Here is a 144179-nt window from a genome sequence, read left to right on the forward strand (position 1 = left end):
AAGGGATTTTAGCTTGGGGATGCTTAATTAGAACTGTATTTTAAATGTCAATCTGGCTATTATGGAGATAATGAATCAGATGGGGACAAAAGTATAAGCAGAGAAGTTAGAAAATCAGTGCATAGAACAGGTGGGAAGTAAAGTGACTTTGACTCGGGTGTAGCCATGAAATTGATGGATTCAAGAGGTACAAAGGAGGTGTTATCAAAGAACTTTCTTCAGGAAGGAAGACAGATCCCACATGAGTAACACATGATATTCCTCCTGATCATGCAACACTGAGTAGAGGGTTTCTGGTACAGCTTCTTGGCTTCGTAAAGGAGGAAACTATCAACACAAGGGTGATCTGAGCTACCTAAGATTACCCAGTCAGAAAAAGAACCTAGGTCTCCAAACCCCTGCCCAGAGCCTCTCCTCCATGGCTGTTTCACATTCTTTATCCAAAACTATCTTTAACACAGCCCATTCACCAGCAATCCTTTTGGACACAGCTTCTCTGGCTAATTCAATAAGCCCCTGTATTCATTTCCTATTTCTGCTGTAACAAATTACCACAACCTTAGTGGCTTAAAACAACACGTATTTATTCTCTTATAGTTCTAGAGGTCAGATATCCAAAATAAGTTTCACTGGGGTAAAGTCATGGTGTAAGGAAGACTGGCTCCTTCTGGAGGCTCTAGGGAAGAATCCTTCCCTTGTCTTTTTCTCCTTCTAGAGTCCACCTATTTTCCTTGGCTCATGATCCCTTCCTCCATCTTCAAAGTCCACAGAAGCATCTTCCTTTCATTGTCACATTGCTTTCTTCTGCCTCCCTCTTACAAGGACACTTTGATTACATTTAGGACCCAACCCAGATAATACAGGGTAAGTCCCATCTCAAGATCTTTAACTTATTCACATCTGCAAAGTCTCTTTTGCAATATAAGGTAACATTCAGAGGTTCCAGGGAGTAGCACTCAGGAACCAGAGAACAAAACACCTGAAAGCCTACACACAAAAGAACAAATAGAGAAAAGAATAGAAAAATATTAGCAACATCTCTGGGAACTGAATGACAACACGAAATGCAGGAGTGTAAGTATCATGGATGTTCCAGAAGGAGAAGAAAAAGGAAAAGAGGCAGAAGCAATAATAGAGGAAACAATCAATGGAAATTTCCCATCTCTTATGAAAGACATAAAATTACAGATCCAAGAAGCACAGCGTACCCCAAACAGAATAGATCTGAATAGGCCTACACCAAGACACTTAATAATCAGATTATCAAGTGTCAAAGATAAGGAGAGAATCCTGAAAGCAGCAAAAGAAAAGTGATCCATAACATACAAAGGAAGTTTGATAAGACTATATGTGCATTTCTCAGTAGAAACCAAGGAGGCAAGAAGGAAGTGGTGTGATATATTTAAGATACTGAAAGAGAAAAACCACCAACCCAGAGTCCTATATCCAGCAAAACTGTCCTTCACATATGAGGGAGAACTTAAAATATTCTCTGACAAACAGACAATGAAAGGGTTTGTGAACAAGATACCTGCTCTACAGGAAACACTAAAGGGAGCACTACAGACAGAAAGGAAAAGACAGGAGTGAGAGGTTTGGAACACAGTTTTGGGAAATAGTAGCACAGCAATGTAAGTACACTGAACAAAGATGACTGTGAGTATGGTTGAAAGAGGAAGGTTAGGAGCATATAGGACACCAGAAGGAAAGAGGAAAGATAAAGACTGGGACTGTATAACTCAGGGAAACCTAGGGTGCTCAACGATTGTGATAAAAGGTACAAATATGTTTTTACATGAGAGAGAACAAATGAATGTCAGCATTGCAAGGTGTTAAAAATAGGCTGGGACTGGGGGGAAAATACAATCAATGCAAACTAGAGACTATAATTAACAGAAACATTATATTATGCTTCCTTTAAGGTAACAAAGGCAATATACCAAAGCTAAATGCATATGGGGAGGGGGGCACAGGGGAGGGGTATGGGACTCTTGGCATTGGTGATGTTTCTGACTCTTTATTCTACTTTAGTTTAATGCTATCTTTCCTTTTGTTGCTTCCTAGCTGTCAGGTTTTATTCTTCTCTTTCTTTTTTCTTTGTCTTTTGTCTCTCTACCTTCTTTGACTCTTCCTCCTTCTTTGTGGAAGAAATGGAGATGCCCTTATATAGATAGTGGTGATGGTGGTGAATACATAAATATGTGACTATACAGGGAACCACTGATTGTTTACTTAAGATGGAAAGTATGGTAGGTGAATAAAGCCATCTTTAAAAAAAAATGGATTGATGAAGAAACCTTGAGGGCATTGCATTGAGTGATATGTCAGACACATAAGGACAAATATTGCATGGTCTCACTGATATGAACTAATTAGAATATGTAAACTCATAGACATGAAATATAAGTTACCAGGATATAGAATGAGGCTAAAGAATGGGGAGTGGTTGCTTATTAAGAGCAGAATGTTCAACTAGGGTGAACGTAAGCATTTGGAAATGGACAGAGGTGATGGTAACATGTTGTGAGAATAACTAACAGTGTTGAATGGTCTGTGAATTGGTGGAAAGGGTAAACTCAGAGTCATGTATGTCACCAGAAGGAAAGTTGGATGTTAAAAGATGGGAATGTATAAAACAGTGAATTCTGTGGTGGACAATGTCCGTGATTAACTGTACAAATACTAGAAATCTCCCTTATGAAGCAGAACAAATGTATGACATTATAACTAGAAGTTAATAATAGGGGGGCATATAGGAAAAATATATATACCCACTGCAAACTATATACTGTAGTTAGTAGTATTTTAACCTTCTTTCATCAACCATAACAAATGTACTATAACAAAACTATGAATCAATAATGGAGGGGGGTTTGTTAGGCATCTGGAAGTATTTGAGTTTCCTTTTTTTGTCTTTATTTCTTTTCTGGAGTAATGAAAATGTTCTAAAAATTGAAAAAAAATTAATTGTGGTGATGGATGCACAGCTGTACGGTGGTACATGGGCAACTGATTGTACATTTTGGATCTTTGGATAATTGTATGGTATGTGAACAATCTCAATTTAGAAAAAATAAAGGTAGTCCAGCCACAACCTTGGCTTTCTCTCTAGAGCACACTTTCATGATCATGAATCTCATAATTTTAGTGTCTTTTGCAATGTGAATAGACTGAGAATTTTCCAAATCACCAAGTCCGGATTCCCTTGTACTAACAGTTTTTCCATTGATGTAACTCTTTCCTCTCACATTGTTCTATATAAGAAGAAATCAGGCTACACCTTCAACATTTTGCTTGTAAATCTTCTCAACAATGATACAAGCTCATTGCTTACAACTTCTGCTTTCCAATGACTGTAGGATGTAATTCAGCTAAACTTTCTTCCACCGTATAACAAGGTTCCCCTTTTCTTTAGTTTGTAATAACATGTTCCTCATTTTCTTGTGAGATCGCACCAGCAGCCCCTCTAACATTCATATTTCTGTTTATTCTCTGAGTTAACACAGGCTTTCTCGACTGTGCTCCTCACTTCCTCCCGAGCCCTCACCAGCAGTGTCTTTAACATTTACATTTCTACCAACAGTCTGTTATGATGAGTTAGGCTTTCTCTATCATGCTTCCAGCCTCTACCCACTACCCAATTCCAAACGCACTTCGACATTTTTAGGTATTTGTTTCAGCAGCACCTCACCCCAGACAAATAAAAATGGCTGAACACTCTAAAGACAGACACAGACAACTCAAGAGAAAAAATGGGCAAAGGCTTACACAAGTAGTTCACTAAAGAGGATAATATAGCTCCATGTCATTAGTCACTCAAAGTAAAGCCATGAGATAACATGACACACCCTCTACAATGGTTTAAGTGAAAAAGACAGAAAATATCAAGTGTTGGTTAAGATCTGGAACAACTGGAACTCTCACATATCCTTGTGGGGAGGGGGGAGGCAAGGCGTAAATTAGTACATTCTCTGTGGAAAACTGATGACAGTATCAACTAAGGTTGAATATATGTGTGCTCTGTGACCCAGCAATTAAAACAAAAACATTTACCAAAACACATGTATTTTAAAAAGTATTCACAACACCACCATTTGTAATAGCCCAAAAGCAGAAACTATGTAAACATCCATCAGTAATAGAATCGATAAATGAATCAGGGGATAGTCACACTGTGGAATATCATATAGCAACAAGAGTAAAATATCTACAACCAATAACAACATGGATGAATCTCATAAACATAATGTGGAGCACAAAAAGCCAGATACAAAAGAATATTGACTTATTATTTCATTTATATAAAATACAAAAGCTGGCAGATTTAATTTATGCTTCTAGAAATCAGGATAGGTGTTACTCTTGGAGGAGGGAAGCAGTGACAGGAAAGGGGTATGGCAAGAGGGGCTTCAGAGAAGTTGGTGATGTTCTGAGTGCTGGTTTAATGAGTGTTCAATTAGAAAAATTCATCTAATTGGATATTTATAATACGTGCACTTTTCTAGATATATATTATACTTGAATAAAAAGTTTATTTTCAAAATAAATATTCTATAGATATAAAGGATGGGAAACACTATTTCACTGCAAGAATCATTATCGAAGCCTTCAGGTCTGGCAAAGTGTTTCACTCATTATCACCCGACCTGTCACAAAGCTCAGCCAATCAGAATTCAGCAATACCCAGAGAGTGGCAATGGCCTGTGTGGAATGGTTGGCCAGCTACAACTCGCTTATAAAGTTCCCAGCAATGTCTACCACAGTTCATGTTCTGAGTTCATAAATAAGATACAAACAAATCATTATCCATGCATTATCATGATCAGTGTCTAATAATAAAATAATAATATACTTGTTGCTAATACGTCTATGACTGGGAGACAGCATGACAAGCGCAGAAATTAAATCAGGATATGCAATAAGTTAATCCTGGGAGACTCTGGGAGGATGAAACTTGCTCGTTTATGACTGTCACAGGAGACATGCTAGTAGCTCCAAAGCATCTCTGGCTGCAGAAGCTTCCAGGAAAGATCCCTTTCAACCTGTTTCCCCACCTTGTACTGCTTTACACAAGTCTAACTCTCCTTTGCTTCCCTCAGACCTTTCAGATTATTCCATCTAACACTTCTGAACATACTCCCTTGCCAAACACTGTGATGAACACATTCTGAACCATCTCATTTGAATCCACATAACCAATTGTAAAAAAGGTATGATTATTACCCTCATTTTTCTTGTCCACCATAGTAAGTAAGTGGCAAATGTGGGATAAAAAATCTGCTTTCAGAAATGGGCAAAAGACATGAATAGATCTTTTTCCGAAGAAGAAATACAGATGGCTAAAAAGCATATGAAAAGATGCCCAGCTTTACTAGCTATTAGGGAGATGTCAATCAAAACCACAATGAGATATCATCTCACACTGGCCATTATTAAACAAACAGGAAACTACAAATGTTGGAGACAATGTGGAGAAAATGGAACTCTTATTCATTGCTGGTGGGAATGTAAAATGATACAGCCGCTGTGAAGGTCGGTTTGGCAGTTCCTTAGGAAGCTAAGTATAGAGTTGCCTTATGACCCGGCAATCCCTCTACTCGGGATACACCCAGAAGATCTGAAAGCGGGGACACGAACGGACATCTGCACACTGATGTTCATAGCAGCATTATTCACAATAGCCGAAAGATGGAACCAACCCAAGTGCCCATCAACAGATGAATGGATAAACAAAATGTGGTATATACGTACAATGGAATACTATGCAGCAGTAAGAAGGAGCAAAGTCGTGAAATATATGACAGCATAGATGAACCTTAAGGACATTATGTTAAGTGAAATAAGTCAGACACAAAAGGACAAATACTGTATGATCTCACTGATACGAACTTATTATAATATGTAAACTCACAGACATAAAATAAAGAATATAGGTTACCAGGATATAGAATGAGGCTAAAGAATAGGGAGGGGTTGCTTATTATGTGCAGAATGTTTAACTAGTTTGAACTTAAATGTTTGGAAATGGACAGAGATGACAGGAGCATGTTACTGTGAGAATAATTAACGGTGTTGAACGGTGCACGAATGTGGGGGAAGGGGAAGTTCCTTCTGTCAACAGAAGGAAAGCTGGAGGTTAAAACATGGGACTGTATAACACAGTGACTCTTGTGGTGGACAATGTCTGCGATTAACTGTACAAATATAAAAAAGTTCTATCATGAACTAGAACAAATGCATGATACTATTAGAAGGAGCTAATTATAGAGAGGTTTATGGGGGAGAAATGTACCTATTGCAAACTATATAGACTACAGTTAACAGTAATATTGTAATACTCTTTCATCAACAGTAACAAATGTACAACACCAATACTATGGCTCAATAACAGGGGGAGATAAGGGGTATGGGAGGATTCGGGTATTCTTCTTTATTTTTATTTCTTTTCTGGAGCAAAGAAAATGCTCTAAAATTCATTATGGAGATGTATGCACACCTATGTGATGATACTGTGAGTCAGTGATTGTATACTTTGGATGGTTTGAATGGTGTGTGAATATATCTCAAGAAAACTACATTGGAAAAAAAAAACTTTAAAATAAGTCTGCTTTCAGCCTATCTTCTTAAACACTATCCCATAGTGCCTGAGTCTCCTGATCTGTGTCCCCTCCCACAAAGAACTGGGGACATTTCTAAGGAACTAAGCCCTAAAGAGACACAGGATGTGGTGTGGTCCTGATGACGCCCTGAGCCCCCGGCACCCACACATCCTGCCATCCTGCTACCCTGCTGCTCCGTGATTGCTGGTGCACCTGTCCGTCTTACTCACGGGGTTAGCCAGGGTTCTCCAGAGAAACAGGACTAACAGGAGTGTGCTCTCTCTCTTCTCTCTCTCTCTCTCTCTTTCTCTGTGTGTGTATGTCTGTGCATGTGTGTGAATATTAAGAGATTTATTACATGAATTGACTCACATGACTGTGGGAAATTGCAAATCTGAATTCCATAGGGCAGGGTGCAGGTTGGAAACTCCAATAAAGGTGAAGGTGAATTCCCCAGGAGAAGATGGCTCGCTGAAGTAGAGGCAGGAATTCTTTCTGACTTCTGAAATCCTTGGTTCTAGCTTTAAGACCTCCAACTGATTAGATGAGGAGACTCCCCTCATTGCTGAGGGCAAACTCCTTTGTTGATTGTAGATGCAATCAGCCATAGATGCAATCAGCCATAGATGCAATCAAACTGACTATAGATGCAAACCTATCTACAAAAGACCCTCGCAGTAACATTCAGGCCAGTGCTTGTTTGATCAAACATCTGGACAACATAAGTCAGCCAAGTTGATACATGAAATTAACCATCAAACTCACTAAGGAGGGACTATTTCCTATTTATCTTGGAATCCTCAGCACCAAGAACCAGGCCTGCCATAGCCAGTGCTTAATAAATGTTTGTTGACTAAAAGGGAAGAGAGAAAGGGAGGGAGGGAAAGAAAAGTGATTTCCTTGGAAGGAAACCATAGAATAGTCTAGAAGTCATTGCCATCCTACTCTCTGAACTCAGCAGACTGGAGAATCAAAGTCAGTCTCCTCCACCTAAAAATGGGAGGCTGAGTTTAGGGGATGACTTGGTGAATCTCAGTCCCTGCCTTTATTTAAAATTTTGATATTCTATTCATCACGGGTTTTTTGCATTAATTTTTATTATTCTAAATATTGCATTAAAATATCATTTATCTTGGTTCCTGAGTTTTCTGGCACCTTACATTTGTCCCCAAAGTGAGTACCCCACTCACCTCACCCTAATCCTGGCCCTGCACTATTTTCACATTTTAAGCAAAAGTCACACTTAGGACACAACAATCTTGTGAGTGCACACAGGGTGCCATCAGCTTGCAACTCCAGAGTTCATACCTGGAACATTCCAGCCCTGACATTCCCATGAAGTAGAAATGCTTTTCTTGGCAACTCCTCACCATACTTGAACAATGTCTCAGTGTTTAACTAAATTCCAAGAACACCTGCTTCAGCTTATAAATTCCAATTGAATTTCAAGAGGCTTTTCTTTGGCATGCAAAGTTTTTATTTTCTAGGCTGTAACCACAGCAACATGTTTTCCTTGAATATCCATCCTTTGCTCCTGCCACACACACCACTCTCCTTTCCCCTGCCTTTCCCAGGCAGAAAGCTCTCCACCATGGCTTTGCAAACATCCCCATTCAGCAGCACTCTGGCTGTAAAAACAGCAGTGCAATAGCATTGTGTGCTGTTGCTTTACTTTTCTTGATGGTTCACCTAGAGTTTGGACATTTGTACAAGAAAACACTGCTATAACCTGAATTTCCTTCACTACCTAAAACCTAATAACTATAATAGCTGCCCTTTTTTTCAAGTATTTCTAGGACACATGTGAGGCCCTGTGCTGGAAGTTTCACAGACATTTGCTCTCCCTGTGAGCTTCAATTCCCCACTCCGTGAAACGGAGGTAATGACATCCACCCCAGAGCTTTTGTAAGGATTAAACAATTATCCCTGAAGTCACACCTCTAGGAAACGATAGAGTAGGTATTGGAATCCAACCCTCTCAGACTCCAAAATCTGCCCACCTTGCCTTCTGTTTCTAGGCCACCAAAATGACTCTATTAAGGGAGCCAACAATTAACAGTGATTAGAATGAAAAAATTAAACAACACCATCACCTGCATGAAGTTTTGATTTCAGGGGGGAGAGAAGGTGTTTGTTAAACAGTCCCCACCTAAACTAAGAGTAAGCCCAGAACATATATTGATATAACTACTCAGGGTCGGGGGTCATACACACTCCACACTGTCCTAAGTTCTCTGGGATTCAGTTTCCTCATTTGGATAATGATGAATACAGTTTTTGTCTCACAGCCATGATGTGAGAGTTAGAAGAATTAATTAATGTAAAATATTTAGACCAGGGCCTGATATATAATAAGGACTCAGTAAATGTTATTATTATTACATATAATATACAATAATCTATATGATGTATTGTCATATACTTTACATATTTAAAGTGCTTTTGCTACACCATCCCCAATAACTTCCCACTATCTTCAAGGTAAATGTCAAACACTTGGGCGTTGGACAGTCAGACCAACCGTGTACTTGGCTCATCAGCTTGCCTTGGCTCACGCTTTCAGGTTCCCTGGTGTGCCCTCTCCTAACCTGGATTTAAGGCCGTTTTGGAGCCTGTCTCCTCTGTCAAGCCTTCCCAGACAACCTCAGTCCTCAGTGACCTTCCTTTCTTCGGAACTCCCCCCAATACCTGCTGTCCCATCATGACATAGCTGAAGGCAATGGTGCACTGATTGTCCCTCTGGACATGGCCTGTACTCAGTGCCCAGTTCAGTCCTACCCCACTCTCAGTGCCCATTCATTCACTCCTTCCCCAAATATCTGCCACGTGCTTTATGCTAGACCCTGGGGATACAGCAATGAACAAAGCAGATGTGGAACTTGTTCTCATGGAACTTAGAGTCCAACAAAGGAGATGATGATTAACAGGTTATTAGAGAAATAACCATGTAATTATAAATGGGTGATAATTGCAGTGAAGAATAACAAGAGTAGAAGAACTATCTGGGGATGGATAAGTATCCATTCCATCAACATTAATTTAAAACTGACATCCACAATTCTGCTCCTAGATACATACCCCAAAGAATTGAAAGCAGGGACTCAAATAAGTATTTGTACATGCAAGTTCACAGCAGCACCTTCACAACTGCCTAAAGGTGGAAACCTCCCAAATGTCCATCAATAGATCAATCAATAGAAAAATTGTAGTACATACATACGATGAAATATTATTCAGCCGTAAAAAGGAATGAAGGATACAAGCTACAATTTGGATGTACCTCAAAACCATTAAGCTAAGTTAAAGAAGCCATACATAGAAGATCATATACATATGATAACATTTGCATGAAATATCCAGAATAGATAAGCCCTTAGAGACAGCAAGCAAATTGGTGGTTCTGGGTATGGGATTCTACTCTGGAGTGATGGAAATGTTTCGGAACTAGATAGAGGTGGTGGTTGCATGACATTGTGGAAGTACTAAATGCCACTGCATTGTTCACTTCAAAGTGATTGATTTTATTTTATCGGAATGTCACCTCAGTAAGTTACTTTAAAAAAAAAGTTCACGGAACGTAAAGCTTCCCGTCATTGACATCAATAAAAACCATCTCATTTTCTCAAACAAAAAAGTAACATGTATTCATTGTCAAAAAGAAATGTGACAAATTTGGAAAACAAAACATTCTAAATTTTTAAAAAATGAAAAAGAAAAAGAAATAATGCTTCCTAATGCAGTCCCTCTTTCTAATGACATTCTTTGGCACATCATAACCCACTCTCACTAAACACAAAATCCTCCTTTACATCAGGGAAGGAAAAGACCAAATGGCCATCCACTGTTTTCTTTTCCTCAGCTACTGGATCCTTGTTCTGCCGCCTCCAGGCTCTGAGACACTACCGGTTTGGCTCTTACCTCCAGTTCCTGCTGAGCCTCCGGGAGGGAGCAGCTCATTTAGAATTCCTGCTAGGCCTCCAAGAGAGAGGAGCATTCAGATTCTCTTCAACTAATTTCTTTCCAAACGAAAACAGTGACTGGGTTTTAAAAACCACCAAACTAAGACAGTGGTGAAAAACAAGCTACTATAAGCAGAAAACGGCAGCTAAAGTCTGTGCCTGAGCTCAGAGCTATGTGAACATCCACGGAATTGTGAGTTCTCAATCCCAGTGGAGTTTTCCAGGTGCTTTCGGAGGACCGTGAGATTTTTTCTATTCCAATCAGAACACTCTCTGAAGGGTTTTTTATATAAGCCTGGCAATTTCCTCTTTCTTTCCTGGAATGGAAGGCAGCCTACTTCCTCTTACCTTGCCTCTAAGTCTAACTCTTCTAGGACTGCAATTACCATGTGGAGGCCATGGCTGACCTTCCCCAAAAGGTAAGCCCTCCCGATTTGGGGGAGGGCTCATTTCCCCAAAAGCCTGTCTGCCCTGCAGTGATTCCTGCTGGGGTCAAGATTTAGCCGCAGGCCAGGCCGCTGACCTCCCTCCCTTGAACGCCCTGGGCCCAAAGCCAGCACTCACCTTCAGCTTTACCTGCTTCCTAGGGCTGGCCTTGTTCACTCTTCTGACCCGCAGGACTCCAGAAATGTTTTCCCAGATCTACTATACTTGCCGCTTCCCCACCTTAGCCAACTTGTTTGGACTTCACTTCACTGTTCCTATTTGTAGAACGCTGTACACCCTGCCAGGCAAGTCAAACTCCTGGCTGTAGGATGTGGTGGAGAAGCCTGGACTTTGAGATCAGACAGGCTTGGGCTCCAATCCCCAGCAATTCCATCCAACCAACCAGCTGAGCTTCACTTTATTCATCTGAAAAATACAGGGTTCCGTAAAGTTAGAAATCAGTAGAAAAATACTTTATGACTTTACATATTGAAGGTGTCCTTAATGGCACTATATATTGGATCTCCAGACTTTATGGTTATGTGATAATAATATCAGGATTAGTGATATGGACTTTATGGATTAGTGATAATACCAATCCCATAGGATTATCCCAAGGATTAAATGGATAAATATATTAACCTGAATCCCTACCTGACCCTTAGGGGTTCAATAAATATTTAGTCCCCTCCCTCTCTAGCCCAAACTGGTGCTTTTCCCACTGACGCCACTACATCACATTATATCATTATACCACAACTGCCTGTTTGATGCCTTCTAGCCCCTGTGCTGGACTGTCTTGATTAGAGCATTCACTGCCTTTTTTTTTTTTTTTTTATCTTCATTTTATTGAGATATATTCACATACCACGCAGTCATACAAAACAAATCATACTTTCGATTGTTTACAGTACCATTACATAGTTGTACATTCATCACCTAAATCAATCCCTGACACCTTCATTAGCACACACAGAAAAATAACAAGAATAATAATTAGAGCATTCACTGCCTTTTAATGCAATAGGCAATCAGAAACAACCTTTCTTGGCAGGGAGTGGGGGGTGCACAAGGGAGGGTAGCAACCAGAACTGGCTTTTGTCATTTTCTCCTTCCCTTTTGCATTACCATGAAGCATATGAGTTTTACTAAAGCATATCTTGGCAGTCGCAACTGTATGATGCTAAAATTAAGAAATCAAGATGCCTATTTTGCTGAAGTCCAAATTTCTAGCAACAACCTGTTCCTTGCCTATTAGGAGAAAGGGACAGAGCTATATATGATTCGGAGACTCTGCAGAGGCTTGATTCAGATTGTTGTCAATTCTGCTAGAAGGTACATTTTCCAAACCCAAGAATTTATCAACATTACCTACATCTGCAAACCTGTTATTTATGTATGCTGTACATTACTGTGAGAAAAATAACTCTTCTTTGTAACTAGAATTTTCCTTTTGCTTGATTGTGGGCTGTGAGCTGAATTAATGTGACAAAGGGGTTGCTGGAGAAAGCCTATTCTAAAGGTGTGGTTATAATTGCTTTTCAGAGGAAGTAACTAAACACATTCCAATCTTGTTAAAGAGAACATGAAATATACATGTGGTTTCAATGGCAGAACAGCTCAAACTTGCTTAGATTTTTAAACAACAAATACAATTTAGCTCAGCCACTCCCCCTCCTGTAAGACAAAGCTCATAAACTATTTCAGCATCTTTTATCCCAAAGACAAGATGCATAAACATCTGTGTATAAGTCCATCTATGTGCTTGCACTACCCACACTATTCCATTTTAAACCCTGACTTCTCTCTGCTTGAGAACAAGGCAAACCGCCAGGTGATGGCTCCTAGGTATAGAGCTGTGAATAAGGTACTTACTTCACTTACACCACCAGGTTCCTAGGAAGGCACCTTGCAGGTGAGGCCCAGAAGCACTTTCACCGTCTCTCAGTCTAAGCTTCTCAGGCTCAAGTGAGACACAGCAAAACAGCAAAGGCCACACAGTTCCAGTCCCAGCACCCCCACCAAGCAAGACCTATAGCAAGCTTCCACCAGGGGCAACAGCATACATACAGTATTTCCCAAATGGATTCATCCCAGAACCCTTTTTGTTGGATCATTTCACAGGACTGGTACTTTGTGGATACAGGTTGGGTATCATTGCTTTGAGGGCATCTTGGCTAAAAGGACAATTTAAAAGAGAAAAAGGAGTGGCTATCAATATTCTTACCTCTCATTTGGCAACCCCGATTAAATCCAGATTTTTTATTTGAGGGTAGACACATGGAGATCTTAGAGGGTTTTAAGAAGCTCCCCTAGGGAATTCAAATTCTCTAGAAAATAACTCCAGGACACAGAGGTATAGACTGAAACAAACCCTCCTTTTGGGTCCCCATAACTAGGACACACTGGTAGACAACCATAGATGCCCAAGCATGTGTTGGATTCTTTCCGTGTAGATAACTCAGTTACAAGAGAGGAAACCCATCAGTCATGTTTCCCCCCAACAGGGCTCTCACAGGCACTCATCTCCAGGCAGGGAGTGTAAGTGATAACATCCTTTTCATTGCCCAAATGTGATGTGGTGTAGGCCAAGGGAATTTCTAGCCTGTGCTCCTGGTCATTCCCGGAGTCTTGGCACTGGGAGAACCTTATCACAGGCTGCCTGTGACAGAAATCCAGCACCCTTCTGTCCTTGGAGAATGAAATGTTAATGTACCAGAGAAGAATTCCTCAGGATTCTCCCAGACCAGCTGCTCTGTGCCCCAACTCCTCTGTCATTCACACCAATTCTCAGGTTTTTTGATTCCACGCATTTACGGACCTGGAACTCTGGAAACAATAACTGAAGGTAGGACTTCCCAACACTAATACCAGTTGAATCCATTCAGTCCTTTCTTGGCCCTTCAGGGACAGGATCAGAGCTAAATGTAGAGATTAGGGGACTGTCATTCAATTAGAAGTTGAACTTCTGGCAGCCCAGATGAAACCAGCTGGGTTAACAAAGGCATTCAACAAAAGACAAGTGTGCTGGTTTGAATGTATTACGTCCCCCAGAAAAAGCCATATTCTTTGATGTAATCTTGTGGGGCAGACATATTAGTGGGCATTAAGTTGGAACATTTGGATTAGGTTGTTTGCATGGAAATGTGCCCCACCCAACTGTAGGTGATAATTCCAATGAGATACTTCCGTGGAGACGTGGTCCCACCCACTCAGGGTGGGCCTGGATCAGTGGAGCCATATAAATGAGCTGACAAACAGAAGGAACTCAGTGCAGCTGAGAGTGACATTTTGTAGAGGGGCTACAGCCAAGAGGGACACTTTGAAGAAAGCACAGGAGCTGCAGATGAGAGAGAGTTTGAAGGTGGCCATTAAAAGCAGACTCTTGCTCCGGAGAAGCTGAAAGAGGACAAATACCCCGAGTGCAACTAAGAGTGACATTTTTGAGGAACTGCAGCCTAGAGAGGAACATCCTGGGAAAAAGCCATTTTGAAACCAGAACTTTGAAGCAGACACCAGTCACATGCCTTCCCAGCTAACAGAGGTTTTCTGGATACCATTTGCCATCCTCCAGTGAAGGTACCCAATTGCTGATGTGTTACCTTGGACACTTTATGGCCTTAAAACTGTAACTGTATAACCAAATAAACCCTCTTTTATAAAAGCCAATCCATCTCTGGTGTTTTGCATTCCGGCAGCATTAGCAAACTAGAACAACAAGCTTGTCAAGTTTGAAGCCTAAAAAATGTCACTAAGTTGGTGATAAGATATAAAACAGAAGAAAAAACATCAATCTGGGGAAATAAAAAGGTATTTGTTCCAAGTATATTCATCCTACTGGTATCACAATTTCTCTCTTTCTGTCAGGCTAAGCTAACCCATAACATAACCACTTAAAATTTAAAAACAATGATAAAAAGTTAAATTTGTGAGCACTTTCTTTGGGCAAGGTATTCTGCAAAGCCTTCTGTATAGACTGTATTATTTAATTCTCACAATTCAGTGATCCACATGGTATTTTTATTCAATTATACAGATGGAAAACTGAGGCTTAGGGAGGTAAAGAAACCTGGCCAAGATCACCCAACATCCAATTGGCGAAGCTGGGATTCGAACACAAACATATTTGAATCCAAAGTCAAAGCTCCCAACCAGTATGTTCACTAAGCATAGACTGTAACTTCCTCCTGGAGCTGCTGCATTTAGGAGGGACCAAACCAAAATTTCAGTCCCTTTTTCATGCAGTTAATGATTATTATGGGCCCGCTGTTTGCCAAGCACTATCTCAGGAGTTCTACCTTTATCATCATTGAATGCTTATAGTAGCTCTTCGGTGTGAGACATAGCCCCTGTTTATACATATAAACAAACCTTATATATATAACTTTCTGAAGCTCAGAGAGGTTTAATGCCCCATGTCACCCTGTTAGAAAGAGACAGGGTCAGAACTCAATTCCAAGACATGTCTCACTCCAAAACTGGTAACTTTCACCTCCAGGCTACCAACATGATGATGTCTTTGTTTACAAATTTGGAAAAACTTGAATTCATGGGACTATCAGAGTATACTGAGAATCATGACAAATTTCTCCTTGCAAATTTCCAGAGTAACCTCTTTGTCTCCCCCAAATTTTAAAACCAGTCCAACTCAACCAGCATCAACTCAATGTGCAGTCCACTAGGCTGAAATTCTTCAAGAGAATATCAGTAGCAAAAGTTTCTCATATTCTAAAACTTCCCACTAGTAGTATCATCAAACATTGAAATTTTTATGCAAGTCTGAGTCTCCAGCTGCATAAAATCTTTTTCCTAAGATTCAACCTTGGACACCTTCACTTATGAATTATTAGCTTTAGAGAAGGATTAGGCGAGCCCTGCAAATAGCTGCGATATCAGGTGCCAGTTGTCTCAGCAATAAGCAAATGTGCACCCTCTCCACTCCCTCTCCCTATCATCGAATGCACCCTTCTCTCCAGATCCCAGTTAATAGCATAGGGTAGTTCCAGATCCAAACTTGGGGACCCAGTGGATGCCTTGTAAAGACTTTGGCCAATCTTCTAAGAATTTCTTCTACCTCTTTCCAAGGCTGGCTTCACTTACCTGCTGCAGAAGCATCAGCCCCTCTCACTGAAGCATTCCCAAGGCTTTCATCTTAGAGTACAGCTTCGCGATAAAGAAAACCCAGCCCACTTTCCATCCTGTGCATTTGCCATTATCAAAAATTCGAGTGAAACTAATGAATGCCTTTTACTTCCCTTGAACATAAAGAGCCTTGAAGAAATAAAACCACACAGAGCCTACCAATTTCAGGGAATTAGTTTGGTCTTTAAGAAAATGAGTTTGCCATTCGAACCCCCCAAAATAGTTCTGTTTCTTGTGCCCACCCAAAAGGATAATTATATCTCCACTATTATTACACCAGCAAGAAAAATGTTCCTCTCCCAAGGAGGCAAAGACACATTTTCTGACTGAGCCTAGGAGACAAAATGTTAAAATTTGAATTCATTTTCTTTAAAATATCTGGAATCTGTCCCTGAGGTCTGTGCAGTCAGAAGTTTCCCCAACAAGCTAATTTTTTTTCATACTGACCAGAAACAGAGTTTGATTTTCCCCAGCCCTATTCCTTTCTCCCCTGGAAACTTCCAGAGAAAGGGTCCTGATATATAGTAGAGGAGCTTGGAAGAGATGTACGGAAGGACTGACCACTGAACAGAGCCTAGAGCGGTTTCCTGAGGAGGAAAACACTGGACAGCACATCTCAGTGACTTTACTGCATTTCCTTTTCTAAACTTCCCCAGACAGAACAGGTCCCTGAGAGGACTCTGGGGGGTGGGGGGAGAATTTCAAGCATTTGCTTGAAACGTTTCTTCAGCACCATTTCATAAAAGAAACCAATGTGATGTAGGATGGAGCCACCACACTTTCTGGACTCATAAGTGGGAGAATCTGCTATCAAGGGGAACAGAAAAGGAGCCATAACAAGGCTCTAGTCAAAAGCCCAACCTCTAAAAGTATGAAGTCATTAGAATACTGAAGCAAAAAGATTCTGATAAGATGAGCTGAGCTCTAAAGACAAGAAGAAATCATCTCCAAGCTCCCTTATCAAAGCCCAAACCACTCAGTCCAGAGTGCTAGGGTGCTATCTCTCAGCCACTGGAGAGTTCTGAAAGGACAAGGATGCAGCCTCTTTAAGGATCAGAATATACTCTACCACTCAGCCACATCCCTTAGTCAGCTCTCCTAGCATCAAAGAGCCTGAATAGATTAATGAAGTCTGAAAATGCTCCCAGATAAAAAGGGCAACACTTGCCACAATGGGCCAAGGTTAAGGAGCTGTCCCTGGTGCTGCACCAATGGCTAAGGCAGCACGGGAGCCCAGAGAGTCTTGCCTATTGATCTGCCCATGACTCCTGCCCATGTCCAACTTCTTATAATTGCTTTTCTGGTTACCTAATCCCAATTTATTCTTTTCCAGCCACAACGATTCTTAATCTCTGCATATCCTGCAACACTCCCCAGTGCCAGTGGGCTGAATTCCATCTACTAATTGAGAACCTCTGCCTCCAACCCAGTCCACCAATACTTCAGATAACTGAATGCAATGTGAACACATTTGGGCTTCACCCTGAGAGCAATGTGGGGCTGTTTAAGGGTTTTAAGTAGAGGAGTATTGGCAATAGGTGTGTCCTTTAGAAAGATCATGCAGACCTCAATGTAGAGAATGGAGGAGGACACAGGAAACTAGTTAAAGACTGTTGCATTCACCAAGGCAAAGTATAATAGACTAGATATTACAATGACAGAGGAACTGCAAAGAAAAGAGTAGTTTTGACAAATATGTAGGAACTAGAATAACCAAGATATGGCAGATGAAGATGTGGCTGATGTGGGGGGAAAAGAAGAAATGAAGAAAAGAATGTCAAAGATAACCCCAAGGTTTCTGGTTGACAAAATTGAGTTTGGAATGCTGAGGGAAAAAAGCAGAGTTGAATGAAAAAGATGCCAAATTCAATTATGTATGTATAGAAATTGAGTTTGGAACACCGAGGGAAAAAAGCAGATTTGAATGAAAAAGATGCTAAATTCAATTTTGTATGTATAGACTTTGGGGAATTTGTGCGACATCCATGCGGAAATGTTAGGTGGACAGTTGAATATAGATCTAGAACTCAAGAGATACACCTGAGCTCAAGATAGAGGATTTGGCATTTTCTGATACAGGAGTGATCAAAGGCATGTGGTTGAGCATGAGTATACCAAGTAAGAAGAGATTCAAGGGGAAAAAAACAATGAATCCAATACTTAATAGGAGCCTTCAAAGTGATCAATGAGGAGTGGGGAGATAGACAGGAGGTGCAAACAGAAGTCTGTGTGTTAGGAAAGTCAGATGAAGAGAATGTTTCCCTAAAGAGGGGGCCATGATGCCACATGCCACAGAGACCAGGTAAGATGAGACTTCAAAAGCGTCTACAATATTTAATGACAAACAGATATTAGGCAACCTTCAACCAGCCAGCCTTTCACTTCAGGGGAATGAGTGAGAGTGGAACCAATGTGGAGTGGGTTGAGGAGAGACTAGAAGGTGAGGAATTGGAAGAAAACTCATTCAGAAGTTTAGCTGCGACAAGGAAGAAAATGCCAAAGGAGTGGGTTGTGAAGCTGTAGAGTCATAGGAAAGTCTTATTTTTGTTGTTAACATAAAAAAAAACTTGAGTAAATTTAAATGCTGATTGCATTGAGCCAACTGAGAGGGAGAGGTTAAAGATGAGAGGGGAAATAATTGGAAGAGAAAGATCCCTGGGGGAGGAGAGTGGAAACCAGGTCAGGAGCATCTCTTCCCTGGAAACAGAGATACAGAGGTCAGAATGGATACAGATCTATAGGTAAGTGGATCGACTGTGTGGCTAAAGTTAAGGGAGTTTCTGCCAACCCTACTTCAGACACCAACAATAACCTGCTCTCGCCCCACGACTTTATCAACCAGAAGAAACAGATTTTTTCTATCAAGAAAACTGGAACATATTGGTGGGTGTCAGGAAGAGGCAGATTTTGACTCAAGAAAGGAAGAATTTTTCTAACTATTGGAGCTGTCCAGTAACATAGCAGCTATAGTGAGTTGTAGGTCAGAGGCATTGTTCAAGAAGAGAAAAGAATGTCATAGCCTTCCTAGCCAATCTAAATGAATCTTGCACCAAAAAGAAGTTTGAACTAGATGGGATCTAGTGTCAACTAAACCCCTTCCCCAGAAATCCTGGAAATGGCTACCATTTTGTCCATGAGGAATCTGGTGGTTCTTGGATCATCAGTGCTAAAGCTGCTGTTTGCAGAGATGCCCCCAGGAGGTGTTCAGGAGGAAAACTTGGCTCCTAATAAACAATACCATATGCTGTCATTTCACTGTTGGGACTTTATTTTTGGGGGTCTTGCTTACTCTCCAAAGCCACTAAGAAAATATGAACATACTTAGGTGAGTTTCAACTTTACACTGGCATCAGCCACACCAGGCTGACACCTGAGAGTAGAAGTCCATGAAAATGGGCCATCCATTGTCATGGATGAGTGTCCGGCGCTTCTCCGCCCCGCCTCGAGTCCTCGGTCGGCCGGCGATGGGGACCAGAGAGATAAGGGGAGAGAGGGTGCGGACAACGTCTTACCCGGAGCACTTGTGATCACTCAGGACTCGCGGTGGTAAAGCAGATAAACTTTTAATGGGACTAGGCAATCATCATCTTTACAGGTTCCACCCGGGGCGAGACACCTCGGGGGAGAACAACCTCGATGCGGCCGTCAGGTACGGCTCCTTGTGGGCTGTCTCTCCGAGCTTTGCCCGGGAACTTTCTTATAAACCTTGCGTGTATCCAATGGGCTAACGCCACGCACACAAGCATGATTGGTGAATACAGCGGGTGGTTACATACATCAGAAGCCGGAAGCAGGATGTGGGCGCCATCTTGGCACCACTCGATGGGCGGGGGGGAACTCAAGGGCAGGCTGCAGCTTGTCTACTAGGCCAAATCCGGAAGGTGGCTGCTCACATCTCCCCCTTTTTTGTTTTTTATGCCCCAGTGTCTCCAGTGATGAATGTGCTCCCGTGGACCAAGATGGCCCACAACGTATTTTTTGGTGCTTTGGGGAGTCTGGACTAGGTCCCGGCCATACCAAGGTGGGACCTCTGGCACCGACCAGAATGCTCACTTCATATAGAGACCGGAGAACCCGTGAGCCGGAAACCACGTGGCCCTCCTTGCAGTACTCAGTCTCGCAACTGGGGGACAGGAGGATTAGGAGAAGGTAGCCAGTGCCGAGGGCGTCACTAGGAGCCTCTGTGCAAACGCCAAGGGTCCCGTCTGGCCACAACTAGGACTCTGCGTAAGAGGTCCACCTGAGACAAAAATTAGGGCCACTGGTACCGAATGTTTATATACGAGATTTTTTCATATACTTAGCTGCGAACCTTACCCCCGAATGCCCAGCTTCGAGTGGTTGGGATGGGTGCTGGGCAGAGGGACTATAGTTATCAGGAGGGTTACAGGCAGAGGACATGGCCATCATGGCGGTAACACGTAATTGCTGTTGTCTTTGAAACAAACGCTCCAGCAAACTCTTAACAATGATCAAACCTACTAATAACCCCACAGCAAGAAGAACCCAGTTGGTCAGATTAGGCCAAGAGAACCAGGAGGGAAAAAAGGTCAATATTCCTGGCCCTCTTCCCGGTCTGCTGGGGAGTGGTCGACACCGTCGACATCATTTGACCGCTCATCACGCGAGTTGAGGACTGGATCCAACAGGTCACGTTGGGGGTTTAACGACCCGTCAGGCTGCAGTTCTTTGGTGTTCTCAGGCGACTGCACGGTTCTCACCAATCTCTCCGGTACCCACACTGGTTGGCGTCCTGGTTCCTGGGGAAAGACACAAACAGAGCCTCTGGCCCAGCTGAGCACTGGGTCAGGACCTTTCCATTGCCCCGACAGAACATCCCTCCAACGGACCAGGCCTCTATGCGGAGGACCTGGGGTGGTATGTTGTAGGGCAGGCGTCATGGTTGATGCGTTTTCATTTAAATAATTGTATGTAAATAGGGCGGCAGACAATTGGGCCCTGGGGGACAGACCATGACCTATTCCCTCCTTTTGCTTTTGCAATAGTTCTTTAATGGTGGCCACATCATCAAAAAATCGCTGGAGAGAGCTTCTCTTAACTGAGATACCCCACTGTTTCAAAAGGGTCTTTAAGGGGGTTAGTAGGGGTGAACTCCCGGACTGCCCCATGCTTGCAGCCGGCACTGTCTTGTAATCACTCGGAGAGCTCTTCCGAGTCCCCGGGGCTACCTGAACGCCCACGGGCCCTAGTCCTCGTATGGAAAGGGGGTGCTTACCTTCTCGCGGTGATCAGTCGCGGAGGTCAAACCACGGATCCCGGGAGCACGTCTCCGTCGGGGCGAGGGGAACGCAAATGAGGTTGCGGGTTCGAAGTGCCCCGTACGGGCCACCACTTGTCCGGCGCTTCTCCGCCCCGCCTCGAGTCCTCGGTCGGCCGGCGATGGGGACCAGAGAGATAAGGGGAGAGAGGGTGCGGACAACGTCTTACCCGGAGCACTTGTGATCACTCAGGACTCGCGGTGGTAAAGCAGATAAACTTTTAATGGGACTAGGCAATCATCATCTTTACAGGTTCCACCCGGGGCGAGACACCTCGGGGGAGAACAACCTCGATGCGGCCGTCAGGTACGGCTCCTTGTGGGCTGTCTCTCCGAGCTTTGCCCGGGAACTTTCTTATAAACCTTGCGTGTATCCAATGGGCTAACGCCACGCACACAAGCATGATTGGTGAATACAGCGGGTGGTTACATACATCAGAAGCCGGAAGCAGGATGTGGGCGCCATCTTGGCACCACTCGATGGGCGGGGGGAACTCAAGGGCAGGCTGCAGCTTGTCTACTAGGCCAAATCCGGAAGGTGGCTGCTCACAGATGAGAACTGGATTTTGGCATCCTTCTGTGAGGGTTTGAATCCAGCTCCATCAGTGTTAGTGGGACTGACCATTGGTAAGTTACTTAACATTTCTATGCCTTGGAATCAACCCCCAACAGATTTGTTTCAGAGGATCAAAAATCTAATCCTTAGAAAAGCGCCCAGGCATAGTAAGCACTCAATAAATAGTTGACAAATACACAAATGGAACAGCAGTGCCAGGAATTTAGACAGAGTGCAAAAATGGTTGGTGAGGGGGTGCAAAAGAAATGCCATTTACTTTGTTATCCTTCATCAAACTTTGTAATATATGATTTGCTCAAATCTCAGCCTTTTAGAAGATCTTTCAACATTATAATTATTAGCTGATCAGCAAACACAATTTTGTACCTCCAGTGAAAAAAACAATGTTCTGGGCTGTAAAGATTGACCAGAAAGTAGATTCTGGTTCTCCTTCATTAAGCTCTAGAGAGACCGCTTCAGCACAGCTGAGGATGTTATACTGCTTTCCACCAAACCATATTTGTAATCAACATTTATTTAGTACCTATTGTGACCAGGGCAGCTTAATTGCATATGTTATCTGTAATCCTCACAAAACCCCTGCATGGCAGATGTTTGTCCCATCTTACGGATGAAGAAACTTAGTTTGTGGAAGTTTTAACAGCTTGTCCAAGGTACTTAGCAGAGTAAGGATTCAAACTATGTCTATGTGACCCCCAAGCCCACATTTCCTATTGCTCACCCTTATCTCTCCATTACAGATCCTACTAGATAGTAAGCTTCTAGCAGGCAGGGCAATATTTTTGTGTCCCCCACACTGCCTAACCCAATCCAATCACATAGGAGGGGTTCAGTAAATGGTAGTTAAATTGAACTTCAAGTACACAAAGGGAGCTTGGTACTTTCCAGATTTTCAGTCATTGTTGTTGTGTCCTGTCCCTTACCTAACTTTCAACAAACAATAGTCTTCTAATAAGTTCAAGTCCCAAAGCCTCTTCACTTCTATACCTAAGAAATAATCCCCGTACACCAAAGCCCTAGTGAGGAGGTCATGCCACTACCTGCTCTTTGACCTCATGGAGAATCTACACTTACCATGGTACAGTTAACCCACACTGTAAATTTATTTCATATGAATGAAACCAAGGATAGCCAAGATTGGGGGATGCAGGACAAAAACAAAGTCTCTAATGTAGCTAGGTCAGGAAAGTAATCCTGCACATTTGGCTGAAGACAGCACATTTAAGGCTCTTTGTCACTCAGCCGTTCCCACCCCATGCCTCTACCACTCCCATCAAGATGCTTTCCAACCTGGCCCCTACACACATCCATTTTTTCCAGTGTGGTGTGGTTTGTAACACTTCTTTCATCTGACATGCCTCTTCCCACCATCCTGACAATTCCTACTCAAGCTTTAAGGCTGCTTCCAGGAAGTCTTCCCTGACTCCTCCAGCCCTGCCTAATCTTTGTCTCTCCTGAGATCATTTCTAACCCAAAACACAGCTTAGACATAACTATGTGCAGCCTCTCGTTGATCACAGATGCTTCCTTCCTGTATTCCAAGTCTTTCCAAGTAGACTGAGCACCCTTTGCAAGCAAGAATGATGCTTTCTTTTGTCTCCCACTGCATACACCCAATATCTGAGTCAAAGACATAGACTCTCCTGAAAACAAAGCTTTTCATGATGTGATACTCAGAATGTTCCATCCTGGTAAGAATAGCAAGCGTTATCCTCATCCCAATGGCTTTCCTAAGGCATCTCTAACCAGAGTATCCTCCTCCCACAGAACACAGAATCCTCCAAGGAGGCCCAGATGGACACTGGCCCCAGCTCTTCAGTTAATTTTTCCATCCTCTTCCGATACATATAAGGAATTAGCCTTCCAAAAGCAGTATAGTCCTGGAAAGACATTAGTGGTGACTCATGCAGTGGGGGGAGGGGTTGCTGGAGAGAAGAATGGGAGAAAGAAAAGACAGAGCATACAGGACAGATACGGAGCCACAGAACAAGACACATTAGCCAATTTAGCCAATTACACAGCTGAAGCAATTAAATAACCTCTCAATGGGAGGAAGAAGTGTAAACAGAGCCCACAACACCACCGTGTAGGCCAAGAGAAAAACAGGCTTGGCCACTGTGGTGGAACATCCCTTCCTCCCTTTTTATCTAACAAAAGAACCCCTCCTTCCCAGAGGAAACTAACCCATGAATTTGGGATAGGACTCACATCTGGGCATTGTACCAGGATTAGCCGAGTGTGCTATCCCCAACCTTAGTGGTTGATTCCAGGATGGGCATATGATCCTAGCAGGGCTGATCAGAATCTTGCCTGAGAGTGGAACTATAGATACTGATCTTCATTTTGGATCGGGAACTTTGAAGATATGCCCTTGAGACTGCTGGTGGTCATTTTTCCTTCCAAGTGGAGAACGCCTGCCTGATAATGAAGGCAACATGCCAAGAGGAGCAGAATCAAAAGGTGAGGAGAAACACAGAGCCTTGATGCATCATTTGAGCCTCTGGATCCACCCATGCCTGAAGCCCATAGGCTTACCGCTTACAAAAGACAAAAACCAAAAAAACAACAAACACCTCTCCTTTTTCCTCAAGCTCATTTGATACGGGTTTCAGGTTTTTTGCGTGAGCAAGAGTCCCAACTAATACAGTCATTTAGACTTGGGGCTGATGCTCAGTGAGCAAAAGATGCCGAGCATCAGAGAAATATCTATAAAACAGGATTACTCCAAAATTTTATTGAAGCAGTAATTTGGCAGGGTTTTCAGCCTTTTGCACATTAGAGGCAACCAACGAGCCTGTACTTAAACCAAGAAAAGAGTGCTCAAAAGGAAACCCAGGAAAGCAGCTTAGTCTTCTCCTAAAATCTAATCTAATCTAAGTTTCAGGGTGCCTGGAAGTGCAGCCCTAATTCTACCAGAGATCCACAGCTAGCTTCCCTGCCCTCCAGCCCCGAGCCCAAATATCTTCTGAAAGGCCCTCACTTAAGCCCTGAGATCACCTGAGATGCTGATCACCACATTGGAGAATTCCTGCAACTGCCTTCCGAAAATGAGGGGTAGAAAAGGAGAAGCTAGGCCTCCCTATGGTTGTGCCTAAGAGCCTCCTCCCGAATGCCTCTTTGTTGCTCAGATGTGGCCCTCTCTCTCTGGCTAAGCCAACTTGAAAGGTGAAATCACTGCCCTCCCCCCTACGTGGGATCAGACACCCAGGGGAGTGAATCTCCCTGGCAACGTGGAATATGACTCCCGGGGAGGAATGTAGACCCGGCATCGTGGGACGGAGAACATCTTCTTGACCAAAAGGGGGATGTGAAAGGAAATGAAATAAGCTTCAGTGGCAGAGAGATTCCAAAAGGAGCCGAGAGGTCACTCTGGTGGGCACTCTTACGCACACTTTAGACAACCCTTTTTAGGTTCTAAAGAATTGGGGTAGCTGGTGATGGATATCTGAAACTATCAAACTACAACCCAGAACCCATGAATCTCGAAGACAGTTGTATAAAAATGTAGCTTATGAGGGGTGACAATGGGATTGGGAAAGCCATAAGGACCACACTCCACTTTGTCTAGTTTAGGGATGGATGAGTAGAAAAATAGGGGAAGGAAACAAACAGACAAAGGTACCCAGTGTTCTTTTTTTACTTCAATTGCTCTTTTTCACTCTAATTATTATTCTTGTTATTTTTGTGTGTGTGCTAATGAAGGTGTCAGGGATTGATTTAGGTGATGAATGTACAACTATGTAATGGTACTGTAAACAATCGAAAGTACGATTTGTTTTGTATGACTGCGTGGTATGTGAATATATCTCAATAAAATGAAGATAAAAAAAAAACACAATAGGGAAGATTTTAAATTAGAAAAAAAAAAAGAAAAGAAAATGAGGGGTAGAGAACCAGAGAAGTCGCCAAGACATCAGGAAATACATTGCTTTACTCTTCTCTCGTCTCCCAGGCATGATGCCAATGAAGCATCCGCAGCCCTCTGGAGGGTCGAAAGATGAGCTATTAATCAGAGAGGAAAGATCTATACCTTCAGGGTGATTTATGCAGGGACCTCACTCTTGCTGGGGCAAGCATTCACCCAGACACTGATCTAGCAGAGGTTCTCCAGGCAGACCTGGCATCGGTGCAAAACTGCACCGGCCCACTAAACCACCTCGGGTGCTGGCCATTAAAATCATTGAAGGACTTGAGATAGAACACAATCGTCCCCTGGTGCCACCAATACAGAGTGGCATTACAATGCTGACTGTGAGACTTTGTGGCAGAGTCAGCAGATAAGGATATGGGAAAAAGACAAGCCACTTTCTCTGCCAGCTGGTCCTTTGAGCTCAGCTTAGGACCTTGCACTCTCTTTCACAACCACAAACTAGAGCCAAAACAGGAGTCCTGAACCCTGGCTGCACACTAGAAAATCACCAGAGCAGCTCAAAAAAAAGAACACAAAACATTAGTTTTGAGGAGATCAGATATGCACAAGAAGAGAAAAATAAAATCATAATGCCCAGCAAGATTACAGGTGTATGTAACATACTGGGGTGTAAGGGGTCCCACTGGAAACATCTGCCTGGCCAGGCTGGTCTTGGAGGTCTTCACAAAGAGCTGGGATTTGAGTAGCTGTGTTGATGCATGGCCCAGCCGGCCACGATGCGCCCCCACCACTCTCCACACCACTCCTGGGATGAACTGGTCAAGCCAGAGGAGAAATCACCACCAAAGGACATTCTCCACAGCCTAAAGATTTTTAATGACCATATTCTCACTGAGGGCCCATATTAGTTTCCTAGGGCATCCACAAGAAAGCACCACAAACTAGGTGGCTTAAAACAAGACACTTGTCTTCTCTGAGTCCTGGAGGATAGAAGTCTGAAATCAAGGTGTCAGCAGGGCCATGCTCCCTCCAAAGCCCTTAGGGAAGGATCCGTCCTTGCCTCTTCCAGCTGCCAGTGGCCCTAGGAGTTCCTTGCCTTGTGACAGCATAACTCCCATCTCTGCTTGCTGTCTTTACATGTCTGTCTTTCCTCTACATCTGTCAGTCAGTCCAAACTTCCCTCTTCTTGTAAGGACACCAGCCATATTGGATTTACAGCCCTCTTAATCCACCAGCATGAAATCATCTTAACTAATCATATCTGCAAGGTCACTAAATCCAAATAAGGTCACATTCTGAGGTTCCAGGTCGTCATGGATTTTGGGGGGAATACCCAGTTCAGGGCCCATCAGGCACTACTTTCAGATGAGGACGTTTGGGTTTGCTGCTAAACAGAAACTAGTGTCCTTTCTGCAGTTAGAGGTGGATCAGGCCTGGAGCCAGGCCCACACACCTACCCCAGGGCCACCTGCAGATGGTCCCATAGCTGCTGGCTTCCTGGGGGTCTACTTGGGGCCATGCTCCACCTTGGGACCTTGCTCAACTCTGCTTGGAGAAGGAGCCAAGGGCCAGGGTGCTAATGTCCCAGGTGCAAACCTCAGACAATGAGGGACAGAAGTTCATGATTAATTCCCCCACTTTCTTCTCCCTCCGTGTAAGGAGCAAAGGCAATTCTGTGTTTTCCACACAACTTCTCAGAGCCTCCAGCAGGAGACTTCCTTCCCTCTCCTTCTCCCTCACCTTCCTCACTGTGGTTCCTGAGATCACCTCCCAAATGAACTGCTTCTCCTGGGGCAGTCTGGACCATTTGCTCCCTGCCTGTCTCCTTGGTGGTTTTGAATCATGTTTGTTCCTGTTCTCTGCTAATCAACACCATTTCGAGTGTTGTTCAGTAGGTCTCTGCTCCTGCAAATGAATTAGCAATATTTCCAGGATGATCTTCTAATAAGCGTCTTTATGGGGGTTTTATGCTGCTCACCAGATACACTTGAAACAAATGAGTTGTTGGATATTAGACAAGGGAAGTCAGCTGAATGCCCGTGCAGGCCCCTGCTAGCCCCACTCAGTGATTCAATGGGGTGAAAGTGGAGTCCAAGCTAGACATCTGTGTGGGCTGAATCTTCTTAGAGGTTAAATAAATCAGCAAGTTTCCCTGCTTGGTCCAAGAGCTGGGTGTCAGTAAGGAGTGAGCTGCTAGCCTGACAGCTGCAATAACCCAGCTCCTTAATGAATGGCAGCACCCATGGTCCAGGCTGTGAGGGTGGGAAAGGTCAGGATGTCAGCTCAAGGGAGAGATGGGTGAGAATGCCATGGGGTGGCATGTGATTCCTTCGGCAGGACTCCATCTGATGATTGACTTCCATCCTGATCTGGTAAATACCATTCACCTGTGACGGGAGTCACATGGCCATCAAAAGTAAACTGTGCCTCCTTGATGTGCCCAGGGCTTGATTACCCACATTCAGTGGCAGTATCATTAACCAGAAGTATTTCAGCTCCCAGGACTAGAAAAGAAAAGAACATTGTCAACCTGGGGGTGCTAAGCTCACACTGGTGGTCCAGAGACTCACCATGAGACTGGGTCTGCTTCTTTTCTCCTACTGCCCCCAAGTGTGGGCAGAAGAGGGTTGAAACTAAGAGGACTTGAGGTGGGAAGTAAGGGCACTCTCCAGTCACACAGGTCTGTCCAACTTTGCCACTCTTGAAAAAGCAGTTGGGAAGAAGCAAAGGGAGAGAAGAGAGAGAAGAAAGAATAAGGCAGCTAGAGGAGACAGTAGAAATAAAGCCACCCAAAGGACAGAATCCATTTTGAGCAGATGCTCATCAGAAGTGCCAACACTAATTCCTTCATGCAGCAGCTACTTACTGAGCACCTATTATGTGTCAGTCACTGAGCCAGGTTCTGGGAGCATGTGGCACACATTCTCATAAGTTTCCCAACAAGCAGAAAAAAGAAAACTTCAAAAAATAATGTCAGTGAAGTTAAGGAAGTGTCACCTAAGCAGAACAACAGGGAGATTTGGACAAATGCAAATCATACCATCTAGGAAAGAAGCAAGCTCCCCAGAGTCCTAGAGTGATGCCTAAGCTGAAAGTAAGGAAAGAACAGAAGTCAACCAGAAGAAGGATGGAGACTGGAGGGTGGGGTGGGGGAGTAGGCAGTCTGTGCAAAGTTCTCAAGGCCAGAAAGCATGTTCTTTGAAAGACTGAGGGGCTAAGGAAGGAATGCAAGCAATAGGATAGGTAGGAGAAAGAATGCAAGCAAGAGGATATAACCAGAGAGGCTAAGAAGGACTGGTTATTAGGGGCTTTCTGGCCAGCATCCTGAAGAAAGAGGAAAGCCATGGAGGGGACAATCAGATATGCATTTTTAAAGGATCACCGAAGCAGCAGGTGAGGAATGGATTTGAGGTGACGAATGCAACTGGAGATGGGAAGAATAGTTAGGAAGCTATGCTGGTTTCCAGAAGGGATAGTAATAGGGTTCATAATAAAGTATACTGTGGGAATGGAGACAAGCAGCCAGATTCAGAAGCTGTTTAGGAAGTAGAATGAAGAGGACTTGATGGCTTAAAAAGCCCTACCCTGTGGGATATTATGGAACCTCTTTCCAGCCCACATCAAATGGTCCTCTGGCCACCCAAGGCAGAGCACTGCCTTCTGAGCCAGCCCCAGAAGCTTTCCAGAGGGGCAGATACAGCCACCTCAGTTCCACTAACATGATGGGATAGCTCACTTGGCATAGTGCTGGTGATACAGCGGAGCAGACTGGGAGCAACCCCACTCTGGCCTCAACCTCAGACAACCAGAACCTTGCTGGAGCTACTGATTCTCTGGTCTGATCCTAGTTGGCCCTTTCTCCATCATGACTAAGAACTCATCTCTGAGAGAAGATCCTGCCTGTAGCCCTGCCACTTGGCCAAATCAGAACAGGCTCCCTTCTCCTCACCGCTGTGGCCAGCCCCAATCATTTCCCCTCTATGGCCACTTGTGAGTGACCTCCATGGTTTTATCCATTTTAATGGCCTCCCTGCTCTGCCTTCGTCTTCCACTTGGGGAAAGTCTAATTGCTTCTATACAAGAAGTAGCTTCTTTTTCACCTCTCTTCATTGAAAATGTTCTCCTCCACCCTTGATCATCTAGTTATCCACAATCATACTAACTGGATGTCTTACCCACAGCTACTGTTGAGCTATGAAAACGGACAGCTATGACTAACTCAGCACCAGCCTCCATCTTGCAACAGTGATAATCCCAGACATCATCTAATCCATCCCCCGTGAGTGAGCAAGATTTGACTGGTAGACAGTATTGTGATTAAGCTCTCAGGCTCTGGGGGAGTTAAATAGTCAAGTTCAAACCCTGGCTCTCTAACTTCTAGCTGCATATTTTTGGGAAGTGACTTAAATTACTAAAGCCTCAGTTTTTCCATTTATAAAATGAGGTAAATAAAAATAGCGACATAATAGAGACTTTTACTATATTTATATTATACCTAATAAAATAATGTATGTGAACAATTTAACACAGGATTAATGAAGGTTCGCTATCACTTTATACAAGCCCTTATTTATGTGTATTTTACTTATGGGAATAGAGAGAAGGCACCAAAGAGATGATCCAAGAGAATTCCCCTGGAAACCTTCTATTCCTACAATGCACTGGGGAGAGAAGTTCTACCAGCTCCTTAGGAAAGCCATTGGTTAATATTTTGTCGTGAGTGGTGCTCTGCTAGTTAAGAGGACATGGGCTGAATAAATCAGCAACACTGTTAAATTCCAAAGGTCAGCAAAAGGGGCCTGTGTAGGACATTGTCTAGTGGTTCTCAGCACCATGTCTTCCTTTCTGAACTATGCCCTGTGTCACAGGTGCTAGAAATTAGGAAATTACATTTCCCAAACTTTAGTGTCAGCAGGGTTGTGGTTTAGAGACCACCACCAAGAGGTATTCACCTAAGATTCTGAAGGAAGAGGAAGGGTGTCATGATTCCCTTCCAACAGTGGCAAGAAGACTCAGGGCAATTGGCAGATTTGAGGCTTGCAGTGGCTTCTGAGCAACCTCCCATTAACCGCTTGTTTCGGTGTTACAGACAGCTAGGGTCATCAACAGCAGCATCCTGGGATTCCAGCTTTCCCTGATTTCCTGAAAGCTGGCCATGGTGCTCCCCAGCCCTCACTCACCCAGGCCTTCCAACGGTTTTGTTAGGGGCTAATTCCCTCTACTAAATCCCTTCCTGCTAAAATAACTAGAGTGGTTTCTGTTTTCCTGACTAATAAAGTCCCTTTTCCCTTGAGCTTCAGAGTATCAACCACAAGGGCATGACATATAATGGACACATTTCATAGCCTAATGTGGGCCCAGCTAGCAGGCAGGCTTTATTATACTGACAGCTTGCAAGCCCATATGTCAACAAAGAAGAGAAATTCCTCTGGCTTTCTGTTCTTTTTAAAAAATCTTTGTTTATTTTGTTTCTATTACTCTCTGCTCATGGAACATAGCACAGAAAAAAATCCTGTTATTTATTCTGTTAAGGAAAAGGAAAAGAAGATCTCACCTGAGTACTGACTATTACCTGGTAGAGATACTTTGCATGACTAATCAGATCAAATAATCATACTCACTTTACAGCTCAAGTTTCTCAAGATTGACATATTCTCGTAACTAAAAGAATTTTCTGCCAAGTATACGGAGATGAAACGGGTTAAGAGGGAAACTCGGTGGCAGGGGCTCTGTTCTCTTCTTTTTTCTGCAATGTGGATTCCCTCTTCAACTCTCCTTTCACCTTTTGCTGCTTTCTCCATTTTCCCACTCTACACCTGGCTCTATCCCCCCAAGCCATTTTCTGTCTCTCTCCTCTGTTCACTCATTTTTGCATATTGTACTTGAAGAACATTCTCATTTCTGTCTGGCATCTCCAACCCCAACACTGTGCTAGCGGCTGGGTTTGTGTGCAGCTGAGTGGAGAGGAGGGCAGATAATTCAAAGAGCACAAGTCACAGTCCACCTGTGTAACACATAACACACATCCTCACTAAACTGTTACTTCCTAGAATCCAAGGAGAAAAATAAAAAGAGACCCTAGACTGGCAAATATATAGGCACCAAGTGAAGGCTTCAGATGATTTCCATATTCTAGCTCACTTTGAGACTGAGAGGATAGTTCTAGAAGAACTTAGGGAGGTGGAAGCTCTTAAATTTAAACAAGCCCTCTTAACCTGAGCTACCATATAGGATGGGGACTTATTATTCTTATGATACATTCATCCCGCTGGTGCCTTTAAAGTGCCCTTCAGAGCAAGTCACTAAACCTTTGATGTCGTCACTTCCAATCCCTTGAGATGCAAAGAGAAACCTGAGGCTCAAGACCCAGAGCTTTAAGACTGACCCCAGCCCACCCAGGGATGAGTCCCATAGAAATGTGGTCTGAGATCTTGTTAAAAATTAACTAATTGCTTTTTAGATTAATTTATTAATTTTATTTGATCTTTGATTAATTGATTTAAATTAATAATTAATATTCAAGACCAAGCTGATGCAGAAAGCCCCCTTCCTGCTCCAGACACATAGAAATGATGGGTAGAAAACAACTAACAACATGCTTAAACCCATTGCTGAGCCTGAAAACAAGAAAAGAATATCTCCTAATTCCAAGAACAAAAGGGTGGCTCGAATGTGAAAAACTGAACAGGAGTCAAAGGAGAACATACACAGTACAATTAGTTCTGTATACACACTTCCGGGCCTGGAGTTTTAACTCCCCTAAGCCCTGTGTATAGAAGGAGCTAGAATTGAGCTGCCTTCAAAAAGACAGAATCCTGACAGGGATGCCCTATTTGAAAACAAAGGACAAAAAACTCAGCTCATTTTGCCTAGGTACATGTCACAGAAACAAGCCACCATCTAGGCCATGGATGGAAAAGGCCAACTATGAAAAATCAAAATTCTAGGACTCTTCCATATGAGGTTTAGCATCCCAAACTGAACTACCCATGTGATGGGCTATTAAAAAAAAAAAAGAAAATGATTTTAAAAACAGTTCTAGAATCGTCCATAGGACCCTAGTTGAGGCAAAATAATCCATAGCGACACCTCCACACCTAGAACATTCAAGACTCATATGGAAAACAAAACCCACTGAAGATTGAGTTCAGTATAAAAACTGACATGTCACACAGAGATTAAAAAAAAATCACTATGAGAGAGGATCAGCAGATTCCACAAATGAAGGAATAAATATCCTGCAAACTATTACAAAAATGGATTAAGCAGGATTTCTGTCTTCCACTCAGGGTTGTAGAGAGCTGGCAGAAGAGTCACTCCTGCCCTTTCAATAAAAAAAGATCCAGACTAACTTCTACTTCAAGACTTTTGTCAAATCCATGGGATAACTGAGGTCTCAGAGCAACCAAGCTGATCCAAAGTCTAAGGAGAAACAGACAGGGGCCTGCAGGAAGTGAGGAGATGCGAGTGTGTGACCACCTGAGGTAGCTGTTGTCACTCACTAGTAAGAAGAGTTTGGCTACAGTAATTGAATTGGTGAAGGCCAAATGTGGGCTGATGAGATAGATTGAAGCCCTGAGGTCTGTGGAAATTGGGGGAGTCTGCATCTTGCAAGCTCTTTTTCTATGAAACTCACTGGGCATGCACAAAAAAGATAAAAGAGAACCCTTGGAAAGTGCCATCGTGGTCAAGACCTGGGGGAAGAAAACAGCTACCTTGTGTGGGGGCCCAGACCTTTCTTCCATCTACAAAAGGAACAAACATCTTAATCTGTTGAGGGGAGGGCAACAAATATTGTCACCTTTAGGCCCTGGTAAAAAATCACTGTAGCTGGGGAAAAGAACCCCACTCCTGGGGAAAGGGGTGGGGGGTGGATATAGGCTGGGCCCCAACTGTACCCAGGAAAGGGGAAGGAGAACGGAGAGGGCCACACCTCCGAGACCCAGGATGGGGCCTGCCAATGACTGAGACTCAAACAGAGCAACAGACAATGTCCCTTACCCCACCCTCCATTACCTGGATACTAAGCTTCAACTAGCAAATAACAGAAGAATGCTGCTGGAAGAGGGACAGAAGAGGAACGAACAGCATCTCAGGCATCACGATCCTTGCACCCTGCAGTGCAGCAGAGGCTATAAACAAGCTTGATCTATTAGCTAAATGATAATCACATAGGGCTTAGTGTTTCTCCCTTACTGCCACAGGGAACTATGTGGCAATGCAAGATAATATGAAGCAAATACATGGATGGATGGATGGATGGATGGATGGATGGATGGATGGACGGACCAAAAGACAGCACTAAAGTTAAGTAAAAAGCTATACTTACATGTGCCTTGAGGACAGGATTTTTTGTCCTCATTTATAGCTATATCCCTCACACATTGCCTTATACATAGTAGTTTCTCCATAAATATTTAGTGCATAAAAGATGAATGTAAAGGAAGTGGATGACCAAAGGACTTCAATGCCAAATGCTAAGCTTGTCTTGCTTGTCCACATCCATGTGTAAGTTTGACTCCTGTGTCTCAGCTTCTCCAACAGGCTCTACTAAACCTTGAGGGAAATTCAAAGACCAGCTCCTTTGAGGCTGACTTTTGCACACACAGCTCAATGAGTTGGAAATACTTAGAAGTTCAATAGGCTTTCTAAAGTGCTGGTAAAAGAGCAGGAAATTCTGAAGAGTGCAGAGCAGAGGGTTCAGAAGTTTCCTAAGGGCACCTGAGAAGATCTGCTTGGATACTCTCAACACCACTGCCTTCAGCCACAGGAAGCTGGAGGCAATGGTGTTGAGAAGCACAGCACCCCTTCCACAATCAGAAAATAAAGCATTGCTGACAGCGTCCAAGAGAGACCCTCGCCAGAGGAAGTTGGCCAAGATTCACAAGGAAAGGGAAGTAGCCAACAGTCTGTTCTGGCAGATGTTCTGGGTGTGACCTTATAAAACAGAAACTCCTGTTTTTAATGTGCATCATTTTCCTTTTGTTATGTTGGGTTTGGGGATAGGAAGGGACAGGTTCTCTATTCTACCTTGCAGTGCCATCTTCTATTCAGTAATTGCTCATGCAGGATCATGCTTATTGAGCCAAGAAGAGCAGCACACTGTCCTTGAAATCAGTGTGAATATGCTTGACTTAAAAATAACTAGAGTGTTACTTTGCCCCCTGGGCATTCTCTGAAGAAGAATTACTGCCAAAGAGAAGCTCTGCTCCTCTGGAGCAAGAATTTATAAGAGAAGATTGCATTTCATACATCATAAAATTATTTCTGTAGAACCAAGCTTTTCTCTTTAGAACACATAAGACCACAGTGAATAGCCAAGCCTTGGGTAAAATTCCTCATAGAGACAGCATGTAAACACTGATTCTCAGAATCCAAAAATTTTGATACAGGGCACCCTGCTTGTCATGGTGGAATAGGGCTTTGTTAGCAAAACCCAATTGCAAGGCTTGTCCAAACCCACCAGGCAGACACCCATGAATCATTCAGGCCAACTCTGCAGAGACCACCTGCTGCAGAACGTGGGGCATTTCTTCTACAGAGGTGTCCAGGGGTGTCTCTGTACTGTCATTCATTCTCTCTCCCTCCCTGAGAGGATCCTTTTCTTCCCTGGTTCCTCAGAAAGACAAGCCACACAGCTCTGAGGCTGAGGGAAGACGGGCATGTTCACAAGTACTCAATTCACCACTCTGGTTCACCAGGTACACCAAGATGCTAGGGAAGTCTTCATGCAATATGCCGAGGTCTTGTCCTGTTACCAACCACTGTTCCGGGTGGATATAGTGAGGTTATGCTGGTCGTTCTCTGTTTGCCTCCTCATATCCATTCTCCACCTTTCTCTGCCCTGGGAGGCAACTCCTAGGAACCCATCACCAGGGCTCCTCTGCTGCCTGCCTTCTGCCTACTGGTGGGCTTGCCTAATGAGAGGCTCTGCCAGAAGGTTACAGGGTGGAGGAGACACAGACATCTTTCCCCTATGCCCCAGGGGTCAGGAGTCACCTCCTCCATACTACAGCTTCTGTGAGGTGGTCTGTTCTCCATATCCAGCTTTCACTGGGTTCCAATAACACTCTTCTCTCCCCTTGACTCTTCAAGCCTAGGGATGGTAAAGGCTTCCTGCTCTTGCTGGGCTCTGGGTGCCCCAGCACTCCTTGTTGATTCCCTCGTAGAGGCCCATACCCCTATAAGTCATCCCTTCCTTAAGCCATCCGAGTGGAAATGTGTGTCCTGGCAGGACTGTGGACGGTGAAGAGGTGCAAAGGAAAGGGTATTAGCATTGCATTAAGGGAAGATGAGTTCTAGATGCTGCTCTGCTTCTTCCTAGCAGTGTGACCTTGAGCTAGATACTTTACCTCTCTGGGCCTCAATTACCTCATCACCAAAATGAGGAGGCTGAGTCTGTCCAGGGAAGTCCACGTCACCCTCTCGACCTCCTTCTTGTTCCCATTAACACCAGGGGTCCCTGGGGCATCCCTTCAGAACCCTCAGCCTCTAAAGAGCAGTCTTTGAAAGCAGAACACGTTAGTCATACTTGTCCTGTTAGAGAGTTTGGCATCTGATATTGGATTAGATGACCTTCTCTAGAAAATTTATAAAATAATTGACAGCAACTCACTTAAAAGTGATTTTGAGGGGGATTCACAAGGCATTCTGGAGATGTTAATGAGCTCCTCCTCATAGAGCCAAAGACTTGCAAGGCTTGAGGAAGAGTGGGGAAGCGCCCAACAGAGCAAACTCCAGACTAAGAGATGACTTAAAGGTGAGAAGAGGATGCAGGGGGCCACTGCTTGTGTTCTCCTGGGTTGTCTGAAGGCTGGGAGCCAGAAGTCTTGTGTTAAAGTGGGGTGAGGGTCCACAGAGGCCTGCCAGAGAGGCCTCCGCACAAAGCCCCTCAGTGATTGATTTCCATGCTCAGGTCCAGAAGCCTAAACTCAAGGCAAGGGTGGCATTCAGCATATATAGTCTTCCTGATGGCTCAGACCTTGCCCAATCAGAGCAGACACTAGCCACACATCGGTCCAGAGGCTCCTGGAGAAGGGGAGGGAGCAGAGAGCAGGGAGGGTGGCACTGGAAACATGGAAGTAAGTTCTCAGGACTGTGGCTGTTTACCACCTTATAGAGGTATTCCACCATTTTAACAACCAGTACAACCATACTAGTTGGCCTTGCCACCAGGTGACAATCTGAACCCAAAACAAAACAGCACCCATGGACTGAGTGCCTCTTGTTCACCAGTTGCCTCCTGGCTCCCAGCCCATCCCTCCATTCTCTGCACACTGGGATTCTTCCAGCCCAGTCGGTGCCTCCCCGTGATGCTTTGGCAGCTCCAACCCCAATTCCTTTCTCAGCAGCTGAGAAAGCCAACTCAGGAGAATCCGCAAACACAATTGCCCCAACTCAGAACACCAGGAGCCATTCTCCCTGAGGTCTCTCCACAACTGCCCTGCAGACAGATCTTAAACTGAATCTTCCCTAGTCGAGGCCACACCATCTTGCACGTATAAACAAGCACAAAGAGCCCATTGCCACCACGCAAAACAACCATCATAAATCAGGTTGGGGTCCCTGATGGGGCTTCACTGAGGAAGTGAGAGAAGCAGGAGAGGGCAGGGGGAAAGTGAAGAAGGAATGAGGTCTTAGCTGGAGCCTGAGCCACAGAGTGTTCCAGGCACAAACTGCCCAGCAGACTGGACCCTCCTGAGGCGAGAGGCTGGCCCTTCTCTGTGCCCTCAAGTCAGGGGCCATGCCTGGGGGCTGCCAGAGGTGGGGAGGGAGATCCCCCACAGTGAGACAGCACCCATTCCCATCAGGGCAGGTATCAGGAGAAGGCCTTGCCAGGAGCCCTCACAGATATCTTTGATGATTTTGCTTGACAAGTAATTGACAAGTACATTTGAGGTTACCAGGAATCAAAGAGGTGTTTTCCAAAGTCACAGAGCTAATTTAGGGAGAGCTGGGACCAAAATCCAGGCCATAATTGTCTTCTTCAGAACAACATATTCAATTAATGAAGATGATTAAACTAAATTGCTGGCTTTAAGGAATCTGTATTTGGAATGAGGCCAGTGTTTGCACATTTCCATTCATGATTAAAAGCATGTCCCCTGGCTGTTCTCCACAATGGTCACAGGCTTACCCAGAAATGAAGACAACTCTCTGGGAACCCTGACCTCTTATCTGCACTCTCCCACATGCTTTTGTGAGCGTAATCTCACACAGGTGGGGCCCCCACTCAGAGGGCTAAAGTGTTTCCACCAAGGTCACACTGTTGTTTACCCCCAAGTCTGCCTCAGAGCTCACATCCCCTGATTCTTCATCTCATGCTCTCTCTGCCCCCCTTACAATCCTTCAGTCATTCAACAAACACGTGCCAGGCTTGTGCTAAGGGTTGGGGAAAGGAACAGTGAACAAAGCCCTTTGAGGACTTCAGAATCTGGTGGAAAAACTGATGCACAAACCACAACAGAGACCCAAGGTCACTGCTGAGAGGAAGTTATATGTCCCAGGTATGCTGGGAGCACAGAAGGAGAAGCACCTCAGATATCCTTGGGATGACTGAACAGAGGAAGAGGGTGTTGGCTGAGACTTGAAGGATATGGCAGGCATCTGCAAGGCTAGAACACTGTGAGAGGAAGAATCATTCTAGGGGACAGAAGGAGCTATGTGGGAAAAGGCATGCATGAGCACGACATGCCCAGGTAGCTCACTGTGGCAGAAGCACCAAGTGTGAGGGGCATCCCAGTGAGGAGGTGGGACAGGTCAGTGGGGCCAAGGACCGGAGGGCTGTCCCTAAGTGCACGTGTGGAGCAGTGACTTCCATGGGAAGGGCCCCGAAGGAGTGTGGGCCTCAGAGTTGTTAAAGGATTTCCAAGTGAGTCACAGTACAAGATGTGTGCAATGGCTGCCCCACCTGGAAATATGGTATCTGACGACTTTTAAGAGACTTTCACTAAAATGGATGGAAAACAACAATAAAATAATAACAATACTTATGATCGCAACTGCCAGCTATTGAGGTACAGCATGCCAGGCACCAGAATGAGCCTAACCCAGGGCTATGGACAGAGTTAGAGTTTATCACAACGTCTGCTGGACTTACCTCATTCTGCGAGGTGCAGATGTGAACAGGCTTGAAAACACAGACCCTGCAGGAAGCAGCTCTAAGCCTCCTAGGCTAGGGTGAACTCAGCCCTCCTGGGTCTCCCACACCCACTCTGGACATCCGCCCCTCACCCAGTCTGGAGTTACTGGGCTTTCCTGGGTTCTGAGCCTCACCCCTTGGCTAGCCCAGGACCACATCGGTACCCCTCACACCACCTCAAGCTGCCCTGCACACATGGAGGGTGTTAAGTAAGCAAAGATTTAAAGAGGCAGCTCTGGCCTCCACCCCAGACACAGCTGCAAGGCTCAAGCTGTGCGTGCCCTTCCTGACAGCTTGTCTGTCTGCCGTGTCTCCCCCGGAGGGAGAGCAATTGATTCCCTGGCATCTTACCTTCGCTGTGATCAATGTCTCCTGGCATTTGTCAGACTCGAACACCTCCTCTGCTGCCCTTCAAGGGGCAGGATCTTTTTATGGAAACTGTGAACACAGCCCAGCTGAAGGGAGAGAGTTTCTTTTTTTCTCTCTCTCCACTTTTCAGTGGAGAAAAATCGAAGCAAGGTAGATCAGAGAAAAGGAGGGGCAAATCTACAGCAGAGAACCAAGAACGCAAGATGCAGAGTCTCAAAGGATGTGTATTCTCAGAGGGTCAGGGAGAGTGGCCTTGCAAGGGATCCAAGCTGGTGGCTTCCTACACGGTGACCCGCATCTGATAAGAAGCTGTGACTTTCTACCCTCATCCCAGCAGAGCCCAGAATCCCTATAGGTTAGGGAGCTGTATCTATCAATTCTGAACATTTTTTTAACCTCCAGGAGTCCATTTTCCCTTGCCAACAGTAAAGGAAAGGGTTAAACCTTAAACTCTTTGTACTTGAGATCTTAGAAATAAACTGAGGTAGCAGATTCTGCTGAAATTTGGCCCCATGAAAAGTGGAACCAAGGCATGGCCTATGGGGAGGTCGAGACTCCACTTTCACAGGGCCATATAAGCAAGCCATTCACTTCCCACAGCCTCAGCTTCCTCAGCTGCGAGAAGGGGGTAATGTATGCTTCAACTGAATATTGTAAAAATTAAAAATACATGAAAATCAGTTAACACAGAGTCTGGAAATAAATGTCCTCTATCATTATTTACTTTGTTTGGAAACTTGGCTTATCCCTCTGACTAAGCTGCAAAGTCCCTTGATAAGGCCAAGATGCATATTTAATTTCACATCCGTCTTCCCTCCAGGACCAGGCACAGTGTTGGGAACAGAGCAAGCATTTGATAAATGCTTGAAGAATAAGTATAATGATTTAAAAGTGAATGAGAAGGAGGGAAGAAAGATAGACCAACAAAACCCACTGTGTTAACCTAAGCAATGCCCAATCAGCCAAGAAGCCAGGTAGAAGGGTGACACAGCAAACCCTAAATCCAAGGGCCCCAATTCCCTCTATGACACTTCTACTGTATGTGAGCCCTGACTCAGGCTCCAATGAGGCTGGGGAGGTGGTAGGAGAAGGAGGTTGGAGAAGGATCTGAGAACACAGTGAAAATTAAATGGCTCACTTTGAAAGGCCATCAAGCTAAATTCAAAATATATAGTGGATCACATGGGAATATATATGATTTGTATATTTATATACTTATATTTATATGTTTAATGCCTTTTTTTAAATTTTAGCTTCCTTGGACAGTTTGACAAGTCTCCGGGGACCCGCTTTATGACAGGAAAGCTATTTCCAGAACACATGTTAAGAAACCAAGTCTCTGCTGAGGATTTTGGCGTGCGCCCCTGGTGCTCAGAGGATGGAAGGGACCTGCCCATTGGCCCTGCCGAAGTGATCTGGACACAGCCTCCCTTTTCCTCATTCACAGCGGGGCTGGGATTCTAAGCCAGGAAAAAGTTCCCAGAAATGTGATGGGTCATAAAGCACAAGGGCCAGAAAACTAGAGGAAAGATCAAGTATTTGAAGGAATCTGGGGAATGAAGCACTTTATTTTCACAACAAATTAATTTAGGGAGCACACACATTCATTCTCCCTCAAGCCTGCCTTAAAAAATATCCATATTAGCCTGGGCAAAAAATGATCAGGATTACACTAAAGTGATTCCAATGTTATCGGCATTCCCAGTGCATTCTCCAGTTTGGAGCAAGGCCAAGCAACGGCAAGAAGTAAATCACAACTGAAGGCTTAGAAAGGGAGCAGGAAAAGCCCCCACCTGATCAGAAGGGGCCCTGTCCTGATATGAACTCCCCTAAGGGCTCCTGGAGGATCTCCCTAAACATGAGCCACTGGGTCTCACCATGGGCTCAGCCCCTCCCCAACCCACCGGTGGAGTAGCCCTTCCCTCCTCAGCACCCAGAGCAGTCACTGACAGTAAAAGTCATCTGGGGTATCTGATGGTTTCCCATGTGTGGTGTCTCATAGCTTCCTGAAGGCTCCTGTAACTCAAGAAGTGGGGTACACAGCCAGGCCTTCTGCTCCTGTGGGTTGAAGAGCCCCAAACCATCTTCTTACTCCTCCTCTCTGGCACAGCCCTGTATGCAGGCCCCTCCCATGTCCTGAGCTCCTACTCAAAATCCTGCCAGTGCTTCCCCTCCAAACAAGCTCTTGGATCCTTCTGAAAAAATATACTAATACTTGGTACGGGAAACAAGGGAAGGAGAGAAGAAAAGAAAGGAGAAAGGAATTCAGAGAGTAAGGGAGAGAAAGGAACAAAACATTTCTTGAGCATCTTCCCAACAATCCCATGAAGTGGGCCTTATTATCTCCCATTTTACAGATAAGGAGGCTAAAGCCCTAGAGATTAAAGAACTGTCAAGAGCACACAGCTGATAGGAGCTGAGAGTTTAATCCATGACTGTCTGGCTCCAAAATTTACATCCAATAAATTTTGTTCAAGAGTCAAAAATGAACTCATATATGGAATTGTGAGAAATTAGCAAATTTCCTGGGAATACAAAAATCATCAAACCACATGAGCAATCTCAGAGTCACCACACCTGCTGTCACACTTGCACCTGGTCAGACCCACACCGAGGACGTCTAGCTGACTAATGCCACAGCAGGCAGGCCACGTGCCTCCCTCCCTGCGAGTGACAGGGAAGACATGACTGCTTTTCTCACCACCCTGTCTTTCAGGACATCTGAGAAAGGCCAAGATTCCCAAAGATTAGTTTCTCCTCCCTATTCAGTAATTCCAGAGGAAAGGATGCTGCTACAGGTGGTCTGGGTACCTATCCCAGGACTTGTCTTCACAAAAGTAGCCAAGATCCCAACCCCTCAGTGCCCCATCACAACCCTGGGGCCCCAACTGCCACCCACATGTCATTCTATTATATATGTGTGTATGTGTGTATGCATATATATATGTGTTTGTACGTATATTTATATCTACGTGTGTATATATACATGTGTGTATATACATGCATGTATGAATATGTATATATAATATATATTCATGTGCATTTTGCTTCATTTTGAGATCTACCTATATATATGTACCCACTTAAAATTAAAAAAAAGCACGAGAAATCCCTCAAGCACGTACTTGGTCTGCCTGTGGGCCAAGCCAACACTATACTACCTGAAATTTTCTTCCCACCTCCTTCAACTGGATTCCCAGAAAAATTAATAGAAGAAATGGGGAGATGTGTGGAAGAAAGCTGCTTCGGGCACAGAAGATGGGTGTGGCCTGGAAGAGCTTCTTTGTTTCCCCTTTAAGGCCCTTCTGGGCTCCCAGGAAGTTCTGTTGATATTTAAATCAGGGCAAGGAACTTCTGGTCCCCTCTCAGAAATAAGTTTCTCCTTGCATATTTCTGAGCCCTAGTCATCCAAAGCCTTGATGGAAAAAGCCCAGGTTAATAGATGCCACCAAGAAGGAGGAACCCAAGGTCTCCAATGCCTGAGGCCACCTCCTCCCTCCCCGAGATGAGCTGGGGAACTCATGCACAGCTGCTCCAACTTGCTATGAATTGTTTTCATGACAGAAGAAAAATTGTGTTTCTATATTCCAGGGCCCCTAACTATACACGCTCTGTGTTGTACAGAAATGGCCTCCCTCCCTACAATGAAGACTCATTCCTACATTAAGATTTGGGCATAAACTAAAGAGAAAATCATTAAGACTAGTAAATCAAGGTGACTTTCCTAGACCATTGAGTCAGGGATTTTTCTTCATGGGATGTTGGTTTTTATTTCACTGTATTATTGAGTGTATCTCTTTCTCCATAACAAGAACCCTCCCTCCCCAGCACTCACTCCTCCGGGGTAGATTTGAACCCAGTGAAGTCCGCCTTGGGCGAAGGAACTGCCTTCTTGAAGGCCTCTCTCCCCTTATCTCCCACACCCACAGCACCCTGGTGCCTGTAAGGACATTGTGAAAGATGCCTGGGAGCCGATTTTGCAGACTACAGCATTTAATTCAGGACACCAATGTTTTGCTGCAGCAAAGGAAGCCAGAACAGAAGCAGCTTTAGGGTTCTAGGGATGGCAAAGGGTTTTCATAGACACAGAAAGAAAATTAATTTGTCCGTCTTACAGGGGCAGGTTTAGGGCATGTGGGCTTTATTTTGCATTAAGTCAAAGGTAATGACCTAGGGGCTTGATTGGCTTTTCAAATCAGCTGCCTTGGTGGGATTTCAAATTTCAAAAGATAAAGAGGAAACCCCAGATAGCAATGGTGTTTTTTTTTTATTTTGTTTTTCATTTTGTTTTGCTTGGCTGAGGGGGCCCAGGGCTTTCTGTATATAATATTATCAACATAAACATGTGGAAGTAGCTAGATAAAGGCACCCATGTGAAAAGGCAGGTGTGAGGCAGGTGTATCTCATGGAAAGAGGAAGGAACTCTTTAAGTTGTCCTGGTAAAGAGAACCGGAGAGGAGACAGACGTAGAAGCAGGCTCTCAGCTCAGGCCAGGTGACAGGTGGGGAAGAAAGATTTGAAAACACAACAGGAGTTAGGATGAAGAGAGAAGAGGAACTGAGGAGGAGGTAGAGCCCATGGATCTAAGGCCTGCTAGATTCGGGAGGATGCCGGGTAAGGGAAGACTTTACTGCAGTCTACTGTGGCTCTCCAGGATAGGCAGCAGAGCACTGATCTGCAGAGACAGAAATAAATGGCCCTACATTAACTAAGGCAGGACTGGACTCACAGTGTCTCCGAGTTTAAATATTGCCCACCCTAAACAGTCTCAGCGTGGAGTCAAGCTGAGTTGTACATTAACTGGATTGCGTCCTTATCACTGTTGTGTGATCGGTGCCTACGGGTCCAAACATAACACATGGCCTTAGGGTCAGAGTTCAGTCTCGCTCCCTGTAACCCTCCTGCCAAACGTCTGACTTCCCTGGACTTGACAACTTGCCTGTCCTACCTGGATACAACTGGCAAAGTTCTCCCACAAATCTGGACTCCTTGGTCTAATTTGAAAAAGTGGGGGGTGGTGGGTGGGTTTTCTCTAATGCTAGAGTACAGAAAACAGTGAGACTGCAAAGAGAGGAAGTTCCCAAGAGGAGAAGAGAAGGCAGGGAAAAAGTAGTGGACAATTGTGATGGTGGTGATGGTAGCACAACATTGTGAATATAATTAACAGCAATGAATTATATATTTGAATGTGGTTAAAAGGGAAATTTTAGTATATATGTTACTAAATCAAAATTAAAAGGAAAAAAAAACAAAAACAGTGACCCCCTAACCATAGACTACAGCTAACAGTACAATCATAAAAATGTTCTTTCATGAATATAACAAATATACCACACCAGTGCAACATGTTAATAATAGGGTGGTAAGTGGGAACTCTGTATTTCATGCATGATTTTTCTATATACCTACAACTTCTCTAATGCAAAAAAAAAAAAAAAAAGAAAAGAAAAGAAAAGAAAAGAAAGTAAGTCATAGACAATGTCTTCTGGTGGGAGTAGCTATGGAGATCTGGTGCTGTTGGAAAAGGACACTGTGTCCTCCCTACTTTTTATCCTCAAGCAGAGGCATCTGCATAAGAAAATGAAAACTCTTAGGCAGAGGGCACCAGTCCCTGCTTCTTTGGCTGACTTGAAAACTTCTCAGCACCACGGACCAACCCCTCCCAGATAATGTATACTTCCCACTGAGCTGAATAAGGAGCGAGCTGCAAATGGGCATCTCGCAGGCAACAGCAGGATGCTTTTCTTCTTGAGAGGCTCCCAAGCAGAGGCAGCCTGCATGAAAACAAGACTTGCAATTTTCCAGAACCATGGAAATGGGTGACGGGTGTGAATAATGAGCCATTAGGATGGGTAGGAAAAGCCAGGACAGTCATTCAGCAGAAGAACAGACAAAATAAAGGTGTCTCTTTTAAGGGGACAGGAGCAAGGAATAGCTTCAGGTCCCTGTGAGGATCAGAGATGGGGGTGACATCTTTCTCCAATCTCAACTGTGACTATAAAAGATAAGCTTGGATATTTAGCAGGAACCATGTTGAGCTTCATACCCTTTGCCCAAGGGTTTTACTAAAGGAAATCAGCATATTTAAGTGAAAAAGCATACTATATGGAAAAAGACATTAATACCTAGAGGCCCCAAATTGGAAATAACCTGTGAAACAAAATGGAAGTGAGTTAGTCATAGTGATTCATATTTGCATTATAGACTATTCTCCAGCCATAAAAATGAGTTACAAAGATTACATAGAATTATGAAATAATGTTCATGATATAATTTCAAGTGAAAAACAAAAAACATTGAGGACTTACTATGAGCTTGGCAATGTGCTACACAATTTACTTACATTATTGCTTTTCATCCACAGAGCCCTACAGATGAAAGGATGCTATTACTATCCTCATTGTGTAGATGAGAAAATTGCAACTTAAAGTTGCTTAATAATTTGCCAACGTTCACAAAGTGGAGCCAGGATTCAAACCTAAGTTAACTGATATACCAAAGCCCTTTCTCCTTAAACAACATGCTATAAAATCTTAGACCATTAGAGTAATAAGGAAAGGTAGAAAATAAAACTGACAGTGGACGAATGATGTAAGAGGCTTTATAATAATTGTTGCTTTAGATTGAGAGCTGTGCCACAAGGCATACAATTAGCTGGTGGTAGAACCAGGATTAAACCCAGATTTCCTTTTTCCCAGCCAGTGGACACTTTCCAGCATATTGTACTGGCCTCCGTTGTTTCAAGGGTTGCCCAGTCCTCTTAACAAACTAGCCAGGCCTCGTGGTGACAGAAAACAAATGAACCAGGACAAAAGAAATGAAAATTGTCCAAAACTCTGGACAAATCAACCAACATGGCAGTAGGTTATTTCTTTCCAGATTTACCAAGAACCTTCTTAAAATGGAATCACTCTAAACTGCTTTTAAATTTTTTGAATGTGTGTACATATATTCATTTTTCTGAAGTGGGGCATCCATAGCTTTCTTCAGATTCTCAAAAAAAGTGAAAGGCAATGCCATGTAATCAGTTGATCCTGTAAGTAAATTTGGGGGAAGAAGTCATTTTTTCTTTTTGAAATCAGGGCAGATTTGTGAATGGCTTGTGCATAGTTTAAATACAGATGGGGGAAGGGGTTCCACTTTCATTTAGGATATAGGAAGTCACAAGAGAATATTCCTCCCCCACCTGACAACAACAAAAACAAACACAAGCTGGATAATCTAAAAATAATAACTTTTCAAGCCCACCATAGAGCTGACAGTGCAAGACAATTAAATGAGCTGAATTCCAAAATGTAAGGAGACCCTCCAAAAGGAGAGGTGGGCCACACCAACTGTTCAGCCTCAGGGAGAACACAAGAGGAAGAGGACGAAACCATAAAAGGTGGAATTAAGGAAACAACTGGAAGTTTAACAAAATTTTAAGGGCTAAGTGTGGTCCAGCATGACAGTTTGGGATCCCTGGCAGCCAGGGACACATAGGAAGTCCACATCCACCAACCAGCTCTTTCCCAGAGGCCCCTCCCAAGTGCCAGGAGAATGGCTGAGTGCAGGACAGGAAACCTGAGGCCTCCCACCCCTTTGACCTCCAGGTCCCACACAAAGGTCATCTCCTGATGAGGTAGAAAAGATGCATTGATAATAGGCAAAATCCATTGGCTGCAAAGAGATGGGCAAGAAAGACACTTGGGCCAAGAACCTACACTGATATAAAGCCTCTGGAGTGGGGGAGGAAACTTGCTCATGGACTAGATCCCCCATTAATACAAGGCAGAGTCTGACTGGTACTGGGGGAGGGGAGGTATGCTAAGAAAATCCCACGACAAGGTTCTGGACCATAGGACCTACACAAGACTAAGGCCGATGCAGGATAACTGAGAATACACTTTGTCCCCACTATGCAACTTGCACTGAGCAATGAGCAATAGCAGTATACCACTAAAGGAAGGGAAAGAGCATGAAGACAGACATCCTCTGTGGTGCAGGATGCTGGCTGCTGAGAGCTGTGAGTAGAGCAAGGACACTGAGAAAAACTCCTAGACACTTCAGGCCTCACACTAAGCCCAAGGTAGCATCAATCCAAGAATAGAGTAATTTAAAATGTGTGTTGCCCTGATGGTAACTATAACAATAAAAAGTAGACCCAGTTCAACTCCTGACTAGGTTGACCTGACTCACAACACTAATGGCCTAAGGGCAGAAGATGCCCACCCATTCCTAGGCATAAATAGTATCTACCTCAGGCTATACTAGTCCTTCACACAAAATTCATAGAAAAAAAGTTCAAGATTCACAAAAGAGCATGAAAAATAATCACCCAAAATGATCCATTGTTCAGGGTTAAAGTAGTCAACAGAATCAGTGACAGAGATGGTCCTGATGTTGGAACTATCAAGCAAGGACTTTAAAATAACTATAATTCATGTTAAAGGTGGAGAACATGGACAAGCAAATGGGAAATTTCAAGTGAAAGATGAAACCCATTAAAAAGAGCCTAGGGAGAAACTAAGATGGCGGCTAGGTGAGACAGGGCAAAAAAACCCCTCTGTGAAAAACACTAGATAAAAAACAGAAAGTGACCCAGAATACCGGTTACAGCAATGCACCAACTGGATGAGGTCTCCTAGTTCGACAGGTGCCGTATACTTGGTGAAACCGGGAGTCTGCACTCTGAAACGAGTGAGTAAGCTGGCTGGAAGACCCACAGCCACGTGGCGGTGAGGGGAAGCCAGGGTTTGGCGTTCGGAGACCAACTGGCTCTTTTAAAAAAAAATAAAATAAAATAAAAAGGGAAAAACCCAGGAGCGGCTGCAGTTGCGATAGGGAGAACCATGCAGTAAAACACAGCAAGAGGGGGCTGGGACGGCCTCTTGGTGTCTGGCCTGGAAGATAGCCCGCTGCAGATACCCTCAGGGCTGGGAGAACGGAGGGGAGAGCCGGAAGCAGAAAGAAACCCCACAGCTAGCAGCTGGCTCCCTGGAGGGCTGGATAAACTCCTGCCCAGGGCCGTGCCCACAGCCCAGAGCCCCACCAGTTGTCCCGGAGCTGGGAAGGAGGAACTGTACGAGGAGGGGTGTGGTGAGACACCCCATTCGGCCATCTTTGCATCAGGCTGAAAGCACCTCGGCACACCCTGGCGGCCCAGGGCTTCCCTTGAGGGACAGCACACACTGGTGACATAGCACAGCATTCCCTCGGCAGAGGTCCTGCAGGATCGTGGCTGGGCGGAGGTCCCGCTCGAAGAACCCAGGGACACTATGCCAAGTCCAGTGGTTTGTGGGACAGCGAGAGAGAGGGTCTGGGGCTGAAATGAAATGAAGGCTTAGACTCTTGCAGTGGCCTTGAATCTCCAGGAACCTGGGGGATTTGAATATTAAAGCTGTCCTTCCTCCCTGGCCACCCGTACAGACGCCCCACATTCAGGGTGGACGGCTCCAGCAACACACCCAAACTGAGTTCTCCAACTGAACCCCACAAGAATCATTTCCCACACACTGCGGGGACAATGTGGAGAACTGACTTGAGGGGAATAGGTGACTCACAGACACCATCAGCTGCTTAGTTAGAGAAAGTGTATGCCACCAAACTGTTTCTGAAAAATTAGATAGGTTTTTTTTTTTACAACTTGAAAGAACCTATCAAGCAAAGCAAATGCCAAGAGGCCAAAAACAACAGAAAATCTTAATGCATATGATAAAACCAGACGATATGGAGAATCCAACTCCAAACACACAAATCAAGATATCAGAAGAGACACAGCATCTCGCACAATTAATCAAAGAACTACAATTGAGGAATGAAAACATGGCAAAGGATTTAAACGACATCAAGAAGACCATGGCCCAGGATATAAGCGACATAAAGAAGACCTTAGAAGAGCATAAAGAAGACATTGCAAGAGTAAATAAAAAATTAGAAGATCTTATGGAAATAAAAGAAACTGTTGGCCAAATTAAAAAGACTCTGGATATTCACAATACAAGACTAGAGAAAGCTGAACAATGTCTCAGTGTCCTAGAAGTCCACAGAACAGAAAATGAAAGAACAAAAGAAAGAATGGAGAAAAAAATCGAAAAAATAGAAATGGATCTCAGGGATACGATAGATAAAATAAAATGTCCAAACTTAAGACTCACTGGTGTCCCAGAAGGGGAAGAGAAGGGTAAAGGTGTAGGAAAAGTATTCAAAGAAATTGTTGGGGAAAACTTCCCCAACCTTATACACAATAAAAATACACATAAATGCCCAGCGAACTCCAAATAGAATAAATCCAAATAAACCTACTCCGAGACATATTCTGATCAGACTCTCAAATACTGAAGAGAAGGAGCAAGTTCTGAAAGCAGCAAGAGAAAAGCAATTCACCACATACAAAGGAAACAACATAAGACTAAGTTGTGACTACTAGCGGCCACCATGGAGGTGAGAAGGCAGTGGCATGACATATTTAAAATTCTGAGAGAGAAAATTTCCAACCAAGAATACTTTATCCAGAAAAACTCTCCTTCAAATTCGAGGGAGAGCTTAAATTTTTCACAGACAAACAAATGCTGAGAGACTTTGCCAATAAAAGATGTGCCCTACTTCAGATTCTAAAGGGAGCCCTACCAACAAAGAAACAAAGAAAGGAGAAAGAGATATAGAGAATTTTAACAGACATATATAGTACCTTACATCCCAAATCACCAGGACACTCATTTTTCTCTAGTGATCACAGATCTTTCTCCAGAAGGGACCATAAGCTGGGACATAAAACAAGCCTCAATAAATTAAAAAAAAAAAATTGAATATACTCAAAGCACATTCTCCAACCACAATGGAATACAAATAGAAGTCAATAATTTTTGAACTGTAACTCCACTATTTACTTCCTACACGATATAAAATACACAAACTTTAATGACAAATCAGTGGTTTTGAACTCAATGTAAAATATGTAATTTTAGACAACTATATAAAGGTGGGGGAATGGAGGAGTATAGGCACATAGTTTATGTGTCCTATTGAAGTAAAGGTGGTATAAAAGAAAAACAAGATTGATATGGATTTAAGAGGTTAATTTTAAGCCCCACAGTAAACACAAAGAAATTATCAGAGAATATAACCATAGAGATGAAAAGTAGAGTTTGGGTTAAGAGAAATGGGGGAAGGGGCAATGGGGAGTTAAGAAATGAGTGTAGGGTTGCTGTTTGAGGTGAAGGGAAATTTCTAGTAATGGATGGTGGGAAAGAGCATTAGAACATTCTAAATGTGATTAATCCCACTAATGGAAGGCTAGGGAGGGGGTGGAATGGGAAGATTCAGGCTGTATATATGTTTCCACAACTGAAAAAAAAAAAAAAGACAGTCTAAATAGATGACAATTGAATGCCAAGGATGAACTTGGATGGGATTGGAGGATAGAGGATAGGTGGCTCAAAGGGACACAGTTGAGACATAAGGAAAAGGAAATATAGAATGTAAGCTTTGTATCATTGCTGAATCTCTTGTACTTCTCAGCTGCACTTAATGGGACTGCATAAAAGAATGTTCTTGTTCATGGGAAGTGTATATGTGAATTATAGTGTATGTTCAAGGATGTGTGCAGCTAGCTCTCATGTTCAGAAGACAGAGCAATAAATGTTTGATGATAGATAGGGAGGGAGGGAGGGAAAGAAACAGCGATGTGACAGCATGTTAAAGTCGGTGGATTGAGCTATCGGGGGAGGGGGTCAGGGTATGATGGAATTCTGTGTATGGGGTTAGTACTGTTTTTGCAACTGTTCCTATAACTTTGAATTTATTTCAAAATAAAAAAAAATAAAAATGAAAAAAAAAAAGCCTAAAATGCTAGATATAAAAAACATGGTATCAAATGCGAAGAATTTTTTAAATAGGCTTATCAGAAACTGGACACCACAGAAGAATCAGTGAAATTGAAGATAGGTCAATAGAAAATATGAAAACAGGGAAAAAAAAAAAAGAAGAAGAAGGCAAATAACACAACAGAGTATCCAAAGATTTTGAGACACTTTCAAATGATCTAACAAACAATGTAATTGGAGTTCTGGAGGAAAAGAGAGAGAGAACAGAGCAGAAGTATTTGAAGAGATAAAGGCCAAGGATTTTAAGAAATTAATGATAAACAACAAGCAATAGGTCCAACAAACTCAGTGAAGCCCAAGCATGAAAAATACATTAAATACACACACACACACACACACACACACACACACACACATATACACATATACACACATATAGACATATCTTGGTACATCATAGTCAAACTGCTGTAAGCCAAAGATAAAGAAAAAAGTCTTAAAGGCAGATAGAAACAAAGAAACATTACTTTCAATGGAATAAAGCTAAGAATGACAGCTGACTTTTTGTCTAAAACTATGAAAGCCAAAAGAAACATTTTTAAAGTACTGAAAGAAGGGGGGGGACAGAATACTGTACCCAATAAAAGTGACTTTCAAAACTGAAGACAAAAACCTTTTCTTCAAACAAAAGCTGAAGGAATTCAAAACGCACAGAATTACATTATAAGAAAAGTGATTTAGGTAGATGAAAAAAACAATACCAGAAATTTAATGAAGAAGAAGAAAAAGGAGATGAAGGTAAGACAAAAGAGAAGGAGATGGAGGGGGAGGGAAGGAGAAAGGGAGAGGAGGAGGAGCAGTAGAAGAAAGGTAAGAAAAAAATGGGTAAATATGAACAATATTCTTTATTTTAAATCTCTTGAAAAGATAACTGTCTAAAACAAAAACAACTTATATAGATTTCTTATGGAATTTGTATCAAATGAAGAAGTAAAATATATGAAAACAGTAGCAGAAGGCATGGGATAGAGAAAATGAAATTATATTTTTGTGACAGTCTTACACTATATGTGAAATAGTTTGATTCTTTGAAAGTAGACTGAAAAGTTAAGGATGAAGGATGAATATTATAAACTCTAGAGTAAGCACTAAAATAATAAAACAAAAATGAACAATATTCAACAGCATGGATAAAATGAAATGATAAAAAATGCAATTAATCCAATAGAAGAAAAAGAATAAAAATGGGGGAAAAACATATGCAACAAATAGAAAACAAATAACAAGATGGTAAATTCAAACTGAATCATAATGAGAACATTAAACATAAATGGTCTAAACAATCTAATTAAAAGGCACAAATTTTCAAATTGAATAAAAATAAGTAAGATCTAACTATACACTAAGAAACTGATTTTAAAAATACAAACATACCTAGGTTAAAAGAAAAATAATGGCAAAAAGATAAACTAGGCAAATATGAACCAAAAGAAAACCTGAGTGGTTATACTAATACCAGATAAAATCAACTTCAAAATGAAGAATACTATCAGGGAGAAAGACGGCATTACACACAAAAAAGGGGTCATTTCATTTAAAAAAAAATAGCAATCTGAAATACATACATCTCAAACAACAGGACTGCAAACTACATGATAAAAGTAAGTAATAAAGATAGGAGCAGAAATTGGTAAAATAGACCCAGAAAAACAACAGAAAATAGCAACAAAACCAAGTTGTTTCTTGAAAACACCTAACTAGACTAATCAAAGATAAAAACGAGAAGACACAAATTACCAATATTATGATAAAATAGGGAACATTGTCACAGATATTATAAATTTTAAAAGATAATGAGAGAATTAATAACTTTATTCCAATAAATTCAGTATCTTACATGAAAAGCACAAATTCATAAAAGACATGAAATACCAAAGTTTACTCAAGATAATATAGACAAGATAAATTCAAGAAATTGAATTTGTAGTTAAAAACATTCCCACAAAGAAAACTCCAGGCCCAGATGGCTTTATTGTAAATTCAACCAATCATTTAAGGGACATAGATAAGTGATTCTACACAAACACTTCCGGAAAAGAGAATGAAAAGGAATACTTTCCAAGTCATTTCGTAAAACCAGCATTAACATGATACCAAACCCTAAGAAAGATGGTACAAGAAAAAAAATATTACAGACCAATACCCCTTGTGAACACAGGCACAAAAATCCTTAACAAAATATTAGCAAATCTAATCCAACAAAATATAAAAATGATAATACACCATGACCAAGTGGGCTTTATTTCAGAAATACTAATTTTTGAACTTGAACTTGGTTCAAGTTTTGGAAATCAATTAATATAATTCCCACGTCAACTGACTAAAAGAGAAATATCAACTCAATAGACTAAAAAAAAAAAAAGCATTTAACAAATGTGACATCCATTCATGGTAAATGCGCTCAGTAACTAAGAAAAAAAGGGAATTAACTCAACTTGGTAAGGGGCATCTATGAAAAACCTACAACTAATATTTTACTTATGGTAGAAGACTGAATGCTTTTTACCCAAGATTGTCAACAAGGCAAGAATGCCTTCCCTCAGCAACTCTACTCCAATATTATACTTATGGCCCTATCCAGGGCAGCAAGGCAGGAAAAAGAAATAAAAGGTAAATAGATTAGAAAGAAATAAGCATCACATAATTGTCTATGTAGGAAATACTAAAATATTTATTTAAAAAAGAAAAAAGTTACTAGAATTAAGTAGATTGAGCAGGGTTTCTGGGCACAAGGTCAATATAAAATGACCAAGCATATTTCTATACTAATAGTTGGAAACTGAAATAGCATCAATGAAAACAAAATATTTAGGACTAAATCCAACAAAATGTTTGCAACATCTGTACACTGAGAATACAAATTTTGCTTAGATAAATCTTTAAAGATTTAAATAAATGGAGAGGTAAATCATGTTCATAGTTTAGAAGATTCAATATAATTAAGATGTTAATTTTCAGCAAATTGATCTATAGATTAAATACTATGTAAATCAAAATTTGACCAGACTTTTCGGTAGAAACTGGCAATCTGATTCTAAGATTTATGTGGAAATGTAAAGGTCTTCAAACAGCCAGAACAATTTCGTAAAAGAATTAACAAAATTACAGAACTCACATTAACTGATTTCAAAGCTTACCATAGATTCTGAAATCAAAACATTGAGCTCAATAGAACAAAATAGAGTCCAGAAACAGACTCAAACATATATGTTCAACTGATTTTCAACAAAGAATCCATTGTAATTCAACAAGAAAATGACAGCCTTTTCAACAAATGGTGCTAGAATAATTGGATATCAATAGGCCAAACAAAGAAACAAAAATCCTCAACCCTTACTTCACATGATAGTCACAGATCTAAATGTAAGAGCTAAAATTATAAAACTTCTTAAAAAAAACAAGATAGAATTTTAAGATTTGGAGTTATTCAAATTTTTCACAGACAGGGCACAAAAGCATGAACCATAAAAGAAAAATATATTACAAATTGTACTTCAAAATTTAAAGCTTCTACTCTTCAAAAGAGTGTTATGAAAATTAAAGGTAAAGCAACTCACTGGGTGAAAATGTTTGAAAAACCCCACATTAGACAAAAGACATGAATGCAAAATACATAAAGAACTCTTACAATTCAATAATAAGAAAACAAAAAAACAAAAAGTGAGTAAATTACCTGAGCAGACACTTCACTAAAAATGATCTACAAATATCCAATAAGCACATGAAAAGATGCTCATATCACCCACTTGCATAATCTAAAGTTAAAAGGACTGACAATTCTAAGTAGTGGTGAGGGTGTAGGGAAACTGAACTCTTGTTTTATTGCTGGTGGGGATGCAAAATGGTGCGGTCACTTGGAAACCAATTTGGCATTTTCTTATAGACTTAAACATTTATTTACCATACAATCCAGCAACCCCCCTGCTAGTTATGTACCCAAGAGAAATGAAAACCTACGTCTACACAAAAATCTGTATGCAAATGTTCATAGAAGCTTTATTCAACATAACTTAAAACTGCAAACAACCCAAATGTCCTTCATCTGGTGAACAGATAAATTACAGGAGATCAACACAATGGAATATTACTCAGCATTTAAAAGAAGAACTACTGGTATATGAAACAACATGAATACATCTCAAAAGCATGATGCTAAATGGCAAAAGCCAGACTCAAAAAGCCCCATACTTTATGATTCCTTTTATATCACATTCCACAAAAGGTAAAACTATAGGGACAGAAAACAGATCAGTGGTTGCCAGGGGCTGGGGGAATGGAGAAAGGAATGACTGCAAAGGGACACAGGGAACGTGGGGATGCAAGGGAATCACGGAAATGTTCTATATTTTTATTGTTGTGGTGGCTACATGACTGAATACATTTGTCAAAGCACTTTAAATTATAAACATAAAAAGGGTGAATTTTATTTTAAGTCAATTATGTCTCAATAAACCTGACATTTAAAAATGTGATGAAGTTTGTCAGGTATATAAAGCATAAATAACACTTTACCAAACAGCAAATAAAACAAAAATGTGAAAGGTTTCTTCCTAGCTTGGAATTCTCTTGTACTTCCTAAATCATGAGCCTCTGGGCCAACACTCACACTCGGGGCCCAAGATTCATTAAATTTGGCAAAATAGTTTGTCTGCAGAACCCTCTTTTCTGCCTTCCTTCAAGAGGCTCAGAAGATCCATATTTCTTTAAAGAGCATTTCCTGATCTACCGAGCGATGTGTTAACTGTAAATAAATCACAAGCATATAAACTGAAATGCTCCTTGAAGGACACTGATATTTAAAATAGAAAGAAAGAAAAAATTAAATAGAATCTTGTGTGGCAACTGAACCATGGAATACTAGAGCCAAAGAACAACTAGACTCTTCCACAGACCCCAGCACTTGCCTCTTAACTCACCCTGGCCCAGAGGATGCCTCATAGCAACAGATGTTTCTTGTTGGCGACGATGATGATGGTGGTGATGATGGTGGCAATGATGATGATGATGATGACAACGTCAATGAAGATAATACCAAGAGCAGGAGCAGCACAATGCTAGGTACTCTCTGAGCATTCAGTAAATCTGAACTATGAGTCTGATATATATATTCTTGATATATTCTCTTTCAGACCACAAGACAATCCTGTGAGATAAACACTTTATCCCCCTTCACAAAGGAGTGGAGTGAAGGACAAAGATATTAAGTAACTTGCTCAAGTCACACAGCTCATAAGTAGCAGATCTGGGCTTTGAATCCATGTGTCTCCACAGCAAGAGTTTATCAAGGCTACTCATTCTTAAAAGACAACGTGGCAATGAAAAATCAACTTTTTCCTAAAGGAGAGTGCCTTCTCTAAGCAATAAGCACAGAGATTTTTTTCCAATTTTCTCCCTTAATTATCCACAGCTAATGAAATCCAATCATAAAATGCTTTCATTTTACTTGGCTGGCCTAACTCCCATGTTGGGACCCACAGTTTGTCATCTACTTGTATTAACTTCAAAGTTCTTCCTAAGTTCCAAGTCCTGACAAAATGAGGGTCTCAAGTTTAATGTGAAATTTTTTTCCAAAGCAAACCCATAATAGGGAATCAAATTCTGAGATGAGAAGGCAAGGGGCTGATGGATAAGGGATTAAAGAGCTAGAACAAGATAAAATTATGGGTGAAGTAGAAATCCAACTCCCAAGCAGCCACCTCTAGGCTCTAAGACCTATAATCACATCCACCAACCTCCATCCACACCTTCAATATCTCCATGGGGGCATGTAGAAAATACCCAGAAAATGGATCAGAAAGAAAACCAAGTTTCCCTCCCAGATCTCTGATGCAATAAATGAGAACTATGTAAAACATTCTCAACTCAGTAACATCCTCCAAAGCCTTATCCTCCAGCTAAAGAAAGCTACTCAGCTTTTTAAGGTATAAATCTATTTTTTATGAATATATCTGATCCCTCTAAAGGGTTTTATTTTTGGACTCCCCCATTTCTTGGATTGTATGCATACTATCTACTGGATAATGCTATAACTTCTTCAAGATATCTCAAAAGGGAGGCGGGGCAAGATGGCAGCATAGAGAAGTGTGGAATTCAGTTAGTCCTCTAGAGCAACTAGTAAATAGCCAGGAACACCTAGTAAATAGTCTGGAACAACTGCTGGAGGACAACTGTGACTGTCCACACATCATACACCAGCCTGGAATGGGTGGAATGACTGAGATCGCAGCATAAAAGCTGTAAGTAAGAACTGCAGAACCATACCAGAATCCCCCTTCACCCACAGCAGGCTGAGCTGCAAAACCTCCCTGTGGGAGAAAGCAGCAGTCCCTGCTGGGAGCAAGCAAATATAGCTCAACCCATCAACAACTGGGGCTTTAATTAACAAATGTGGACTGCTGAATACAAGCTACAAACACAGACAAACCCCTAATAAGCAGCAAAGTACCTGAGGTCACTCCCAGTGGAGAGGAGGTAGGGCTGATGGAAAAAAAAATACAGAGGCTTTTGGAGACAGCTGACCTTAGAATACTGGAAAATACCTGTGTCCCAAGTAAAGGAGCACAGAAGACCAGGTACTATCTCTGACTGACAGGCGAGCCTGGGGGACCAGGGACTGGCTCTGAAAAGGGGCTTTCTTTCTCCTTTTTCTCCTCTCTCAATCTGAGTGGCTCAGTGAAGAAAGCCTCAGGTATTTCCAATTCTCAATGCTCTGACCCAGGCAGGGTGGAGTTAATAGAGTCAGAAAGACAAAGGAGTAAATAAAGTACAGAAGATTACTCCCTAGGGGGTATATCTTCCCTAAGAGGACGGAGATGGGGTACAGTTCAAGTGCCTGCCCTCCCTTCAGAACTCAGACACAAGGGCCCTGGGGGAAAACAATCAAACCAGAAACAACTTAAGCTGAGAATTAAAGGGACCACACCACTTTATACCAGTGGGGAGCCACAGGCTGACAGGCTCCACATACTGGGCACGTTAGGAAAAGCACAGTGGCTAGAGGCCTCATAGGAAAGCCTGTAAATCTTCTAAGACACACACTCAGAGAAACCTGATACCAAATATAGTCCCTTCTGAGATCTGAGCCTGTTCTGGTCTGGGAAAATCTGATTGGGGTAATCAAGGATGCTTAATAACAGAAAACTACAAATCACACTAGGAAAAATGAAGATATGGCCCAAAGGAACAAATGTACACTTCAGCTAAGATATAGGAATCAAAACAACTAATTAAAGGTTTTCAAATAAATATCCTAAATCAATTCAATGAGTTTAGGGCAGATATGGCAAAAGAGATGAAGGATATAAAGAAGACGTTGGGTGAACACAAGGAAGAAATTGAAAGTTTGAAAAAACAACAGGCAGAACTTATGGAAATGAAAGGCACAACACAAGAGATGAAAAACACAATGGAGAGTCTAAGATGGTGGCATAGAGAGGAGTGGAAGTTAGTTAGTCCCCCTGGAACAATTAATAAACAACCAGGAACAACTAGTAAATAATCCAGAATAACTGCAGGGGAGGGGGGTGTGTGTGACTATCCACTCATCACACACCAACCTGAATTGGGAGGAATGCCCAAGATCGCAGCATAAAATCTGCAAATAAAAACTGTGGATCCAAGCTGGGATCCCCCTACCCCCACGGCCGAGCTGCAAAGCCTCATGGTGCTAGAGAGAAGCTCTCTCCAACAAGTGAATACAGCTCAGCTGAGCTCCAACTGGGGTTTTAATTAACAAACGTGGACAGCTCGATACAAGCTACAAATCCCCAATAAGCAGACAGAGGCTTTGGGTGACGACTGACCATGGAGAGCCAGAGGGTGGCCACAGACTGGCCCTGAAGGGGGCTTTCTGTCCCTGTTTTGGCTCAGTGGAAAAAGCCTCGGCCATTTTCAGTTCCCAGAACTCTGACCCAGACAAGGGTGGAGATATCACATGCAGAGAGAGACCATTGAAATGTTAATGACCTCTCCCTAGGGGGTCTATCTTCCCTATGAGGTAAGAGATGGGGCCCAGCTCTACTACCTGCCTTCCATTCAGAAACAGACCCCAGAGCCTGAGGGAAAACAGCCACGGGCCACACCTCCTTACACCAATCTGGAGTTACAGGCTGACAGGCACCACCTGCTGGGCAGAAAAGCACAGTGACCTGAGGCCTCACAGGGTGTACCAATTTTCTAAGACACACCCTCAGGGAAACCGGATACTGAATATTTCTTCCTTCTGGGATCTGAGCCTGTTTTGGTCTGGGAAAACCTGATTGGGGTAACCAAGGAAGCCATGCCAAGACAACAGAAAACTACAACCTACACTAAGAAAAATGAAGTTATGGCCCAGTCAAAGGAACAAACTTACACTTTAACTGAGATATAGGAATTTAAACAACTAATACTAAATCAATTCAAAAAGTTTAGGGAAGATATGGCAAAAGAGATGAACCATATAATGAAAACACTGGGCATACATAAGGTAGAAATCAAAAGTTCAAAAAACCAACTAGCAGAATCTATGGAAATGAAAGGCACAACACAAGAGATGAAAGAAACAACAGAAACATACAACAGCAGATCTCAAGAGGCAGAAGAAAACACTCAGGAACTGGAGAACAAGGCACCTGAAAGCCTACACACAAAAGAACAAATAGAGAAAAGAATGGAAAAATACGAGCAATATCTCCAGGAACTTACAGACAAATGAAAAGCAGAAATGTATGTGTCATTGGTGTTCCAGAAAGAGAAGAGAAGAGAAAAGGGGCAGAAGCAGTAATAGAGGAAATAATCAATGAAAATTTCCCATCTCTTATGAAAGACATAAAATTACAGATCCAAGAAACACAGTGTACCCCAAACAGAAGAGATCTGAATAAACCTATACCAAGACACATAATAATCAGATTATCAAACGTCAAAGATAAAGAGAGAATCCTGAAAGCAGCAAGAGAAAATCAATCCATCACATACAAAGAAAGCTTGATAAGACTATATGCAAATTTCTCAATGGAAACCATGGAGGCAAGAGAAAAATTGATCCATCACATACAAAGAAAGCTTGATAACACTATGTGTGAATTTCTCAATAGAAACCACAGAGGCAAAAAGGAAGTGGGGTGATATATTTAAAATACTGAAAGAGAAAAACCACCAACCTAAGAATCCTCTATCCAGCAAAACTGTCCTTCAACTACAAGGGAGAGCTTAAAATATTCTCTGACAAACAGACAATAACATTTTTTGAACAAGATACCTGCTCTACAGGAAACACTAAAGAAAGCACTGCAGACAGAAAGGAAAAGATAGGAGTGAGAGGTTTGGAAAACAATTTTGGGAGATAGTAGCACAACAATGTAAGTAAACCGAACAAAGATGACTGTGAATATGGTTGAAAGAAGAAGGTTAGGGCCGTGTGGGACACCAGAACAAAAGACAAAAGATAAAGACTGGGACTGTGTAACTCAATGAAACCTAGGGTGCTCAATGATTCTAATAAAAGGTACAAATATGTTTTTATATGAAGTAGAACAAATGAATGTCAACATTGCAAGGTGCTAAAAATAGGGTGGGATTGGGGGAGAAATACAATCAATGCAAACTAGAGATTATATTTAACAAACACATTGTATTATGCGTCCTTTAATATAACAAAGGCAATACACCAAAGCTAAATGCATATGGGGGGGTAGGGGAAGGGTATGGGACTCCTGGCATTGGTGATGTTGTCTGACTCTTTATTCTACTTTAGGTTAATACTATCTTTCCTTTTGTCGCTTTCTCGCTGTCATGTTTTGTAGTGTTTTTTTCTCTCTCTCTCTCTCTCTTTTTCTTTTCTTTTTCTTTTGTCTCTCTGCCTTCTTTGACTCTTCCTCCTTCTTTGTGGGAGAAATGGAGATGTCCTTATATAGAGAGTGGTGATGGTGCTGAATACATAACTATACATGACTATACAGGGAACCAACGAGTGTTTACTTAGGACGGAATGTATGTTGTGTGAACAAAACCATCTTTAAAAAAATGGGTTGATGAAGAAAGCTTGAGGGCACTATATTGAATGAAATAAGACAGACACATAAAGACAAATATTGCAGGGTCTCACTGATATGAACTAATTATAATATGAAAATTCATAGACATGAAATATAAGTTACCAGGATATAGAATGAGGCTAAAGAATGGGGGAGCAGTTGTTTATTATGAGCAGAATGTTCAACTAGGGTGAACTTAAACATTTGGAAATGGACAGAGGTGATGGTAGCAGGTTGTGAGAATAGCTAACAGTGCTGAAAGGTGTATGAAGGTGGTGGAAAGGGTAAGCTCAGAGTCATGTATGCCACCAGAAGGAAAGTTGGAGGTTAAAAGATGGGAATGTATAAAACAGTGAATCTTGTGGTGGACAATGTCCATAATTAACTGTACAAATATTAGAAATCTTTCTCACAAGCTAGAACAAATGCATGACATTATAACTAGAAGGTAATAATAGACATACAGGGAAAAAAATACATACCTATTGCAAACTATATACTACAGTTAGTAGTATTTTAACATTATTTCATCAACTGTAACAAATGTACTATACCAAAACTATGAATCAATAATGGAGGGGGTGTGTGGTTAGGGGTATGGGAGGATTTGAGTTTCCTTTTTTGTGTTTATTTCTTTTCTGGAGTAATAAAAATGTTCTAAAAATTGAAAAAAAAAATTAATTGTGGTGATGGATGCACAGCTGTATGATGGTACCATGGGCAACTGACTGAATACTTTGGATCTTTGGATAGTTGTATGGTATGTGAACAATCTCAATTAAAAACATATTTTTAAAAAAAGAGTTAAGCTAAATTAGTAGTAATGTACAGTGGAATGTACATAGGCTCAAGAATCAGACACACTGAATTATAATCCAGACCTGCGGTCGCAGTTGATTCGTCTGGGGGGGGGTGGCGGCCGGTTGCTAAATCCTAGGCTCTCAGGACTGCTCGGAGGGTACCGGCGGCGGGGGCTCTTTCCCGGAGGCGAGGGCGAGGCGGGGGACTTGGCCAGGTCCCCGGCGGTGGCGTGCAAAGTATGGAGGGCGGCGAAAAAGGAACAGGCGGGACACGTTTCTTTTAGGGTGAAGAAGCCAAAAGAGTTTATTAGGGGAGAGTACAAGCTTATATCGGGCGGTTTAGAGGGCGGGGTAGCTGTAGAGGTTAAAGGCTTGGATTGGTTCTGAGAGGGCGCGGAGGTTGTTTGAAAAGGGGCGGGAGTTGCTCCGGTAACGGGGAGTGGGCGGGCAAGGTAAAGGGGGCGGTTTTTTCCGGCAAGCTTCCCCTGACGGTTTTACTTTGGGGTGAGGAAATGGGGCCTGCATTCGGCTCCACTTTCTCAGGCCCGGGGGGCCGTGGAGGGCGCTACCACCCGTGCCCCACTACCTTTCCTAGGGGCTGATCAGTTCCCCTGGCCCAGGCCCGCCAAGTTGGAACTCGATAACAGTGTCCCGCACAGACCCCAACAATTACTCTCTGTGTAAACTGGGAAAGTTGTTTAGCGCTCTCTAAACTGCAGTTTGTTAATCTGCAGTATGAATGAGGAGACAAATTGAGATAAGCATGTATGCAGCAGTGTTTTGCACAGGGCTTGGTTATGTAGTAAATCCTCAAATATTAATTGTTCATTGTTGTTGCTGCTGCTGTTTCATGAGATCAAGCCAACAGGAGGTGGAATCTCAACACTGCAACCTACAAGTTGAGTAATTTGGTCATGTTACTTACCCTTTGTGAGGCTGTTTTTCTCATCTGTAAAATGAAGATAGTATTTCCCACTTTGCAGAGGTTTTAGATGATTCGTGATTTCATTCAGGACACAGCACAGTGCTTGGCACATACGAACCATTTGGTACCAGACAGGTATTTTAAGTATTTCTCCCTCTGCCTCCTTCCCTACATACAATGACATTGTGGTAAAGGGTCTGGGCTCTAGAGCCAGACTCCTGGGTTCAAGTCTAGGGTGTGCCATCTTCTGGCTCTATAACCTTAAGTACTGCCTTAGCCTAATTGTTGCCTGGTTCTTCATTTGTAAAACTGTGTTACTGGGAAAATTAAACAAATTAATTGTAGAGAGACAGTGCCTAGCATATAATAAATGTTGACTATTTTAATACCACTATTAATAGATTTCAGTTTCTCATATTCTACTCTTCACATTTTTGCTGTTTTTCTTTCTCTTTTTGAATGCTATGTGAATAAATTGGAGACATTTGGAATTTAAAAAAAAAAAAAAAACCACAATGGAGACCTACAACAGCAGATTTCAAGAGGCAGAAGAAAACATTCAGGAACTGGAGAACAAGACACTTGAAATCCTGGACACAAAAGAACAGATAGGAAAAAGAATGGAAAAATATGACCAATGTCTCAGGGAATTTAATGACAACATGAAGCACATCAATTTATGTGTCATGGGTGTCCCAGAAGGAGAAGAGAAGGGAAAAGGGGCAGAAGCAATAATGAAGGAAATAATCAATGAAAATTTTCCATCTCTTATGAAAGCCATAAAATTACAGATCCAAGAAGCACAGGGTACCCCAAACAGAATAGATCTGAATAGACCTATGCCAAGACACTTAATAATCAGATTATCAAATGTCAAACATAAAGAGAATCCTGAAAGCAGCAAGAGAAAAGTGATCCATTACATCAAGGGAAGCTTGATGAACATATGTGCGGATTTCTCAGTAGAAACCATGGAGGCAAAAAGGCAGTGGTGTGATATATTTAAGATAGTGAAAGAGAAAAACTGCCAACCAAGAATCCTATGTCCAGTAAAACTGTCCTTCAAATATGAGGGAGAGCTTAAAATATTCTCTGACAAACAGACAATGACAGTTTGTGAATAAGATATCTGCTCTACAGGAAATACTAAAGGGAGCACTACAGACAGATAGGAAAAGACAGGAGTGAGAGGTTTGGCGCACAATTTTGGATGATAGTAGCACAATAATGTAAATACACTGAACAAAGATGACTGTGAGTATGGTTGAAAGAGGAACGTTAGGACCATATGGGACATGAGAAGGAAAAAGGGAAGATAAAAACTGGGACTGTATAACTTAGTGAATTCTAGAGCAGTCAAAAATTGTGATAAAATGTACAAATATGTTTTTACATGAGAGAGAATAAATGAATATCAACCTTGCAAGGTGTTAAAAATGGGGTGGTATTGGGAGAAAAAATACAATCAATGCAAACTAGAGACCATAGTTAACAGAAACATTGTTATATGCTTCCTTTAATGTAACAAAGGCAATATACCAAAGCTAAATGCCTATAAGAGGGGGATATAAGGCAGGGGTATGGTGTTATTGGCATTGGTAATGTTGTCTGACTCTTTTATTGTACTTTATTTTAATTTTATCTTGTCTTTTGTTGCTTTTTAGCTGTCATTTCTTTTTCTTTTTTCTTTTGTCTCTCTACCTTTTTTGACTCTTCCTCTTTCTTTGTGGAAGAAATGGAAATGTCCTTATATAAATAGTGGTGGTGGTGATGAATGCATATCTATGTGATTATACAGGGAACCATTGATTGTTTACTTAGGATGGAATGTATGGTGTGTGAACAAAACCATCTTTTAAAAAATGGATTGATGGATGAAACTTGACATTATATTGAGTGAAATAAGTCAGACACAAAAGGACAAATATTGTATGATTTCACTGATAGGAACTAATTATAATATATAACTTCATAGACATGAAATATAGGTTAGCAGAATATAGAATGAGACTAAAGAATGTGGAGCTGTTGCTTATTATGAGCAGAATGCTTAACTAGGTTGCACTTAAGCATTTGGAAATGGACAGAGGTGATGGTAGCACGTTATTGTGAGAATAACTAACAGTGCTGAATGGTGGGTGAATGTGGTATAAAGGGGAAGTTTAGAGTCGCATATGTCACCAGAAGGGAAGATGGAGGTTAAAATATGGGAATGTATAAAACAGTGAATCTCACAGTGGACAATGTCTGTGATTAAATGTACAAATATTAGAAATTTCTTTCATGAACTAGAACAAATGTATGTCACTACAACTAGAAGTTAATAACATAGGTGTATATAGGGAAAAAATGTACCTATTGCAAACGATGTACTACAGTTACTAATATTTTAACATTCTTTCATCAACAGTAACCAATGTACTATACCAATACTATGAGTCAACAATGGAGGGGTGGGGTTAGGGGTATGGGAGGATTTGAGTTTTCTTCTTTATTTTTATTTCTTTTCTGGAGTAATGAAAATGTTCTAAAATTGTAAAAAAAAAAATTAATTGTGGTGATGAACACACAACTATATAATGGTACCATGAACAATTGATTGTACACTTTGGATATTGTATGGTATGTAAATAATCTCAATAAAATTGAATTTAAAAAAAATAAAAAAAGAGCATTGAACTTGTAGGGTGCTTTACACTTTACACACTTTTTTTTGCATATGTGATCTCATTGTCTCTTTTCTATGAATCTTATGACTAGTTCTGGTCAATGACTTGTGAATGGAAACAAAGTGTCAATTCCAAGCCTACATTATTGTGAAGGATGCTCCAGAGTTACGTTTCTGTCTACTAGGAACACAGCAATATTTGGGATGGTGGTTGCTTCCTCATCCTAAGATTCACAAAAAAGAAAATATGGAGTGCAGCTCCTGGCAGGGATGTGGTGCAGGTTACGAAAACCACTAAGATTTGAGGGTTATTCATTACTGCAGCACAACAGAGTCTGTCCCAAATTTACAGTAGTTAAAATTACTTTCCTGCCTCAATTAGATGAACTATTCCATGTTGACTCTTTTTGAACCCTTCATGTTTTAGGTCTTGATCACATATCTCATCAGATTTGGTATTTCCAGGATGAAGTTGCCTAACATTTAGAGTCCTCCCTTGTGTATTTCTTTTAGCATTATCACTGCTTAGCCCTCTCTCTCTCTCTCTCTCTCTCTCTCTCTCTCTCTCTCTCTCTCTCTCTCTCACACACACACACACACACACACACCACAAACACATGCACTCATACACATATACACACTCACACAAATTTTGCTCCATTTGATGGCTCCAGCTTAGCAAGGACCTGGTGATACAACACCTTCCTTGTAACACTGGTTGAAAGTCAATTAACAAAGTTACAGAATGGGTTTGAAAAGTAACTTCCAGAGAGAATGACATCTTCCATTTTACAAGTTTTGGCTGAGGAAGGGAAAGTACAATAGATAGAACTTAGCTGCAGAATCGGATAAGCCAAGACAAACAGCAGGAAAAGTAAGAAGAGCTCTGAATACAGGGAATAAAACTATGGAGCCTCAAACAAATACCTATTCTGGAAAATCATCAGATAGTCCCAAACCAGGCAATCAGAATGTCCAGTGATGCTGGCTAAGATGCAGATTCCTGGGTCCCCTCCAAGATCTCCTGAATCAGAATCTCCAGGAGAGGAGCAAGGAATATGGATTTTTTTACAAGCCCCCAGGACATTCTGCTGATTAGCCACATTGGTAACCCATTAGATTAGGTGAGTTCTGATTTGAGATCACATGGTCTATAATTAAAGTCAGAACCAAATAAAAGGAATTAGGGTCCCCTGATATTAGACCAGGTGCTAGTTTGTACTCAGGGTAAAACGATGGATGAGAGGCTTTGATAAATGTGAATAGCAAAACCTTTGGAGAAAAGATTAGAAAAATGGCGTCTTTGGTGCCAGGGTCAGACCTGAGGATGAACTTCCTGACAGTGTAGATGGTCTACCAGAAACTAACTTTGGCTACATGTGCTAAATAACCCACATCCCTTTAATTAGTCATATTCTAATATCTGATATGTCCAAGATAGGGCTGGCTTAATGGGTATATAATCCATGCAGTCTATAGGAAAGCACCATGTTTGGTTTAATACTCTGCTGTTACCATCTTGAAATTCTTAATTAATTTTATCTTGGGATGTGTACTTTGTAAGTTGAAGTCTCACGGGTTGGTGGAGCATGTGTATGAGTAGAGGAGACACACTAGACAGCAATGCAGGCTCAGGCCTTCAGGCTCAGCAACCAGGGGAGCAGCATGAATGCCCAGCAGCTGATCTGGTCATACAGCACACAAGCGCCATGGGACCCTAAGGAGGTGGCCAGGGCCAAGAGCTGGGATCAGATGTACAATGGCAATGGTGGTGACAGCATCAAAAGCAGGAGCTGGTGGGGAAAAGCTGACTTTCCCCACCAGTCCTCAGAGACAATCCCAGGGGCATCTGCATAAATATCATTAACTCTCTGGCCTCAGTGCCAGCACAGGAATTGTCAGTTCTAGGAAGCAAACTTTGTCAGTAAATTATTACAAAATAAAAGAGCACACATAGAAATTGCAATAAAGCATATCAAGGAATTATTAAACTTCTTCAACAAATTTAGAATCTTCAGTCTTGAAAACTGCTACAACACTGAAAAGCAAACAACCACAGGCTTAAAAATAGAATTTAAATTTAATGATTCTCACATTCAATGGAAAAGATACATTTTCATGTGACACTTCAGATAAGCCAGTTATTAACAAGGAAGACAATTTTTAAATTAAATTTTCCTTGTAAGTGAAGATACAGCAACAAAATGCATAAAAAGGTATTTTGAATTGTGTAGATTACGTACAAATCACGAAGACTCTTTTAGTTTCTTGTGAGATCATCACAAGTTTCAGAAAATGTCAGCAATATTAAAATGTCATTATATGAATTCACATGTAAAATTAAATTCAGACACAAAACCACTTTGTACAAAGAGTTAAACCTCTTTAGAAAAATCCTTCTGCAAGAATCATCAACTTTAGGCATGCCAAGGTTTATATTTTGAAATAAATTATCAGAAAATTAGTCCAATGCTTTTACAGCCTATAAAATACTCTCAACAGCTCCAACAACAGTTGTATTAACAGGAAGATTCTTCTCAAAATTAAAAATTTACAAAAATTATTTGCAATCTTGCATTTGCAAAGAGCAACTGATGGGACTTTCAATTATATCAACTGAAAATGAAGTTGCTAAAAATTTACATTTGGATGAAGTAATAAATGACTTTGTAGAAAATAGAGCCAGAAAAATCATATGATCAATTATGATATAACATCAATAAAGTATTATTATTTGTTGTATTATATTAAATTATGACCCACCAAAAATATTTTTGCTATTTATAAGTTGTTGTTACTCACATATTATTACTTCATTGCATTTTATAAGTCATAAAATATTTTTAAGGGAAAAGTTTTATATCTTAATACCTTTAACTGCACTTTTTTCCATTTTTTGAACAAGGAGCCCCAATGTTCATTTTGTACTCTGCCCTATATAGTATGTTACCATCTGCTGGAAGGGTAACTACTCTGAGGTTTTCCTTGAAACTTCAGGATGGATCTTAGAGCCCCATCTTGCCAAAGGTTTTGCTAATTTGATCAAGTACAAGAATCCAGTATCTCCTGTAACCCAGAGACCAAGAGCATTATAGCAGCTATATCCTCAGTGTCTATTTTCTCAGAAGTTCCGGGGCATTCCTGACTTTGGGTTCAGCCTTTCTGACCAAGGTCCTCATCCTCTGAAACAGAAGGAGCTGCATGTCAAGACTTCACCCGATGATTCATGAGGACAACACTTTTAAATAAAAACAGAGCAGGGAGGGGGGAGAGAGCATCAGACTTCTTTGACTTTGGTCCAGTGTTTCCAAATGCAAAATGTTCAACAGCTCAATCTCCCCTAGCTTTGTAGATAAACAACAAGATGACCTTTTATGTCTAAAGGAGCAGTGAAAATTCTATTTCCTTGTGGATTGTCGGGTTTGGAACCAAGTTCTTCTGTGTTTCTTCTCAAGATAACAACCCACAAAATGTCCCAATGAATGCAAATTATGGGATTCCTGTGGCCAATGCAGATGTTCAAACAAATGATCTCACCTCTTTTCCAAACAAAATAGTGCTAACACATCCATAGGAAATTTTCTCCCCTTTCCCTGGAATACTGCATCTTCAGTCTCCTGGGAAATGATTCTCTTCTAATATTTGGTCCTGTGAGAGCAGAGCATGGCCCCACTCTCCTTCCAGCCATTTCAGAACTAACTGAGGACATTTCCCTGAATCCTTTCCCAGGGGGAAATCCATCTTCCCACCTTCAGCAAAGAAATGCAACAACTATTGTCCACTTTCTCCAGAATTTTCAATTCAATTTCTCTTCTCTATTCTCAAACTTCCCTAAGAAAAAAACAATCATGTTTCCCAGGCCCCACCAGCCCCACCAGGGTGGCCGTAAGAGTCATGTTCCCACCCTCCTTTAAAATGTCCTCTGCCCCTGCCAACCCTAACATTGAGGGGGATCTGGTAATTATTGTCCTTACAGGGTTGCTTTAAATAACAACTCTTCAGGGTGAATTTAAAATAGAACTTGAGTCACAAAATTTTGGTTTACATGCAACCTTCCAAGAATAGGTCAAGTACATGCAATGAGGTCCACTCAATGATAAGTTTAATCACTCACAAAGTATTTAGTTCAACAATAAAATACTGAGGGAAAAAAAACCTTAAAAAAATTTTGTTGCATTCTGTTTAACTTGCTTTTAAAACAACCATAAACCTAAAAGCTCTTTATCAGAGTAGAAAACATGAGGGAGCTCTCTACCAAACCATTAAACAGAAGAAAAAGAAAGACCTTGACCTTGACCCCAAGAATATTTTTTTTAATGGATAAAAATGGCTTAAGTGTGTATGTTTCTTCCTCTGACTCTACAATGGAATCATAACCCATGACATCCATCCTATCAGCATCATCAACATCAACATTAATTGAAAGCCCACCAGACCAAAGAATTGTCAGTGTTCTACATGTCTGGACATTATACTATTTTGTCCATAACTGGTTCCCCAGGGCCTGAACAGTGCCTAGTCCATAGCAACCACAGAATATATATTCACCTTACTATCTAGCTTAAGATGTTGAAAACATGGACAAATACCACCCAAAATTTGAATGTGAAGAGCAACAAACGTATGATCCACACAACAGCTATACCAGCTCAAGGGAAAGAGAGGGCTTGGAAGAGGCTATAAAGGAGCAGGTGGCTAAGAACTTCACCCAAAGACAATTCCAGACAGAACTTCATTGGTTCTCCTGCTGGACTGAGAGTATGGATGAAGATTACCTATATAGGATAGAAATCATCATCATTTTGTGGGTAACAGAGCTTTCTAGATAGCTCTGCTGAAGGGAATTAACTCTCTGTAGTGTCATAACTCCCTTTTCGTTTTCAGCCCCTATTTTAGTTTCCTCATTGCCAAAGCAAATACCAAGAAATGGGTTAGCTTAAACAATGGGAATTTCTTGGCTCAAGGTTTTGGGGCTTGGAGAAATCCAAAATCAAGGCACCAACAAGGCAATGCATTCTCCCAGAAGACTGTGGTGTTCTGGGGCTGGCTGCCGGTGATCCTTGGTCCTTGGCTTTTCTGTCACATGGCAATGCACTTGCCTGGCTTCTCTTTCTCTTCCAGGTTCTTTTGACTTCCAGCTTCCATCTGCTCCCTGTGGCTTTCTCTCTGTCTGTGGCCTTCCCCATAAGGCCTTCAGTAATAGGATTAAGACCCAGACTGTTTCAGTTGGGCGACACCTTAACTGAAGTAGCCTGATCATAAGGTCTTATTTACAAGGTTTCATACCCATAGGAATGGATTAGGTTTAGGAACTTGTTTTTCTGGGGTACGTACAGTTCCAAGCCTCCACAGTGCCTAAGTGTCGAACTGCTCTGGGAGATAGCCACACTGCCTGAGCCTCCCAAGGTCCAGAAGGCACATCAAAATCACAACCAAACCACTTTCCCAGCAAAGAGCTGGGAAACTACCCAGCATGGGAAACTGTCTTCAGAAATAGCATTTCTATTGAATCACCACTGGTGAAAGGGGAGGCAGAGAGAAAACCTTTCCTCCCCATCTACCGTTGAGGAAAGTAGGATGTCAGCAGAGTCCAAGCTGCACTAGTAGGTATGGTCAGTGATAAGTAGCTAGAGGAGATTCATGAATATGCTAGACATGGAAATTCCAAATTTCTAGCCAGAAAATTACCCTGCTCTTGAATAAAACGTAACTGCTCTCTGACTTTCTTTATTTTTCCTTCCTTTTGCTTTAGGGTAGATAATAAGTCATTTAAAGTGAATAGTTTAAAAAGTCATGTGTGAATAGGAAGTAAGACCTGGTAGGTTTGTATAGTTTAGTGTGAAGTGGTGGCGTATCCCAGAGTAATTTGGGCAGAGAGTAAAAATGTGTGTTCAGGGCCCCCCTGAGGAGCTGGGGGAAGATGCGGCGGTGTTGAGCTTTCTCACCTGAATTGTTGCTGATGTTCTCACAAACATTGAGGACTGGCAGTTTGGTGTGCCGAGCCCTCTATCTCAGGATTTGCCTTTATGAAGCTCGTTACTGCAAAGGAGAGGCTAAACCTGCTTATAATTGTGCCTAAGAATCTCCCCCAAGTGCCTCTCTGTTGCTCAGATGCTGCCCTCTCTCTCTAGCTAACCCAACTTGGCAAGTGAACTCACTGCCGTACGTGGGACCTAACTCCCAGGGGTGTAAATCTCCCTGCCAATGCAGGATATTACTCCCAGGGATGAATCTGAACCAAACATCGTGGGATTGAGAACATCTTCTTGATCAAAAGGGGAATGCAAAATGAAACAAAATAAAGTTTCAGTGGCTAAGAGATTCCAAATGGAGCCGAGAGGTCACTCTGGTGGGTATTCTTATGCACTATATAGATAACCCTTTTTAAGTTTTAATGCATTGGAGTGGCTGGAGGTAAATACCTGAAACTATCAAACTGCAGCCCAGTAGCCTTGACTCTTAAAGACGATGGTATGGCAATGTAGCTTACAAGGGGTGTCAGTGTGAATGTGAAGGCTTTGTGGATCACACTCCCTTTATTCAGTATATGGATGGATGAGTAGAAAAATGGGGAGAAAAACTAAATGAAAAATAAGGTGGTGGGGGATGATTTGGATGTTCTTTTTTACTTTTATTTTTTATTCTTATTTTTACTTTTTCTGGTATAAGGAAAATGTTCAAAAAATGGATTGGGGTGATGAATGCACAACTATATAATGGTACTGTGAACACTTGATTGTACACCATGGATGACTGTATGATATGTGACTGTATCTCAATAAAACTAAATTTTTTAAAAAAAGGCACGTGAAGTCCTCAATCTTGGGGTTGCCCTTACAAAACTTATTCCCACAAAGGAAAAGCTAAGCCTACTTATAATTATACCTAAGAGTCACCCTCAGAGAACCTCTTTTGTTGCTCAAATATGGCCTCTCTCTCTCAAGCCAACTCTGCAAATAAACTAACTACCCTCCACCCTACATGGGACATGACTCCCAGGGGGGTATGTCTCTATGGCAATGTGGGACATGACTCCCAGGGATGAGCCTGGCCCTGGCATCATGGGATTGAGAATGCCTTCTTGACCAAAAGGGGGAAAAGAAATGAAACAAAATAAAGTTTCATTTGCAAAGAGATTTCAAATAGAGGCAAGAGGGCATTCTGGAGGTTATTCTTTTTCATTATATAGATATTCCTTTTTAGTTTCTAGTGTATTAGAATAGCTAGAAGGAAATACCTGAATCTGTCGAACTGCAAACCAGTTGACTCAACTCTTGATGGTGATTGTATAACTATATAGCTTTTATTGTGTGACCATGTGATTGTGAAAACCTTGTGACTGACAGTCTCTTTATCCAGTGCATGGGCAGATGAGTAATAAAATAAAGACAAAAATATAGATAAATAATAGGGGGGATAAGGAGTATGGGATTTTTTGGGTGTTCTTTCTTATTTTTACTTCTTTTCTTTACTTTGGAGTAATGAAAATGTTCTAAAATTGAGTGTGGTGATGAATTCACAACTATAAGATAATACTGTGAGCCATTGATTGTATACTTTGGATGGATTATATGGTATGTGAATACATCTCCATAAAATTGCATTTTTTAAAAATGCATGTGTGTTTGTCATGTTATATACTAATTGGGCATCCAAGCAAACAATCAATTCACTAAAAATATCTCAAGTAGGTGACATGTTTCCTAATGAAGTCCCTGCACTCTGAAATGCACTCCCTATACAAAAACTGGGCCTTGCACAAGATTGTGTAAAATAGTCTTATATCAACAACACCCCACAAAAGAAGATATGATTGATTTTATTCCTTGTTTAACATGTTCATTTATTTATGATAACCAATATTTGTCATCTTTGTGTAAATGGACACAGACTGGGAAGTAAGATGGAGGGTTAATTAGCCTTATATTTCAAAAAAAATTCAATCTCTTCCACTGAGATTTCACCTGCCTGAGAAATAAAAACCAAAGGGTTTTAGAATAAGAAGGACCTCATTATTCACTCCCTTAAAATGACAAGCTCCTTGTGTGCCTTTAAAATGGAATTCAATTACAAAAATTAAATTCACAGACACACATTTCCAGGAATATGCCCGCTGTATATAATGAGGTAGACCTGTAACACTGTTTGACTTATCTTGTGAGAGCTATAATGCAAAAGGACAAAACGCAAAACAAAAGTTATGTGGAATTCTTAACATTAAGAAAAACATAGTGTTATTGCTATAAGCCTGCTCACACCCATGACCTTTGAACTTCCTTTTCCTTCTGCCTGGAACACTGGCACACTTTTTTCCCAGGTATATGAAGGGCTGACTCCTCACTTCATCCAGGTCTCTACTCAAACGTAGCTTCTCAGAGAAAGTTTCCCTGATTTTTCCAGCTAAAGTAGTTCCCTCCTCTCCACCCCACCCTTAATGTGCTTTAATTCTCTTCATAACACTTGTCACCACCTGACTTACCAGATCTCTTTGTTTATTATCAGTTGCCCCCAATTAAAGAGTAAAGTCCATGAAGTCAGGGATTTACTTTTCCGTTTTGCTCACTACTCATATTTCTAGCACCTAGAATAGTGCCTGGCACATGGTAGGCTCAATAAACGGGAGGGGAGGGGAGAAGAGGGGAGGGGGTATTGGGCAAGTTGTTCAATCTCCCTGACCCATATTGTTTTATTTATCAGAGTAAAGGATTAGCCATCTTCCTTCTCTATTTCCTCAGCTATTCAATAAAATAGCCACCACATTCCAGACAATATGGAAGGACAACCAGGGAAGGGGTAAATGGTCTAGTAAGTGCTAGGATGATAGCGAGAGCCAAGGAGGAAAATGACCCAACCCAGAGCTGAATTGTAAAGGATAAGTCCTGGTGACCAGACGAGGATAGGAAAACAGTTGTTCTGGAAGGAGAGAATGAAAGACACAGAGGTGTTAGGACAGCAAAAATGAAGAGTCAGGAAAGAAACCAGCAAAAACGAAGAGTCAGGAAAGAAACCAGCTAAAAGATAAAGTAAAGAGGAAGAACAATAAAATGAAATTTAAGTTTCTTATACTGGTAAGAAACAAATGTGATAAGATGAACACTCATTGTTTTACCTCTCACCACTAACTCCCACTCAGAGTTCCAGAAATGTAAATAATTTATAATAATATGCATGAACTAATACATATGGAAGATGATTAGACCACATAAAACTCCTCATGCTCTCTCACAAGAAAGAATTAGCTTTAAAAAAAAAAACTCATTTGGGTTATGTGCTGGTTTGAAACTGTTAGGTACCTCAGAAAATGCCATGTTCTTTTAATCCATTCCTGTGGGTACAGACCTATTGGGTGGTTTTTGATTAGGCTGTTTCAATTGAGATGTGACCCAGCCTGTTCAAGGTGGGTCTTAATCCTTTACTGGAGTCCTTTATGAGAGGATAAAGGACGGGAAAAAGCCAGAGAGCTCAGAGAGAGAAATACCCAGAGAAGACTGGAGAGAGCAGAGGGAGGGGGGAGCCCCAGGGAAGCTAAGAGAGGACCCACAGAGACTCAGAGAGGAGACCACTGGAAGCAGGAGCTGAAAGCAACAAAACCTGGGAGCAAAGGACCAGCAGACACTGGCCATGTGCCTTCCCACATGTCAGAGGAACTCCAGATGCCACTGACCTTTCTTCGGAGATGGTATCTTCTTCCTGATGCCTTAATTTGGACATTTTCATGGCCTTAGAACTGTAAATTTGTAAACTAATAAATCCCCCTTGTAAAAGCCAACCCATTTCTGGTATATTGCATTCCAGTGGCTTTAGCAAACCAAAACAGGTCATAAAGAGCCAATGCCTTCTTCTTGAAGATTAAAAAAAAAACTGAGACCCAGAAATTTGGACCTAACTGTTCTAGGTTCCATAAGCAGAATATGGTAAAACCAGGAGCAAAATCCAGATCTTCATGGTATGTTTTTGTTTTCCTCACTGCTTAGGTTCTTTGAGAAGGAGGCTGAACAGCCATCTACTCAGTCTAAAAATCTTTCTCCCAGAAACAACTGTGGTGCCTGAAATTCCCACCATCTGAAAAATTCTTATGAAACAAGGCAGGATCACTGTCAAAATGAAAATGCATTGCCAACCACAAATGGGTAGTCTTATCCCACTAGTGCCCACCCATTGTGTTCACAACAATAATCAGACAAGTTAGAGATTACCACGCAGGGTCCTGAAGGAATGAGACAAGGATGTTTTGACAGAACTAGAATCCGGAAAATGAGGGCATGAGAGATGAGGGATATTGATCTAAACAGCAAGGAGGACATGCTGGGGTACATGAAGAAAATAGGGTCACGAGGATGACGCACAGACAGTGAGGGAGGAGCCCATGGGTGGAGACAGGAGGGAGCATGGAGCCATCGGTTCACTCTGGCTCCACCACTTACAATCCTGCAAGCTCCAGCAGCCCCTGAAATCCTGTAGCACCTACTTTGTAGGGTGTTTGCAAGGGTTAAATGAGATGGTGCATACACAGTTCTGAGTGCAAGGGAGGTGCTGTACATGTTGGCACTTAAGAAACAAAAGAAAAAAGAAGGGAGGAAAAGAAAAACAGAGAGAGAAGAATAGAAGTGGGAGTCTGGAGGATACCACCTGCCCAACTTGTCGAGCACCCCAAGGGCCAGTTGTCACAAGGGCTCAGGGTCTGCGGCTGCTGCACACAGCTGTGTGGGCTGATGGCGTACACACATGCACTCATGGGCAACCTGAGAGCACTGCCTGCTGCACAGACAGGGCCCTGCCAGGCTTCCCTTCCCTCTACCCTGCCCGGTTGTGACTGGACAAGGAGCAAGGCAGATTATAGCTACAGCACTTTTTATTTTAACATTTATGCTTTTGAAATTCCTCTTACAACTTTAATTTTTTTAATTGATAAATATACTAACCTGGCCACTGTGCTTACACTGGGTGAAAGAACAGCCTTTTGTAAAGGTCTAGCACCTACTGCCTAAAACCCCCAAAATGGAATGTTCTGCAATAATCCCAATAACATGTGGCAGCCACCAAACACTGTCCCTGTGGCACCTGCTGGCGGCTCTCATGAAAAGGCTGGACAGTTGACTTATCAGGCTGTGTGTAAGGGAAAGAAACTGCTACCTGTGCAGCCAGACCTGAAAACTGTCAGATAAAGATAAAGCTTGCCTGGCAGGGTCACCAGACTCTCATAACCTTGATTTGATGATAACTTTGGTGGAGTTTATCTGCCTGGTTTTATTTTCTGATATGTGAACAAATAGAGGGAAGGAAATGATCCAGAGAGGCATTTGGGGATTCAGGTGCCCCGTAGCTTGCCTCAGGCCTGGACACAGCCATACTTACTTTGATACCTGATTTTATAAAGAAACCCTACAGCCAGCTAGAGAGCACCTATCATGTATCAGACACTCTACCCACTGCTCTGGAGGCTATTATCACTGTTAGACCTGATGGTAACCCTGTGAGGTAGCTATACTCACTCCCCTCCATACAGGTGAGCAAACAGAGGCTCTGGAGAGGTAACGTGACTTTCCCAAGGACGCACAACTATTGCATAAAGAAGCTCAGCCTCTAAGCTAAATATGTCTGACCTACAAAGCCAGTGCTCTCCCTACTTACACCCAGCTGCCTGGACAGCAAGAAACCTGTCCACAGACAGAGGTATTTATCTGACAAAATACAAAGAGTATGACTTGAGAGATTGGATGAAAGCGCACCTGTGATGGAGGACAACATGTTCATCCCAACAGGTGCTCCACAGCCTCCCTGTCCTACTTCCCACAGCCTGTGCCTCCTTCTCACCCTGACTCCCAAAGCCTCATGAAGGTCCCGGGCCTGAATCCACTCCTGGCCCTGTTATTCAGTCAAAATATACCAGCATATCCAATAAAATACTAGGCAACCATATGAGCTTTTAATGAGGAAAATGCTTTTGAAACAAAGTAAGAAAAACAAAGATACAAAATCAGACACCATAGGTCTTAAATACGTAAGAAAGAACAGGTATACCTTGATAAAGCAACTGCAAATGGATATAACCTCCCATTGTAAACAAGTAGAAAGTTGGAAAAAAATATACAAAACAATGGTTTCCAAATATTGAACAACAGTCATTGTAAGACTGTGATCTCTGACAAAGGGGAAAAGGTGAGCCTTCTTTCTGTTCTTGGAGGTCCTTTACAGACCAAAGTAGAGGGAGGGAATCCCCAGCAGAGCATGGCTAGCTGGATTGAGGAGACAGAGGTATGAAGCTGATGGAGGTGAGACGGCTTAACCCTGTGGGGCACAATTCCACAGAGGAAAGAAAGGACTATGCAGAGAAAAAGATTCAGAAAACTCTTTAAGGGTCCCCTTTAGTTTGCTGCCAAATACTAAGGTGTGCACTAGTAGGGTGAAACTCCACAAAGCCAGGCAAAGAATGACTGGGGATTTATAAACTAAAAATTTCCCGCAGCTGAAAGGGCTGGGAGAAATTTAAGTTCTGACCAGCCAGAGTATAGACTCATTGATTATTGGGGGACATGCCATAGTAGTTGGGGCTAAACTATACCTAAAGTAAATGTTACTCCATAAGGGCCCTAACAAAATTTTTTAAAGGCCCCAAAGGGATTAAGCTGATCCCCAAGTAACATAATATCTTCCAGAACTAAGTCTGGCACTTGTTAAAGAAAAGCAAAACAGCAACAATGACAAAAATCAACAATCAGCAATATAAAGTTCAAGATGTCTACCATCCAATTACAAATTAATAGATATGCAAAGAAGCAAAAAAATGAGACCCATAACAAGACAAAACTCAGTCAATAGAAGCAGATCTAGAAATGATAGAAATAGCAGACAAGCATTCTAAAACATCTATTATAAACATAATCAAAGATGAATCATCAATATAATAAGTATAGGTATAAAAGATATGAAAAAAGAACCAATTAGAACTCCTAGATATAAAAAAATACAGCTTCAAAAATGAAAAATATACTGGTATGATTACTAGCATGTTAGGCACTATATTAAAAATTATCAGAAAACTGGAGGACTTAGCAATACAAACTACTTAAACTGAAGTACAAATAGAAAATAAGTTTTAATAGCCAGAATCCCAGTATTCTGTGGGACGGTATCAAGCAGTCTATAATAAATATAATTGGGGTCTTAGAAGATGGCAGTGGGAAGGGGGGGGTGCTGGAAGAAAATATTTGAAGAATAATGGCCAAATTTTTTCCAAATTTTATGAAATCTATAAACCTACAGATCTAAAAAATTCAATGAATCTCATGCAGTATAAACACAAAGAAAACTACACCAAGGCATACAACAAAATTGCTGAAGACAGTGATAAAAAGATTTTCTGAAAAGCAACCAGAGAAAAGATACATTATTTACAGATGAACAAGATAAGAATGACTACAAAATTCTTGTCAGAAACAATGCAAGCCAGAATGACAGTTTTAAAATGCTAAAAGAAAAAAATAAAACTGTCAACATAGAATTATAATTCTATTCAGAAATGAAGGCAAAATAATGACTTTTTCAGCAAACATAAGCTGAGTAACTTTGTCAACAGCAGATCTTAACTAAAACAAAAGTTATAGAAATTTCTTCAGGTAGCAACAAAATGACAATATATGGAAATTTAGATCTAACCCAAAGGAATGAAAGAATGAAGAAATTGTAAATATATAGATAAACATAATTTGTTCTCATTTTAAAAATGTATTTCAAAGATATTTTACTTTTAAAGCAAAATTAATAACAACGTATTATAGTGTCTATAACATATGTTGAAGTAAAATGTATGACCACAATAGGAAAACAGAGGAGATGAAGGTATAGTTAGTAAGTATCTTATATCATACATGAGGTGGTATAATATTACTTGAAGGTGGATTGTGATCATTAAGATAAATCTGTATATCCAAGAGTAATCACTAAAAAAGTAAAGAGATTTAGCAATAATCAATAGAGGGATAAATAGGATACTAAAAAAACACTCAATCCACAAGAAAGTAGGAAAGGAGAGAGAAGGAATGGATAGGACAAATAGAAAATAACTAGCAAGACGGTAGATTTAAATATAACCATATTGATAATTATATTACATGTAAATAAATGGTCTAAATGCTTCAATTAAAACTCAGAGATTGTCAGACTAGTAAAAGAGCAAGACCAACCATATGCTGTTTACAAGAAACCCATTTTTAAAATAGAGTCACACACATGTTAAAAATAAAGTATGGCAGTGTGTGGACAGATGAGTAGAAAAATAGGAACATAAAGTAGATGAATAATAGGGGGATGGGGGCATGGGGTATCCTTGGGGTTCTTCTTCACTTGCATTTTTATTCTTATTTTTATTTTATTTTTTTGGAGTAATGAAATGTTCAAAATTGTTTTTGGTGATGAATGCACAACTATATGATGGTACTGTGAACAACTGATTGTACACTGTGGATGATTGTAGTTTTTGTGACTATATCTCAATAAAACTGAATTTTAAAAATAATAATAATAAAGAATGGAAAAAGATATACCATGCAAATGGGAAAAGATATACCTTGCAAACACTAACAAATGGGAAGGTGGAATGGCTATCTTAATCTCATGCAAAATAAGCTTTAGAACAAGAGACTTAAAAAAAGGAGATATTTCATAATGATAAAGGGATCAATGTATTAAGAAGACATAATCCTAAACATGTTATGTACTCAGCAACAAAGCTTTGAACTACATGAAAACTGAAAGGAAAAATATGGGAATATAAAATTACGGTTAAAAATATCAACACTTCTCTCTGATTAAAGTAGCAATAAAAACTAGTAAAGATACAGAAGATTAGAACAACACTTTGAACCACCTTGACATTTACAGACATGCCACCCAACAACAGCAAAACACACATAGTTTTCAAGTGCCCACGGAAAACTGCTAGGCCATAAAGTAATGTCAATTAAATTTAAATGGATTGAAATCATGCCAAGTATATTTCTTGACCACACTGAAATTAAATTAGAAGTAAATAAAAGAAAATATCTGTAAACTTCTCAAATATTTAGAAACTAAACAAATACACTTCTAAATAACCCATGGGTCAAAAAAGAAGTTATTTTCTATTTTCTAAAAAATAGAAAATATATTGAACTGAATGAAACATAAAAGCTAACATATAAAAACCTGTAGGATACAGCTGAAGCAGTGCCTAAAGGGAAATTTATTACTTTAAATATATATACAAGAAAAGAAGAAATGTCTAAAGCCAATTATCTAAGTTTCTTACTTAAGAAGCTAGGAAAAGAAGACAAAATTAAACCCATAGCAAGAGAAGAAAGGAAGCAATTAACTAAAATCAATGAAATAGAAGTTGGACAAATGATAGAGAAAATCAATGAAACCAAGAGCTCACTCTTTGTAAAGATAAAAAATAAATGACTTTAAAAAAAAAGAAGAGAAGAGAATATCCAAAAATTTTAACAGTTCTTTTGTTCTTTAGCTTGGACAGTTGAATTAATAGTGTTTTATTTTTATTATTCATATTTGATTTTTTCCTGAATATTTTTAATGAACATATGTTATGGTCATAATCAGAAAATCAAAACTGTTTTTAAAATTATGCTCCTGTGTTTACTTTACAAAAGCTGCAAGTGCCTTGCCCTCCAAGGAAAGACAGAGCAGGCTTAAATCTGTTTACCAGGTGAAGTAACTGTTTGAGAGGGAACACCTCCCACCCATATTTCCATTTAAGGGAAGAGATTGCCATTCCTCTCCAGAGGGCTACCAGTACTGAAATTAACTCTCTTGTTTCTGCCCAGAACACCCTTTCACCTCCTGGAGAGTCTGATATCAGACAGGAAAAAAGTAACACTGACTTCCTTTCCTTTCCTGCCCTGTCCCCTTCCTCCCTCCTCCTTACTCTAAGCAAAGTGTACTATCTTGCTCTCCTAGACAGGCTTCTCCCTGCCTTCCACTTACCCTGCCCCACTGCAAAGGAGATATGCTATTCCCTACTCTGCCTGGAACAGCCATTAAGTTTCACTTGAAAGGAGGGTGCTTTGCTGTATTCTGCAATCCATCTTCATCAGTAAGGTGATCCCATGATCTGATTCCCAGCTGGCAAATTGTGTATATTCTCAATTGATCAGAATCTTGAGAAAAGGAGAAGGCCTTGCCTTGCCTAATCTTCTTATTATTATATTATTGGATACATAATCTTCTCCTTCCAGATAACATAAAGCTTTATCCTGATTAAAATCAAGACAAATAAATCTAACTGTATTACAAATGTATGGCACAACCTCACTGAAGGGGATGGGAAAGAAAGAAGCTGATCAAATTAACTCTGGACAGCAGTGTTGTTGCTTACAGTAACTATACTGTAAGGTTAAAGACAAAAAGAACTGTACAGTAACACTCTAGGTGGTAAATTAGTTTTTCACAAGAGTATGGGTTGGCAATTCTGAAAACTACACGTATACTAGGGTTGAACAATAAATAAATATATTGTACATAATGAGAGTCATGTGTTCTACTATCAGAGAAAGAAGCTACAAATAAGCAAAGGGGAGAGTCTAAAATGAGCCCTGCAGTGCTAGATTTGAATTAGAGATATCATTTTTTTATTTTAAAATTATTTTATATGATATGGAAATATCAGTATGAATTCATATTTATTCAAATATACATATAGGTACATACAGACACAATTTATATGTGTCTGTATACATGGAACATTACATATATGTATATGTGTTTACAGTATGTGTGTGTATATATATCTTTTCTCCGCTGAGCTCTGTCCACTGAAAGAGCCTAGAAGCAACAGTGATATCTCAGTTTTGCAATAAGCATACCTAACACCCAGATCTTGGTTTCTAGACACCACTTCTCAATAAAAGAAAATGGCTAATTCTAGGTTTGGGGCCTGAAGAATTTTGTAATGTTAGAAAGGAAGGAAGGAAGGAAGGAAGGAAGGGAGGGAGGGAGGGAGATGAGTGCATGTCAAAAAAAGACAGAAGCCAACCTTAAAGAGTTCCCCATGGCCAAAGCTAATTTGAACAACAAAATAAATAACAATAGTATAGAATTATAACCCAAAGATTAAATATCCATAAGTCCATAATGACTTAAATAAATAAATGAATAAATATGCAAATAGATGGCTATGATTTTTTAAAAATGAAAAATAAATATTGGAGAGGATGTGGAGAAATAGGAACACTTGTTCACTATGGGGGGGATGTAAAATGGTGCAGCTGCTGTGGAAAACAGTTTGTCAGTTCCTCAGAAAGTTAAGTACAGAATTACCATATGACCTGGACTTCTAGGTATGTGCCTGTGATGGTTTGAAACTGTATGTACCCCAGGAAAACACATTCTTAAATTTAATCCATTTCTGTGGATGTGAACATAGTAAGTAGAGCATTTTGATGAGGCTACATCAGTTAAAATCTGACCCACCTCAATTGCAATAGGTCTTAATCCTATTACTGGAGTCCTTCATAAAAGGAATAAATTCAGACACGAGAGAGAGAAAGCCACAGACAGAGCAGCCAGAAGCTGAACATCTGCGGAACTCAGAGAGGCTGCCATGTGCCTTGCCATGTGCCAAACTAAGGACTAAGGATCGCCAGCAGCCAACCCTAATCTTCAGAGAGAAAGCATTGCATTGATGATGCCTTGATTTGGACTTTCTTTTAGCACCCAAACCATAAACTAATAAGTTCCCACTGTTTAAATTGACCCATTTCATGGTATTTACTTGAGCAGCCTAGGAAACAAAAACAATACCCAGAAGAATAGAAAGCAGGGACTTTAACAGATATTTGCACACTGATGTTCATGGTGGCATTCTTCACAAACGCCAAAAGATGGAAGCAACCCAAGTTTCCATCAGTAGATCAATGGATAAACAAAATATGGTCTATACATACAATGGAATATTGTTCAAGTGGGAAAAGAAATGAAGTTCTGAGGCATGTGAGGACATAGGTGAACCGTGAAGACAACATTTTGAGTGAAATAAGCCAGAAACAAAAGGACATATATTGTATGGTTTCTCTGATATGAAATAACTTGAACAAGCAAATTCATAGAGTCAAAAACTAGAATACAGGTTACCAGGGGCCAGGATGGGATAAAGAATGGGAAGTCAATGCTCAATTGGTACAGTATTCCTGTTTGGAGTTATAGAAAAGTTTTGGTGATGGATGGTGGCAATGGTAGCAAAACATTGTTAAAGTAATTAACAGCACTGAATTATATATTTGAATGTGGCCTAAAGAGGAAATTTTAGGTTGTATATATGTTACTAGAATAAAAATTTTTTAAATAAAAGCTATAGGACTATACAGCACAGTGAACCCTACTGTAAACTAAGGGCTATAATTAATTGTACAATTATAACAATATTCTTTCATCAACTATAACAAAGGTGCCACATTAATGCAAGGCGTTAATAATAGGTGTAGAGGGTATATGGGAACTCTATATTTTCTGCATGATTTTTCTGTAAACCTTCAACTTCCCTATTAAAAATTATAAAAATAAATAAATAAACAAATGGGGGAGAAGAGATAGCTCTTTTTATAGAAGAATTTCTATTAAAAATATGGAATGAATGAGGACAATAAAAATTCACTTTGAGAACACTACAGTAATAATTGCTACAGGCAAGGTCCACTGATGAATGTTAAAATCAGTGGACAAAACTTTAAGGAGAAACAGGATATATGCACAGCCTCGAAGTATCTTCCCTACTGTGGAGAGTTTAATATGTCCACAGATTCTTCAATATTCCTCCCTCCAAAGGTGGTGTTTATTTTTCCTCATCTTGAGTGTGGTTGGCCTTAACGACTTACTTCTAATGAACAGAGTGTGGAACGGGTAAAATACTAGCTTTACAGTGGAAAAACAGGGTAGACGTCACCTTGGCCAAGTGATCAAAGTTAGTATCACCAGTAGTAAGTCATGTTGAAACCAGGTAGTCTACAGGATGTAATGAGAAGGACACGTCACCTCTATGGTATTCTTCCCCAATACCTATAACCGCAATTTAATCATGAGAAAATAGCAAGCAATACCAAATTGTGGGAAATTCTACAGAACACCTGACAAGTACTCATCAAAAGTACCATGGTCATGAAAGACAAAGAAAGAACAAGAAACCATCACAGACTACAGGAGACCAAGGAGACATGACAGCCCAATGCAGCGAGGATTAGATTCCCAAACAGAGAAAAGGACATTAGCAGGAAACGTGAGAGGGATGCAAATGCAGTCTGTAGTTCACTTAATAGTATTGTACCAACATTAAATTTTTAGTTTTAACAAATATAGCACGGCTACGTAAGATGTTAACATAGAGGACACAGAGTGAAGAGTATACGGGAACTCTCTGTACTTTCATTGCAATTCTCCTTGTGCATCTAAAATTATTTCAAAGTGAAACTTCTGAAGAAAACAATTCCCAAAGGAAAAAAATACATGTCTTCAATCAACAAAGCCAAAAGTTGGAACTTTGAAAAGATTAATAAAATTGATGAACTCCTAGGAAGACTGACCAATAAGAGAGAAGATGCAATTAGCAGTAAAGCAAATTAACAAAACAGAAGACCTCTTTGTTGAAAACTACAAGACATTATTGAAAGAAATGAAAGAAGACTCAAAGAAGTGGATGGGATGTATACCAGGTTTATGAATTGGAAAAATAAATGTAAAGATGTCAAATTTCAAGTGGATCTACAAATTGTATATAATCCCATTCAAAACCCCAACAGGTTTTCCTTTGGCAATTGACTAGTAATTCTAAAATCTATATGGAATTGCAGAGAGCAAAAGAAATATTCCTGGCAATACTGAAGAATAACAACAAAGGACTTACACTACCTGATATCAAGACCTTTTTAGAAAATCAGTAATTAAGGCAGCATAGTATTGGCCTAAGGACAAACTGACCAATGACACAGTATTTGGTCCAGAAACAAAAACAAACAAAGATGCAGTTATCTGGTATATGACAAAAGTGAACCTGTAGTGTAGTGAGAAAAAGGTGACCTTTTCAATAATGGCCTCTGATTCAATTGGGTATCCATACCGAAAAAAAATTAGTATTGACCCTTTCCTTACATCTTACATAAACATCATATTAACTGTAAATCTAAATGCTAAGGGTAAAACCCATAAAACTTTTAGAAAAGAACACAGGAGAACATTGTTATACCTCAGGGTAAGCAAAGTTTTCTTGAATGGAAAGGGAAAAACAGATAAATTAGACCACATTAAAATTAAGAACTTCTGTTCATCAAAAGACATCACTAAGAAGGTTATTTTTTAAAAAGCTACTGACTGAAAGATGTTTGCAATACATCAATCAATGATATATATCCTCCAAAATATATAAAGAACTCCTATAATCAATAAGTAAAAGATGGACAACTCAATAAAAACAATGGGCAAAACACCTGAATAGGTACTTCACAAAAAAGGATATCCAAATTATCTAGTAAGTAGATGAAAAGGAGCTTGACTTCATTAGGCATTAGGGAACGCAAAGTTAAAACACCACAATCAGAAACCAGTATGCACCCACCCAAATGGTTAATGTGAAAAAGGCAGACAATGCCAAGTGTTAGGGACGATATGAAGTCACTGAAACTCTTGTGTACTGCTGGTAGGAGAGAAAATTAATACAACCACATTGGAAAACTGTTTAGCAGTAGCTACTAAAATTGCGCATATGCATTCTCTATAACCTAGCAATTTTACGCCTAGGAATACACTGAGCAGATATGTGTGCATATACTCATCTAAAGTGTCCACAGCAACATTATTCTTGATAGCCAAAAGTTAAAATAACCAAAATGCCCATCAATAGTAGAATAAATATTCATAGAAATACTATACAGGATGAGAACGATCAAACTATAAATACATGCAACAACACAGTTGAATCTCACAAACATACTGTGGAACCAAAGAAACCACACACACACACACACACACACACACACACACACACACACACACAGCATGACTGTATTTATATATAAAGTTCAGAAACAGACAAAATTGGTCTTAGAAGTCAGGTTAGCAGATATCCCGGGGAGTGAGGGGCAGATTATTGGCTAAAAAGAGCAAGGGCATTCTGTGTCTGGATCTGGGTGCTGATTAGACAGGTGTGTTAGGTTTATGAATATTCATCAGTGGTATACTTATGATTTATGCACTTTTTAAAATGCATGCTATACTCGATAATAAGTTTACTTTCAAAGGGAAAGAAAAAATGAAAAACAAATATGTGGCTCTAAAAGGCCTTAAAGTGGCCTGGTGAGGGCAGGTTAACAGGAGACAGATGTGAGCACCCTCCAAGCCCACTTTTCCAATGAAATGATAGCCCAGAAACTGTGTATGGAGCCAAGGAGTGGAAACAAACTGATCAGAAATAAAAACCTCCACGCAGCATGGATGAAAACCTCTGATTAGGTATGGCTCCTCTTAATCAAGCAGTCCTTGCCACAACTCTCTCATCTTTCCCACATTATTGCCCATTTCTCTCTTTTCTTCCACCTCCGGACTGGAGAGAAACGGCTCGCACTGGGCCCCCTCCCTCCTGGGCTGTGTGTGCTAATCACCTTATCAAGTTGGGATGCCAAGGTCCAACAAGAAGCTCTCTGAAAAAATGCAGCACCAGAAAGACCAACCCTAAAGCCCAGAGAAAACAGAGGCAGGTCACCGATGTGTCCACGGGAGCCCTTCATGGGGTAGAAGAATGTGAGGACACTTGTGGAAACACAAAGTTCTTTTTGTTAGCAAGAAACTTGAAGCTGTGTCCTTCACCCTGCTATCAATCAAAGTATCTCACTGATTTCATCTCTAGATAAATATTCATCCTGGTAACACTTGTGCCTTGCCTCTGGGCCATAAAATTAAGATTTAAGAACGATGTGATGCAGGAAGCTTGGGGGTTAATTAGAAAAGTCTGGAATTCGTCCTTAGATCACCAACTAAGCTCTGATTTAATGCCAACATCTTTTCAAGTGCGGGAACAAACAGTGCCATGTGACTAGTTTATGGAAAACTTGAGTTGACCCCCTGTGCCCCCCTCAGACCATCTGTCTTAAAATGTCCCCTGCACTGTCTGGCCTCCCGTGGCATTTCATGAGTCAGACCGTTCCAGGGACTGAGCTACTTCCTGAGTTACCAGCACACTCAGGGGCATCTTCTCTTCCACACTCTGCCAACCCCTCCCAGCCTCCCCCGTGGCATCTGTGCCCCTTGTATGCACTTTTAGAACTGCAGGGCTCTCCTGATGGTATAATTTGTTGATGTGGCTGCCTCCCTTTCTAGACTCTGACCTCTACAAGGGTGGGGACTTCATCTTAGGCATCACGCTATCTCCAGCTCCCAGCACAGTGCTCAGTATCTTTATTGCTTTTTCTGATAACACATGTAATATAAGGCAGTATAATATTCAAATTTTATAAAATACAAAGAGCAGGCAGTGAAACTTCCCCCCAGATCTCACTGTCACAAGATAAGCATTGTCAGTTTGATGCATATTCTGTCAACAATATATGCATTAAAATGCATAAATTATCAATTTTATAATTTTTCCTAGAGATGAAATCATTATTTGCATGCTGTTCTGCAACTTGCTTTTTATCACTGAGCGGCATAGGAGTACAGCATGCTTGCTTGATGAAAAACATCACTTTGCCGTGTTCTTTTTAATTGCTGCATAATATTCCATTATAGGGAGGTGCTGTAATTTACTAAACTACTCCTCTACAGATGAACTTTTGGGTTGTATCCATTTTCTTTGTTATACAAACAATACTACCATGGACTTTTTTGTGCATATCTCTTGTGCCCCAGAGGAAGAGTTTCTCTGGATAAGTTCTAGAAATTGATATGCTGCATCCTTACTGCCTTCCTTTCCCTCTGCAGAAAACTAATGCAGTGCCCTAGAAATGATGTGGACTGACCAAACCACAGGAGTAGATAAAAGAAATGACTCTAAAAATACTATTTCTGTTTCTTCCGTAAAGTGGCTTTTAAAGATTTGTGTGGTGCTTATTTCCTTACACAGGATTCACAAAAGAAACTCCTTCTCCCATCTCTCACTTGTGTTTGTTCAATTAGTGAAATATTTTCTGAGCCTATCCTGAGCCAGAAGCTAGAGATGCAGTTTACACTGGTAAACAGTTGGTGGCTCCTGATGCAATAACCTTCTCTTATTAGCTAATTTCTCTTTATGCCTTGGCTGCTAGGAAGCTCAACAGTCAATGTTCTTTGGCCTAGAATTTCTCCTATTCATAGTCACCCTTCTTAGTATCCCATTACATTGCTTTGTGAGATTCTTTTACTCATTTTACAATGGTGCTGTTTATATACATCTTATTGCAAACAAGCTCAAATCCATATTAAGAGTAACAAGAATAATTTCTTTATAAGGAATTTATATTTTTTATATTTATTTTTTATTTTATTTAATCCTTATTTTCAAAAGTTGTAGTGAACGTAGGATGGGATTGTCACTGTCATCTCAAATTTGTGGTAAAGTGAAATGATGATTCAGGAAGATTAACTGATTTACCCAACGCAATAGGAAACTAACTGCGTCTCTGATTTTACAAATAAAAAATAAAGGGAAATAAAATGATCTCATGCACGGAGCCATGTCATCCACATATCTACTCCCTGCTCCCCTGCCCAGCTCAGTATGCTCACCTTCTCTCACCTGGAGACCTGCACGCTCACAGTGAGCAAATAAGATATTCTTGGGAGCAGTGGAGGCAGAACCTTGCCTCAATATCAAGAGTGTAGCAAGGTTACAATTGCTGCCCCCCAAAGTACCCCCCCCCCCACACACACACAAACTACCACCCACATGTCATGGTTTTCAACTCTGATTTCTCACTTTGCACCATGATGCAGTTATTTCTCTAATGTCTCTTATGACTCCTACCTAATTCTCCTGGAAATGTCAAACCACATGACAGAAGGGGTGAAGAAGGGAGGTTTGGTGGGCAAGCAGGGAGAGATACAGACAGAGAGAGCAAAGGAACCAGGGAATGAATGAATGAATGATCATAGGCCTGTTGGATAGATTCAGTCATTGAAAAATTCCCTGCAATGTCCAAACAAAAGCTCTTCCTTTCCTTCCTAGCTTTTCTTTGCTTTTATTTTCTATATGATGGGGGTTGGGAAGACTTTGCTTTTTACAATGTTGCAAAACAAATAGAATTATGAGCTACATTTCATAATCTATGTAGGGATTTCCTGTCATTTTGACAGTTCTGTCTGAGTTTCAAACAGTTTTTTCCTCCCCTGGAGCTTGGGAGGCAAGGAACTGCCATCCTTCCCAGACAACCTATCTGCTTATGGCCGGCACCCTGGGCAATCCCCTGGCTGGAATCTATCAGTTTTCCTGCCAGTCTCTCTGAATGTCTAACTCAGACGTCTCCCTGACTCTGGTCTCTTTGATCTCCTTCCTTGGGGCTTGTGTACTTGATTCTCCAATGCCTTTTGGAAGCCATGCACTGTTTTCTAACCTAGACCTTCAGAGGTGTTGTTCCCATCTGCTCCCCAGCTGGTGGCAAACCCTGGCACCACCGTGCTGGTGATGACTGCCTGCTGCCCCAGCTCTCTGGACACTAGTGTCCTTACCCACCAACAACGGTGTGGAAAGAGAACAATGCAAACATATCTCCACTTTGAATGGGTCTCAGACATCCTTTACTCAAATTCTTGTTGGTGAAGATATTCAGAGTCAAGAAAAAAACTGTGCTAGCAAATGGTGAAAATTCAAAACTGTATCTCTCTGAGACAGACCTATCTTTAGGGTGTCCCCCACCCCCCACCCCCACCCCACATATCACCTGCCTTCTGAACAACTCTGCTTGAGTGATTCCCAGGCAGCTTCAACTTGATAAATACAAAATGGAACTGGTCTTCTCCTCCTCCCCATCCCTCTCCAGTCTCCCATCTTGGAAAACAGCACTTCCATTTACTAAACCACAAATGCTGGAGACATCTTGACACCTTCTTCTTTCTCACCTGCCAATCATTTTACCTCCTGGAGATTTCCTTAATATATTCATTACTCTCCAACTTCCCTACCCCCACCCCTTTAAATCACCATGATCACATGACTAGATCACTTCTGTGGCCTCCTGGGTGGTCTTTCTGCTCCCCACTCTCACATCTCTTCAATCATCTGCAGCTCTAGAGTGATCTTTTAAAAACACAAAAACAATCCAATGGCTTCCCACTGCCTTTAGAAATAAGTACCCAATTTTTAAGTCGACCTACGCAGCCCCCGCATCTCCCCAAACTCACCTGTCACCATTCTACACCACACTGGCCTTCTTCTAGTTGCACAAATGCACCGAGTCCTTCCCTGCCTCAGGATCTTTGCACATGCTGCTCTTCCATATCAGCAAGGAATGCTCAGCCCCTACTCAAATGCACCCCTCCACTCCTCATCCCTTGGGTCTCAGCTTAGCCACCTTCTCAGGGAAGCCTTCCTGACCCTATACTATGAGCTCTCACAGTGTCCTGTATTTTTCTTTTACAGCATTCATGACAACGGTAATTAATTATTTGGGGGATTTATTTGTTGGATGCTTATCTCCTCCCCACCCCAATTCCCAAACTGCAAGCTCAGAGATGCAGAGACTGTACCAGATGCTGCCCTATATTCGGGGTATGCAACAGTGAACAGGATAGACCCAAAGTAAACGCTCAGTAAACACTTATGGAAGGACAGATAGGAAAGGAAAGGGGAAAAAGGGAGAGGAGAACAGTGGGTTGTTCTTTTTTTCAACTGATTTTTTCTTCATATTTGGAACAGAAGAAATAATAGTTTTGTAGAAGACTTAAAGGGCTCTGTTTTTTAAAAAATGTGTGCATATGTATGTATAAATATATGTGTATTTATTTTCCTCATTAAGTTAAGTCCAGAAAACCCAAGCTTAGTTGACACACAAAAGCTGGTAAAAAGTGAACCATTTGAAGAAAAGGTGTGAGTTATAAATAAGGGCTGTGCACAGAAAACTCAGCTCACTATAGCCAATGCCTATTTTCCTGGATTCTAAATAACTGGAATGAGAAAAGAGCTGACACCTTCCCTTAGTGTTTATTTCACTTTTTGTGTATTAATCTTTTTTTTTTAATAATCTTTTTTCCCTCTTTCCAAAAGTTGCACGTGTCCCTTGGAGATATTAAGGATTTCCAAAATCTTTGGCCGAATCAGCCGAGCTTTAGAATCCATTGCTCTGGGACACAACCTAATTTCTCAGCTAAATGGGAAATGTTAAACCCAGCAGCCAAACCCGAAAAGCTCTGCAGTGGATTCCAGCGCAAGCACTCTTATCCTAAACCAACATCTCCTGAGTTCAGGGCAGCTGTAGAGTAAAAAGGCCACTGAGTAAACACCCAAACACATCCTTTGCAACAAACAGTATCCCCTTCAAAGTAGACACCTTGGAAAAGTAAACACATATTCCTAATACAATGCTCTGACCCAAAATGTTTTTGAATTTACCTTTCATATGTCCCCAGTGGGGCAACATTTATAAGGACCTGGGGGTGAAATGGGAGGGGGTGATATGTAAAAACACATAGGGTCAAGCCCGTGTATATGGAGGCTCAAGCTGAGTAATACCACTTTGTGGTTTTCAAAATACCCACTGGATAGTATCACAGATACAGAACATCTCGTACCTCACTTGGCTTTTCTGCAGGCCCTTCCCAAAGAGGATGCCTTGAATTGTCTCGGGCTGTGGCAGCAACGGAAGGAAACTTTTTTATATGTTTCCTGTGATAGCACAGCCCATGGATCTCCTCCACTGGCATCATATGGTAGGGGGAGCTTGTGAAAATGCAGTCGAAGCCCCACCCTGAACCTATAAGGAAATTATCTAAACTCACTAGTGAAAAACAACAAAGGAGGCCACCTCTGGATTCTCTGACAAGACAAAAATGGGAAGAAGAGCTAGACATGGGAGAAGCAGGAGGCAGGGTTCTCTTGGCAGGGCAAATTGAGGCAGGAAGACTCCAACAGGGATGCGGGAGGGGGGGTGGTTAGGGCTTAGGGGGTGCAGTGCATGAGGCAGAGACCAGATGAGAGAGGTGGAAGGGGCAGGCTGGGAGTTGGGAGTCACTGAAGAATTTTAAGCAGGTGAGAACTCTGGGCAATCTGTGTTCTGAAAAGACCACTCTGACCGCTGTGTGAAGACATTTGGAGAGGGAAGAAAAGAAATCAGAAAACCATTCAGGTTTAGACCAGGTTGGTAAAAGAGGGAATAGAGAGACATGTGAGTGAAAGGAACAGGACAGAAATGACAGGGGCCAGCTCAGGGACTGAGGGGCTGGGGAGAAGGAATTTGGGACTTCAGTGAGGGTCACAGCTTCTACAGAGCAGAGGGTGGCGCCATTTGCTCAGACGGGCAAGCCTGGCGAGTAATGAAGGGAATCAAGAAATCCCTTCACACATGTTCAACGTGGTGTGTCTTACCTGGAAAACAAAAATAATTCCAATGCCTGCACAGTGACTGGGATGATGGGGACAACAGATGCAAAGTATTTCACGAAGCATGGTAGGAGCACAAAGAATGGTAGCTATTTTCTTATTACCATTATTATCATTGCAGATAAAACATCAAAATATTTTTTGGTCCACTGAAGATAATTAAGCAGGTATTCCATTTTGTTTTGTTTTGTTTTCCTAAAATGCCACTTCCTGAAGTTGGACTGAAGAACACCCACTGTGCAAGCTCAACCTTAGAGACACGTTGCCTAGAGATCCTCTGCCTCTCCCTAACTTTGACGCACAATTTCTGACATCGCAGCCTTGACCCACTTTGTAACAGGAAACATCCAGATTCATTATGGTCCCAAAGATGATGTGTGGAGGTCATTTGTAAATTCGCAATCTCACCTGTCAATGCTTTTTCCCTGTCTTTGGTCCCACCTTTGCATCTCCAAATGCATGAGCCTTCTCCAGATTCAACAATCATAATTTCACCACCCTTCAAAGGACGATTGATCTCACCCTTCAAATCAGCAAGCCAAAGGAGACAGATCCCGGCCCGTGATGAGAGGAGGTGGGTGTTCAACAGGAAATCAAATCCCATAAGTACATTTTAAATGCATTAATGAGATCAGGAACACAGCCTTGTTTGCACAAGAATTCCAATGGACTCTGAGAAGTTAAGAGATTCCAAAAATGTTTGCTGGGGGAATCTGAAAAGTCATCGAGGAGCAAGCAAAATCTCTCTGAATAACCTGTTGTCTCACATCAAGTGACAGCTCATCCTGAGGCCATTCAGCATGTTTCGGGAGGGTAGGCTTGATATAAAACTCTTTTGCCACCACCCTCTCTCTCTCTAACTGAGCCATCTCAGCAGGTGAACTCACTGCCCTCCCCACTACATGGGACCCGACTCCCAGGGGTGTAAATCTCCCTGGCAACACAGGATATGACTCCCGGGGATCAATCTGGACCCGGCATCGTGGGAATGAGAATATCTTCTTGACCAAAAGGGGGATGCAAATGAGACGAAATCATTTCAGTGGCTGAGAGATTTCAAATGGAGTCGAGAGGTCACTCTGGTGGACATTCTTATGTACTATATAGGTAACACCTCTTAGGTTTTAATGTATTAGAATAGCTAGAAGTAAATACCTGAAACTACCAAACTCCAACCCAACAGTCTGGACTCCTGAAAACGATTGTATAACAATGTAGATCACAAAGGGTGACAGTGTGATTGTGAAGACCTTGTGGATCATACTCCCTTTATCAAGCGTATGGATGGATAAGTACAAAAATGGGGACAAAAACTAAATGAAAAATAGGGTGGGATGGGGGGGATGGTTTGGGTGTTCTTTTTTACTTTTATTTTTTATTCTTATTCTGATTCTTTCTGATGTAAGGAAAATGTTCCGAAATAGATTGTGGTGATGAACACATAACTATACGATCATACTGTGAACAGCTGATTGTACACCATGGATGATTGTATGGTATGTGAATACATCTCAATAAAACTGAATTCTTTAAAAAAAAAGTGCAAGACGAAAAAAAAAAAAAAATACTCTTTTGCCACCAGAATAGCGGGGAAATGATGATTGTGGCTGAAGGGACAAGTATGGCCAGAAAAAGAAAACCATCTATTAACTCCAAAGCAACTAGGAAACAAGATGATCTAGGACAGAGACTGGGAGTTCATCACATCAGCCTCAGCAACAGGCATTTGCAGTGAAGCTTGTCTGAGCCAGGACTACATGTATGGGGTGATGCAGAGCAGAGTAAAATCCTTTTGAACTCTCAGGGACCACTGATCTCAACCCAAGGAAGAGGGCAGTTCTGATCAATACAGCCATCTGCATGTGGTGATAAAAAACATCTGGATGCTGAGGGGAGCCGGAGAAGGGCAGAGGAGGCAGGCTAAGTGGTGCTGAAGCAAACACCCGCCCTCCGCATGGAGCCTGATGAAACCAAACCTCCTCCAGCTCTCCAGGTAGATTGCCTGCACACCCAGCCCCTCTAATCAGAGAGAAGGCAATTGTCAGGCTTGAGAAACTACTAGCATTACTAGGACTGGTACAAAAGCTAGTCTTAAGCTGCACTCACAATATGTCCTGACAGCTCAATGGAATGAGACAATTCCATTGTCCTCTTCTCCAAACTCTCTTGAAAGGACTGGGGTAGGAAATCAGCACCCAGGAGATTCAGAGTAGAAACCAGCCTTTCCATCACACAGCTATTACCAAAGGAACAGAACTCAAGTCTTCTAAAATGGAAGTTTAAAAGGGGCAGAGGTTAGGAAGTTTTACATTTATTTTTCATTTTATTTTTTTAGAAAAAGCAGGAAGCAATCAGCTTGTAAGTTAGAGACATCTGATTCTACCTGAGACCTCCCAGTTTGCGGAACATAGCCCAGAGGGTGTTATAATAAAGCAATAGTATAAAGATATATAAATACACACAAAAAAAAAATTTGAAACAGTGCCACCTCCTTGCCAATAACCCTCTCCCTTCAATCACCGATTCCCAACTACCTAAGAGCACAGCCACTGCTCTCTCACACAACTGAGGACCACCTGCCTGCCTGAAACAAAGCCCCATGGTAATATCACAGGAGCTGGAAGGGCAGAGAGGGGCAACTTCTAGAAAAAAAATCCTTCAAGATGCCCTGACTACAGTCTCCCAATATTGCTGCTGCTATTTGACATTAAGTGCCTAGAGAAAGCATCCAGTCCACCACTCAGCACATTTATTGAGCATCTACTGTGAGCCAGGCCCTTTGCTAGATGCTAAACAGACAAGACATGTCAGACATGGAACTCCCATACTACTGGGAGGGGAGAAGGAATAAACAAAGACATAAATAAACAAGCAAGGTAAATACAGAGAAGGCTAAGGACTATGAGAGAGGTAAGCAAGGTGATGTAAGAGAGAGTTTCTGACTTCTGCTCAAGACCAAAGGAAGAGATGTTTATTTGGTGGAAAATCTAAACTTTCTGTAGCACACTATATAATTTAACATGTACGGTCAGTTTATTCAAACTCCATAATTACATGCAACCTTGAATAGGGAGTGAGATCTGGTTTGTTTGTACAGGTTAGTGTGAAGCCCCAAAACATCCCAGAGTAATTTGGGCAGAAAATAAAAACATATCTGAAAAGTCCCCTTAAGGGACTGGAGGAAAATGTGGAAATATTAAACTTATCCACCTGGGAAATTCCTTATATTCTCACAAGCATTGGGAACTACCAATTTAGTAAGCCGAGCCCTCGATCTTGAGATTTCCCCTTATAAAGCTCGTTACTGCAAAGGAGAGGCTAAGCCTACTTATAATTGTGCCTAAGAGTCACCCCCAGAGAACCTCTTTTGTTGCTCAGATGTGGCTTCTCTCTCTAAGCCCACTCTGAGGTAAACTCACTGCCCTCCCCCCTACATGAGTCATGACTGCCAGGGGTGTGACTCTCCCTGGAAATGTGGGACATGACTCCCAGGGATGAGCCTGTACCCAGCATCATAGGATTGAGAAATCCTTCTTGACAAAAAGGGGGATGAGAAATGAAACAAAATAAAGTTTCAGTGGCTGAGAGATTTCAGATGGAGTCAATAGGTCATTCTGGAGGTTGTTCTTATGCACTATATAGATATCCCTTTTTAGTTTTTAGTGTATTGGAATAGCTAGAAGGAAATAACCTGAAACTGTTGAACTACAATCCAGTAGCCTTGATTCTTGAAGACAATTGTATAACTATGTAGCTTATATGGTGTAACCATGTAGTTAAAAAAATTTGTGGCTTCCATTCCCTTTATCCAGTGTATGGACGGATGAGTAGGAAAATGGGGACAAAAAAGTAAATGAATAATATGGGGGGATGGAGGGTATGGGATGTTTTGGGTGTTCTTTTTTACTTTTATTTTTATTTTTCTTCTTATTTTAATTTTTATTTCTATTTTTTTTTTTGAGTAATGAAAATGTTCAAAAATTGATTGTGGTGATAAACACACAACTGTATGATGATACCGTGAACAACTGATTGTACACTTTGGATGAATGTACGGTATGTGACTATATCTCAATAAAATTGCAGGAAGGAAAGAGAACGAGTTGCTGTAGAATGGACCAATAGTCAAGGGGGGGCCACTCTGAAGATATGACATTTGCGTCAAAACACGGAGGGTATGAAGAAGGCAGCTTCCAGCAATGGTAGCGGAAAATATAGCACCTGCACAGTGTGCACTGAGACGAAGCCATTCCCAGTTGTACAAAATAAAAATAATGGAATGGATGGGGTAATGAACTATGCAGGGGCAGTTCTGCCTTAGGCATGTAGTTGGCAGGTGCGAATGTGTGTGCATTTGTATATTAGATGTCCCACATTCCTTCCACAACCAGGTTGCAAGGTTTTAGTGTTCTGGGTTCTTAGGACAGCCAGAGCTGCCCATCTGGACTTGGCAAGCTCCCAGGCAGATTCCAAGCATGGAAATAAATGGCCAGATTAGCACGTCAGCTGGGTTCACAGACCACGGAAAAGCATTCTGCACTGACATCAGGGCTTCCTTTTCTTCTTCACTCTGAGTGTGGCATCATTCAGCTCCTCCTGTGGGTTCCTAGGGAAGCCATCCATCAGTCACCACAGGGAGCGAGGCACCCATCCCTCCAAACAGCCTGGAGCAGACAGAGCTCCATCACATTTCACAGTGAGCTTGCCCTGCATTTATGCTGGGTCATTGAGCCCCATTAAGGTTGCCATGGTTACACCAGGCCCTTGTTACCTGGACTTTTGATGTGCTGGACACAGGGGCAAGAGCTGCTTTGCTTCTTCAGCAATTTGCCAGGAAAGTGGCTGAGAGGCTCAAAAGGCAGAAATACCAGACAAGACAGAGATTAGAGAGGCGGCAGGTGGGAGGAGCATGCCCAGCACTGAAAAAGTGGGGCTCTTTCCCAACCCACCAGAATGCAAGCCACACTGGGCCAGGGCCCCAGACTGACAAATCTCGGTGTCCTCCAGCACCTAGAACAGGGCCTGGCACATAACAAATGCTCAAGGAGTGTGAGTTGCTCATTTTGTGCCAGAGAAAATAGTACAATAAGGATAAAAACAAAGACTCCACCTTGGGCTCTACTCTCTTTGGAAGTCAAGGGTTAATGAGAAGATTACAAATAAAGTCATGCCCATCTCATTGCAAACTGGAGATGACTGGGAGTGGGATATCTCCAGACATATGTGGGAGGGGAGGCCTGTCAGTATCAAGGTCCCAGAAACACACACCAAACAGGAGTAGCTACGCATGAGATATATTTGGGGAAATACCAGTACAGGACCAAAGAAAGCAGGAAGGGAGAACTCTCAGACCTCAGTGAAGATTTGACATTTATGACAGGAGAAGATGGAAAAAGGAAGATTGGGAAAGAAGAGTCCCAGACTCCAAGGCAGATTCAAGGCATGAGTGATGAAGACTCAAGCATAACAAACAGGCAAGGACATCTCTATAATTATTATGCCAGTCAGAAAAAAACATTCGAAATTAATCCCAGATTATACTGATCAGAGACATGCTTTGATGGATTAAGGAAGATGAAGATGACAAACAGTTTTGGATCCTGCTGTGGTTTTGTCTGAAACAGCAAGAACCAGGTCAGGATATATTTTATCAGACACTAAAGTATATGAGGATGAAATAGAAAGAATGCTTTGCCTCAGTTTAAACACTGACCCTGATGCAAAGGTGGAAAACGAACCCAAAGAAAAATGTGAAGATACAACAAAAGACACAACTAGAAGACCCAGAGCAAGATGAAGAAGAAGAAATGGAGGTAGGAATGGATGAAGAGGAACAAAAAATAACAAATCTACAGCTGAAAAAGATGAAATGAAACTTGAACTCTCATCACGTGGATCCTGCATGGAGAGGGAACGTGAAATTTAAGTCATTTCTTTTGGGAGAGACATGTTTGAGATGCTCCCCCCTGCCCCATTCTCCCTGCACTGCAAAATATTAGAATTGGGGGTCACAAGAAGTAGGGTTTTTAGTTTAATTTTTTTTAACATTCCTCATGAATGTAAATTTGCACAATTTAACTGACTATTCTTGGTGTAAAATCTTGACACGTGTATAAAAATTTAAAAGTTCCTAAATAAGTTCTTCCTTTCTGAGGAAGTCTCGGCCAGGTGGATGGAGAGGCCCTGAGCAAAGGTCACCCATTAGAGGAGGCCCACGTTGAGTAGGAATGGCCAGTTCTGACGTCCCCACTTTGCTCAGTTGCTGGCTGGCTGGGAGGGGCCCCGGGGAGCTGGAACACCACAGATCCAAAGGCGGGCAGCTGAGGTTGTCAGCTGTGCTCCCCCAAGCCAAGGATATCCGAGCCGTGGACCTCCAGGGCCACGATGGGGACTGGGGAGAGAAGGAGAGGAAGATCCCAGGGAGGCTGGAGGCTGGAACCAACGTGGCCGCAGCTGTGGGGAAGAAGCAAGATGATGAAGAGGCCAGAAGAGGACGCCAATCTCTCTGCTGGTTGCCCATCTAATACCTGTCCTCGCCTTCTCGCTTAGGAACAGAGCCTGCCTAGATCCTCTTGCAGCTAGAAGAGGCCATGGGACCCGATCTTGGCCAGTGAGATGCAGGCATGGAATGGGAATCCTGACGGAAAGGGACTGCCTCCGCTGGCACGTGCCTGCTGCCCTTCGCTCTTATTCTCCTTCCTACCTGGAACATAGCCTAGGGCAGGGAGAAGCAGACATTTGGCTATTGTGGATGATGATTAGCAGGAGGAGGAAAACCACATGCTAGAGATGGTGAAGTGCAAAGACAGACAAAGACTGGAAAAGTGATGAAAAAGCCATGGACAGCCCACCTCCAGAATTCTCATTATATGAGAAAAACCCCCATAGGATTGAGTCATGCAGTCAAACTAGTATCCAGGAAGCCAAACCCAAATCCTAAATAATCTGGAGGAGATTCAGGCTGTTTTGTGGTGAGTGATGGGACCCTCCCTCCCCCATCCTTGTACAAGACACTCGGTAACATCACTGTTACTCACCAAGGCTGTTGGAGATCCTTGGCGGAGGGAGGGGATGACAAAGTCTCTTTTGAAAGCCTGCGCAGGGCAAGAGAAAAGGCAATCCAAAAGCACCCAATCACTGTGTTACGAATGAAAGAGTCCCAAACCCTGCTCTCAAGCAGTTTACAATCTACTTGAGGATATAAGGCAGAGAAACTCTACCTTAATCTAAGTGCTAACACATTCTACAGTTGAATTGCCCGTCACCCATGGCAGACATCAGTAGCAGTGCTTCATTCTCTCCGCTTTCAGCCAGAGAGGAACCGGCATCCTCCAGGCAGCCCCTCCCGCTCAACTGAGGCTGCCCTTGAAACAAGACCTATCTGCTTGGCGTGAGGACACCTGCAAACTTCAAGTTTTTCAACCACAAAAAAAGAGAATGGAAATATACTCTTCCTCCATCTCAACAGATGTTAAGACAATTCTCCTGCAAAGATTCTCAGAAAATTATTTGCCTCCCAGACACCAGTGAGCATGAAACAGGCACTCAAACTGCCCGCCATCTCACCCTCGCCAACACTAAAGAGTAAGCCGGCCCTTCCACGGCTCTACCGGTGTGAACTCCTGCCTCCCAAGCTCGGGAGGAGGCTAGCACAGGGCCATTGCCCTGACAAACAACTGGACAATTTGCAGTAATGGAAGAGAGACGTCCAGGCCACGCTTCACCTGTCAGCACATCAATCTCAGGATGTCAGCGGAGGTGCTGACCTACTAGCACTGTTTGGCAGTTCAGGCATCAGAAATCTGATCAGCCCGCTGCATACCACATAGGCGCAGCTCACGGCCCAGAAAATTAATTAAGGCCCCTGTAGGAAACAGAAAATTCTGGCCTTTAGAAAGTGAAGCCAAATCTCCTCCCATTACATCCCCGGGAGACTTTGCACGATGTCAATCTTCTTATTTAGGCACAAGTTCCATATTCTTTTCTAATTGCCTTAACAGAGGACAGTTCCCTGTGGACCTTTCAGTTGTTTCTTCAATCTGGAGCAAATATATTTGATTATTAATCATGTAATTACATTTTCAGTTCAATGACGATTATCATTGGATGGGGTGACCTCGGAACTGCAGTGATGAAGTCCATCAGTTATGCTGACAGTCATGTCTTTGGGAGAAGTGGGGCCATTGAGGTGAGGGCTTTGTGAGAATTGCAGATAGCCTGCAGCTAACTGAGTGTGGTTCAACCCTTTCAGAGATCTATCTAGAAACAAACTCACCTATCCTGTTAGGTAAGACAGGTAAGATTAGGGTGATAGAGGCAAATGAAAACTGAGCTCTTAAAAATATTACTGGGGTGGGGAGGGCAGAAAAGGCTGGCTGCTGTGTTCTGCTTGCCCCACCCACCCCCACTGCTAACCCCCAGAGTGCTAAAATATCCATCACCATGCACAGAACTCCCAGGGCCCCGACTCAGGGCCTGACATGCCAACCAGGGACCCCACCTGCTTAGCACAGGTTCATCCACTCTCCATCACTCACCTCTGTCGCGACAGCCACCATGTCTCTGTGTCACCAGCACTATTATATAATCAGAAATTTTTCTTTCAATACTCTCACTTTCTTTTACTAATATAAGTTAATTTGATACATGAAATTCATACCCCACCCTAAGCAGAGAACTAGCACCATTTGCCATGATGGAAGGAACCCATAAGATTAATACAATAAAAATTAAAATAATGCCATGAAATTCCAGATGGATGCTGTTGCCTGCCAACAGTTCTGAGCAGGAGGCCCATTCTGCTAGTGTTAGAAAGAAGAGAGAGAATTGGTTGGGTGCTGGGATGTGTCTGCATCAAGAACAATGTCTCAGGGAGATGCTAAACAGAAGAGATGACAGAGGACTGAGAAGGGAATGCATTTCTCACCATGTACTCCCTGTTATTTGACAGTATGTCTGTGTACATCCCATCTGAAATCATCGCCCATGTCCAGCACTTCCAAATATACCACTCCCAGGCTATAGGCAAGTGGCCTAGGAGCCCACGGAAGGATTTCCTTCACAGTGATTACTCAGTGTCCTGAACAATTGGCCTTGTACTGCAAGCTTGCTGCAAGTCCCAGTCACAAGGATAGTTGAACAAGCCCACCTGACCCATCGTTACTACACATCCCAAGGAGATAACCCAGTAGAAGGCTTGCTGCTGACATATTAGGGTGGCAAATGTATGCCCCTCTGTCCATAATGGAAGGAGTAGAAGCCATCACACCAAAGCTCTTGGGCTGATTGCTGGGGATCCCATGTAGCAAGGGGTGAGAGACCCAGACTCCAGGAAGCAATATTCCAAAGGACAGGTCCTGGTGGCAGCCCTGCCTCCTAAGGAACATAGGTTCTGTATCTATCTGCTGTACCATGGTTCTTTGGGCCCCATACACCATGTACAGTAACCAGTTTTGCAGCGTGCCCTTCAGAGCTCTTTTCTAATCCCCTGATAGTGCTACTGGATTATTTCCTATTTAATAACTGGCTCCAGGACCAGTAGACCTGTAGGAATCCAAGCCAGTGGAAAGATGTGAAAAGGGCTCCTGGGGCAGGTACTATAATATATTTGGGTAGATAAAATATGGGCCAAATAGTGGAAAGAGTATGGGCTTTGGGATCTAGCAGATGAGGGTTTGAATTCCAGCTCTGGCATTTCCCAGTGGTGAGACTTTGGAGCAAATTACTAAATACCCTGACCCTCAGTCTCCTCATCTGTGAAACGGACCCAATAATAGGACTGTAGTAGGTATCTATTGCATTGTCTTCTTTGAGTTAAAGGGCCCTGATTTTCTTTGAGGAAGCTATCCCCTCTCCACTCTCAGTCCATGTGTCACAGTTGGGGCAGACCTTACTCCATCCCCCAAGCATCTGGGGTACACACAACACCTATCAATCAACTGAGTCCACTTCTCTGGTTCAGGGATGAACATGTGGCAAAATGCAATCCACTGAAAGTGGAGCCACAGGGCAGAGCAAAAAGCAATTTCTTTCTTCTAGGGTTTTTAGGCTGACAGGATATAAGCCAGAGTTACTAGTGGCCATCTTTGCCACCTCAAAGGAGTTTTCTTCTGAGAACAAAGTCAATATAAAGGAAAATAAAGCAATATAAAGAGAGAGATAGACTCTTTATCACATCTTTGAGTACCTGGAGCCAGCCAGGCCTGAAGCTATCAAGATCTATCTCAAGGATTTTTCAGCTCTATCATTCAATAAAACTTGCTTGGGTATTAAAATTGAGTAATATTACTGGCACTTGCCCTAAACAGCTAACTACACCTAGTAAAATGATTAGAAAAGTAAATGAGAATGCCATAAAATCACTGAGCACAGCCTGATGCATTATAAGCTCTCAATTAATGTGAGCTGTTGCTTTCTGAGCCTCAATTGAAATCATGCTCAAACTGGGTTTTATGCTTTGGATGGTTCAAAGCATATGCAAGGTGGTTCGACACAAGAAAATCAACTAAAGTAACACATCACATTAATAAAGCAGAGGAGAAAAACCACATGGTCATCTTGATTGATGCAGAAAAGGCATTTGACAAAATCCAGCATCCTTTCTTGATAAAAACACTTTGAAAGACAGGAATAGAAGGAAACTTCCTCAACATGATAAAGAGTATATATGAAAAGTGCACAGCGAATATCATACTCAATGGTGACAGACTGAAAGCTTCCCCTTTAAGATCTGGAACAAGACAAGGATGTCCACTGTCACCACTGTTATTCATCATCATGCTAGTTCTAGCTAGAGAAGTTAGTCAAGAAAAAAAAATAAAAGGCATCCAAATTGGAAAGGAAGAACTAAAACTTTCACTATTTGCAAATGACATGATCCTATAAACAGAAAGTCCCAAAAAATCAACAACAAAGCTACTAGAGCTAATAAACAAGTTCAGCAAAGTGATGGGATACGAGAACAACACGCAAAAATCAGTAGTGTTTCTGTACACTAGTAATGAGGAGGAAATCAAGAAAAATATTCCATTCACAATAGCAACTAAAAGAATCAAATATCTAGGAATAAATTTAAAGAAGGATGTAAAGGACCTGTACACAAAAAACTACAAAACATTGCTAAAAGAAATCAGAGAATACCTAAATAAATGGAAACACTTTCCATGTTCATGGATTGGAAGACTAAATATCATTAAGATATCAGTTCTACCCAAATTGATTCCCAATCAAAATTCCAATGGCCTACTTCGCAGAAATGGAAAAGTCAATTGTCAAATTTACTTGGAAGGGTAACAGGCCCCAAATAGCCAAAAACATCTTGAAAAAGCATTTGTGAGTTGGAGAACTCACACTTCCTGACCTTTAAGCATATTATAAAGCTACAGTGGGTCAAAACAGCATTGTACTGGTATAAAGACAGACATTGATCAATAGAATTGAACTGAGATTTTTCAGAAATAGACCCACACATTTATGGTCAGTCAATTTTTAACAAGGTTGCCAAGTCCACTCAACTGGGACAGAACAGTATCTTCAAAAAATGGTGCTTAGAGAACTGGATATCCAAATCCAAAAGAATGAAAGAGTACCCCTACCTAACACCTTATACAAAAATTAACTCAAAAGGGATCAAAGACCTAAACAGAAGAGCCAGGACCATAAAACTCCTAGGAGAAAATGTAGGGAAGCATCTTCAAGATCTTGTGGCAGGCAATGGTCTCTTAGACTTGATACCCAGAGTACAAGCAATGAAAGAAAAAATAGATAAATGGGACCTCCTCAAAATTAAATACTTTTGTGCTTCAAAGGACTTTGTCAAGAAAGTGAAAAGGCAGCCTACTCAATAGAAGAAAATATTTGGAAACCACATATCCAATAAAGGTTTAATATCCAGGATATATAAAGAAATTCTACAACTCAACAACAAAAAGACAAACAACCCAATTTAAAAATGAGCAAAAGACTTGAATAGACATTTTTCCAAAAAGGAAACACAAATGGCTAAAAAGCACATGAAAAGACATTCAACATCACTAGCTACTAGGGAAATGCAAATCAAAACCACAATAAGATAACATTTCACACCTAGTAGAATGGACGCTACCAAGAAAAACAGGAAACTACAGGTGTTGGAGAGGATGCATAGAAACAGGAACACTCATTCACTGCTGGTGGAAATGTAAAATGGTGCAGCTTCTGTGGTAGACAGTTGGACAGTTCCTCGAAAAGCTAAGTATAGAATTGCCATATGATCCAGGAATCCTGCTACCAGGTATACACTCAGAAGAACTAAAAACAAGGCTGACAACAGACATTTGCACACCAACGTTCATAGCGGCATTATTCACAATTGCCAAAAGATGGAAGCAACCCAAATGTCCCTCAACTGATGAATGGATAAACAAAAATGTGGTATATATATACAATGGACTATTATTCAGCTGTAAGAAGGAATGAAGTCCTGATGCCTACAACAACATGGGTGAACCTGTAGGACATTACATTGAGTGAAACAAGCCAGACACGAAAGGACAAATGTTATATGATCTAATATGATCTAATTACAATAAGCAAACTCATAGAGTTAAAATTCATAATATAGGTTACCAGGAGATAGGCTGAGGATAGAGAAGGGGGAGCTGATGCTTAATCTGTGCAGAATTTTTAATTAGGTTGTTTGTAAATGTTTGGAGATGAATAGAGATAATTATATTCAGAATAATGTACTACCATTAACAGCACTGAATTATGTGTATGAAAGTGGTTGAAAGGGGGAGTTGATGGTCGTGTATGTCACTAGAAGGAAAGCTAGAGGATAAAATATGAGACTGTATAACACAGTGAACCCTTTAGGGGACAATGAATGTGGTTAATAGTACAAATATAAGAATGTTCTTTCATGAACTAGAATATATGTACATCACTATTACAAGATATTAACAATAGGGTGGTATATGGGGGAAAATGCACCTAATACAAGTTATGGACTATAGTTAATAGTAATATTTTAATATTCTTTCATTGATTGTAACAAAGGTACCACACTAATGCTAAGCATCAAGAATAAGGGGGTATAAGGTGTATGGAATTTTTCTTTTGGAAGTAATGGAAATGTTCTAAAATTGATTGTAGTGATGAATACAAAACTCTGTGAATATACTGTGAGCCATGGATTGTACACTTTGGATAGAGTGTATGGCATATGAATATATCTCAATAAATTTGATTTTTTTTAAAACTGAGATCATGCACCTGAAGAACTAACACAGAGCACGTATTCCATACGTGGAAGCTGTTGCCACCTTGAGCACCAATTCACTCATCCAGCAACCCACCCAGCCAAAAGACGCAAGTGAGCATATCACTAAGGCCCTGAATTCTAAGCTCCGAAGATGAGACATTAATAAACCCCAAAACAACATGTCTTGTAAGTGGCAATGCTCGTTGTAGCAACCACTCAGCTCTGTGTGATTTGGTGGACCTCAGCAGACCCATTTAAATGGAAAAATGAGGGGAAATCACTTGTTACTGGTTAAGTCAGGGCAAGCTCTGAAAAGGAACCACTAGGATGTTGCAGAAGCTGAAATTTTTCACAAGAAAAAAAATTCTTCTTGTTTCTAAAATCCAGATTTAGATGCTGCCAAGAGTTATACATGACACACAACCCCATTACATCTTGATGACAAGAAAGATTTAATAATTACTTTTTTTAAAGGTTGATGTGCGTAACCATTCTTCCAAAAATACCAATGGGGTTGGGGGAAAGTGGGGAGGGAACAGATGGAAAGTGACAAGATGTGTCAATTGCCCACATCATTTCACTACACCAGAAGGCACAAGTAGAAGGGATTGAGCCGCCATCTTTGGATCCAGCCACCACTGACAGATTTCACTTGCACCTGCTACAGACAAGCCCACCCTCTAAAAGACAAAAAACAAATCTATGAGAAAACATTACAGAATAGATGTAGCTGGTAAACTCTTTAAAAATGAAATGTTGAGGTCTCCTGAATTCTTTCAAGGTCTAAGTTATGGACAGGCAACTTATGACACTGGTTTCATCTTGTTGGAGTAAAGGCAGGACAGAGGCAACAAATTGATACTTTTGATGAGCTACCATATAAGTTCTCTCCTCCAATCCTCACCTCCGCCCTATAAAGTAGGTAATTAGTAACCCCTTTCTACAAATCTTGAGCTCCAAATGATTAAGCGACTTAGTTAAGGTCACACTAGAAGTAATGATAGGTCAATCGGACTCCAAGACTTGCATGCTTTCCAGTATTCCATGCCGGACACCACTCCCCACCCTACAAGTCTTTCTTGTCTCTCTTCCTCCCCCACTTCTCTCATTTTATCTCTCCCTTTATTCCCTCTATAACATCTGAAGCTCAGTGAGGAATGAACCAGAAACTGAACTGTTCAAGAAATATTGGAGGGAGGAAGCAGGATAAAAAGGAAGGAAAGTCGGTCCAGCCAGGCCAGGGGCCCCTTGTGGCTTGGCTCTCGGGGGCCCCTGAAGACTGGAAAAGGAGCTCAAACTCAATAAACATTCTAATAACTGCTATTAGAATGGCTTTTCTTGTTTTCTTCTTTCATTCCTTTGGAGACCATGAGCAGTCTCTGCAGATGAGAACTTTCAAATCAAATTAAATCTAAAGAAATAGGAGAAAGTCACAATAATAATCGCTAACACTTTTTGAGCTAAGGCTTACTATCTGCCTGGCACTCTTCTAATCATTTCACATGAATTAACTCAGAGACTCTCCATAGCAATGCTATGGGATAGGGAATTATCATGTCAGTTTTAAAGATGAGAACTAAGGCCACGAGAGGTGAAGTCATGCCACCAAGTGCAGCCAGCTGGTGCCTGGGGTGAACCGAAGCAGCTGCCGCCAGAGCCTCCATGCTCAAACACCATGAGAGTCCTCAGTGGTTAAGCTCTGTGTATCCAAAGCTTCAGGCACATCTGCACAAGGGGGCTTTGCCTGAAAAAACAAGGAGCCCAGGAAAGGTGAAGGGAAGTGGAGTTTTCCAAGCTCCCTTCAAGTCAGTGTCACAGTGAGGATGGAAGGGATTTCTGCATACAGCAGCCCCTCAAACCACCTTCCAGCCCAGCCTTCCAAGACTGCACCTGGGCAAAGAAGGGTAAAATAAAAACTGCTGAAAACTCACATTGCTGGGACACTGGCAGACCCAGCTGTACAGAAGGCAGCACCCTGATGCAGACATCATCCTCCGCTGGGCACAGACGGCAGGAGCAGCCAAGCTCTGGAGGCAGAGCTGCCATCGTTGGCATCCCCTGAGATGAGAAAGCTGGAGATGGAGCGACAGAGACGGCAGATGCCTTGGGTCACCCGGAGGAGAGCAGATGGGTTCACAAGCCCTTCAAGGAGGGCTGGCGTTTCCACAGAATGTATGAGGTGGAGCCAAAGAAATTCTTATCTGTCTCTCTCATCAAGACCCGACTTCCACCCCAGGCTAGTTTAATCTGGAAAATTCAATGATCTTTATCCAGGAAAAATAGGAAGTCAGTCAGACAGATATATATATACACACACATGGGTGTTTGCATATGTGAATGGTAAATATGTATGTGTTTGTGTGTATGTGTATGGACGTTTGCGTACTCACATTTCCCTCATTAATGATTTCAATGAATGGTGTACATTTTCTTCTCTACTGAGTCACTGAGTCATTTGAAACATAGGGAAGACATTCATAACCCTTGCAGTGATCTCTTCAGTTTACCTGAACAGGTAACATGTATAGAAGAGTCCTTCAGAAGAGAACCACTTGGAGCAAATCTCCAGGACTCATAAAACACGTCTTGCCTGTCCTTAAGCTCACACAGCAGCAGCAGCCACACCCTTGCCCCCATTGCTAGAGCCCTCTGCCTGGATGTCACACTTTCTGTTCCTTCAGGTCTCGTGGATAACTGCTTCACCTCCCCAGCCAGCTTGTAAATCCTTTTGGATAGAGATCAATTCACCCATTTCTTTGCCTCCCATTCCAGTGCCCAGCAATAAACCCAGTGGCTACTTCTCAGCATATGGGAGCATGTCAGTTCTCACCTTGAACCCTGGGCCCATCATCTGTAACAACTGCATGAAAGCCAAGGAATTGAGAAGGAGATGCCTCTGGAGTCAGCTCTCTCCTTGCCACCTCCTTGGAGACCACTCCTGTCCTACTGCTTGTGTCACCTCTGTAAGCCACACCTCCAATTCTAGAATGATCTGCAGAGATGGAGTGAGCTGAACACAGAGCTGAGATCAGAGAATCCACGTTGAAAGACATGGTGGCAGTCTCCTGTGCATCCTTCATTCACTCATCCATCTATTCAGTCATTCAGCAAGTGCTTATTGGGAACTTATAGAATGCCAAGCAATTCTCAAACCTTGGCAGAAGGTCGCACAATGAAGTTAGCTTCTTCATTGTTGTCCTCAAGAGTTTTCAGTCTCTTCTCTTTCTGGACAGCTCTAAACTGTTGGAAATTTCATCCATACATTGAAACAAAATCTTCTTCCCCATAACTTATCTCCTTTGATTTGGATGTCTGGATGCCCCACCCCCCAAAAATTTAATGACATGACTGCTCATCCCAGCCTCTGTTATATTTGAGAAAAACTGGGAAAAATAAATGCACAAAATAGGATTTTATAAATAAATTATGGTAAACCTCACAATAAAATATTTTGCAGCAGTTAACAAGAGTGTTGCAGAAAAATATTTAATAACTTTGAAAGTTGTTTCTATATTTAGTTAAATAAAGACCAGATTTAAAAATATGTTCTTTCAAAAATTACATGTATATTTGTGTAGGACAAAAGAGAGAGAGAGACCATAAGGTTATAAACAACAGATTAACAGAAATTCTGATAGTGAGATTAAGGGCAATTTCCACCCCACCCCCACAACTCTCTCTCCATCTTCCTCTCCCTATCTCTCTAAATTTACCCAACTTGTAAATTTCTAATTTTTTTTGCAATGATTATGGGCTTGTTTTCTAATAATAAAATTGTCCACTGTAAGCTAACATTACATTCAGTATTTTAAGCAACTCTGCCACACAAGTAGTCCATGTTAAGCTTTTCATAAAATATGAAGCCCAGGGACATTTTCCCTGGTCTTGCAGGGTTGACTTTTCGAACCTAAAAGGCAGCTTTTGCGGTTACCCCCATAGGATTTCACCATTTTGCTTTGACTCTTGTTCCAGCCTGCTAGGGTCCTTTTGACTCTAGTTTCTGTCTTTGAACGCCTTAGCTTCCCAGCTCTGTATCTTTAGGAAATTAATAAGCATGCATCTGTCCCCTCCTCCACTCTCTGAGGGTACAGAATTTAGGATGGTCCACTGAGAGGGCATTTCCCCTGTATCAGTCCAGCATGGAAGGTGGCCCTGCAGGGATGAGGAGGTACCACAATGTCCACCCTCAGGAGGGGGAGGCAGAGGAGGGGAAGTGGTATCAAAACAGAGGGACTAGATGGAGGAGCCACAGAAAAACATTCTGCCTCCAATCTGATTACAGAGCCAAAGCAATAAAACCTCTGGGGCCAGCTCTCCTAGCCGCCTGCCTCATCCGCAGACCCAGGCACTTGGATGGACCCACTCTGTATCACTCACTTAAATGGCAACGATATCTGACAGACAGAGCATCAAGCCATGGCCCAGTGTGACCCTAATGTGGTTAGAGTTGGAGAAATTATTCATCAGAGAATATACTAAAGCGTTTAGTGTCCCCTGGATGCATTAGGGGCAGGTTCTGTCAGCCTCCGTGAAGACCTCTGTATGTTTATCCTGAAACCCCTGAGCTGGCTGCTGCACTGGTGCCCTCATTAGTCATCCCTAGAGCCATAGCCAGTCCCCGTGACTCACAGCCATGGGGTCACGTGGCAGGGCCTTTGCTCTCTCTTCATCCCTTCCCAGGACTCCCCCAGGCCACTTGCCACCCTCATCCCTAGGAGCCACAATCGCCAGCCAAGATGCAAAATGCTCCCACTTGCAGTCCCCCCATTCTCCCCCACCCCCTGCCTACCCACAACTGTTGCCTGCTCCCCAGATACCTCCATCGTCCACCATCCTGTCATCAGAGCCTGGCTAAGGCCACCTTCCCCTGAAGTCTTCTCAGCTCCCATATGCCAAAATTATGACCTCTCTCTAGTGCTCCCAGGGCACTTTCTTTGTATTTCTCTCTAGCACTTCCCAGGCAAGCTTGGGGTATCAAGGAGAAGGGTGTCAACTCCTAGAGGGAGGCAAGGCCACCACCTCCCACACTTTTGTGCTTTGCACATAGCATAAAACCAAGCACATGCTCTTGCTGTGCATCAGCTTTGGTTTCCTATGAAAAACAAGGGTTTTACCATCATTCCCAAGGACCCTGGTTGTCTAAACACCTACCTACTTAATATCTCAAAGAGTCCGAGGTTAGGAAAATATCTTGATTTTGCAAATGGAACATCGTCATCATCATTATTATAAATCATCTTCGTTTACTATGCAGCTGCTATGTACAAGCTCTGTTCTATGTGCTCTGCGTATATGGCTTCTAATCTTCACAACAATACTACAAAGTCATAAATCCACATGAGAAATAGGTAAATTAAGGCATAGAGAGTTTCAGTGACTTGCCAAATACATAACTGCTAGAAATTCACAGAAACAGGATTTAAGCCTCAGATCTAACTTCAAATCCATGTTCTCGCCACTGTTCAGTGTTTTCTGGTAAACTTTGTGACTCTTCCTGCAGACTGTGAATTGCCAAGCTCTGCTTTGGGTGTCTTTGGGGGAAGAACAGTGCAGGGGTCAGGAGCAGGGTTCTGCAGCCAGGTGGACTGTGTTTAAGTGCTGGCTCCATTTGCCAGCTGGGAGACCTTGTTCAAAGCACTCATCTTCACCGCTGAGTTTTTCTGTGACATGGCAAGGTGGCTTGAAGAAATCCCAACTATTGCAGTACTATATGCCAAAAAAAAAAAGTACTCTCCTTTATGGGAACCACTTACCATTTATGCCCGATTTTATGTACATGCATATTATTAAATATGTGTTGGATTCACTGGACTACAGTCAAAATGCATGCTGAATCTTCACAATTTTTGCTAGTTTGTTAAAGTCAGACAGTTACTACTTTTAAAAATCAAAAGGCATGTTGACTTTTGTTCTTGCTGATATATGTGACCAAGAAAGGAACAACTTAAAAATACATGGGATATATTTCTGTGATGCCGTGATTGGGATGGTTCTCAGTTTCCCCTTAATTCTTCTAAATAGCTGGCAAAGGGGGAAACTTCCCAAGAAAGCCAGCTTAAGTTCCTTTCTAGAGACCTGCATTTGGAAGGATCATGAAGGGACACAAATTTCAATTCACCCTTTGGACTGTCCAAAACCCTGCCAACAGGGTTGGCAAAATGTTGAACTAGGCCATTCTCCTTCCAGAGCCTGGGACTTCCTGACAGGTCCCGGGCTGAAAACAACCCCACCCTCTAGTCCTGTCCTGAATGTCTAAATCTGGTCACCAAAACGACCCCCTGGGGCTCCTCAGTATCTAGTTAGGTAACCAGAACTAATTCAACGAACTGATGTTAAACGCATTTAAAAGCTTAACAGGCTGCCTCTCCCAGAAAGCATATTTACATTTTCACTGAGCTTTCTGGGGACAATAGTTTATTTCAGATGTGCAAACACAAATCCATTCTCTCAACAAACATTTGTTGCTTATGAGACCCACGAGCTACAGAACACTTGACCTTTCAAGGATGCTCAAGTCTCAGGCTCTGATAATAAGGTTTGAGTTAATCTGCCCCACTGCAAAGAAGAGAATGCTCACTGGCCTCAGAGAACCAAGGACATCTCTCTGAGCTTCAGTCTCCTCACTTATAAAAGGAGATTCTTGGGCTAGGTGATTTCTCTTGGGGACTTTTCAATTCTACATTGCATTGTTTCTGCTACACGATGAAATTCGCCAGCTCAGCTCCAGCTACACAAGCCAATCCGGTTACCCACATGAACCACATTCCAGATGGAGCGATTTGTAGGTAAATAACACTGCCTTCCCACCCAGTTAATCCCACAGGTTGTCTGAATAAAGGGTTGTCAACAGGGCTGCTGGGTGAGACTTCTGCAGCTTTCATCCTTAGTGCTCTGTGGTTATTGGATTAACCCCCACAATCCCAGATATATTCCTTTAGCCCAAAGCTCGACCTTTGAAACAGGCTGAAATTCATTCCCAAATGAGCTGGGGCAGGGCCCAAGAAGCATCCTGCTTCTCACTGGCCAAAAGCAGGTGGGAGGAGTACCCACAGTGGCCCTTAATCTAAAGGGCCAAGGGCATCAGAGCTTAGCATCCCTGAAGGAGGCAGAAAAGACCAGGGGCATCTGTAGAAGGAAGAGCCCTAGCAGTCTGTCCCTCCTCCCTCCAGCCCTCTCAGGTAGCTCAGGCTGCCCCACTTCTACAGCAATTAAATTGCAAAGGGGCAAAGGTTCTCTGGAGGAAGAAGGTAAGAAACGATGAATGGGGAACATTGGGCTCAGGACAGGACCCCCACTGCATCCATGGCTGACTGAAGAATCCCACCCAAGAGCATTCTAGAGCACTTGCAATGGGTAAAGCATGTACGATCTGCATTCTGGGAATTATCTCATTTAATTCTCATGTGAAACAGAAACTTTTATCTCCTCTTTATAGGTGACAGAACTGAGAATGAATGAAATTAAATGACTTGCCCACAGTCATAGAGTCAACCCATGAGGACATGGGGTAGGCTGACCATGCAAGAAAGCAAACTGGTAGCTCACCTCAGTTCCAAATCATATTTTAAAGGCTCGATTCATGGAATGCCTCCTACTCACCTGTCCACGAAACAGTCCTCATTTTTCCCCATTAGAGGTGGTTGCCTCTCTGCAGCCCTTCAACCCAGGGTAGCCTCTGCCTTTCAGAGAACTGATGTAGACATATTTGACGGCCCCTCTGGACTTGGGTTCCAGGCTCCTGCCTTGCCCAGCTTCAATCCCAACTGAACGGAGCCCAGTGCTGGAGCCAGTAACCCATGATGACATGCAAGATGACACAGAAGAAACCACAAGAACACAGGATGCTTCACGGGCTGTCGCTTCCCAGTGATGCTGGCAATGAGAAGACCTTAAAACCCTCTACACCCCTCCTCCATGTCAGAGGGACTGCAGGGTAGACCATCACCTGCTGCCTATAGCTAACACCAAGGCCAGAACGTGCATTAAGTACCATGCATTTTCCTATCTAACGGAGTCATTTGCCTTGAAAATACCCAACAGCTGTGCGCTCCACAGTCAATTGTACATTAATCATGCGTCATAGGGGAAAGTGTCATCATCACTTCCAAGTCTTCTGCCAACACACACACAGGCACCCAGCTTTGGAGCTGCAAGGGAATAGAGACAGGTCTCTAAATTCCAGCTGGCCCCTGTCTGCTCACGGTAAAGCCTCAGACATCTGGCTAGAAAGATTGGCAAATGTGCTGTCCCTTGGCTGGGAAGCGTATGATTACACCATTTGACAAAGCCACGCTCACTCCCTCCCACCCTTCCCATCCTGCCACGGTCTGATGGAGCCCACCTTAGCTCACCCCTTTCCCTGCTCTCTCTTTTTCCTTCAGTCTCTGCTCCACTTCTCTCTCTGGCATTGTCTTTCTCAAACACCCACACACATTATTTATTTCAACAGTACAGGGCAATAGGTGTTTAGAAGAAGTAGAATCAAAATATTAATTTTAAAAAGCCAAAAAAGCCAGTAGTTCCTGTTAGCTGAAGGCCTAGTACATGCCAGGGGCTTCGCATGCACTGGTTCCAATCTTCATCAACACTGCAAAGCAGGCAATATTATCCCCCCTTGCAAATGAAGGAAGCAAATGGAAATTAAAGTTACACAGCTGGTAAGTGGCAGAGCCAGGATTCAAACTCCGATCTGGTCTCTTTTCTTTCCCACCATCACCTAGGATCCTCCTGCTATTGCTATTGCCTGGGTCACAATCCTTTAGCCCAGAAATGAAAAATGACTCACCAGAGACACCAGACCAACTCACAGCAGAGCAGGAGCCAGGAAGGAGGGAAAGGGGGAGGAAGGGGAGGAAGGAGGGCTGTCAGAGCAGGAGAAACCTATGAGAAAGGTGATGCAGAAGCAAACTCTTTGTTGTGAAACATTTAATTATTGCACTTGGAGGTAATTTATTATCAGGGAAATTAAGTGATTCCATTAGCCTCCCATTGCTTTCCATAATAAATCTGTCAAGAGTAGGGTGAGAGGAAAAAACGATGTGAGATTTAAAAAGAGATTTTAATTTTTCTGCTGATTGCCAAGTGGAGGTCTAGGCTCCATTTATCTATGGGAAGGGAGTTGGCCACCATCCTGCATGGGCCTCTCTGCTACAGTCAGCCCCTCTGCAGCCAAACTTCCATATCAGAACAAAACAGAGCTCAGCATGGGAAAATGGAGCAAGTGTTCAGCCAACGCAGAAAAAGGCCTGAAACCTGGGAGCTGGAGCCAGCTCTGCCACCAACTGACTGGGGGTCCTTGGGCAGCTCAGTCACCTCTGGAGACGTCAGCTTTCCCAGCTAGTAAATGAGAAGCTTATGGTAAAGCCCCAGCCCCCAATATCCCCTAAGAGCCAGCTGGTTTAAGCTTCCAATAATTGCATCTCTAAGGTGCTTTCAAACAACATTTGGATTGTGATAAGAGCTCAAGAGATGACAGTGACCTCCTACATCCTTGCCACCAGGTCCTTCTGCTCTCTGTCTCTAATAGATGCAGCTCCAAGGAAGCAAATGGTAGAACCAGGACAGGAGCCCAATCTGAGTCCTCAGTCCGTGCTTTAAGCCACAGCCCTGCACTATCATCTGTTCCCACGTGCATGCAGGGAACACCCTACACACATGCACATCCATCATCCACACCACAGCACACAGCACCACATGTGATCCTGCCTCTCTAGACCAGGAGTAATTGAGGACAAGCCACTGCTGTTTTATTCTTTATAACTGACCCAGCCGAGAGCCTCACCAAATGCAAAAATGCTTTATTACTTTTGGTACCACCAAGTACTTGGCACTCAGCAGGTACCCAATATATATTTGTTGAATTAATTGATGACTCTGTGATATGAAAGTTCTCATTTAGCTGAATGGATAACCAGATGTTAACGCAGGGAGACGGGACTGTGCCTTTTTCATTGAAGACCTAAATATCTGGGGAGAGAAGAGCCGAGGACAGTCTGGAGAGGACAGTCTGAGGATGGTGGAGAAAGGCCGAATTATGCCTCTTTGGCCCAAGAGCTCTGATTTCCTCAGCAACTCTGCTGTGGCTGCACAGAGATGAATGGCCCAGCTGATAAGGGTGCACAAGACCGTGGAATCTCTCTCTCCCAGATGTCCAGCCCTGGCCATCTCCCCGGGGAGCTGAAATCTTTCTCTTGGCACAGATTCCTGGTCACTTCCTCATCTACAACATGATAACAGAGCAGCATCACTCAGCCCCTATAGAAGGAGCCAGAAACTATCAAGTACCAGGATCTGTGTTCCTGATACCTGAGATCTGGAGGGTTCAGTACCAGGGAGCCAGGGGCACTTCAAAGTACAAAGAAGGCACCAAGTTCAAAGCCAAAAGGGCCCCATTCTGTCATCCGCAGAGGCACCAAGACATTTGGCTGCCATTATCAAGGCATTATCCCAACTCCCCAGTCACCCTAGGTGTAAGGGGTTGGGGGGCTTCCCCACTGTGGACACTTGTCTAACTCTACCCCTGCCTTTTAGAGGTGTTTACTCAACAGATCCACAGCTGAAAGGAACCCACACCTTGAACACATGGTTTGGGTGGTTTTCTGAGTCAATAAATAGCTTTGGTTACCACAACACTCAAAGTGATTGAAGATGTGCCTGCTGGGTAGGCAATAAACACAGGCTGAGAGGGAGATCCAGGTATCTGACCCAAGGAGTGCACAAACTGTTTCCACTCTCCTGGCAGGGGGCACAGCCCTCTGCATCCCCGAAGGATGGCTGCTGGGTTCCACTATCAATCTCCACTACAAAATAGCTAGATAACACTGAGCAAGTCCCATAAATCAGTGTGTCCCTAACTTTAATGTGCTTGTTCAAATGTAGATTTTAATATAGTGAGACTAGGGAGGAACCCGAGATTCTGTATTTCTAACAAGCTTTCAGATGATGCCAATGTTGCTGGACTGCAGACCACACTTCCTGGGCCTCAGTTTCCTCTTCTGCAAAATGGGGCTCACACTAGCTATCTCACAAGGTTGTTAGAGATTAAATGCAACAACATATGCGAAGCACCCATATGTCTGGCACATAAATGGGCATGTAAGAAACGTAAGTTTCACATTCCCTGCTCTTCCACACCACTCAAGCTGACCCCTGAGCCAGTGGTTCTAGACCTTGTTAGCTAATAGACCTCTATGAGAACCAAATGAAAACAAAGGACTCTTTATGAGCTGGGATGGGCTAGGCTGTGCTGTGTAACAAACAAGTCCAAAATCTTAACACAACCAAAGTTGGCTTCCTTCTCCTTTTACAGGCCCACCATGGGTCAGTGGTCAGTGGGAGCTCTGCCCATTGCAGCCACCCAATGGGCAGAGGCTCTAACACAGTCATCATGGTGGGGGGAAAGGACACTCATCACTTCCACTCACATTCCAAGGGCCAAAGCAAGTCCCAAAGCAATGCCTAATTTCAAAGGTGCTGAGCAACTGCCATCCTACCCCGGGTCTGGAAAATGCAGAACCAGAAGTATTTGGGAATGAACACTAATGATTACTACCACTTCCTGGGAGAAGAATGCAAATACAGAAGATTGCCTATAATTCCAGAGAAACTACAGACCCCTAGCCCAGCCAACCCTTAACAATTTCTAAGCATGGTCATCCATTAATTCAACAAATGTTGGTTGAGTATCTGTTACATCAGACACATTCTAGATGGGGAACAATACAGCCAGGTCCAAGCTCTCACAGGGCTTATATTCTAATGGGGATAAAGACACACTAAATCAGGAAAGTACAGCTGGTGGTAAGTACCCTCAAGGTGATGAACAACAGTGGAAGGAAGACAGAGTAACTGGGAGGTGGGGAAGATGGAGTGGTCTGGGAAAGCCACTCTGAAAGGTGATATTTGAACTCAAAACTGAAGGATGAGAAGGAACCAGCCATGTAGAGAACTGGAAGAAAAGCATTCTTGGCAGAGGAGCAGCAACTGCACAGCAGAGATGCAACGTGTGTGCTGGGAGGACAGACAGACGGCCAGCGTGGCAGGGTTTCATGAGTGAAGCAGGTGGTGGGAGGTGGGAGTCAGTGAGGTCAGCAGGGGCCTGATCACACAGGACCTGGGTATGTGTTTATCCTGCCTGGCCCAGAACCTGGGTGTCCTTCCCACACTGCAAGGGGAGGCTGAGGTATCCTGGAAGACTTGTGCAAGAGTCAGGAGGGCAAATAACATCGGTGGTCAGCCCAGCCACCCAAGGAACAAGACCCTCTATTAACAACTGCCTTTCCAGCCTTCTCCCCGACCCCACCCTTCCAACAGGACCTAACGTGAGAACTCCCTTTCATAACTCAACACGTCTCTCTTTTCTCTTGTACCAAGACCCTTGCTGCCCTCCTCTTCTCCCCTTGGCTGTGCAAGACTGACCTCCTTGTCTCCAGAATAAGTTTCCTGATTTCCTTCTTCCAAGCTATTATGATGTTCCTCCTCCTTAAAATGCTGTTCCATATCCTCCCGAACTACACATGCTCATCTCCTCCTACAGAAAACAGCGTAAATCCCATTTCCTCTTGACATCTCTAAGGACCACCCATATTTGGAACCAGCTGACCTCTCCTGGTCTCTGTTAGCTTTTCCAGCAGCAGTGACTGGGCCTGCTAGCAGTGGTTAGCATGTCACCCACACCTCTCATCTTCCCAAGGAAGCTGTAAGCTCTTTGAAGAAAGAAATGATGAGGTCAGCATGTACCTGTCTTGGGCACACACCAGAGTACCCAGCACAGAGCTGGGACACAGAAAATGGCTTGACTTGTTAAGAAAGCTGCAGCAGCTTGGAAAGCATGTCATTTTTGTCAATTGTCTCTAGGCCTCATGGACTGAAAAATCTTCACAGTTCCTGGCTTGTGAATATCTGGGTCACCAGTCCCCTAACACAGGGCCTGGAGCAGACCCGGGCTCAATGAAAGCTTGTGGAATGAACCACCAGTCTCATCTTAGGCTGGGTGATTTGGGGTAGGTCACTTGACACCCCCAAGCCTCAGTTTCATCTCTACACCAGGGATAATATAAGTTCCTTCCACACAAGGTAGTTGCAAAGATTACACAAAACATGAAAGGGCCGTGTGAACTGAGGAGTCCCCTCATATTATGAGAGGCTGAATGAATTGCTGGTCAACAGAACTTGCCATTCCCCAGTGGGCACCACACCCAACAGAGAAGGATGTGAACCAGAGAGATGGTTGAAGTACATCCTGCTTCCTACCAAAACACCTAAAACTCAAAACAAACAGTAACACCAGGTTCACGTTTCAGGAAAGAGTGTTTGTGCTTTAAAGGACGAGCGTCTTCTTGTCCATCGTTTGATATCACCCCTGCTTGCCCTCCAATTCTTTCTCCTGGCCTTATAGTGAGACAGGTTGGGGAGTCTGGGCAGACAGGTGGGGAGGGAGAGTTTGGACAACCAGCTTAATTATTGTGTGCTTGGTCCCCAGCCTCCTTCCACCTTACTTGCTTTTTAGGGGGCTTGTTCGAGTTGAGGCACCTTCTGGAGATCCACTCTGGCTTTCCACACATTCTTTCCATCAGAGGATTGCCCTGGGCCCTGAGTAGCATCAGGAGAGGTCAGTAAGTCCATCATATGTTCAAGACAGGAGGATCAGCTCCTACCAAGCAGTAAATGATGAAGAACTGGAGACCAACCCCATTCTCAGCACCTACTCACCTAGGAAACATTCCACAGGCAGTCAGGGCTTGTTTGAATCCTGACTCTGAAGTGTAATAACTCTGTGATCTTGGGAAAGCCACTGACCCCTTCAAAAATTGTTTCCTTCTAGTACTTACTTCACAAGGTTGTTGCAAGAATGCACCCAGATGATGCCTGTGGGCCACTTAATGCAACACTTGGCACATGGAAGAGCTCAATATGGTTTAACTATTGTGATTATTATATAATCAGTACAGTCCTGGGGTCTGACAGTTGTCCATTCATAGGGCTGGGAGCTGGGACCTTGGGTGTCTTCTCACACATCCTCCACCATCCTACAGTGCATGCCCCTAAGACACTTAGGGTCTCCTTCATCACTCACTGGATAAAGGTTTCTGAGCCCGTAAACTTCTACTACACAACATATCCTGAACAAACAGGAAAATGTCTACACAAGTTCCCACACCCTAATCGCTCACATAATGGCATACACTGAAACTTCCCTTTTGGTTAGAAAATGAGGGAGGTAGGAGGGACCAAAGGTTGAGATTTAAAATTTCCCTATGTCAAAGTTGAGCCCAGACACACTCAGTGCCCACCATGAATGTCTTTCCTGGTCAGCTGGTGACCCAGGAAGTAATCCTGCCCTCCCCTGTGTGCCCTCCCTCCCCTCCACCCCACAAGTGCAGAAACATGATGTTGTGCTGGTCTCCCATCTGTCTCTCTCATCAGACTCTGAATCTCTCAAACGCAGGGACAAAAATCTATGCTATACCTGACAAACAGCAGACACTCAATAAACGCTTAATTCAATTGGGTTGAGAGACTCCTATCCTCTCCCAGGTGCACAGGGCAACAAGCCCTACCTGGGAGGATTGCTCCTGCGACCCCACCAGCTTTCCTGGGCAGATGCACCCCCGGCCTAGTGGCTAATCTTCCCTGCCCCACGCTGGCATTTCCATCTTGGGCTGTTGGTTACCTGTCCACACCTGCCCTTCTATCTGCACTCGTAAACTTCTGAAGGGCACAGACGCTCTGCGTCCTGGGGCAGACGGGGCACGAGCATCAGTCTGATGTGCTGGCTATTCTCCACTGGCCCCTGCGGATCCTCTCTCCACTTTCTCTGCTCTGTTCTGTCCAAGGAGGTTGAACTCCATGAACTTCATCCTCCCGTTATAAAACCCAGCCCTGAGATTGGGGATGAGACAGTGAAATAATAAAATTATCTGACTGGTGCTTGATCCTCATTCCTACAAAAAGTGCCTCCTGAGGGAAGGGCCTGTGCAGGACAAAGATGAGCCTGACAGCAAAATCAATTAGGATCAAGAAGGAGTTGTAGCCATCAAAATTAATGATTCTAGGTAGCATCAATAAAAGGAAAGGAACCCAAATCCTTTCAGAGAGGCTAAACCACAGCTTTGCAAATTTGAACATGCATATGAAGCACTTAGGGGACATGTTAAAATGCAAATCCTGATTCAGTAGGTCTGGTGGGGGCCTGAGACTCAGCATCTCTAACAAGCCCCCAGGGACTGCCTGTGACGCTAGTCTATGGACCACGCTTGGAGTGACAGCGTGGAGGGGTTAAGAGCACAGGCCCTCGAGTTGGATCCCCAGGTCCAATCCCAGTTCTACCTGTGACATGCATGTATCGAGTAAAGGCGATACTCACCCTTCCTGAATCTCAGTGTCCTCATCTATAAAATAGGGGAAGGGGGCAACAACAGTATCAACTTCAACAGGTCATTGTCATTTAAAAGAGAAAATGAACATGAAGTTTGTGTGACATAGATTTCATGCTCCACAAAAGCTCTTAGCTGCTATCATTATTACCGGCACCAGACTTTTTTTAAGAGAGCACATGTCAGTTGGGATATAAATAAATCTCATACCCAGTAACCAGAATGTTGAAAGGAACTAGACATAAAACCACCAGCACAGTTAATAAATTTGAGAACATTCTCCCTTGAGAAGAACAGATAAAGGAAGGAGGCAGAGGGGGGCTGGAGGAAGGAAAGAGATGATTAAGGGCTCTCAGAACATACTTGAAATAGGGTGTTCCTGGAAATGAAATGAGAATTATCCCATAAAGCCCCATAAAGTTAAACAAGGACCAAGACATGGAGCTTCTTGGGAAGTCAAAATGGGATCAATAAGAGAACCCGGGTGTAAGGGAAGTTGTCCACAGGTGAAGTCGTCTGAGCGGGACTGAGTTCTCCATCCGGCCCCTGAGGCAGGCCGGCAGACTGCACCACCACCCCTGGGGGAAGGCCAAAAGGCTGGTCCCTCAAGTTGATTTGACAAATCCCCCACCCTCAAAGCCCTTCTAGAATTTGGGGCAGCTGAGTCCTTGCCTATCCCTGGGAACGGTCTCCAACGTATGGAGCCCTGGCACTGCAGGCCTGCTGTCCAAGGGCCTCTCCTGGGAAACATTTGGCACATTCCAAGCTTAGTCATGACACATCAAACAATTTATTCAGATTTCTTCAATTCCATTACCAGGCCCTTTGGGAGCCAAATGGGAAAAAGGGTCAGAACACGTGCCGGCCAGGGAGGCAGTAGTGTCCAAAGATTCTGCTCCCCATGGAAACACTGGCCTAGCCTTCCGGCTAACATGTTGCCAGGAGACTCTGACAGTCACGCTTCTTGTTCTTATGTTGAAGACTTTGTAAACCCATTCTGATAGACAGCCACTGCCCCACAGTGCCCAATGGACTGTCCCAGTCCCTCACCAAGGGCCTCCAGAACTCCCCACATTCCAACAACCACGGGGTCAATGCCTGACCCAGTAGGGGCCTGGAATGCCCATCTCACATTGCCAAATGTCCAGTTATGGACTATTCTGAACATCACCCCATGTTTCCTGGACTTGCCCCCATGCCCAGGCCAGCTGCTCATGGCCTCCTGCACCTGGCTGAGCATTCCCTCCATGCTGAGCACAGTGTGTTCACAGTTTCCTCAGAAACTGGCAGGACAAGGCAAATCACTGCTGCTCCAGACACAGCCGGCAGCCAGATCAGTCCCAACAGTCACTAGGCCCATGGCATCCAACAGAACAGCCACAGTCCTCCTGGAAGTGCCCCCTCCTCACCACCATGCCCCCAACCTCACCCACCCCACAGCCTCAACAAGAGGCTTTGCCAGCCCAGAGGTTCAGATGATGGGTGAAGGGCTTAGCTCTGGCTCTGTGAGGCCTTTTACCCCCATCCCCACCCCACCCCCATTCCCCCTGAGAAGAGAAGAAAAAGGGCTGGCAAAGGAACAGGTAAGGAGGGCAGGCACAGGGTGGGGCAGGGAAAACCTGGGCCCCACTGCCAGATGGGGTGTTTGGGCCATCTAGGGAGAGCCTTTTCCTGCCAGAAAAATAGTCACCATTAGCTAAGGGGCTCCCTTTTTAGCCCTAAGCCAGTGTTATAATAACTGAGCCCCAACTCTAGGCCAGGCACTTGACATATTATCTCTAGTCCCCACAGATCGATGAGGAAGGAGACATTACTATCCCCATTTAAGAGATAAGGAAACTGAGGCTTAGAGAGATTAAGTGATTGCCCCAAGGTTACACTTACTAAGTGGTAGAGGCAGGACTTGAACCCAGACCCACAGTCAACAATCAATCCAGACAGCCTCCAATGCCCGTACCTGCCTGCAACTAGAAGCACCTATGTGGCTGTCTCAACCAAGAGTCTCAATCAAGGTGCAGAAAAATTGAGGGAGGAAGCTTCTTCTCCCAGTAGCATCTTCCTCAGGCACTAGAGTGACTTCTGGGTAAAGCAAGGCCTTGCTGAGACCCCACAGGACACATCTGAGTTCAGGCAACCTAGGAAAAGCGAGAGCAGGCCCATTCCTGTCCCCCTGGGAGGCCTACAGCCAGGTCCATGTGGATACAAGAAGCTGAAGGGACAGTCCAGGATGCAGGTCTGAGCCAGGCTCCACCGTCAAAGAAGCACAGAGCAGCCCAGCGTTCAGCATCTCTGCACAGCCATCCAGCCCCAACCACATCTCTCCCAGCGTCCCAGCTCGGACCTTCTGCTCTGACCCACTCCTTCTCTGGCTGTATCAAAGCCATCCTTGCCTCCACCCTCAAAACCATCTCCTTTTCACCTATCCCAATCCAACCCATCCTCCAAGGCCACCCCACACCCCATCCTGACCGTGTCTCCCCTCAGCTCCTTGGGCCTCCTGGGCGGCTGCACCAGACTCACCATCACGTGTCTGCCTGACTCACCCAGCTCACGGCCCAGTGTCCAGCCATCCACTATTCTCACCTCAGCACAGAAAGGAATCACCCTCCTCATCCTCCTATCCCTTGGGTGCTGGGGGCTCATTTGGTCTCCCTGCCAGATTTGGGCCCCCCAAGGGAAAGGACAGACTTGGGGGTCAGGCAGAGACCTGACTTCAAATTCTGGTCCTGCCACTTTCTCACTATTAACGTACTTGGGAGGTAACCAAACCCTCTCAGGGCCTCGCCTTCTTCATCTGTAAAATGGGAATGAGAAAAGGATAATCCCAGCCTTGCAGGGACATCATGATGATAGAAGAGATAAAGTGCATAAAACCCACGTGATCCTGGGCATTCAGCACTTAATAACTGCAGCATTTCACCCCGCACACCTCACTAGAGAAACCCCACCCCCAGCCTGGCACAGAGTAGATTCTTAGTAAATCCTTAACGATGAGAATCAAGCTTGAGGCTACAAGGAATACTCACCGGCTCCCAGGTTCTGTCTTCAAGTGGATCCCAGAGGCAGCCATCTCTCCACACCCACTCACCCCTGTCAGCAGGAGTCAAGGCCAGGGAGACCGAGGGAAACAAGAGTTCCACAGAGTTCCAGGGGCCCCAGGCTCATGCAGCCGAAGCCTCTTCAAAAAGCAGCTTGTTCAGCCCAGTCTGGGGAGAAGCAAGAAACACTTCCCCCTCGCCCCCAGGCCTTGCTCCATCTCCATCAGATCCAGACAGCTTCAGCCTGGATGTTCTGGCTTCGCCCGGCCTGATGCCCTCCTGGGCTCTTTCTCGAAGCGCCTCCTCTGCAGGGGCTTCCTGCAGTGAATTCAGAAGGGAGTTAGGCCCATGCCCACCACATCTGGCCCCCAGGCCAGCTCCACTGACTGCCTGACCAAGGAATGGAGAGAGACCTTGGAGCCTGGCCTGCAGGCAGCTGTGGCCAGCTGTGGCCTTAGACTGTGCCGCCCTAGCCTGGCCTGGCTGCTGCCCTGGCCCTGTCGGGGAGAGCTCAGTTAATAGCCGGGCATCTGTTGTGCGCCAGGCTCTGGGCTGGGAGCATGGGCCTGCGTGGGAGGGAGGAGCCGGCTCAGCCAGCGCCGGTTGTCTGAGGCAGCGGTGGTCAGCGCCACAGAGACCTCTCACGGGTGCATTCCTAGGAACGCTTCCATGGAGACGCAGAGCCTGCGGACCTGTCCAACAGAGAGGGGCTACAAACTGGGGGAGAAGTGCCCCCGGGCAGAGGATGAGCCTGCAAGAGACCAGCCATTGTTCCCGGGGAGGTGGGGCCCGCAGGAAAAGCAGGCATGGGCCTCTGAAGCAGACGGCCACTTGTTGAGGATGCAGATTTCCGGGCCCAGCACCCAAACATTGTGGTTCAGTGGGGCTGGGAAGGGCCCTGGATCTGAAACCAGCACCCCAAGAGATGCAGAAGCAGCGCTCTGAGAAACACCTGGAGAAGGGGGGTTAGCCTGCAGGTGCCAGGGGTGAGGGACATAGAGAAGAGAGCCTGGAAGTCACTCTCAGGTCACGCTGCCCGCCCTCCACAGAGCAGGGGGCGATCGCAGACCATCACAACCTCGGAGCTGCTGCTTAGAGTCACTGACTCGCCACCCCCACCATCGCCCGCTCAGGGGAAGGAGCAGACACTGCAGAACTCAGGCACGCACCTCCTCCCCAAGGCTTCCGAGGAGGCCAGACCCAAGAGGCGGGTCCTGGCTGCGCTCATCCAATCACGGTACTCCTTTGGGCAGGGTCATGTGATTCTGGCCAATGAAATGCAAGCCTTCTGGCGAGCCAATGGAAAGGAGTCCTTGCCCTTTAAAAGCTACCCAGCCCGTGCTCCCGGTTTTTCTCTTCATATGTCAAATGGAGCTGTATCCATTTGGTGACCCTGAGGAGGTCCCTGAGGGGCGCCATCCTGGGGACAGAGCTGAGAGATCCTCAGAGCTGGTGGAGCTGGGGTTCAAGGGACGGCGGCCCGCAGCCTCCCTGCCTTGCGGCTCCCAAAAGAAGCGGGTGACTCGGGCCTTGGTTACTTAGCTGCGGGCCCTCTAAGATAAAGGAGACCCGGCTCCTCGCCCTCCTCTCCCCACAGCTTGCTTGAGAAGCACCCAGAGGCCCTCCAAACTAGGGTTGCCCGATCTAATAAATAAAATGTAACTCTATTCCAAAACCCCCATCCTCTCTCACCTGGTAGACGGTCCTCAGAAATGGTTTTGAGGCCCTGAGGTACTTCTGCAAGGGCACCCAAGCCCCTCCCCACCCCAAGACAGCCTCAAGAGGCGCTCAGAGAGCCCATGGACCACCCTGTGCCCCACACAGTGATGGAGGTTGGGGGTGAAGGGGCAGAATAATGGCCTCCTCTTCCCTGTGGGATCTTAAGTAATGGTGAAGACAGGAGAATGAGAAGGAGACCAAAATATCATTTTGATCACCAAGAAAGCTAATTTGGGGGGATGTGGCCAAGAGCTGCAAGCACCCAGGCCTCCTAGTACTGAGCCCCAGTATCGGATATACCACCTTCCCGACCCAGGCAGCCCTGCCCCCACCCCTAGCCCTCCTGTGGAGGCAGGCCTCTATCACCCCAATTCAGTCCATGGCCAAGGACAATCTGACACTGGCTCCCTGTGAGCAAGAGGAAAGAGTAAGGCTTTATTCTGGTTTATTCTCCTCAATTCACTCCCTAGCTAAGTCATTCATCCTGCCTCCCCCCTCCCGACCTCCTCCAGGGATGAGAAAGGCAGGTGTACCAGGCTAATGGATGAGCCTCCACAGGTAAAGGTCAACCATGTGCTTGATCATGCCCTCATCAGCAGCATGCAGGGAGCCCCACCACTCACTGGAGGCAAGCCACTCCTAAGAGGGGACTTTGATGACCAGGGAGTACCCAAAATGAGCTCAGGCCAGCAGAGCTTCCTTCCCAACCTCTCTGTGCCTCAGTCTCCCCATCTGTGATGTGGGGAGAATACAAGCACTTACCTCAAAGGTCTGGTTCTGAGATTCAAGGACAAGCCTGCAGCATGCCTGCCCAGCACACAGAAAGCACTTGGCATGGGCTGCGGCTGTGGCCGTCTCTGTTTCTGACTAGGCAGGGGAAGTGGGTGTGACTAAACAAGGATGAGGCTCTTGAGGGAGGAGGGAAACAAGGAGGAAAGGGAGCTTTAAGCTGAGTTAGTTTGGAACCTCCACATGGAAGGCAGCAGGAGGCTGAGCAGTTGTGAGGAGGCAGAGGAGAGATGAATGGGGACAGGGGCGGCTTCCTGGGATGAGCTCTGGGAGGAAGCAGTCCTCCCCAGGAAGCATGGGAAGGGAGAAGGGGAAGCCCTCTGTCCCCCATCACACCCTCCAAACCTGATGCTGTCAGGGTTTTGACAAGCTTGAGGTGCAGGGAACTGAGGATAGCTCCCGAGGAAGTGCAGAGACTGGTTCTGCTAGTGGGGAACTTGGAATGCCTGCCAGGCAGGCTATGACTCAGGGAGGGGCACCAGGCCCAGCCAGAGCAGGGATGCTCACTGGGACCCAAACAGATGCCACAGTGAACCAGTGGGCAGAGATGATGAGGTAGGATAAAGGCTGAGTAGATATGTGGATACCCCAAGTTCACTATGGATTCCAAGTTCAGGCATCCATTTACGCTTGCTCACACATACCTTCCTTCATTCTTTCAACAAAAATGTGTTGAGTGCCTTATCTGCTCTGGACACTGTGTTAGGCAATGGGGAGACGGTGAACACAGCAGCTGTGGCCCCTGCCTCCATGGACAGCTTTCTTATGGGGACATGGGGAGACAGACACAAATACATGACATAATTGCACATCATGGAAAGTTCTGTGAAGGAAACATAAGGGGCTAAGATAAAGAATTACAGGGAGCCCAGCTGCAGAAAGAATGGTCAGGGAAGGGCTCGCTGAGCAGGTGACATGTAGGCTAGGACCTAATGGGTGGGAAGGAGGCAGCTCTGGGAAGACAGGGGCAGAGCTTTTTAGGCAGAAGGAACAAGGTTCAAGAATCCAGAAACTCAGCCCCCTAGCAAAGCTCTAGGACTAGAGTTCCCTTTGGTCCTATATCCCCCACCCCCTACTTCCTGGAGGAACTGATCTTGTTGCCTGGAAGTGTGGTGACCCCACCATCAAAACAGTTTCCTCCATTGAAGTTCTCATGCACGGTGCTTGCCCAAGGACATGAGGACATTGCAGAGAATGCATTGAGCTCACGGGAAAATGTGTGGCACTGCAGAACCCACTTACAGTCCTTCACGTGGCACAATCTGGTCTAAGGCTCTCATTGCCACACATCTCCAGGAAGCAAGAAATTGCAGAGCTGCAGCCCAGCAGTAATTGTTGGGAGCTGTGCATTGACTGAAAACCCTGACAATTATTGAATGGCCACATTGATTTAGATTCCTTTACCCCTCCTCCTTCCTGGTCAGAGGTGGGGCAGAAGGGGCTCAAGGTATAAGCTATGAAGTACTAATCTTATTATTAATGTTGTTTTTGTTATTATTCAGTCCTCTGTCTTCTTTAACCAAAGAATCTCTCTTTGCTGGGGAGAGGTGCTGAGAAGGTGAGGCAGGGGGAAGCAGGAGGGCTGCTTGCTGAGACTTAGAAGGCCACATAGTGGCCGGTGAATCCCGCAGGCCCCCGGAGTTGGAAATGTGTGTTAAATCCCAGGAAACCCGGGACCCTCGCTCTCCAGGTAGAATGAGAGGCAGGGAAATGAGTTCCCATCACCCAAGTCTCACAGCCACAGATAAGTTCCTGGAATCCTCTTCTCTCTTTTACCCTCTAGTAACACAGGACATTGAGACATGGCTGTTTTCATGTGGGGACACTTTGTCATGGAGATATTTTGATGATGATTACGAAAATAATATATCAGAAATAATAATTGTATTGAACCTGGTATATCGTAAACCAAATGAATGTTAGTTGAGGTCCTTACGTGAATGGTCTCATAACACAATACTTTATGTAACATACAATTAAATGGATGGGGAAATTGAAGGTTTTAAAAAGTTGCCCAAACTCACAGAGTACATGGCAACTGGGATTTGAATGCAGGCAGATCCATTCCAGAACCTGTACTCTTAACCAACAGTCGAAAAAAGACCAACAGAATTTGGAGCTAGGGCAGGGAAAATAGACAAGCTGATTCAAAAGTCCATTTAGGGAAAACTCAGGGTCAGGGGCAGACTGGTGAGCTGTATGTTTTAGTTACTCCTCCATGAAAGTAGGTAGAAAGCCAGGAACTGCGTGGACTGGACACCACAGAGCAATCTGACTTTGGGCATACTTCATACAACACTCATGAAAACGTGGAACTGCTGAGATCAGCGAAATCTGTAAGTTTTTGCGGCCAGGGGACCCGCGCCCTTCCCTGCCAGGCTCAGTCCCGTGGGAGGAGGGGCTGTCAGCTCCAGGAAGGAGAAGGGAGAACTGCAGTGGCAGCCCTTATCGGAAACTCATTCTACTGATCCAAACTCCAACCATAGATAGACTGAGACCAGACACCAGAGAATCTGAGAGCAGCCAGCCCAGCAGAGAGGAGACAGGCATAGAGAAAAAAAACAACACGAAAAACTCCAAAATAAAAGCGGAGGATTTTTGGAGTTCTGGTGAACATAGAAAGGGGAAGGGCAGAGTTCAGGCCAGAGCTCAGGCCCTGAGGCACATATGCAAATCCCGAAGAAAAGCTGATCTCTCTGCCCTGTGGACCTTTCCTTAATGGCCCTGGTTGCTTTGTCTCTTAGCATTTCAATAACCCATTAGATCTCTGAGGAGGGCCCTTTTATTATTTTTTTTTTTAATCCTTTTTTCTTTTTCTAAAACAATTACTCTAAGAAGCCCAATACAGAAAGCTTCAAAGACCTGCAATTTGGGCAGGTCAAGTCAAGAGCAGAACTAAGAGAGCTCTGAGACAAAACGCAATACTCCAGTGGCTGAGAAAATTCACTAAACACCACAACTTCCCAAGAAAAGGGGGGTGTCCGCTCACAGCCATCATCCTGGTGGACAGGAAACACTCCTGCCCATCGCCAGCCCCATAGCCCAGAGCTGCCCCAGACAACCCAGTGTGACAGAAGTGCTTCAAATAACAGGCACACACCACAAAACTGGGCATGGACATTAGCCTTCCCTGCAACCTCAGCTGATTGTCCCAGAGTTGGGAAGGTAGAGCAGTGTGAATTAACAAAGCCCCATTCAGCCATCATTTCAGCAGACTGGGAGCCTCCCTACACAGCCCAGCAGCCCAGAACTGCCCTGGGGGGACAGCACTCACCTGTGACATAGCACAGTCATCCCTCAACAGAGGACCCGGGGTGCACGGCCTGGAAGAGGGGCCCACTTGCAAGTCTCAGGAGCCATACGCCAATACCAAGGACTTGTGGGTCAGTGGCAGAGACAAACTGTGGCAGGACTGAACTGAAGGATTAGACTATTGCAGCAGCTTTAAAACTCTAGGATCACCAGGGAGATTTGATTGTTAGAGCCACCCCCCCTCCCTGACTGCCCAGAAACACGCAACACCAACTACACACGCAAGCTTGGTACACCAATTGGACCCCACAAGACTCACTCCCCCACTCACCAAAAAGGCTAAACAGGGGAGAACTGGCTTGTGGAGAACAGGTGGCTCGTGGACGCCACCTGCTGGTTAGTTAGAGAAAGTGTACTCCATGAAGCTGTAGATCTGATAAATTAGAGATAAGGACTTCAATTGGTCTACAAATCCTAAAAGAACCCTATCAAGTTCAGCAAATGCCACGAGGCCAAAAACAACAGAAAATTATAAAGCATATGAAAAAACGAGACGATATGGATAACCCAAGCCCAAGCACCCAAATCAAAAGACCAGAAGAGACACAGCACCTAGAGCAGCTACTCAAAGAACTAAAGATGAACAATGAGACCATAGTACGGGATACAAAGGAAATCAAGAAGACCCTAGAAGAGCATAAAGAAGACATTGCAAGGCTAAATAAAAAAATGGATGATCTTATGGAAATTAAAGAAACTGTTGACCAAATTAAAAAGATTCTGGACACTCATAGTACAAGACTAGAGGAAGTTGAACAACGAATCAGTGACCTCGAAGATGACAGAAGGGAAAATGAAAGCATAAAAGAAAGAATGGGGAAAAAAATCGAAAAAATCGAAATGGACCTCAGGGATATGATAGATAATATGAAACGTCCAAATATAAGACTCATTGGTGTCCCAGAAGGGGAGGAAAAGGGTAAAGGTCTAGGAAGAGTATTCAAAGAAATTGTTGGGGAAAACTTCCCAAATCTTCTAAACAACATAAATACACAAATCATAAATGCTCAGCGAACTCCAAATAGAATAAATCCAAATAAACCCACTCCGAGACATATACTGATCACACTGTCAAACACAGAAGAGAAGGAGCAAGTTCTGAAAGCAGCAAGAGAAAAGCAATTCACCACATACAAAGGAAACAGCATAAGACTAAGTAGTGACTACTCAGCAGCCACCATGGAGGCGAGAAGGCAGTGGCACGATATATTTAAAATTCTGAGTGAGAAAAATTTCCAGCCAAGAATACTTTATCCAGCAAAGCTCTCCTTCAAATTTGAGGGAGAGCTTAAATTTTTCACACACAAACAAATGCTGAGAGAATTTGCTAACAAGAGACCTGCCCTACTGGAGATACTAAAGGGAGCCCTACAGACAGAGAAACAAAGAAAGGACAGAGAGACTTGGAGAAAGGTTCAGTACTAAAGAGATTCGGTATGGGTACAATAAAGGATATTAATAGAGAGAGGGGAAAAATATGACAAACATAAACCAAAGGATAAGATGGCTGATTCAAGAAATGCCTTCACGGTTATAGCGTTGAATGTAATTAAAAGATATAGATTTGCAGAATCCATCAAAAAAAATGAACCATCAATATGTTGCATACAAGAGACTCATCTTAGACACAGGGACACAAAGAAACTGAAAGTGAAAGGATGGAAAAAAATATTTCATGCAAGCTACAGCCAAAAGAAAGCAGGTGTAGCAATATTAATCTCAGATAAAATAGACTTCAAATGCAGGGATGTTTTGAGAGACAAAGAACGCCACTACATACTAATAAAAGGGACAATTCAGCAAGAAGAAATAACAATCGTAAATGTCTATGCACCCAATCAAGGTGCCACAAAATACATGAGAGAAACACTGGCAAAACTAAAGGAAGCAATTGATGTTTCCACAATAATTGTGGGAGACTTCAACACATCACTCTCTCCTATAGATAGATCAACCAGACAGAAGACCAATAAGGAAATTGAAAACCTAAACAATCTGATAAATGAATTAGATTTAACACACATATACAGGACATTACATCCCAAATCACCAGGATACACATACTTTTCTAGTGCTCACGGAACTTTCTCCAGAATAGATCATATGCTGGAACATAAAACAAGCCTCAATAAATTTAAAAAGATTGAAATTATTCAAAGCACATTCTCTGATCACAATGGAATACAATTAGAAGTCAATAACCATCAGAGACTTAGAAAATTCACAAACACCTGGAGGTTGAACAACACACTCCTAAACAACCAGTGGGTTAAAGAAGAAATAGCAAGAGAAATTGCTAAATATATAGAGACGAATGAAAATGAGAACACAACATACCAAAACCTATGGGATGCAGCAAAAGCAGTGCTAAGGGGGAAATTTATAGCACTAAACGCATATATTAAAAAGGAAGAAAGAGCCAAAATCAAAGAACTAATGGATCAACTGAAGAAGCTAGAAAATGAACAGCAAACCAATCCTAAACCAAGTACAAGAAAAGAAATAACAAGGATTAAAGCAGAAATAAATGACATAGAGAACAAAAAAACAATAGAGAGGATAAATATCACCAAAAGTTGGTTCTTTGAGAAGATCAACAAGATTGACAAGCCCCTAGCTACACTGACAAAATCAAAAAGAGAGAAGACCCATATAAACAAAATAATGAATGAAAAAGGTGACATAACTGCAGATCCTGAAGAAATTAAAAAAATTATAAGAGGATACTATGAACAACTGTATGGCAACAAACTGGATAATGTAGAGGAAATGGACAATTTCCTGGAAACATATGAACAACCTAGACTGACCAGAGAAGAAATAGAAGACCTCAACCAACCCATCACAAGCAAAGAGATCCAATCAGTCATCAAAAATCTTCCCACAAATAAATGCCCAGGGCCAGATGGCTTCACAGGGGAATTCTACCAAACTTTCCAGAAAGAACTGACACCAATCTTACTCAAACTCTATCAAAACATTGAACAAAATGGAACACTACCTAACTCATTTTATGAAGCCAACATCAATCTAATACCAAAACCAGGCAAAGATGCTACAAAAAAGGAAAGCTACCGGCCAATCTCCCTAATGAATATAGATGCAAAAATCCTCAACAAAATACTTGCAAATCGAATCCAAAGACACATTAAAAAAATCATACACCATGACCAAGTGGGGTTCATTCCAGGCATGCAAGGATGGTTCAACATAAGAAAATCAATCAATGTATTACAACACATTAACAAGTCAAAAGGGAAAAATCAATTGATCATCTCAATAGATGCTGAAAAAGCATTTGACAAAATCCAACATCCATTTTTGATAAAAACACTTCAAAAGGTAGGAATTGAAGGAAACTTCCTCAACATGATAAAGAGCATATATGAAAAACCCACAGCCAGCATAGTACTCAATGGTGAGAGACTGAAAGCCTTCCCTCTAAGATCAGGAACAAGACAAGGATGCCCACTGTCACCACTGTTATTCAACATTGTGCTGGAAGTGCTAGCCAGGGCAATCCGGCAAGACAAAGAAATAAAAGGCATCCAAATTGGAAAAGAAGAAGTAAAACTGTCATTGTTTGCAGATGATATGATCTTATATCTAGAAAACCCTGAGAAATCGACGATACAGCTACTAGAACTAATAAACAAATTTAGCCAAGTAGCGGGATACAAGATTAATGCACATAAGTCAGTAATGTTTCTATATGCTAGAAATGAACAAACTGAAGAGACACTCAAGAAAAAGATACCATTTTCAATAGCAACTAAAAAATCAAGTACCTAGGAATAAACTTAACCAAAGAAGTAAAAGACCTATACAAAGAAAACTACATAACTCTACTAAAAGAAATAGAAGGGGACCTTAAAAGATGGAAAAATATTCCATGTACATGGATACGAAGGCTAAATGTCCTTAAGATGTCAATTCTACCCAAACTCATCTACAGATTCAATGCAATCCCAATCAAAATTCCAACAACCTACTTTGCAGACTTGGAAAAGCTAGTTATCAAATTTATTTGGAAAGGGAAGATGCCTCGAATTGCTAAAGACACTCTAAAAAAGAAAAACGAAGTGGGAGGACTTACACTCCCTGACTTTGAAGCTTATTATAAAGCCACAGTTGCCAAAACAGCATGGTACTGGCACAAAGACAGACATATAGATCAATGGAATCGAATTGAGAATTCAGAGATAGACCCCCAGATCTATGGCCGACTGATCTTTGATAAGGCCCCCAAAGTCACTGAACTGAGTCATAATGGTCTTTTCAACAAATGGGGCTGGGAGAGTTGGATATCCATATCCAAAAGAATGAAAGAGGACTCCTACCTCACCCCCTACACAAAAATTAACTCAAAATGGACCAAAGATCTCAATATAAAAGAAAGTACCATAAAACTCCTAGAAGATAATGTAGGAAAACATCTTCAAGACCTGGTATTAGGCGGCCACTTCCTAGACTTTACACCCAAAGCACAAGCAACAAAAGAAAAAATAGATAAATGGGAACTCCTCAAGCTTAGAAGTTTCTGCACCTCAAAGGAATTTCTCAAAAAAGTAAAGAGGCAGCCAACTCAATGGGAAAAAATTTTTGGAAACCATGTATCTGACAAAAGACTGATATCTTGCATATATAAAGAAATCCTACAACTCAATGACAATAGTACAGACGGCCCAATTATAAAATGGGCAAAAGATATGAAAAGACAGTTCTCTGAAGAGGAAATACAAATGGCCAAAAAACACATGAAAAAATGTTCAGCTTCACTAGCTATTAGAGAGATGCAAATTAAGACCACAATGAGATACCATCTAACACCGGTTAGAATGGCTGCCATTAAACAAACAGGAAACTACAAATGCTGGAGGGGATGTGGAGAAATTGGAACTCTTATTCATTGTTGATGGGACTGTATAATGGTTCAGCCACTCTGGAAGTCAGTCTGGCAGTTCCTTAGAAAACTAGATATAGAGTTACCATTCGATCCAGCGGTTGCACTTCTCGGTATATACCCGGAGTTCGGAAAGCAGTGACACGAACAGATATGTGCATGCCAATGTTCATAGCAGCATTATTCACAATTGCCAAGAGATGGAAACAACCCAAATGTCCTTCAACAGATGAGTGGATAAATAAAATGTGGTATATACACACGATGGAATACTACGCGGCAGTAAGAAGGAACGATCTCGTGAAACATATGACAACATGGATGAACCTTGAAGACATAATGCTGAGCGAAATAAGCCAGGCACAAAAAGAAAAATATTATATGCTACCACTAATGTGAACTTTGAAAAATGTAAAACAAATGGTTTATAATGTAGAATGTAGGGGAACTAGCAATAGAGAGCAATTAAGGAAGGGGGAACAATAATCCAAGAAGAACAGATAAGCTATTTAACGTTCTGGGGATGCCCAGGAATGACTATAGTCTGTTAATTTCTGATGGATATAGTAGGAGCAAGTTCACAGAAATGTTGCTATATTAGGTAACTTTCTTGGGGTAAAGTAGGAACATGTTGGAAGTTAAGCAGTTATCTTAGGTTAGTTGTCTTTTTCTTACTCCCTTGTTATGGTCTCTTTGAAATGTTCTTTTATTGTATGTTTGTTTTCTTTTTAACTTTTTTTTCATACAGTTGATTTAAAAAAGAAGGGGAAGTTAAAAAAAAAAAAAAGAAAAGTAAAACAAGGAAAAAAAAAAAAGATGTAGTGCCCCCTTGAGGAGCCTGTGGAGAATGCAGGGGTATTCGCCTACCCCACCTCCATGGTTGCTAACATGACCACAGACATAGGGGACTGGTGGTTTGATGGGTTGAGCCCTCTACCACAGGTTTTACCCTTGGGAAGACGGTTGCTGCAAAGGAGAGGCTAGGCCTCCCTATGGTTGTGCCTAAGAGCCTCCTCCCGAATGTCTCTTTGTTGCTCAAATGTGGCCCTCTCTCTCTGGCTAAGCCCACTTGAAAGGTGAAATCACTGCCCTCCCCCCTACGTGGGATCAGACACCCAGGGGAGTGAATCTCCCTGGCAACGTGGAATATGACTCCCGGGGAGGAATGTAGACCTGGCATCGTGGGACGGAGAACATCTTCTTGACCAAAAGGGGGATGTGAAAGGAAATGAAATAACCTTCAGTGGCAGAGAGATTCCAAAAGGAGCCGAGAGGTCACTCTGATGGGCACTCTTATGCACACTTTAGACAACCCTTTTTAGGTTCTAAAGAATTGGGGTAGCTGGTGGTGGATCCCTGAAACTATCAAACTACAACCCAGAACCCATGAATCTCGAAGACAGTTGTATAAAAATGTAGCTTATGAGGGGTGACAATGGGATTGGGAAAGCCATAAGGACCACACTCCACTTTGTCTAGTTTATGGATGGATGAGTAGAAAAATAGGGGAAGGAAACAAACAGACAAAGGTATCCAGTGTTCTTTTTTACTTCAATTGCTCTTTTTCACTCTAATTATTATTCTTGTTATTTTTGTGTGTGTGCTAATGAAGGTGTCAGGGATTGATTTGGGTGATGAATGTACCACTATGTAATGGTACTGTAAACAATCGAAAGTACGATTTGTTTTGTATGACTGCGTGGTATGTGAATATATCTCAATAAAATGAAGATTAAAAAAAAAAAAAGTTCATTTAGGAAATTAAACAAACCAAAATATCCATGGAGACTCTGAAAAAGAAGAACTATGAAACTTCTTCTGAAAAAGAAGACACTATGAAAGAGAAGAACATGCTATCTATTCCCTAATAAATTAGTGTGTTACTAGCATATGGTCAGACAAATATTCTAATAGAACAGAATAAAAGTGTGAGAAGTCAACCCAACTGCATGTGAAATTTAGTATGTGATAAACGTGACATCACAGATCAGCGAGGGAAACATGGATGAATCAGTAAATGGTGAGGGGCCAATGGGTGGCCAACTGGAGGAGAAAAAAGTCAGAGCCATACCCCACACCATACTCCAAGATAAACTCCAGATGAATCAAAGATTTAAAACTGAAACTTAAGAAACCATGAAATGGCTGGAAGAAAACAGCAGAATTTCTATACATCCATGAATAGACATTTCTAACCAAAACTCAAATACCAGAAGTCACCAAAGAGAAGACTGATCAATTTGACTAACAAAAATTAAAACTTTAGAGAAGAAAAAATGATAAGCAATGAAATATTTACACACCTTATAATAGATTGAAGGATAATCCTCTAAAATGTACAAACTCTTAGAAATTGGTAAGTAAAGAACAGTAACCCAAATGGATGTGAATAGATACTTTATAGAAAAGGAAATATAAATGGCACTTAAATACACAGAAAAATGCCCAAGCCAATTCATAATAAGAAAAACACAAATGAAAACTACACTGTGGTACTTTTATCTATCAAGTTGGACAAAAGCCAAAAGTTTGACACACTTCCTTGGAGAAGATGTATAGATACAAGGTCTTTCACACACTGCTGGTGGCAAAACCTCCATGGAGAACAATTAGGCAACATCTATCAAAATTAGAAATGCTTGCACCCTTAACCCAGTAATCCCACATCTGAGAACTCACCCTAGAGATAGAAATTCAAACATGTGAAGTGACGTATTTACAAGGTTACTCACCACAGCATTATTTATTATAGCAGAAGAAGATTGGAAAAAAGCCAAATGTTCATCAACAAGAGACTGGTTAAATAAATCATGGAATTATTGTACATCTACCCAATGAAGTACTGTGCCACTGTTAAAAAAAGAAGAATGAGGAAGCTGTTTATGTACTGATACAAAAAGTATGCCAAGATATATATTGTTTAGGGGGAACTGCAGGGCAGCATGTAAATTATGCTACTTTTGGTGTTAGAAACTAAGGTAGAGGAATATTTTTTTTATTGTATTTTCAAAAGAAAATAAAACTTACAAAAGAAATGAATAAAAGTGGTTGCCTGTTAAGGGTGGGAAGTGGGAACTTCACAGAGGGAAGACTGAGGGAGGGGGAGACTTCTCACTCTACACTCTTTTTTAAACTATGAGAATATATTACCTATTCAAATTAAATTTTAAAACTTTTAACGTTACGTTTTCAGCATTTTGCACACTGTACCAAGTACCATGTGAAAACAGACATCCTCCCCCACCCCTCAGCTTCCTCCTATCCTGGGACCCTGGAATGAGGTTCAGGGAGCATTTAAGTGAAAGGAAAAAAAAATATGAGGGGCAAAGATAACTGGGTGCATTGGTTGGAAATGAAAAATAGCAAGTTTGCATTTTGGAGGGGTTATATCAAAATGTCCCACATCTGGTCACACAGATAGGATTCTGCAGAGAGAGCCCAAGTCTGGAATCCAAAGCCCCACCCCACCCCAACTTCCCACTCACTCCGTCTCTACCTCTCCACACTGGTGGTTCTCAACCCTGGTTGCCCAATAGAATCACCTGGGGCATTTAAAAAATTAATACCCATGCCAAGACCCCACACCTAACTAGTCAAATCTGAAAGTCCGGAGGTAGAGCCAAAGATCTATATTTATTTAAAACTCCCCAGGTGATGCCAACATATACACAAACACACCCACGCCCATCAGGCTGGAGTAATCTCAAGTGTGGCAGCCCTGCCCCCAAATTACTGTGGGAAGAGACTAAACATCTTCCTCCATCCCAGGGACCAGCAAGTAGGACTGAGGTGCACACAGAAACTGGGAGAATCTACCTGGCAAAAGAGAGGGCCACTCTTGTGCAGATAGTACTACATGAGGCCCTGGAGCACTACCAGGGACCCCAAGGGGGCCCATATTTTCACATCACAGAAACTGGCCAGATGGCAAAATGCAATTCAGGGGTCCCTGCTCCCATGCTGCTGGCCTTTCTCCTTAGAGTAGCAAAATTGGGTCAGGAGAACTGGATTCTGGTATCAGCCCAGCCACTCACCAACTATGTGACCTTGGCCAAGTCACCCAGACTCTCTGGGCCTCACTTTCCTCATCTGTTAAATGTGGCAATAATACCTACAGCTGAGGCTTATTGTTTCCCAGCAGACAGGTGCTCAACAGATGTTATCTGGATCCAAATAAAGCATATACCCATGACCCGAACCAAACTAGCAAAATAATCCCTAGGAGGTGAAGGGTATAGTTCTCTCCTTTAGAAAGCATCCCCCTACCCACCCCCCAGCATCTTAACACCTGTGACTTGTTGCCCAGGGAGATGTTGGGGAGTCCAAGAGAGCCAGAGGACAAGGACCGGGAGACAAAGGGTAACAAGAGCTAATCCCAAGGTGGGCCGGAGAGCCAAGCTTAAGAAGAGTTGTTCCCAAAGGCAGTGGTCAGCACAGGCAGGTGGAACAGCAAAGGAATTGCACTCGAGATTCTGCGTATGTGAGCAGTCCCTGTGGGCGGTTTCAGACCCTCTCTTTCCACCTCCTTCTTGTCCAGGGTCTGGAGCCCCTTCACCCTGAGCGCCTGGAGCTTACCAATAGCAATACAGTGAATGAGCATTTACTGAGAGCTTTCCTGAGCCCTTTGTATGAATTATTTGTGGTCCTATTATTATAGGACCTCCTTTGTCAGATAAGGAAACTGAGGCACAGAGAGGCTAAATAACTTACACAGCCTTTGAGGGTATACTGACCAACACAGCAGCCACTAGTGACATGTGGCTGTTGAGCCCTCAAATGTGGCTAGTCCTAATTCACTATAAGTGCAAAATGCATAGCATTTTGAAGACAGCATGAAAAAAAGAATGTAAAATATCTCAACAATTCTATATTGATTACATGTTGAAATGGTCATTGTACTAGTTTGCTAATGCTTCACTGGAGGATGGCCAATGGCATCTGGAACACCTCTGTTAGCTGGGAAGGCATGTGGCTGGCGTCTGCTCCAAGTTCTGGTTTCAAAATGGCTTTCTCCCAGGATGCTCCTCTCTAGGCCGCAGCTCCTCTTCAAAATGTCACTCTCAGTTGCTCTTGGGGCATTTGTCTTCTCTTAGCTTCTCCGGAGTAAAAGTCTGCTTTCAAGGGCTGTCTCCAAAATGTCTCTGTAAGCTGAAGCTCCTCTCTCAGCTCCTGTACATTCTTCAAAGTGTCCCTCTTGGCTGTAGCTCCTCTTCAAAATGTCCTCTCAGCTGCACTGAGTTCCTTCTGTTTGTTAGCTCATTTATATGGCTCCAGTGATTTAATTCAGACCCACCCTGAATGGATGGGCCAACACCTCCATGGAAATTATCCAATCAGAGTCATCACCCACAGTTGGGTGGGGCACATCTCCACGGAAACACTCAAAGAATTACAATCTAATTAACACTGATAGGTCTGCCCACACAAGATTACATCAAAGATAATGGCATTTGGAGGGACATAATACATTCAAAACAGCACAGTCATATTTTGGATATATTGGGTACAATAAAATATATTACTGACATTAATTTCACCTGTTCCACTTTACTTTTTTAATGTGGCTACTAGAAGTTTGAAAACGACATATGTGACTTGCATTATATTTCTACTGGACAGCACTGTTTGAGGCATAGTAAGTTAAGGGGATATGCATGGCAAGCATTTGAGTCAGGCTACACTCTATTTATGACTGAAACTCATTTCACACAATTTCCCAAGGACACAGCTGTTTCTCAGACAGCATCAGGTAGAATCTAAACTGTGCATTATCTGACTCTCACTGTTGATCTCGTCTCTCCACTGAAGTCTGAGCTCAGGGCCATGGGGTGGACACCAGGGCGTGGTGCCAGGTGCCCAGCATGGCCTCAGGCCATGTCAGTAGGGGGTGATAATGGCAATGACCCCAGTGAAATCCTCACTGCCCCCTTTGGGTGCGCCTGGGTGTGGGGGAAGACCCTGTGGGGAGCAGCCTGAGCATGCTCAACTTCCTCCTTGCTGCCAGGCCAGCCGGCCACAGGCAGCTCAGTCCTGCTGGGGTAGATGGAGGAAGGCCCAGGGGACACTCGTGTGGCCTGACCTCCTCTCCCCTCACCACTTCTGCTCAGCCCCAGGAGGCCCAGGGACCCCCTTCCCTCTCTGGCTACACATCCCTCGGTCTGTCCCACCTGGTTATGAGATGGGATGAGTGATGACGGGCCACAGCAGCGCATCTGCAAGGGGTTGCCCAGCCTGCTTGCCCTTCCAGTTGGCCAGGGGCCTTAGCGGGTGTCCCTGAGCATGAGGGCAAGGGCCAGACCACGGCCAGCCCGATAGGGAGCCTTGCAGCGTCAGTCTACACCAAGAGATGCCACATGCCACAAAGACAGACAGACACACAAAGATGCCACCCAGAGAAGGTGAAATCACCCGGGTTAGCGCTCCCCATCATTTCCCCCACAGTGCTGAGCGCAAGATGGGGCTCGGGCTCGCGGAGCTGGGGGCCCGGCTGAGGAGAAAAGCAGCGGACTGCGCCCCCTCCTCACCTCGAAGCTCTTCCAGGCGGCGGTGTGTGCACACGGTTCCGCGTCCCTCCGCGTGCTGGTCCTCGGCCTGCCCGCATGGTCCCGACCCCTGACGAACTCCTACCCCTCCTTCAAGGCCCGGCTTGGGCCCCTCCTCCTGTGTCCCACTGCCACATGTGTACTGCCTGTCATGACAAGGAGCCAGGAGCTCCGGGGAGGATCCGAGACACAGCCCTGCCTGGAGAAACCAACTCAGCTGCGCACGAACTACACGAAACAAGCACTGTTTTATCTCGATCTTCTTTTTTCTATTCCAGACACATAATCGAGAAGCTTTATCAGGCACATTTAATCACTGCTCGTCCTCCTCTCCTCTCATTACAATAAGGGCGATTTAAGACAAGTCCTTGGCAGGTTAGAACAAAGGAGAATCGAAATTCAAGTCACTTCACCACACGATCTGAAGCTCGTTCACCCTCACGTTGATTCCCTCAGTAAACCTTCGAGTCCCTTCTGTGAACCAGGAACACTGCTATGCTGCAGAATCATGCAGCGCCCAGGGTCCGTCCCTCCAAGGCTGACAGCCTAATTGGGAAACAGCTTGCTGCCTCTTTAGTTGTCTGTTTAGTCATACTGTAACAGAGAAATGGGCAGGATTTTGCAGGAAACAGATGGAGGGGCTGATGGTGCCTGGAGGAATCAGGGAGGGCTTCATGGAGGAAGTGATATCTTAGGTGGTCTTAAAGGAGGGGGAGAAAAGGAGAGATGTTCCAGGCAGAGGGACTAGCATGTGCAAATGCCTGGAAGGATAAAAGGGCACAGTGAATTCAAGACACTGAGAAAATGTTCAACATATCCAGAATGTCAGTTGGGTCCAGATTTTGAAGGGGCTCGTGCATGGCTGTAAGCAGCAGAGAGCTGTTGGTGTCTGTTTTGTAGGACGTTCACTCTGGCAGCTGTGTGGAGGTTGGACCATTGCAGAGTGTAGAAGGTACTGTGCTGGGCACAGATTAGTGGATTCCTGTATATGAGGACTGACCTGCCAGCAGCTTATTTTACTTTAAAGGTCACATGAATACAGACTGGACACACAGGGGTGGGAAACTTAATTTAATCCCCCAAAGCAGGGATAGCACAGACACCACCATTCCTCTCTCCCGTGCCCTGGGCAGGCATTGCTAATCAATCCCCACACTTTTCCCTGCCAAGCCTGGACTTGGCTACACATAACTTCCTAACCCAGATGTCCAAGTGGCCACCACCATTTTCTCAAGGTGGCACATGAGATGAAGCCTATTTGCCATTCTTGCCCCAGGGAAAGAAAACCTAATATTGGTATTACTCCAAACCAAGTAGCATCAGTTACTCAAGTTTAATGTAAGGTTCCTGAGAAGTAATATTCAAAATAAATACAAGAAGTTGGTGGGGAAGACTCAAGTTTGCCACCTTGAGAAAACTATTTTAAAAACAGGGACCTCGGGATTAATTTTCCCACAAAGCAGCAGAATCAAGCAATGATCATCATAACCTGTCACTCTCTCTATCATACACTTGGAAATGATAAGCAATTTTCAAGGCCTTGTCACCACCAGGTTTTGCCTTCTAATTTCCCCTTTTGCAGGCAGAAGAAGGGAGCTACAAAGTCCTGTATAAAATAATAATAATAATAATCTAGTTAGGTTCCTAAAGGGGTGAGGTGGTAATGTTCCTGGTCTGACCCAACAAAACCTGCTGTGCCCCTGGCTGGGGAAGAGGTGGGACTCAACCTGACCACTCCCCACTCCCCTCTCCCAGTCAAGAATTCCAGGGTGAAAGCAGGAATCTGCTCCATGGAAGATCCGGGCTCTGTGCTCTGACTGCCAGTCCCTGTGGCCTTTGGCAAGCAAATGGGACAAGCAAATACCACATTGGATTTTTGCTCCTCCCTTTCCTGCATTTGACCTTTGCCCAGGGACTTTCTTTCTCAAGCCTCTCACCCTTCACCCCAAGAAGCAGAAGGGAAGTGACACTGGCCCCCACTTTAGAACTGGCTGCAAGGTAGTGTTGAGAAGGGGTCCCATCCCATCTCTCTCTGCAGCCTCTCCCTTCCCTCACAGGGCCCCAAAAACAACTTTATACAAAGTCCCCA

Source organism: Choloepus didactylus, chromosome 15, assembly GCF_015220235.1.
Source record: "Choloepus didactylus isolate mChoDid1 chromosome 15, mChoDid1.pri, whole genome shotgun sequence".
NCBI lineage: Eukaryota > Metazoa > Chordata > Mammalia > Pilosa > Megalonychidae > Choloepus > Choloepus didactylus.